Here is a 144,179-nt window from a genome sequence, read left to right on the forward strand (position 1 = left end):
TGGCTACTTACTCATGAAACTCGAATTTAATAATCAATTCTTTCACTTTGATATAAGTATGAGTTGTTATTACAAATTTATTTTTGGTCATTGTTATTTAACCGTAAGAATTTGAGGCGCATTAAACTCATTCACTTTCGACCTCGTCACCCAACTGCTTGGTTTGTTTGGCTACCGGACGTAGAAAAAATAATTGTAAAGATGGATCTTTTAATCTCGAAAAAAGTAAAACAAGACCTGCTGACTGTATTGAAACTTTTCAAAGACTTGTGAAACATGTATTATATTTATTTAATCAAAATATATCAAGTTTTATATTTCAAGTGTCGTAAAACATCGCTAGTATTAGCAACTCGGAAATCGGAATTAATTATGTTAGCCCGTATCGGGTTTTAGATATATTCATTTAGGTTTAGGTTGTTGCTTATCAATACTCAAAGGTGTTTCTTTTGTAAATTATGAAATAAAACAATTTGTTTGTGTTAAACTTTATTTCTGATAGACATTGATAATGACCTTCGTGTAAACGTTTACTCAACCTGTAAACGTTTAGAGCATATAATCGAAACGTCGCCGTTTACACGTGTAATCGTTTCGCCCTTAATCACCCAAAATCTAAGAGATATTCTATGCATTGTTAACTAAAACTAAGCAGTTTCGGTTTTTCAGAAATTCACAGGGCCAAAAAAGGCAAAAGTGAACCTTGTTCTTTGGTGGTACCCAAAGAAAGGTCTTGCCACAAGGAATACAAATATGAAAGTCATAGCTCCACCAAATCAAAAGTTATGGGCAAGGTTAAAGTTTTTGTGACAGACGGACAGACTGATGGACGGACAGAAGAATGAGATTTAATGTCCCCTCGCTTTTGCGAAAGTAGGGGGGGGGGGCAAATAGGCAACTTTTATGATCTTGATATCTCAGGCCAAAATAAAAAAAAAGTTAACTTTGAAGCCATATACATGTAGCTGCAACCTATTTTGAACATTGAAGTTTGGGTTTGATTCCCTGAATCACTTTGTGTGACACTGGTCGGAGATTCAGGAGAGATATCTAAAGTCCAAATTTTTTTAAGTCCAGACAAATCTTGTTGAGTCGATCATTAAGTAATAAAATAACAAATCAGACACAAAAATTTCTATTTGATGGAGTGTAAATAACTGTAATTAAATACTGCAACCATCAACAAGGTCAAACATTATTTTTTAATAACTTTTAAGTCCTCAATTTACAAGTATCATTTAAAATACTGCATTAATTAAAACACTTTTTGCAAACTGTCATAAATTATTTTTGTCTCCATTGGGCATGTGCGGACGAAATCCCCAATGTAATGATCGTGTACATAGCATTGTAGACATGATGATGATAGGATTGTTAAACATGAAGAATTAAAGGCTTAATACTGAGATACAATCATGTACATATCAATATATTTAAAAATAAATAGGCCTAAATAAGTTAAATCACTGTCTCCTTATGACATAGTGACCTAAATACTTACTTTCTGGGGACAGCCCATATTTCGTGCATATTTCCCCGAATTTGCCAACATTGTTTTCTATCGCAGCACACAGATAGTCGGGCGTGTCTCCCTGACAGTTTTTCTTGTCCGATTCTATTTTCCATGTGTCTGCATTCCGTGGACAAACAGATACTTCCTGAAAATTTTGAGCTGCATCGGCATAGCAGAGAAAAAATAGCACCAGAAGCAGAGATGACGCCATTTCACTTGAACAATATACACAGGGCTGACAGGCATAGGCTGGGCCTAGGCTAAGAGCTTAGGATAATGAGTCATGTATAAATCACGATAAATAAATTTTCAAAAGCAGAAATGTTTGAATGGTTTGAGTATTTATCCCAGTATGTAAATAAAATCATTTAAAATCACATTAACACACTTCTTTTTTACACAACTGAACTTTCGGTTTCATATGGATTTTCCACATGCAAGTGGATTCGCCTAAGTCACCTGTTCGCACCGAGTGGTTTCGCACCTTTTCCCTGTTCGTCGCCCTGTGTGGTTTCACACTCTCTACCATCGGCTCATACATTCAACGAACGACAACTCTGCATGGGAGATTGGTGGTTTCACTGTAAGACAAGGCCGTAACTACCATTGAGGCAAGTGAGGCAGATGCCTCACTAAATTTTTAGAGTTTTCTAAAATGAAAAAGTTTTACATTGAACTTAGGAATTATGTGTCTTCGTTATAAATTATGTAATATTTTCAACTTTTCTTTCAATTTGTGTAAATCGTTTATCTCACCAGGTGCCTCATTTTCATTTAGAACGCATATAAAATTTAATTCAAAATGTTTGTTTTGCAAATTGTTTGATTGTTTAACATCCCTTCTAAGAATTACTCGTTCTTATTGAGGCTCCACTACTTGCCGGTGGAAGGCTGCAAGTTTTGAATCTAGCTGTACAGAGTTATCAGCCAGGGTCACTGAAGACGATTGAACAGTAAGAGATCATTTTTGTGCCGTTACTACTGTGATATAGGACCTCGGTTTTTACGGTCTCATCCGAAGGATCGGTCTCTACATCTAACCCGCGATGTCAAGATCAACTCCTTAGTCTGCGACTCTTGAGCATACGCTCTAACCACTGTGCCATGCGGTCGACAAATCAAACCGTAAAACTTTGATTAATAAATATTCTATTTTCTAAAATCCAGGTTTCAGGATCCCCCTCTCCCTGGAAACTCCCATCACTGGCCATCAGGTACTATCCTTGCCCCTTCTGGGACTAGGAATGCCCAGCACCCTTGCCTCACTAAAAATTTGAGCCTAGTTACGGCCTTGTAAGAGTGATGATTTATTAATTAATTTCTAATTAAGTAATAAATATCAAATTATTTTGTATTCTATTTGTATATATTTTTATTTCAGCTTATTAGATATTAAGTCAGAGACATATAAAACGGTTTTATATGTCTCTGATTAAGTGTATGGCCATTTAGGTGTAACATACAGTGCTACCCTGTTATTTGCCTTTAGGGTTATAATTAAGGTCCTGGCCATAAGTTCTGTAAGTCATTTGTTTCTATTGGGTTTTAGTTTTGTGTTCTTGTGTTTTATTGGTTTGTCAAATTCCCTCCAAAGTGTTCTTGGTCTTTCTGGTCATTTTTTGTCCAGATTTTTGATAAAGAGCTTCCATTTTGTTGAGACAGAATTTAACTAACAGAATTGACTATTGACTTAGACTCTCTTCATCTTCTGGTAAGCTAATATTTATTTACTAACTTTAACATATCTTTAATATATATTTTATTAAATGTGAAATCTGTAATTTTTGCAATATTAATAATTTCCATAGCACTTTTGCACTGAGTAAGAGAGATTAATAAGAGAGATTTTGGAAGTCAGATTTTTACTTACTAGTAGCTATTAGCAGTAAGGCTAGTATGGGTTATTTTATGATCTAGATAATATGTACATGTGTGTTTTATGCTCAGAGAATTATATAAAGTGTATGTTAATTAATTTATAGTTATCATCTGGACTCCCAAACAATTCTGACATATTAAACCATAATAAATGAATAATGTAGTTCATTCCTGGTAAAGGTATGAAAAATTTCAATTCAAACGCAACTCTTTGCAGAATGTTTAACCTTACTTGGTCAAGAGGAGAGGTTAATGCCAGAAATTGAACAGTTTTTAATTCCAGTCTAGGAGAAAAGTTAAAACTTTGTTCAGCACCAGGGTAACAGTTTTAAGTGCGTTCAAGCAGTTCGAGCAGAGATGGTCAATTCAAAAATCCTTATTGTCTCTCCATGTGGAATTTCCAGAATTTCATCATTTGGATCCTTTGATTGAATATCATTCATATTTTCATTTTTTTTTTCTTTTCTTTCTTTTTCAAGAGCTCAGATTTTTTTTTGCAGCCAGAGTTTCTTGTCTTCTGCTCATCAATATTTGTGAACTGCTTCTCTTTTTCCTTTAAGAAGAAAGATTTTCTGAAAATACCCATGATTGTAAACCTTAAGACTTTTTTGTACGTATTTTCTTGCATTTTAGTTTCATTTAATTTTGCATCAGAGGCACTTCCAAATTAAAACATTCTGAGTGGAATTTAAGCCTATTTTTTTGGACCGCCATTTTGTCGATCAATCAGGCCTATGAATCATTGAATGTTTTGAGTCTCAGGAGCCTATAATTAATGTATGGTATATGGTTGGATCCCAACTCAAAGCAAAGTTAGACAAAACTTTCATTAAATAAAGACATATTAATTTATTTTACAAATAGACAGGAACATTTACAGACAGATTTCTGACGCAGTGATTGCCTCCATTTTTTGTCACTCACCAGTTACGAAGTACGAGGGTTGATCCAAAAGTAATGTCACAACTTTGATAAAATTGCTGTAAATCGACGTAAAGCAACAAAATTATACATGATGGAAGCTTTATTCATTTCAAATCAGACCTGAAAATTTCATGGAATATGATATCATATATACTTTCCAAAATATCGGATTTTATGATTTATTTTTTCAGATAGTTGGTGAAAGAATGTTATTAAATATACATTATACCAGGGGCTTGTTCAACAATTGCATCTGCATGCAAAAGTTGTATTATGAGAGTAATGAGTGTTTTCTGTCAATCATTTTTGACAATTATTTTAGTCTTCATGAAAATTCATGAACATTAATAATACCTTAAACTCTACATTTTTTCTGTCTTTAAAATGAAAATTACCAATATTCATATATATTCATCATTTGTTCATGAACTACATTTTATGAATATATTCATGAATAAAGTTCATGAACCATCTTTAATTATGAACCAGTCATGAACCATTCATGAACACATCATGAATGTTCATTAACGATTCATAAAAGTTCCTGAAATTATGAATTTCACCTCGCAGGGTAAAGTCTACTTGTGTGCCTAGTTATTTTGAAATCAGACCAATGCTGTAGAAGGAGTAGCAGTTTGAAACAATTTCACAAAAAAATATTTTGAGTGACCACGACAACACCGTTCATCGAAATTAAAAACCAATATACAGAATTATGTATCTTAGTGTAGTCTACTTGTGTGACAAGTTATATTGAAATCAGACCAAAACTGTAGGAGAAGTAGCATGTTGAATGTTTTTCACGGAAATTTCTATTTTTAGTAATAGTAACAACGGCAACACCGTTCATCAAAATAAAAAAAAAAAACAATACACAAAATTAAATATCTTAGTGTAGTCTACCTGTGTGCCAATTTATATTGAATTCAGACTAAATCAATAGGAGGAGTGGCATTTTGAATGTTTTTCACAGAAATTTCTATTTTTAGCAACCACGGCTACACCGTTCATCAAAATCAAAAACCGATGCACAGAATTATGTATCTTAGCGTAGTCTTAGTGTACTCTACTTGTGTGCCAAGTTATATTGAAATTAGACCAAAACTGTAGGAGGAGTAGCATTTTGAAAGTATTTCACAGAAATTTCTATTTTTCTTGTTTCTTGAAAAAGTGCTTTGACATCAGAAAAGAAAGTCAAAAATGAATATTAATATTGAGAAATACACAATTTTGTTCACCTCATATTTCTCACTTTGTATATGCTTGTATTAATTGTGTTAATTTATGTTATGTTATTCATGTTCATGACTGTATGCCGACATGGTAATTGTCAATAAAGTGAATTGAATTGAATTGAATTTTTAGTAACCACGGCTACACTTGAAAAATAATTTATAACCAGGGACCTACACGTATATACTAGAGTATATAGGTCCTTGGAATAACGTAGTGCGTAGTGCTTTTAAACAAGACTTGTACAATTTTAACCTATTGTGTAGAGAGCAGTGACTGAGGAAAAAATACCCCATCTCTTTTCAATCAGAATTACACGCTTAGTTTGGACTTTCAGTAAGGCGTGGCTTTCTCGACTTTACCTCTAGTTAGCTTCCGAAATTTACACAGCTTCCCTTCACTGTTGAAATATACATAGGATAGAAATTCGGCCGAATGTCAACTGGTGTAGTAAATAGCCAATTAGGACCATTTTACCCTTACTTTTGACTTTCAGTGGGTGTGACATTCTCGGTGCTACGTATTGGCGAATAATTCTCATTGGTTAGGAAATTAATAACATCACGAACCTTAAACCGTTGTTGACAACTATGAGACGACTTATGCCCCACCTCTGTGCCGTGAGACCTCTGTGGCTATTTACTACACCAGTTGACATTCCGGTGTTCGACGAAAAGTGACCCCCGTAGAATATTGAGGTCATTTTATTACGTAGGAAAATGACCCCGAGTCAATATTCTACGACAAGTAGGGTCATTTTTCGACTGTAGAAAAACATTCCAGACCAGTAATTCTACGACTCCACACACGTTGAAAAATGACCCCTATAGAATTTTGACCCCCTACTTTTTTATACAATAAAATCTTACGTATTTGGCTACTGATATTTTTTCATTCTTTCTAATGCAAGTAGGGGGAATTTTTTTTATGTACTTTAATCCTTTCCAACATATATTTGATTGCATATCTTAATAGTAGCACCACTATCAATGCATCTGGTATGGATTTATTCTTGGCTTCCAGAATCCCAATGAATATTTATTCATTGAGGAGCACAAATTTATTATTATATTTTGGGGTGTTTTTCATCATTCAAAGGTTTTGTTCCGAAAATGGCATGATATGTTTCTGATAACTATAAACTTTGAATTTTTTTACAAATCCAAAAACGTAGCATAGAAGCAAGAAAAGCAACGTTATTATACAATTAATTACCCATTGTGAGGTCAACTTGGTAAAATAAGGACCCGAGACCTGGCCCACGAGGTGACTTAACCTGACCGAGGCCGCGTATGTGGATTTTGGAGACCAGGCCCCGGGATCATGAAGCATCTTAAGCTTAAGTCAAAAAATGCCTGAATTTTTTTAGAGGTCAAGCAGCCCAAAACGAAAATGCCTTCTGATTTTGTATCATCAGTCTGCTGTTGTATGCAAATTATGAGTTTCCTTTAACAAGTTTTAAAGATTTTATAGATAATGGAAATTTTGACTTAAGTCTAAGTCTGTTTCATGATCCCGGGGCAAGGTCTTCAAACAATCAATTGGAATTCTCATGGATACCAATTGCGTTCCGTTATTAGCAGACCTATTTTTGTATTCATATGAAGCAAAATTTGTGCAAGATCTTATGCGTGAAAAGAAGAAAACACTTGCTTTGGCCTTCAACTGGACATTTAGATATATCGACGACGTATTGTCAATTAACAATCATGGTAATCCATTCCTACTTCGATACGACATATCCTGAAGAGCTTGAGATAAAAGATACCACAGAGTCTGATACATCTGCTTCATATTTGGATATTTTACTTGAAAAAGTAGGTAATGGTAATCTAACAACCAAGCTCTATAAGGATAAACGTGATGACTTTAACTTTACAATCGCCAACTTCCCTTAATTAATTTCACTATGCAGCAATATACCTTCATCACCTGCATACGAAGTTTATATATCTCATTTGATTCGATACACAAGAGCATACTCTACATATGAACAATTTCTAAAACGAGGTTCATTATTGACAAGAAAGTTGATGAAACAAGAATTTCAACAGTCTCATTTAAAGTCATCATTTCGAAAGTTCTATGGTCGATACGATGACCTTGTCAGCAAATACAATTTATGATTGAGTCAAATGCTGACTGACGCGTTTCATACTTATTATTAGTCCATTATTTATACACTGAATTGACGATGATTTTTCCGTTATTTCCCGATCATGACAAGGAGCACACGGCGGGTGTTACCGGTCGGTGAGGGGTGCTCACTCCTCCATGGCACCTGATCCCACCTGATGTTTTGGAGGTCCGTGTTTGCTTAGCTCCTATTTTGTATTTTTTATGAACTTTTGATCTTGGATACCGTTCGTTATCTCCATATGTATCATTTTTACTACACATATAAATGATATTGAAAAAAAATCAATATAATATACCGGTATGATATTTACTTTCTCTACCAAGTATAGCATCAATTAATTATGTTTATTTCAATGTCCTGCTTAGTTTTATCATTGATCCATTCTTACTACTTAAAGTTTGCTCTATAATATATCAACATATAACCATCCCAAAGCAAGTGTTTAATAGACCCAGGATGCATACCACAAAAAGTACACAAAACAGAATCTACAATTTCTATTTTCTTTAAACATTAGTACTCAAAATTCTATGTGCAATTTGATATTGAAACCATCTAAGTTGTACATCTTTAGTGATCAATTTATTATTTGTTTTCAACAACATTTTTGAATTATTACCTGAAACTATTACAAATATAATAAATAAATTTAATTTAGTAGTATGTATAATTAAATAGTGTATCTATATATAACAGCAAACTAAGGAAAACTGTATTATCTTTTGAGAGGGTCAAACAAGATATTGTATATTACTATAATTGTGAGAAATATTTATAAGTAAAATGGAGATTTGGACATTAAAAAAAAAACACGATGGAATGTGATAATATTTTAATACGAAAGTTAGGTATGTAAATTATAAGTTGTATAAATGCTATGTTACAACGCGAAATGTAATAAACCGGGATTATTACATTTTGCGTTATTATTGAGATCAACGCAAATGCAATAATGAAAAATGTTATAACACAATTTTTAGATTATTACATTTTGTGTTACTACATTTTGCGTCGAGATCAACGCAGAATGTAATAACGTGCTTTGTCGTTGTTACATTTTGAGTTATTTTATTTTTGCACTGAAGACAACGCAAAATGTAATAAAACAATATGTAAGAAACAAAATGTAATATTTTTTTTAAATTGCGTTTAACAAAAAAGATCATAAAATTGATTCAAATATATACATGTAACCAACATGGGAAACACGCTGTAAAAAATATTTAGAAGTAAAACAATGAGACCAACGCTTAAGGGCTTTTACGGATATAAATACATCTAAATGTATCGTTTTTCTGACTCTGATTTTAGTTATATTGAATAAACTGTTCTTAATTATGCAGAATTAATTTAAATTGATTGGCATATTTTTGATAGTCTTATTAAATTTCTAACCAATGATAAATATTCAATTACCAAAAATTGATCATAGGTTCATTAAAAGCTCTTGATATGCATTTTAGGCATGTATACATTGGTTAACAAAATTAGAAGTGTATGTGTGTGTCAAGCGAGGAGGGCAGGGATAGGGTGGGGTGTTTACTTCGTATGTTTATTACTGTATTACTGTGGACATGCAGAAAATCCATTTTATTATTGGATGGAAAGAGAGAGATAATTTTGTTTTTGCTTGTCTGCAATGCTGGTGATTTGCATGGAACAGAATGGTATCATTATTGTCAATAAACCCCTTCCCGCTTTATATTTACATCTGCCAGTACAAATGAATAAGCTTTTTTTTTCTTTTTACATACAAGTAAATTGCATTTGTCTGTACAAAAAAGCAAAAGCACACTGGTCAATTGCAATAACCCCCCCCCCCTTAACAACTGTGCACGTTTCTAATTTGCAACACCTATACAAAATACGTTTATTAAACTGATTTTCTATTTTACATGTAGCTAATTAAATCAATATATTATAAAATTTATTAATTGTAAGAAATTGCATATTTCTATTTTTTCCCTTTTGTTTTATTTACTTTTCACTACAATATTGAAAATTGTACTCAATCTGTCTGAGGAAAAAAGGTGTGTTATTACATTTTGGGTTTTGCTTAATCTCGACGCAAAATGTAACAACGCAAAATGTAATAATCCAAAAATCGTATTATTACAATTTGCGTTATTACATTTTGCGTTGATCTCGACGCAAAATGTAATAACGCGAAATGTAATAATCCTCAAATGTGTGTTGTTACATTTTGCGTTATTACATTCTGCGTTGATTTCGACGCAAAATTTAATAACGCAAAATGTAATAATCCAGGTTTATTACATTTCGCGTTGTTATTACATTTAGCGTTGTAACAATGCTATTTCCTACAGAATTGCAGTTTCAGATGTGTATTTTTCAATGATGACAATATTAACATATCTTTTGTTAGCTTTTGATATAAACATATGCATTTTATGTAGTGGGTGATGAGTGAATGAGTTAAGAAAAAAAATTGCCCTCTCATATGATAAGCATTATTTTTGTTTTATAATCTTGTAAGCATAGTAAACCCAGGGCCCCAAACCTGGCACTAAGGCACTGTACTTTGACTTATGATGGGATAATAAAAAAGTATTTGGGTTTATCTCATCTAAATGAAATTCCAGTATAAAAAATTCTTGATCCGTGTTGACTTTTAACAAGCAAATTTAAAAGACTTGTGGTCCCCCGCTTTCGGTGTCTTTGTGGGTGAGATGTCATTTTTTATGACATGCATATTGTATTGCTTGTGTATATCATTTAGAAGTTATCGTCGAAGTCGATTTTTTTTAGATAAGGTCAATTGTGAAGGTCAAGGGGTCATAAATCATGGCATGCTTGGAAATATCTTGTCACGGTTAATGCACATGTCAAATATGAAAGCTCTATCACTTTTAAAATTCAAGAGTTATAAGGAAAAATAACATTTTTGAAAAGTAAGTCAAGCTTCAAAGTTAAGGTCAAGAGGTCAAAAATGGGATATTCTAAAGGCATTGTCTGAGGTAATACACAGGTTTAATATAAAAGCACTATCTCTTCTCATGACTGCATGTGGACGCAGCTTGGTGTGACAGGGCCTAAAGACTTTTAGAACCTTAATATAACCAAACTTTTCAAAAGTATATAACATAAAAAAAATTATGACTCTCTCGATAAATTTAAATCTAGAAGTTTTGGTATCATGGAAAACTACTTCAATAAAAACGCAACTAGGAATTTGTCACATTTTATGGAAAATGAAATTAAAATGATCCTTGAGTTTCTATCTGGCAGCATTTATGTAGTACTCAGATACCAAGTTTTAAAAAAAAAATGTCGGAATTCCCATGGATATTAGTTGTGCTCCTTTTTAGCTGATCTATTTTTTTTTTTTTTTTTTTGATAATTTTTATTTTCTTATTTTTTTTATTGTCAATAACATACAAATATTTCATAATGATGTATGTAAACAATTAATCAGCTATTTTACATATTTATCTATAACATTTGAAAAGTTGGTGACATCATGTGTACATAGAAAAGATTGGTCAGTTGAAATAAAATATATAGAAAAAGAAAGAACAAAAATAAATAGTAAACAATAGAAAAATAATAATAATTGTATAATTATATATACAGATAATGATAATTTGATTTTATAATGATGGTTTTATAAATATAAAGAAATGGAATACATGTACACTCATTTTCAACCGGAGGTAAAACCACATCTTAAGAGTCCGTTCACATTACCTCCAGGTTGAGTTTCAACAGGATGACTGACCCATCCTGCAGTGAGTGTGTATTTAAAATATTTTTTTAATTCAAAGGATTCTGTATTTTATAATCTCAATGATAATTTTTTAAAGTAGAGTCCTTCATTAGTGTTTTTCATAAATTTCATTACAGTTGCATATGCCATAACAGAGTCTTTTAGAGCATGTATCAAAGAATATTCACATTCTTCAGTATCATCAATTCGACAATACATTTTGTGTTTGTATATTTTATATGCAATAAAAGAAAACAAAATATTGTACAGTCTTGTTGTATTATTTTGATCGGCATAAAATCCGATAACAATATGTTTCCATTGTACAGTAAAGCCAACATATTCACTGACTGTATTCCATATTTGAAAAACATTTTTACAATCAAAAATTAAATGTCTTATATTCTCTATTTGATTCTGACAAAGTTTACAATATTTGTTTATTTTACTATTCCATTTACTTAAAAACAAATTGTTGCAAAGAATGTTATTCAATAATTTATAGTTAAATTCTGCAAATTTTTTGTCTTACATTAATTTTATTTCGTAAAAACACAAAACACTAAATTGTTTTACTCTAAAATAAAAAAAAAAACAAGAAATTGCAAACCCCGTGCTCTCAAAGTACACTAAGTAAGGAGTTCAAAATAACAAATGATTCGAAATGGAATATATTTAGCTGCTCTATTTTTATATTCCTATGAAACAGAGATTATTTTACAAATAACATCCACATGAGAAATGGAAAACAATTGTTGTGGCCTACAATTCGACAAAAGAAATATCTCGATTTTGATGTCTTATCACCTAACAATATTTATTTTCATTCATATGTCAACACGATATATCCCAGTGAACTTTAAAGATAATATACAGTCTGCCATATCTGTTTCATATTTCAATGTTTCACTCACTAAAGACCATAAAGGCCAACAAGAAACCAAATCGTAAGACAATAGAGACAACTTCAGATTTCCCACCACCAACGTTCCTTATTTGTGTAGTAATATTCCATCTGATGGTGCTTATGATGTTTATGTGTCCCAACTTCTTCTCTACACAAGGGTACGATCGAGACATGCTACTAACTGATAAATTGTTGTTACAGGGATTCAGCTACCTCGTTCAAGTCGGCATTTCGTAAATTCTATGCTCGATATAATGACCTTCTAAGTTAACATAACCTGTCAATGGGTGGTATCGGACTTGAAAGGCCTGTGTTTTGTTTGGTTTCTTTTTTTTTCTGAATTTGACTACTTAATACATACAGCTCAAATCGGGTGTGAGCCGGCCCGTTTTATGCCCTATCTGGAGATTTGTATTGTTAAAAGATTTTTTTTAGGTCAATCGCTGTTTGTTATTTTCTAGCTCGATGTAACTTATTTTGATCTTGCAAAACGGAACCTGAATTGAACATATTTTATTGTAATATATCTATTATATAAATATACAATGGGATTGGGCACAAGTTCTTAAAACTTATTTCGCCCTCTCCCCACATGAGAAGTTTATAAAGTTTGAACTACATGTGTTACACAGTTTTAGGAAAAAATGATAAACTCACAACATGAATTTATAAACTGCAAGAAAATTACTGAGGTATAAATACAATACACAAACAATTACACATCGTCAGACAAGGGTGATCTTATCTTTACTCATCATTCGTGGACAAACTAGCCGAATTATCGCCGTGAAATATGCTAATTTGTTGCTTATAGTCAACCAATCAGAAAGTTGAAACTCTTCAATTTTGAAAAATACGTTCAAAAGGAACAGTAAGAATATAATTATTTCTATGTCTTTATAGTGTTTTGACTTCTTAAAATTAAAATATAAGGGAAAGTCGAATATATGATTTCAATTCTCTTAAATAGAATATATCACTTTTTATTAAAGAAAAGTTTCCATAGGTTATCTGGACAACTATTTTTCAAATTCGAACAGAATTTATTATTTTGCATGAAAGGATGATTTAGAAGGTTTACATACATATTGTCCCTCATAATTCTAGAAATTAGTGCTTGAAAATTGGTTTCATCCAAAATGATTGAAAATCCTGCTTGGGTTTCAATGATGGGTGGACGAAGGAGTTGTTCTATCATCCCAAAGTGGCAATGATTTAAAAGGGCTGTTAGATAGATAGGATTTCTTGCACAAACGTGGAACAAAGCGATGCTGAGCAGTTCATGTTTCATTTTCATTGTCCTTCCATCAACAGAAACATGAAGATAACCATGAAGATGCCGGATATTTTCCTGGATGTCATCTGTTGTTAGTCCAAACGGTTCTGCTGCAGCCCAGTCTGGCATCTCTTTATCAAAGGTGTGGGTTTTAATAAACATGGTGAACACAAGAATATTGAATAAATCTGGTTTTTCTGACGAAATATTCTGAAATAAAGAACACAACGTTTTCAGAGGGTTTAACGTGGCTTCTTTGTTGGCAAAAATGTCATGATGGTTACAATATATTAAACTTAAAGCTGGATCACCGATTAATCCTGAATTCCCTTTTAACGCATTTTTCAAAGATTCAAAGTCAACCTTCCGGAACCAGCATTTCGGATCAATGGTACAATGACCATTCTTTCTTTGCTCTTTAAAAATAAGCATCTGTTCAGCATCGGTTAACTCGTTTAAGTCAACTACGGCTCGTTTGTTTTGTAGAATATTTAAAGATGTATTACTCTGCAACCCATCGTAGACATGATCATGGATAGCCAGCAAGATTTTCAGTTGGCCACTTCCATCATTTTTCTTTGGATGATTCAAACAATCAATAATTTCTGAAGTGACACTGTAGACACATCTTTCATAAGTTCCAAAAAAGTTATCACAGCATAACAGAACCTCCTCATTTTCTTTAATATCGACATCAGGACTATTCACCACCTCCTCCCTCCATTTTACAACCCAGCCTAAACCTCTGTATAGCTCATCGAAGTATTTCAAAAAACTAGTCTTTCCGCATCCTATGGCACCTTTACAAATCACTAAACTACTTTCATTTAGGATTTCCTTTACCAACGTTATTTGTTTTCTTGTGACAACCCCACTTATAACTTCGCATGCTGGCTTTAGTTGAACACCTATCAATAAATACATTTATATTTTAATTGTCATTCTTTATATATCGAAAAGACAATTTCTCAACAGTAATTGATCTCTACCGATATTGGTACACACTGTACCATAAAAGTATCATATACAAATATGCAACGAAGACAGTTTTCTTTAAATAATAATATGCACTTACTTGGCGATATTTTTTCTAAAGGCACTAAGCACTCGTCGACATCCTTCTCTTCATAAGTTTGCACCTCAGTATTTCCATATCTTTTCTGCATTCTTCCATATAGAGCGTCAATGTCATCAAAAACAGTCTTCCCATCGCAGTATCTATTCCACATTAAACGTACCCTCTCAATATCAGCTCCCAGTCCTAAATCAGTATCATCGGGTTCGTAGTCCCATCCTCGTTTAGGCGGCTGTATGTGTTCACAAACATTACGAAGAAGATTGTAAACTACCAACACATCAATTTTTTCATAATCCTTCAAAGACTTTAGGCTTTGTAAGGGTTCTAGCAATACTTCGTTAAAATGTTCGTCCAGAGAGCTTTTGAATAGAATGAATTTTTCTTTCAAGTCCTCGATGCTTATGTTATGTTTTAGACAAACAACAAGATAGCGTTGAAGAATTGTAAGTTTCCATGATATGGTTCCTCCAACAAATGATACACCATCTCCTATAAGAAAACATTTTGAATTATGACACCAAAATTTAGAGGCAATATTTACTTGTCATTTTGGATTACTTGGTGTAATCAGGTTTTTGTCAAAACACTATGATTGTAGATCACAATAATTTTTTTTATTGCATGATGTTCGTATACAGTTAATATGTATATAAAGGTATTATGACATTTCAATTTATATCAGACACTAGTCTTTGTTACTGTAAAACTGAATTTTTTTAATCTATTAGAAAGGTTATTGCTTTAAATATTCTATAGTGGAGGTCAGAAAGTACAGAGTACTTTTATGCATTTTGTTAAAGGTTTGTTTGTAATGGTTTCAATATTTTATTATTAGTCTAGTGTTCTTTCGGATTTTATAAAATAACTTAAGATTGTTTTCAATTCGTTTTGTTTTGTTCTATCTACCCTTAAAGTATTCCATTCTATATCCTCCTCCTGAAGTGCTTCGATAGGCTGAGTTGGTCGTATGTCTATAAGATTGCAGTTTCTTATATGAACTTTATGTCATCAAATATTTCATATTAATTATCAAATATTTATTTTTTTTCTGTCCATTTCGTCATTTGATTTACCTTTTGTGATTCGTTACCAAAGTACAAATTGATTCATTATGACCAAAATGTAGCCCAATACACTAACAGTTTCGATTTGATGTTCTCATTGATGCTTACATTTGGCCTCCTATTGACCAAGCTACTTACATAAGGACCTTGCACTTATACAAATGACCTTAGGTCAAGGTCATGCCACAACTTCAGACTTTATGCAATCTTTCTATTTAAGAGGAACTTACCATGTTTATCCATAAAAAAGATATGGACTAGACACAAATTATGCACTTTTTTCTTTTAATGAACTTGACTTTGGGTCAAGGTCATGACACACTCTCAGATCATAAGCAAGATTCTGTGAAGTCGTAGATTCAAGTTTTGCATAAGACAGTTATAGACCAAACAAGAATATGTCATTTTTCTTTCAGTGACCCTGAACTTGCACAGAAGCATTTGTTCCAAGGTCAAGGTACATCCTCATGTCATAAGCAATCTTTGTGTAAATGGAAACTCACTTAGTTCATACATAAGAAAGATTTATTAAATGTACTGGGGTATGTTGTTTAACGTTTCTCTCGAGAATCTTTAAACTCTTATCGGGACGCCACCACTTACCGATGGAGAGCTACAAATTTTGTCCTATACGCGACACTCATGGCCATTGAACAGTGAGGAACATTTTTTGTGCCATCACTCAATGCGACACGGGACCTCGGTTTATACAGTCTCATCCGAAGGACTGGTCTAAACGTCCCACAGTGGGATTCGAATCCGCGACGTAATGATCAAGTCATAAGGTCCGAACACGAATTATGTTTTTTTTTTTCTTTCTGTGACCTTGAACTTGAACAAAAACATTGGGTCAAGGTCGTGACACACCTGAGACCACGAGCAATTTTTGTTTGTAGCAGTAGATACCAATGTTTCTCCATTAGAAAGATACTGACCAGACACGTTTGCAAAAACAGATAGACAAGTTGATTCCTATATATCCACTCCCATCCCCCACCTACCCAAAAACTTTGTTTGCAGGGGGGGGTACAATAACCAATAGGGTTTTTAATTTTAAAATAGCCAAATTATTGTACTACAGGGTAACTTTGCTTTTCTTTCTCTGTTTACATAGGAATGTGCTAAAATAATCGTATCATGTTAGATAAACCAACTATACGGACATGTTAGCTGTTTGTCTTTTGTTGACAAACTCTAGAAACTATTTGCTTTTCTAACCTGTAGTAGTCTTTAATCCTGATAATGGCTCTTCATACGTATCTACAATCATAATTCACAACTTATAGATATTACAAGCTTCTGAGATGTACAAGGTAAACAATACATACAATTTCTACTATACAAAGCAAAATACTTAATCACAAAATGAAGTGTTAACATGTAATTACATAAATGTAAATCCTACTGAAACCTTTAGCTGACATTTTATTTTGAAATTACAATGTAAACTTAGAATATTGTTGACTAAACAAGAGGCCCATGGGCCACATCGCTCACCTGAGTAGCTTAGACCATGCTGTTCTTTACCAGATTTCCCCCTTGTAATACATATTGAGACCCCATGGGTCATAATTTGAACAATTTAAAATCTACACTACCCTAGGATGCTTTCGCATAAGTTTCGGCTTTTCTGGTCCAGAAGTTCCTGAGAAAAAGTTTTTTAAAGACTTTTCCTACATATATCTATGTAAAACTTTGATTCCCTATTGTGGCCCCACCCTACCCCTGGGGGTCATTACTTGTACAATTTAGAATCAACACTACTCCCAGGATGCTTCCACATAAGTTTCAGCTTTTCTGGCCCAGTGGTTCTTGAGAAGAAGATTTTTAAAGATTTTTCCTATATATCTCTATGTAAAACTTTGATTCCCTTGGCCCTTCATTTTTTACAGATTTAACTCTCCTTAACCCAAGAATGCTTTGTACCAAATTTGGTTAAAATAGAAAATTCTCTATGAACCAAAGAATATCCCTATTCACTGGCGGGTTTAGAGGGGACCCGCCCCTTTTATGTCCTAAAAATACACAAGATTTGATAAATCAATGTTTTGGGGTGTTTCTGTGGACCCCTACCCTGACCCCAAACTGGTCGTCCCCCCTTTTTTTCAAAATTTTGGGATCCGCCACTGCTATTAATTTCGAGGGCTAAAGGTCAAGGTCATAAACTTTTAAATTATGTCTGCTTTAATGAACACTTTTGTTTCTGCACGATTTCTTGAAAAGACTTTCAGATTTTGCAATAAATATCACATCATGGTTCCTTTTACCTTAAGGAAACCCTTATTTATTTTAAGGTCCAAAGTTCAATGTCACAAATTTATTTTTTCTGTCTGTGTGTAAATCTGGGCAATTTGTCAAGAAGATTTTGACTTTTTTCAGTAATTTTATATCATAACTCCCTATGGTCCCGTTCATCCATCTTAAAGTGTCTTCCAACCCCAACAATCTAGATCCGCGCATAATTTTTTTTTCTTTCAGAAAGATAACAGATTCTCTGAATTGCCTTGTTATCTCTTTTTGACAATAGTTCAAAATATACATTGTGTACATATATTTTATACAAAAAAAAAAAATAAATAACCTACATATATATGTACTCACACCATTTTCTTATCAGACCTAGTTTTTAGTTAGGCCTGGGCATCTCAAATGGCATTATGCCCCAAAATGGTTCGTATATTGTAAATCATTAATAACAAAATTATCATTTGAATGATCTAATGAAATCCTTTGATTATTTTATGGTTTAAATTATCATTTTTTTTCAATATTGTATCATAACGGTTAGAATATCATATATAATATAATAGTACCTGACAGCAGAAAATCGTTGCCTGTATTAAAATGGTTCGAAAATTGTAAATCATTAATAAGAAAATAATCTATACATCTCTTTTGAATGAGGTAATGAAATCCTTTAATTATTTTATGGTTTATATAATCATTTATTTCCATATTGTAATGGTTAGATTATCATAGATAATATATTACCTGACAGTAGAAAATCATTGCCTGTATTACTTGGCAGCAAACGTTCGTTTCCGAAATTATCTTCATTTTCTGCTTGTTCTTCATCTTAAATTTATCAAAATCGAATTCATACGGTTACATTTATTGATTTACAATCAATGGTAAGTATGAGGAAATGAGGATGTAATGTGCATGGTGTTCTTTTTACAGAAAACATTGTGCTTATTTAAAAAAAACGTCTTAATTCTGCTGGCTTAAATGCACAGCGGTTATGCACATGCTGCATGTTGGACAAGAGAAATAAGCTAAAAAAAAGTTTAATTGGGCTTAGCAATTAGTTACTTAGCAGGTTATAGCATAAAAGTCTTAATATGCATCGAGGAAATTTTTAAAGTTAAATTAACCTTGGTTGTCATTAATCAATCAGTATAATTTAAATCCTCAAATAGATAAATGAGATTTAAATATTGTTTTCCATGATAAAATGAATGTGTTTCCCTTTACCAATAGACTGTCAGACCCTATTGAAAAAAATATATTATATCAGAGCTTTTATAACATTCATTGATAGAAATGAACAAAAAATATTTATGTATGATACCTTATATTTAATTACCTCTTGTTGTGACTCTTTCTATTCTCTGAGCATGTAATCGGCCAAATTGATCTAAAATTAAATTTCCTCACTATAACATATTGATTACTTTTTTATTTTATCAAATATTTATCAACCAATTGTGCTTTAAAACCTTTTAAAAAATGTTCTAAATATTTTAAGATTACTCAGACATGTATATTTTGCTGAATAAGTAACAATTTCTCATTATTAAAGTATTATTTAGGTATTTGTTTTATTTCTTTCAAATAAAAAATAGCGCATATGATATATAAATAAATATATTGAAATACTGTGGTTGATGTTTTACTTGTAACACGTTTTCTTATGGCCTTCCTCAAGCCCCAATTGTTCCTCATATCCAGAATACAAAGAGCTACAATGAAGACAACTACGATGAGCAGTAGCGCTAGGATGATCCCGGTAACCAGTCCACCATCCCCATCTTGTGTATCACCGGTACTGTCACTTGATAAATAAGAAGCCATCAAGTTAAGAACTTTTTAATATCCAAAAGCAACGATTATTTTAGCAAAGTACACTATAACTCCTAAATGAAGATGCTATTGTAAAATGAACCCTCTGAAAAATCACAGTAAGTATACATACGCATCAACGAACGTTGTATTCCACAGTTGTGTTGTAATTTCATAAACCTTTGTTCTTATGGTTGATTTAGTCCTATAAGTAAAAATAAAAGCCAAGAGCAATGATAATAAATTATAATGAAAAATATATTCAGCACGTACAAGTGAAAATCAACAAGCTTTCTCAATCTTGATTTAAATAGGAAAAAAATATAGGTACATTTATCAGTAATATTATTATGATATAATTTCCTTGTCAACAAGTTCATTTGTTTTCGAGATTGGTCATTAATCATTACATGGAGTTAGAAATATTATTTTTAACTCCTAAGTGTTGTTTTAACTTCTACAACATCAAACATATAAAACAATCCTGAATGCTTAAAAATGTTATATATTATTTCTTTTACACTACTAATAGCTAAAGCAAAAGTGAGCATCACTTTCAAAACATTATATAAAGGACACTGCATGCATTTATCACATGTTTACCCCTTCATCCACTGGAAATCTGAAATTTTGTAAATTTTCTTCAAAATGATTACATTTTTAAACACGGAAGATCGAAATTGAATAAATTAATCATTTTAATTATTACATAAACGAAAAATACCATTTGTTTTAAGAGCATTTTTGACTTTTTTTTATTTAGTGGTGTATTTGTATTTCTACAGTATATTTAAATGCGGAATAAGATTTATGTACAGAAGTACATGTGGAGGATTAGTAGGTAAGTCTATGCTGGTAAAAAGAGCCGCCGAGAAAGCGAAAAAAGTAACTAAAGGCTTGGTATTACACCCAAATCTAATCTTTGTACAAGACATTGTAGTTAAGATTCTTCAAAAATGGCAAACTTCTTTTTGAAAAAAAAATATATATAAACAATCATTTACATTTGTGAGTGTTTTCTCTGTGATAATTCTTTGAAAGTTAAGCGAGTCGATTTCTTGATAATTACACCTGAATGTAACGTTTGCCACTTAGTCAAAGGCTAAGTACCTGATATGCATGTCAATCTCGTGCAACTGTCATTCTGTCTGGCGTTAGTGGGCGGGGGCTACTGACTATAAGACAGCATATTTGATTTATATTTATAATATTATTTCATATCCAAATGTACATAATAGTATAAGGAATCCCTGCCTAGTATGTGTGTTTGGTACGCCAGGGACATTAACGACATTTGGCTATGCATAACTCTATAAGGGCATCGCCCGTTATGCAAAACCTACATTTCCAACTATCGTTTATACCTGGCATACCCAACAAACTAGACAACGAATCCTTAATTGAGGTATGTTGCATTTACCTTTCTTTTCCATAAAAATCTTCAAAGCAGATTGGCCCTATAATAGTGAACAGACGTTAAATAGCTTTTAAACACATATATAATAGTGAAAAGACGTTAAATATATTTAATATAACTCTTTTATTTTACGTCATGCCAATGAAGAGTTTATATTTTGAAAAGAATAATACTCACAATTATAAAGTTCTCCTGGGTTGTAGGGTTTGTCTGGGCATCCGGCTGGTGCCTCACATGGAACGGAGTCCAAGTTATGTGTCTGTTCATTGAGAACTGCACACGTCCCTAATAAAAGGGTGAGGGACACTTTATCACTAAGGGGCACAAGAGAGAGAAGGGGGGGGGGGTAATAATTATTTCTTTAAATATTGGATAATCTTTGCCTCTACTAACGGACAAAAATGTACAATTAAAATGTGAAATAGAAAATTAGAAAACAGACATGCAACAGGAAAATTTATTGATTTGATAGTTAGTCAAAATTGTGAAAGTTTAGGATATAGGTAGTGCTAGAAAAACTTTTTTTTCAATTTTTGCTAACGAAGAGTCGTTGGGAATACAAGTAAAAGAAGAAAGAAGTTTTTTCTAAGAAAAACGATTGCAAGGCGAAACTATGGAAAATGGTTTAAAAAATGGTTACCTTGAGAAAAAGTTTAAACACAAATCGGAAATGATATACAGTAGAATATAAGAATCCAATGCAATGCTGGCATTTAAGATCTTTTATATTTTTTAAAAGATCTGAAATGTTCTGATTTAATTTCAAATAATGAAAGTGATTGTGCAATTAACAGAGGAAGGTGCTGAATTATAAAAGAAAAATCAATCTACATATATTACATCAAAAAATATCTAAATGTTTACGCATGCTTAAAAATAATTAATTGATACATCTTGTATTGAAGATAGAATATTTGAAGAATATATAAAGAATACAACATAAAACTTACATGTACTTCATCTAAATATACTGAAAGGATTAAGAAACGCATAATAAAAATCAAACGTAAATAACTTTAACAATTAACAAAGAAAATTTTCAAGTTTTATTATACATGTACATAATCTACATTATTTTTTCATTAAATTGAGGTTACAATATTTAGACATGAAGCCCTGTAGTGGCTGTAACAAGTGTCTAAACAAGGTGTGGTCCAGATTTGAAAACTCAAAAATTAATAACGGTGCGTTGTGGAAGCCTATTCCATTCTTCAACGATTGCTTCTGTCAGCTGCTGAAGATCCTGGGCGGCTTGTGGGCGACGGCGAATGAGCCTGTCAATCTCATCCCAAAGATGCTCTATGGGCGATAATTCTGGGCTGTATGGTGGCCATTCAAGTGTATTCACATTTTGAGCTTGCAGGAATTCCCGGCAGACACGTGCAACGTGTGGTCTAGCGTTATCTTGCTGCAAAGTCAGTTGATGCTGCTGAACATAAGGGACGACGGTAGAAAGAATGCGGTCACGGTATTGCACAGCGTTCAAGTTTCCATTTATCACTATAAGAGGCATCTTCCGACCAAAACCAATGCCTCCCCATACCATGACGGATCCCCCACCGAAGCGGTCTCTCTCTACTACGCATGCGTCTGCAAAACGTTCTCCGCACCGTCTGTAAACTCTTTTACGACCATCTGCTCTATGTAGAGTGAATCTTGATTCATCAGTGAAGAGAACCTTTTTCCACTGTCGCATTCTGTATCTAAAAGGTGCATGTCGATGAAACCAATCAAGTCGCTCCCTCCGTCTCCTATCATTTAATGATAGTCCCACATATGGTCTCCTGGCCCTTATACCGAATTCTCGAAGCCTGTTTCGAATGGTTTTCTCACTTATTCTTCGAGGGAAGACGGGTGCTGAATAGACAGCCGTCCTACTCCTGTCCCGCAAGTGTGAGAGTCGGATTGCTCGATCCTCCCGGGGTGTGGTCGCCCGGGGCCTACCACTTTGTGGACGGTCATTGATGTTCCCCGTCTCTCTGACTCGATCATTAAGTCGAGATATTGTTGATTGGGAGACTCCTAAACGTCTAGCGATCAAAATGTATGACAAGCCCTCCAGCATGCATGCTAAAGCAGTAGCCCTCTGTGCATTTCCTAGGCGTGGCATATGTATGCGGGGAAAATTTTTGAAATTTAAAGTGCAAAAATGTATGCTCGGTTGAAAAACTACTGAAAAGTAACAATTTGCTTGGACAAGCACCGAGTGTGTTCGATTAAAACACATTTTTCATGAAAACGCACAAACAAAGAAATCTATTTCTGGATAGTCACGGATGATTGAATTTGTGGCTATTTTCAGTGCAGAAGCCCTTATCAACAAAAAACTCTAAAAAATAGGTAGTTACTTTTCACAATTAGAATTTTGCACTGAAAAATTGACATATGCGTTTCTTTTTCCTTTCAGTATATATTGATTACGTAAGGTTTATGTGGAATTTTTTATAATATCTAATATAAATATATTGTAACAATGTAAATTTTGATTCAGGTGTCTTCTCATCGTAATGACTATAAACCAAAAAGGGCTAAATAGCAGACACAATGGAGATTACTGGGTATAAAACTGATAGTGAATAGTTTAGAGCACTTAAATCTGCACTCGAATTTCGTTCCAAATTCCTATTAGACTAGCAGTGATTAAAAAGGAGATTTATTTAGTTCATGCATTAAGTCTAGCTCAGCACATCTGATCATAGTCGGTTTTACTACTAGTATCAGGCAAGCCAAGTAGTCTAATACGTCTACATACATTTATTTATGTTAGCCTTTGGCATTCCATATACAACAAAAATAGACCTGTAGTTTAAATTACACACTCTGCATTCCTTCGCTGACATATATCTGACAAATGCCATAAAACAGACCTAACCGAATCGAAAAAAATAAATCTCATTGAATCAAATAATCAATAAATTATGCAAATTAAGTAATAGCCATTTATGAATACCTGATGGGGATAAACCATATTTGGTGCAAATTTCGCCGTACTGGCCAGGGGAATTTTCTATCGCTGCACACAGATAGTCGGGCGTTGGCTCTTGACAATTTTTCCGTGTGGCCTCAGTCTGCCATTCTGAGGATCCAAGAGGACATGCCGACACAAACACGTAATCCTGAGCAGCTTGTGTGACCGGAACGAGGATTAGAAAGACAACCATTGTCCACATAGCTAACATTTTTTCATCCCGCAGTTGAGGTCACATAGCCCAGGTAATTCGACTCCGATACGCACACCATCATTCAACATTTTTTTCTAAAAATAAACTGTAGGGAAAAAAGTTAATACATATACTTACGATGAGATTTGAATAAAAACATTACTTATATATTCTCTGACATACAATGTATATACTACATCAGTTAATTAATTTATAAAATTAGTGCCCATTGATATGTGTTGCTTTCAAAATTCAACATGCAAATATACTGAAAGGAAAAGAAACAGTATTGAATTAAATTAAAACTATTTTATATCGAATATGTTTTTCAGAATTGTTATCAAACATTTTAATTCATCTAAGGTCAGACGACACGTTCCTCAAAAATATATATCTTTTCCCAATAATTTGTCATTAATTGAAGTCAGGATACTTAAACGTGTTTACTCACAAAAAATTAGGGTACCTTATCAGGCTTTGGACAAGAAAAACAGGGTCATATTTCTTATATGTCCATATGGGTAATAATCTGAATGGCCTTTATCATAATTGTTGATGTACATATATTTAAAAACATATTGAAGACAATGTAGAAATCACAAGAGAATGACAAATAAGCATATTTTTAGATAATATGTAAAGAGATACGAAAGATATATTTTGAAGAACGTGTCGTCTGACCTTAAATCAACAAGTTACCAAAATCTTGTGTGACTTTGATAATTCAAGAGTTATTGAAATTGATATGTCAATACCCCCCAAAAAATAAAATAAAAATTCTCATCATTTCATCTCCCTTGAGCATCAGAAACACCCTTGATTTTCCAGTGCATTGAGTTTATCAGAGCATTTTTCTTTCTCATAGGATTATTGTTCAACCCTTTGGACGGTAGTCTTAATGGTTGAAAGTAGCTGTAGCATTCAAAAGCGAACAACAACCCACAACCCCAACCCCCACCCAATGGTTCCCTTAAATTTTCGATTTAAGATATATATGTATAGAATAAACAGAATCTAATTGATTTGGTATACGTAAATGTTTGTAAGAAATCTCGTCAAAAACTGGCTACATTTTCCCAGTGTGAACATGTGAAAAACATTACACATACGACGCGTACGTGCGCGTGTGAGAGTAAAATTGACGACATAAAGTTGCCAAGCTCGCGGACCAAATTAGAGCATAGAGTTTCTGTCAGTATTCGGGTGAAAATTATGAGTATGATAGTCTGTAGCATAAATATCGGTTTCAGATATAATGTTTTGACGATAACTGAGGTGACATAAAGTCCTATCTTGATGCGACGTTGTTACGCGCCAACGTCACCGTCAAGGTTGGTTGGAAACATTTCAAGTTACTCTCTCACAACTGGAAAAAAAATTTGGTATCAAAATTTCAAAAGAAACTGTACATCAACATGTTGTTGCCTTTTAATTCAATTACTGGACCCCATGTAACCTCCGTTAACCATACCATGATATCAAATATTGAAAAATGATGTCTTTTACTCTAATGTACCATTTGGCACTACAAATTGTGATCACAAAATTGTCATCATCAATTTGCGTGTGTTTTTGACTTTTTAACACTTTCCAACTTGACGCCATACATTTCATGGTTTGCGCAGTTTTGACCATCGATTTTAGTGAAGAATTACTAATTAACGGATATGATTAAAATTCATAATTTTCAGCCACATAGTCAAAATATTTTTGCATCTTATTTTCTTATGCGTTTCTTTTTCCTTTCAGTACAGAAATTACATTCTTTATTCTCTAAATTATGAATATTCTCAAAAGTACTCTATTACCGGTATGCTATTCTGTTCTTCTTTAAATGGATTTACTGATGGAAATACATTATTACATTAAGATGAAGTAGTGTTAAAATTCTTTCCGAATCGTATTTGATTTTCACCTGTTAGGGTCCATGCTTATACGTTTAATTTACGAATGAGATGCATATAATTTTTAAAAATTCAATTCATAAGTTTTGTCATTAATCTGGAGCGCTAAGAATCTATCACGTGTTTTTTGGTGAAGCCAGTTAATTAAAATGACTATTCGAGTTTTTCTGAATCTTTTTTATAAAATGAATATATATAATAATATGAAATCGGATTTTTTAAACAGACTGCTTCCCCCTCCCATAACGGCGTTTGCTACAAAGTATTGGAAGTGTATATTTCAGTTTGAAATATTTCTTAACTTACAAAAAAAACTTTAACCTTGTCCAATAAGAAAGTACTAAGGAAAAAAATTCAAGCCGGGATATCCATGACAGTTTGGAAATTTTCACTGTTCAAAATGTCCATACAACCACATATATGCATTCCGTAACAAGAATTAAAGGTAGGTTTGAATTCATTTTTTATATTCATCTGTGCTATTGTATATCAAAATTTACATAAACGTTTGAATTATCATAATAATATAAGTATTTATATGTTATATTTATACTTATACACACAAAACGAAAGTAACACGATAAATGATAACAGGAAAACTTTGATTCCAATTTTAGACACAATTCATTCCAAAGTCACGTAGCTGTACAAAGAGTTTGGCTGGTATACAGAACATGGAATAACTGTTTAAAACGAGGTTTGAAATAATTTTAAGCTTAATTGCCTTTATTCACATCCTGAGTTCGCTATTCACAATGTTTATAAACCTTTTATTTTTTGTTTATAAAATCTACTTTCGTTTTTAATTTAACTCTCTATATATGGCAACCAAAATCAGTCCAAAATTTTCTTTGAAACAAGAACAATCAACGCCTCTTTCAATTATTAATTTTATATTGGTAATTTAAAAAATATTAAGGTTCATTCCCTCTTGGTTTTTAAAATTTCTTATGAAAACATACTTTTAAATTGTTTTTAGCACGGAGTATGGCACGCCAAATTCACAAAAATGAGCTTATCATAGTTTCACAATCGATAAACTAGGTTTATCGGTTATAAACTATAGTTTAAGGACTGTTAATCTATATTGTACATCTGTAAACCATAGTTAACGCGATAATCTATGTTTCACAACCGTAAACTATACTTATCACCGAAAACAATCATTTGCGATTGCAAAATATAGATTATCCGATAAATACAGTTTCACAATTTGTAAACTATGGTTTACAACTCTTAACTATAGTTAACTGTTAACTAATAAATATAGTTTCACGATTGTGAAACTATGATTAACAACTATAGTTTTCGATTGTAAATTATAGTTTACAAACGTGAAGCCATGTTTATCAACAAAATCTGTTGTTATCGCTTTATTACAGACAGATAAACTCAGTAAACTATAGTTAACAACCGTTAAATATGGTTTTACAGATGAAAACTATAGTTAACGAATTGTTAAGTATAGTTTACGGTTTGTGAACTATAGTTTACAGTCGATAAACCTAGTCTATCAACTGTGAAATAAATGTTTAGCTCATTTTTATGAATTTGGCGTGCCATAACGGAGAGAGAACCGACTCGTTCTTGAAATGTTACATCTCATTTTCTGATGAGATCCTCACATATTTGATAGGAATTTGATTTATTTGTTCTACTTTCATTTCGTTTACAAATGTAATTAAATCTGTAAAGAATGAATGATGATGAACCACAAAGTGTCGAGATAAAATAACATAAATTATATAAAATTTAAATCTGACAGGAACGTCCTTGTAGGATGTAGATATTATAGGAGAAGACAACATTTCATCCTGCTTCATTTTCAAAAATCCATCTATCAATAGCACTGAGAACAGAAAAGAATGTTTCAAACACAGATATGTATAGAAATCAAAATAAAGTTAAGGAAGATGCGACATGATTCAATTCAGTTTATACCATAACACCCTCGCTGAAGGCAGCTCATCAAATTGGTCAAATTGCCACCTGTTTCATAAGAATGTTGTACATGTAATATCTTTGGTGACATACAGACTTGTTTGTATTACATGTATATTATATGCATTCTGTTTTTGTTTCCTTCAGTTGAGCGTTTGATCGTCTGTCAAAAATCATAAGGTAAAATGGCTCAATCAAACTATAGAGACTCAGACGACGAAGATCAATTTGACTCGTGGCTAAAGAGGGTCAGGGAAAGCGACGCCCTTGTTGTCTATGAGCAAGATGATGAATATGAAGTGTTTAAAACTGTGCTACAGTATTTCGATTCGCACGAGTTGACGTACGCTCTGCCACAGATTGAATATCCAGGAGGTAATATTATGCCCTCCACAAGTAAAGCCATCGAAAATGCCAGGAAAGTGCTGCTTATTTTATCTCAAAATAGTAACAATGCCAGATTTTCTCTGGAGACGTTTTTAGCCTTGGAGAAGTGTGTGAAAACCGATCAGCTGTGTCTCACGATACTGACGCTCCATGGATTCGAACGGAAGAACATCTCCAGTATTCCCATGTTACAGAATGCCACCATTGTGGAGTTGGACTATAATCGCCAGGAGATATGTCTGGAAGCTGTGGTCCGACACATTAAAGGTGATGCACATGTGTTAATGGAATCTGAAGTATGAAGTCTGTCTTTTAACCTTGAAAAATGTATTTGTTAAAAGAATTTTTCATTGATAACGTTTTTAAGTACTTTTAGAGCAAATAATTTCGTTTTTTTTTTTTACTAAAGATGGTTTGAGTTGGTTGTATTGTTTTACAAAAAGGATATTAAAGTTTTTTCGTTTTGTTACATTTTAAAAAGTCCTAGAGTCTTGGCCTTGTTTTAAAGAACAGGCACACCCTCCCTAGTACAAAATAGTTTATTTTTATATTTCGATTATTATATTTCCTTCTCAGAGGATGATATAAAATTGACAAAAGTAATCCCGGCAGGAAACTTTGCGACAGGACTGGCATGGAGTCACTTTACTGGATATCTAAAACTCATCCTTCCTGGTAAAGTTCCTTGTAGAAACTTTGATTTCGAATATCATTTATATCTCTTATTTTTCTGTCCAAATCTTTTCACAAGTATTCTGTTAATGGAAAATTTGAAAATGATAAACTTTAGAATAGGAGGTACTTGATTCTTCAGTCAAGCTGTACATGAAAATACTATTTTCAGAAATTCCAACAAAAATAAGAGAATCTGATGCATACAGAGAAAACCCTGGCAGATTTCTTGAAAAGTTCTTTATTCTCCTGCCACGATCAGGAAGGGCCCCTAAGTTAACAGACGACACAAGAATTTCGGAGGTTGACAAACTCTCCTTAAAGTTAACAGTGGATGGTTCCCCTCGTACTTACACACCTGTGGTTTATCGGGTGTCAGATGATGATGGACAGGTAGGAGAAAGGAAATAAAAGTTACATGTATGAGATCCTCGTACATTTGGGAGCAATTTGGAATTTAAAGTCTTTCACTGATATGATGTTACATGCACACTATTTTAGGTCACCTGAGTCACTCAGGTAACCTTTTGCTATCCGTTTTTTATCATTTATCAGTTAAATTTTGCGTAATTTTATACTGATGTACTTACATTACGTTTAGTTTGAAATTTTTACTCTAAATATGTATATGATATACAATATAAATCTAAGTGGATATACTAACCCGTAGAAAGAAAGAAAAATTTCAACCAACCAAGAAATATTTTTAGTTTCTGGCATAATGAATCTTTTTATGTGTGTTACAGCAGTACTACTGTTGTGCAGAAATCCCCAGTGCCTTTGGAACAATAGGAAAAGTGTTTGAAGAAATTCTAGGACATATTACAGCCCAACAAAGAGTGATGGAAGTAGAGAGATTTTACTACAAACTCCAGGAGATATTGAATCACCAGCTAAATGACAGGTTAATTGGCACGGTAGAAGTTATTATGTTTGATGGTAGGTTTCTTTTAATTAAAAAAAATTAATGTATATTAACTATAGATGAAATAAATAAAAAGATATCTTATTGAAATTAAATTTGATTAAATACAAACATGCAATTAAATATTAAAATTCATACGAAATGAAAGAGTACTCAATGAAAATGCTAAAATTCGGGTTAGGTGTCTTGGAGGATTGGACACACTTTAAAAAAAAATACAATCCCTGTGAATCTTTTCTCGAAGTGATCCGTAGAAAAATTAGGATGCAAATAATGTATTACAAATATATCCAATCGTTATCCAATAAATATTCAAACTGACTCAAGAGTCTTTGCAAAGACAAACGTCTTTGTATTTATGTACCATACGATAGACTAATCAGTTGATTTAATGTCTATTTCTCTGAATGCTTCCACAAATCCACATGGATAACCATTGATCAATCCAATTAAACTCCCATTAAGATTTGATCACTTCTTTACATCTCATTTTTACTGTTTTATACAAGTTCTTTCCTAGTGATACTTTATGTACAAGGTACAAGGTAAAACGTATGCATATATATCTATTTATTCAAAATGGACACGACATTCTATAGTAACAAGTCTCAATCAAGAAACTTTTTATTAAAGAGACTGATATTACGACATGAGAAAATGTAAAACTTTCATAAAAATTATTGCTGTTTGTTTAAATTGCCAATGACTGATAATTCTTACAGATGAGACGAAAGATGACAGTGCCACCCCGTCATTTCAACTCATTAAGCGGTTTAAAGCTGGACCTTCTTATGTCGTGAGTAAGATTGTGATTGTCACTGAGTTTTTGTCTGTTGTGATCTATCGTCCGATTATATCTTTTACTTCTTCTCTGGAACCGTGGAACCGTTAAATCATTGTAAATGAAATACATAGGGACAAAGAACAGTATTCAAGCTCAAAAGTTCATTTACAATACAAGATTGGAGTAGAGCAAAAACGGACCACTAAAAACATCAGAGGTAGGATTAGTAAACATCCCCTGATGACCAGTCTCACCCGCCGTGTGCTCTTTGTCATGATCGGAAAATAACGGGAAAATTCGTCGATAATTCAGTGTATACATAATGGTCTGGTTTAACAGTTAGTTTAAAAAACGTCAAAATTTGACTCAATGATAAATTATGCTTTGCTGACAAGGCCATTCTATCGACCATAGACCTTACGAAATGATGACTCTTCCTGAACAAGCTAATGATATTCCTGCTGCAGCAACTTGTTTGTCAATACGTTACCTCGTTTAAGAAATTGTTCATTCGTAGAGCATTCTCTTGCGTATCGATTCAACTGAGAAATGTCGTATGCAGGTGATGAGGATATATTGCTGCAAAAGTATGGCAAGTTGACGATTGGAAAGTTTTATTCATCACTTTTATCCCAAAGCTTTGGTTTTAGATTACCATTAATGTCTTTATCAAATAAATTTCTAAATATGAAACAGATGTGCCAGACTCTTTGATATCTTTTATTTCAAGCTAATTGGAATATGTTGTTTCGAAATAAGAACGGAAATAACCATAGTAAGTTGACAATATGTCGTCGATTTATCTAAATGTCGAGTTGAATGCATTAGCAAGTGTTTTTTTCTTTTTATGTATAAAATTTAGGACAAATTCTGATTCATATGAATAAAAAATAGGTCTTTTTTATCTTAGAAAATGGTTGTATATAAAGTTGAAAAGTCTCAAGTTTTTATTCTGTTGATTTCGGTAAAATTTGTATGATATCAAAGTTTCCAAAAGTTCCTTGGAATTGTTTAGTAGATATATCTGATTAACATCACTTCTCAAATATATTGTTGCACAATACTCTTGAAGGTTCTCCTTCAATATTGTTAATATTTCAGAGAGGAGTAGGTGTAACTGTAGTCTTTAAAATCAGATACCGGTATTTAAAATAAATGTGTTTTTCAAATTTCAAATTATTTACAGATACCGGTATTTAAAATAAATGTGTTTTTCAAATTTCTTCTCCCCTGTAAGTTTAGCAATCACTCTTAAACCATGTATATCATTAATATCATTAGGAATGGGACGTTAACTTTGTGATCACCTGATAACTTGTAAAGATTTTCATGATAGGCAAGATCTCTATCGATCAAAAGTGAAAAAAAAAATAAAGTCTTACTACCTGGAAATTGAAAATGTTAGCTTTTTGAAATTTAGTAAAATGCATGATTATCACGAGCAAAAGTGCTTCTGTTAAATTTGTGGTCCCTTGGTTCTGAGTTTAAGTGGTTTTATATTGATCATACCCTGAAATGCAAAATTTTAAAATTAGTTTTTCGTTCCTGGGTATTAAGCAGATAAACTAAGTGTTTGGTTATGTTGAAGCAAGTGAAATGGATCGAACACTTTTTTTATGAAAGCCTTTAACATTCATAAAGTATGTGATTCGTTTATTTAATAGTCAGTTCTATAATAGCTGCAGATCTGTAGCTCTCCGAAAAAAATATATTGATAGACCGGAGAGCTACAGTGCCACCCATTGAAATAACTGTATATTCATTGCGCACAAAAAAGTGCGCTCGGTTCTCGATTTATTTCTCCATGTTTTTAAAACTGTAATCTCAAAATATTACTAACCGTGTGTTCCTAACATATTCTTTCGCTGTTTCCAAAACCAAACATTCCTCATAATTGTTGTTTTTAATAGTCCCCCTGACCCTGATATTGTAATCATCGAACATTTCACTTATTTATACTGCCATTTTGGTTTCAAAGATAATTCGCTCCAATACGCTTCGTGCAGATGTCAACTTCGAGAGTGCTTGATTGAGGATAAAGGAATTTTTTGAAATCTTTTCTTTTTTGCAATTGAGGAAAGAATTTGGAAGAATTAATCCAGAACCGAGCGCACTTTTTTGTGTGCAATAAATATACAGTTTTTTCAATGGGCGGCACTGTAGCTCTCCGGTCTACATGTATCAAGATATTTTTTTCGGAGAGCTACAGAACTGCAGCTAGTTCTATAATGAATTGTTTTTAAAACTTGTAGCAACAACCATTCCCCGGTAACAAGAAGAGGTTCAAACATGATGTTTGTCTTTTATATTCTAAATGCGATTCCAGTGATGCATTAAAAGTGAGGGTTGCTCTAGAGGAGAAAGGGAAACGAGTAAGTAAGGTAGTAATGCCGGACCAGAGCCTTCATGAAACAGAACAAAGATTGACCTCTGCTGCTTGGGTGGTTTTATTTATGTCTGGAAATGCTATGTCCGTGACTAAGTCTGAGTGCATGCCACTCTGGATGGCAAATGTCTTAAGTTGTAGTTTGGAGGACAACGAGCTCCGAGTTATACCAGTGTTGATAGATTCTGATGCCAGTAGCATTCCGGACTTCATACGATGGGTGACATACATCAGCATTAAAGAGGAGGGGTACCAAAACAGAATCCTTGACATCATCAATGGTAATGGTGTAAAGAAGTCAATTATGAGATGACATGACAAATAGGAAAATCAGATTTCATTAAAATTTCCAAGCCTTAATTTACACGATTTTTACTTTTTTTCTTAAGATTGAATATGAAATTGATATAATCTACATCTTCCGCTTGAAATTTTTCATATTAATAACAAAGAATACCATATTCTTTTTTTAAAGGTTGAGGTTATGTGCAAAGTATAAAATTTATTTAAGTTTGAAATTAATACCATTGATATTTTATGTAAACATGTATATAAATTACCACTGTGCATATAAATGCAACTTCTCATTTCAGGCAAACCAGTTTCAATGAAGTCTTTATCTCCAGTGGGGAATGTAGCGTACGGTCTAGCCTGGGCGTTTTTTATGAACTATTTACAATATGCTGTTACTAGTAAGTGTTTCTTGATATTTCTTTTAACTTTGATTTGATAAACAGCACAATGTTAAGAAGAAAAAATGTAATTTAGAGTAATTACAGATCACAAGATTTTACGATGTGTCACTCTTTTCTGTATTTATCCATTGTCCATTGAACGTAAAGTTTTGAAAAATTCCAAAGTTTTCCCTAGAATGGCTGAATAAATTGTAACCAATCTGATAAAAAACAAAATGATGCAGAAGTGAAGGTAACAAAATTAAAGCGATTGATATAAAAAATTGAACTAAACAAATCTGTAAACCGGGCATAAAACTGCCACCAAATCCTAGAGGGGATCATATGCATGTACCTTTGAAGGGAAAGCATTCCCTGTTGACTTGATACATCCATTGGGAGCCTCTGTATTGATAGACGGAATATTCCTCAGTCGAAATTTGCATAAAAAAGGCCTAAGAGTTGGTATAAAACATGGCAGGCGAAATGCGACCCATGATGTGAAATATTTGTAAATATGGTCGTTATAACGCCCATGTATGGAATTTGCGAAATGCTTACTTTCAAGGAAATTTGTCTATCAGTCTTGGTTTAAAAAGCTATCATTCTCGGAACTTTTTCTTGAGTATCGAATAAGTTTTTGAGATGTAAACACTATGTTAATAGTTGACAGTTAATAGCGGTATAGTGCTGCATAAACAAGGAAAAATAAAGACGGAAAAGATAAAACCATCTCATTTTTGCAAAGACATTGGTTGTTAGCTGGTTCTTATCCTCTATAATCTCTAAAACTTCGAAATATGAATCATATGTGGCAGTCTCAGTGGGGTCATTTATTTCAGGTTCACTGGGATGTATTGAGTTGATATATAAATGGAATTTACTATTGTTATGGCTTGAATAGCGGGAGCGTATATAGTAATCGGGATGTTCGTCCGCCCTTCTGTCTTTACGTCCGTCTGTTACGCTTTGGGGTACACATCTCTTATCCGCAACTCCTCTTATACCACTTATTGAAATTTGTTGAGACTTTCAGAGAATCTTCATTATATAATGCCATTTAGCACCTTCTATTTCACATTTTGATGCGACACATATTGGTTTCCCGTAGCAAAACATAGACACTGCCATTATATTCTTACCTATGACGTGATGTGTGGTGGCTTCTGAATAACATGGGACACCACGAGTATACCTCTTTACACATTACCGTAAAACAATATAGAGGGAGGAAGAGATCTTCCAAAAGATCTTTACATGTAACAAACCTTTAGCTAGTACTTTTTGATCCGACACATATTTCGGCCAAAGCAAGTGTCTTCTTCTTTTCACGAATCAGATTTTGCACAAATTCTTTTTCAACTGAATACAAAAATAGCTCCACTAATAACGGGGCGCAATTGGTACCCATGGAAATTTCAATAGATTTTCTAAGACCTGGTCTCCAAAAACAACATAGATATTGTCAAACAGAAATTCAAGCATCTTTTGGATGTCAACTTCAGAGTATTTGTGTGTACAATCAGAGTGTCTTTTAACAAAAAATAATTTTGCAAATGACCAATGGCAAGGTAAGAAAATTTACTTATTTTAACTACTGTTAAGTTTTGAGTTTTTAAGCTGCTGATTTAGGTAAAATCTTGTGATTTCAAATTGTCCAAAAGTTCCTTGGAATTTTTAAGTATCCACATCTGATTTACACCACTTCTTGAATATATTGTTGCACAGTACTCTTGAAGTTTCTCCTTCACTACTGTTAATATCTTAGTGAGGAGTTAATTTAAGAAAGAGGCTTGATTGAACATTTACTGGAACCCGCTATGTACATGTATCTTTGTTTGTGTGGATTCTTGTGAAGTTTTGGAATCCAGTATACATGTGTATATATGGTTGTTCAAATTAATTTTGGTTCTTTTGGATATTAAAATTATTCAAAACTGACATATGATTTTGAAGAATATCTTCCTTAAAAAGGGAACTATGAGTATAAAATCAATTTAAATATATATGTATTTCAGATCTGGCTATAAGATGTAAACAAAAAATGACGGAAATTAACGCTGATCCTAATAAGTGTGTTGTAAAGTTATTCGAGTTCATTCCATTATCTGGGAAAACGATTCATTCACTAGATGAGATTGAGTCCTCGCAATACGGCATAGAAAAATTTGGATCTGTTCGTAAAGTGGAATCCAATGTTGCAGGTGTAAGGAGACAGTTTGATGTGAATATGTATGCCATATATAAAGTAAGTTTTCTCAAATTATTTGGAATTTTAGACCATATTTTTTTCCACCTTACCTTTAGAGGTTCTTGAAAATATCAATTTACTATATATAAGCTATCAATGGGGTTTTCTTTGATTTCTTTTCAAATACCTACATTCATGAGTTCAAACTCAATACGTTTTTGAAAAATCGATTTCAAAAAGTTTGAATTGGTAAAAGATTGTAAAAAAAAAGCTTGCATTGAATCATTTTAAGAATCACACAGTGTATCAAATTTTCGTAAAACGGGTAATTCGACTGAACTACACAATTTTGATTTATTGTTGTAATTTACGTATATTAACTTTTTAATATTTTAAGCTCACCTTGTCCGTTGTCTGTCGTCAATTTTTACGTTTTCATCTTTAACTCAAGAAACACAGGGTCATTTTGATTTTTATATGGAACTAATGGAAGCATCCTTAGGTGCTCTAGATTCAGGTTTGTTCAAATAATGACCACTGGGGTTAGGTTGTGGCCACAATGAGGGATCAAAATTTTACATAAGAATATATAGGAAAAAATCATCTTCTCCATAACAGAAAAAGAAAGGTAATTAGTAGTTAAGTTAACATATAAGCATCTGCTTGTATTGAAGATTCATATTTTTTTTTAAAACACGACGGAAAGGGGGGGGGGGTAGATCACTTTGTTTACGAGATAACACTGAGCTGTATTTTTACCTAGCACGTGTGCTCAGGTGAGCAAAATGGCCCATAGGCCTCTTGATTTTTTATTCTTAAAGAAATGTCACACATTTATTTCTTTGAATTCATTTAGAAACCTGAACACCCAAGTGAACCTAAACAATTTGTAGAGTTTTTCATGGGAGAATTTGCAGCTCCTCTACGAACTTTGCGCAATATGCATGAATCCTACATTGCTGGATTGAATAACCAGCAATTCACAAAACAAATTGAACAGTTTGAGAAGGAGCTTCAAACTATATTGCGAGATGTTCCATGTAGAGAAAACGGTTTAGAGGATGTTAGAGACTGTTGTGTACCAATCCTATATGAAGGTAAATATAAACTTTATGTACAGTAGACATTTTCTTTTCATGTTTATTTTTGTTATAACATTTTTATCATTTTAAAAAAGTCAACATTTAATGTTTGTGAGGGTATGTGTGTCATGTAGTGTTTACTCTATATTAAATTAGGCTAAACCCGGTATTTTATTCGCGAATCCTAGATTTTTCTGTTGACTTTTGTTGTCAGTTCTTTGCAAATAATACTATTCTCTGTTGTGTGCTCCTGTCATGATCGGGAAATTGGAAAAATCTGTCGTCAATTCAGTGTATAAATAATGGACTAACAATTAGTAGAAAAAACGTCAGTCAGCATTTGACTCAATGATAAATTGTATTTGCTGACAAGGTCATTGTATCGACCATAGAACGTACGAAATGATGACTTTAAACGAGACTGCTGTTATTCTTGTTTCATCAACTTGTTTGTCAATAATTTACCTCGTTTTAGAAAGTGTTCATATTCAAAGCATGCTCTTGCGTATCGAATCAACTGAGATATATATACTCCGTATGCAGGTGATGAAGGTATATTGCTGCATAAGTGAGGGAAGTTTACAATAGAAAAGATAAAGTCATCACGTTTATCATATAGCTTGGTAGTTAGATTACCGTTAACGTCTTTTTTAAGTAAAATATCCAAGTATGAAACAGATGTGTCAGACTCTGTAGTATTTTTTATCTTAAGCTCACCAGGATATATCGTATCGACGTAGGAATGGAAATTACCGTTTTTCATTGCCGTCGTCGATATATCTAAATGTCGAGTTGAAGGCCACAGAAAGTGTTTTCTTCTTTTCACGAATAAGATTTTGCACAAATTCTGCTTCATATGAATATAAAAAAAATAAATAGGATTAGGCCACGTAGTTCACTATGGCATCATCGCCTAAAGGTTCGATGGCGTCATTTAAGGAATGTTTTTAAGTTTTGTGTGAGTTATTGGTGTGTGAATCACACAGACTTATCACATAGGCATATTTCCTGAAGCGCGCTAGCGCTTCATGAAAAATATCCCTACGTGCAAGTCTGTGTGATTCTCACACCAATAATTCACACTAAACTAAAAACATTCCTTATATTTACATTTTACATGTTTGGAAGCACCAAAAATATACTCAATACTTGAATTTCTCACAGCCTATATTTTTATACTTTTACTAACGTCGCTGTAGCCTTATTGTGAAGTTACGTTAATGCACGTTTCTCCGTGTTTATTTCTTCGCATGAGTATACACGAAAATGGTTTTCAAATCAATTTTACTGTTTGCTTAGTAGAAGAACACAGCGAATGTAAATATAATGCAATGACGATGATTCGATAACATAATGACGATGCTGCGATGGCATGATAATGCGTTTACGATGGTGCGACAGTGGACATTTCTTCAGCATCATCACCCCATCGATATCGTGCTGTCGCTATCTCACAATCTCGTCATCGCATTGTCGCAACATCACTTCATTGTCAACGCATTATAGCGTCATTATACTACACTGTATATCGATTCAAACCTCGATGATTTGATGATGCTAGGGTAACCTTTATAACCCTATCCTGATTTTGCTTACGAAATGAGATAAAGAACGCTCAGCAGCATCCTTTATCTATAAATGAAGATCCCCTGCAATTCTGAACATAAACAATCATTTAAATTTTTTTTTCAGATGATAAAACAGATTTCATTGACAATTTAATGGAGGTAATAGGAAAAATCCGACAGGCTTCCAAAGTTGGAAGTAAATTAGCCCAAGCAAAGAGAGAACCATGAATCTTCCTGGAATTGGAAAGTTATATATTACTTATTGAAAACTTTATCATGTTACTTGTTTTTACTATATACCCCAGTGGCAATTTTACTCTCTAAAGAAATGGATAACTGGGTTGTTCCGGCTAACTACAAACTATACCAATAATGCGTAAGCAAGGAAAGTCTGATTTGTTCTTTTTTTTCATTAAATATATTTCATATTCGAGTATAGCGTGTTTTTTACATGAATTTTCAAAAATCATTTGATCATTTTTACTAACATAAGAATTTTGTGAATGATTGTTTTTTATTTCAAATGAAACTGAGTACATGTAAGCTTCAAACTTATCTTAAGGTTACCTGAAGTTTAGAGTTGTGATATAAAATTTAAGAATGCTGGCTCCTTCATGACACTGTCCCCACCTCTGTATAAACAAAACTCACAAATTGTAAATGAAATAGTATTTTTAGCAAGACCCCTCTTTCAATTCTTTACATTTCACTTCTTCCTCGCAATTTGTACCTTTATAAGTGTATTAAAATTATCCAACTTCAATACACAAATAAAACTTCAGGTAACCTTTAGATAAGTTTGAAGTTTACATGTACTTAGGTGTCTTTTATTACATTAGGATAAATATCTAACGAACATATAAGTGGGAGTATCTATTTCAAGGCAGCAATGCTTTACCAAGCCTCTTTCTTTACTTCTTACTAAAATAGAAGTAGTGAAGGAAAACTTCAGGAGCACTGTGCAACAATATATTCGAGAAGTGATGCAAATCAGATGTGGTGATTCAAAATTCCAAGGAACTTTTGGTAAATTTGAAAAGACAAAATTTCACCAAAATCAAAAATTTAAAACTTATCAACTTTATACACAACCATTCCCAATGATAAATTAAGGTCCAGGCTTTTTGAGATGATTGACAGTTGCTTATTCAATAAAAATGGAACTCCTAAAGATACTTACCTTTTCAATGGTCATTTGCAAAGAACAAAGTACGGTTTCAGAACAGATCCTATCCTGTCTTTTTCTTAAAAATGAAAGTTCAAGATGTAAGAAATAAAACTCATGGTTTCTGAATCATTGAAATTCCATGCATAAAGATCATACATCTCTTATGCCTTCTCAAAGCAAACTGTAACGTCATAAACGTGCATTTTCCTGGATTTTCTTCTAAACATGCATTTTTCTTTCAGATAATATTATCCACAGACATTGCCCAAAAAGATTTGACATACGTGATTTTTTAAAAATTTTTTACAATAAATATCCAAATATTAATGTGGAACACTATTTTCTTAAGGAAAATAACCTTTGAAATGAGTCATTTTCAGACTTTGATCTTTAAAACCAAAAATGCGTCAAATTAATGAATTCATATTTTCAGAATGATACATCTTCATTTCCTGATTAATTATAGTCATATTCATGTACTTTACTAACAAATATTTAAGCAAGCCTCATAACTTTTTGGAACATCAATTCTTTTTGGAAAAATTTAATTGTTGTGTTCATGTTATTGGATATGTAATTAGTTCAACATGTAGTTTACAAGAAATTTATCCATGCAATGCAACCACCCATTTTCTTATAAAAAGGTCTTTGTATTGAAGTACAGTTCTAAGGAGTGAGAAAGTGTATATGCTATAGGTATGCTACTTTCTGGTGGTATTTATTGGTATGGATTTTAGAAAATATATTTAATTTAGTTATATAACTTTTAACTGCCAAATTATTCAGTGAGACATAAAGCTGATTTGAGAATGAGAACCTCGTTTTTGTAACCATTACATTTGAAATAAAATCTTCCATACCATTATAATTAAAAGTTCTTTACAGATTTATGTAATCTGTTTAGTTATTTTCGATTGGATGATGAAGAGACAACTTTTTACACAGTAACTGGATATATCTATCACGATTTATATTAAATTAGTTCCCTCTTTTTTACAAATGGTTGTATTAAACGTTTACTGTTCTTCACAACAGTATACATTCTGGCGTAGGTAGTGCGCCATAAACACCTATTCTTCGACTAAAGCCATTCCATCACCTCTTTTCACACACGGGAATTAGATATTGGTAATCATCACAGATTATAATGTATAAAAACATCGGCAAACAAAAACTCTGACAAATATATATCACACTTATGGCACAGGCTCAATACAAAGGTGATTATTATTCAATCACTCGCACTCAAATTTAAGAAATAACTTGTGAAGTGCTACTTAGTTGTGAGCAATAAACACGCTGTTTGAATGGCATTCATCACAAATTAGGTATCCTTATGGCAATGAAAATCCGATACTTCTAAACATAGGCTGACTCTTCTGTAGCGAATTAATCAATTTCTCATATCTAGAGTGAAATCTGATGGTATAACATTTCAACGACTTGTCTGTGTGGGTCTAGTGGACAGTAGCAGCCCAAAGTCCAGAAGCTTCATGCCAGAATGATTCTCTTGAAGACGCTTGATATGTTATAAGGATACAATTCGGTGAAAATGTTCACATACACACATTTTCATTTTCTTATTTCTTACTTTCAAAACAACCAGTTCTGTAACTGATGTAAAAGTTGGAGTGTTGTTAATGACAAGCGCGGCTGAACCATTTGATTTACGAAGAGTAGGGCCTGCTTTAGATATTGCGTTTGAACGTTCAAAATCAAAGTATGGAATACGCTTTACTCCTACCTATCATAACTATACTGGATTCTGTCCCAAAGAAACCGTGATCGGACACCTTTCGGAACTTCATTACGTTTATAAAGTGAACGCAGTGATAGGACCAGCTTGTTCGGCTACTCTCGTAGCGGCCGGGAGACTAGCACAGTACCTTAAACTTCCGATTGTCAGCGGTGTCGGGGATTTAATCATTCGGGACGCAGCGGATGCAGACATGTATACAACATTCACAAGGTTGTCATATAATTTGGGAAAGTTGTCAAGTAAGTAAAATCTAAAATTTAATGTATGAATAATAAACCAATAATTTTTTTCTTAATTATTACTCTTAAGATGGGAAATGCTGGATCTAGATGGAGTTGTTTAATTATTCATCATTGATATAGTATCTTTATAATTTTAAAGCAATATACCGAAGGCGATTTCCGATACATACAGTTTGATTAAAATCCAAAATTCTGACAGTCGATTTGTGCAGTGACTACTTTTGGAGTGTATCAAAGATACCATTTTAAACATTTTTTAATCAACTAATTCATATTGGTAAATAATTCCAGTTTATAGTACCTAATATAGAAAGTGGTTCAGCGAAATTGAAATTTTAAAAGGTGTAATGAGAACTAAATTATCGTTATTTAAAGAAAAATATATCAGTTATCACAACAAAGATTGTATGTCAAAAATGTAATTTACTTTTACTTGTTTATTTTGTTATTAGCTTGAGCACAGTGTTATGATAGGCGGTTACAAATATAATAACCATTTACATATTTTGAAAAGCAATATTTTATGTTTAATTCTATTTTATACCAATTATAATGATTGACAAAGGCCTACTGAACATCATTAACAAAATGTAAATACTTTTATTAACTTTTTTAACTTGAGTGTGATGTTAAGATATATTAGGTTATAAATACAGTTTTCATTCATATGTTTTTTGAAAAAAGAATATTATATGTTAGAAAACTTTCAATACATACAGAGATTGTTACAATGTAGTTTACATTTCTGTTAAAATTACAAATTAAAGTTGAAAAGTTGGCTTAGTATAAGATTCTAGAATAAAATATTAATAGGTAAAACATCAATACATTTTTAGTTTGAGATAAATTATAATAGTGTATTTTACATTTCTATTAAAATTTTGGCTAACATGCCATAATTATAATTCAAAAAGGTATAACTTAACACAAATATTTTTTCAGAATATTCCAAATTAACTGTTTATTACCATTTGATAAGTATACTTTTATAATTTGTCAATCTTATTGGAAACAACGTATTGATCTGAAAAATTAGGAATCAAATATATTTCTTGAAAAATATGATATTCAAATGATCTTGTTAACATCAAGATTAATATATTTTGACATATGTGAATCAAATCAGGAATTAAATTTCGGTTTATATTGAAATCATAATAGTAATATTTTAATTTTCCCAGCGAACTCATTGTAAGAAAATTTCCCAGAAATAAAATATCAGAAAATAAACCATTAATTCAGAATAGAATATAACATCTGCATTAAACAACATGTAAGTTTCATTAGACACTCTCACTGTATCAAGTTTCAGGCGCCAAAATTTACAGTGGGCATCGTTTTGGTATCACGGTCTCACAGTATTGCTAAATCCAGCGTCATTATGATTATTACTAATTATTGTGTAAGCCGGTCATGCCAACGAGGTGGTGTATTTTCATTTCAGTTTGAAAGAGTCATTAGATAAACATATGTTAGATAAACTGGAGTCAATATTCGATCACATTACAGTATTATTAGCTTCCTATCCAACTTTACCTTAAAGAAAAATGCAATAAATACAAAATCATGCAATTTATATGGTCTATATATAATTGTATGGATAAAGAAAATTATATGCTTTTGGAATCAAAATACCTAAAAAAAAAAAAAAAAAAAAAAAGGCTTTAGACCTTAGAGGAAAAAATTAATTCAAAATACGAGTACATGTATTTACGAATTCGAAGGGATTTTTTGAAAAAAATATATTTATATATCAGTTCTGTTTTAAATAAAATGTGCTTATGTTGTCATTGACCTCTTCCCAGTACAAGATATAAACAAAGTGTTGTCCTTAAAACAAATCATTATTTTATTTACTGTATTTTATTTTAAACAAGGTTGGATCAGTTCAGGAAAAATGAAAAAAAATAACAACACATTTCAAAAAAAAATGCCAAAAAAAAAATTGCCACTGCTAATATTGTTGTATTCTTAATCACAAAAATGGCCTATCTTTTTTTTAACCACATTTCAACTTTAAAAAAATGGGATGTATGGGGAATCTTTATTTTACTTGTAAAATGTTTTATTATGATTAAAGTCCTGTGGTGCAAACAATAACCCTTATTTTTAATAGGGGGTATAAAAAAAATTTTAAAAATGATTTCAGAAGAAAAATTTCTGTACAACAGAAAATACAGTAAAGAATTGAGGTCTGAGTGTTATTACCAATCGGTGTCATTAGGCATAAACATAGCAATATATAATTAACAATATAGACATAAATATTAAATAATACATCAAAACTACAACATGTGGTGAAGGTCAATATAATATAAACCGTATATATATATTGATATATGTGGGCTGGCAATTTAAGTTTCATATACAGACAGCTATGATGGATGTTGCAAATCATAGATTTTTTTTAACTGACACGTTTTGCAGAAGAAAATGTAGCTATAAAAACACATTTTTCAAAAAGTCCAATATACCAACAAAGGAATTGATGGGGTTCATATTAGTCATATTCTTAATCACAAATGGATCCAGTCTTATTTTCCACCATATTTCAAGTTTAAGACTACATTATGTATTTCCTATACAGATATAATTAGAATTCTGCTTCCAAACTTTTTAATTACAAGAAAACTTTACAGAGCCTAGATATCAAATATCTGAAACACAATCCTCCTTCCTGTTCATGTTCTTCTTTAACCTGCAACTTAAGTCCTGATGGATACGAATTACTGGTGACGGAAATATATAGAGTAAATAATGAGGACCTTAAATCTTTATTTTTGAAAGGGTTAAAATTTAGGGAACCTCGATCTTTTTACTGGCGTCATAATTTCATTAATATAATGGATACTATTGAAGATTACACCAGACGATGGGCAAAACATGAAAAAGACCTTGAACACGTTGTCAGAATGGATTAAATGTATCAGATGTATGTTTAATTAGAGTGTCAAAATCTGCTCAATAAAAGACTGAGATAGATTACATGGACAGTATGTACTGGTTCCTGCTGACAACAACATATAACAACATTGTCTTTGTTTGTAAGGCGCAATATTTAAATTGTATTTTAGAGGAAATGGGATTTAATTCTACTAGTGGTAACCTATCTTATACCCATAGCTCCCTTTCTAATGATGAAATTCGAATTCTTCAAAAACATACATCAGCTTTGAAATCTTTTAATATTTCTAAAACCAGACTAAATTTGAATAACCATATCTAAATTGGATTCCAAAACTTTATAAAAATCCTTACAAACAAAGATACACAGTGGGTTCAAGTAAATCTTCTAACAAACCCCTTTCTGTACTCCTAACTAAAATATTAACAGTAGTGAAGGGAAAAAAACTTCAGAGGAAATGGATTTAATCCTACTAGTGATACGACAGCCTTTACCCACAGATCCCTTTCTAATGAGGAGTTTACAGGAGTACTGTGCAACAATAGGTGTACATGTACTGTGCAACAATATATTCGGTGTAAATCAGATATGGATACTTGAAAATTTCAGGGAACTTTTGGAAAATCTGAAATCTCAAAATTTTACCAAAATCGACAGCATGAAAACTTACGAATTTTTAACTTTATATACAACCATTCCCCACGATAAATTAAAGACAGGGCTTTTTGATTTCATTGACAGCTGCTTTTTCAATATAAATGGAAATTGTAAATTTTCTTGACTTGCCAATCGTCTTTTGCAATATTATTGCGTTCTGATTGTACTCATTCTGAATGTAAAGACAAGTACACACAATTACTATGAAGTTGACATTAAATATAAGCTTTAGTTTCTGATATATATCTGATATATATCTGCTTTATGATAAACGTGATGACTTTAACTTTTCAATCGTCAACTTCCTTTACTCTCATCAGTCATCACCTGCATACAGGGTTATATTCAGTTGATTCGATACGCAAGAGCATGCTCTATGTATTGGCAATTTCTAAGACGGGGTAAATTATAGACAAAGTTCTGAAACAAGAATATTAGTGATCTCGTTTTAACTCATCATTGTCATGTGTAAGTTCTATGTCGATACAATGACCTTGGCAGCAAATACAATTTATCATAATAAGTTAAATGCTGACCGATAATTTTAATACAGTTTAACTAATTGTCCGGCCATTATAAACATTGCATTTTCGACGAGATTTTCTGTTATTTTCCGATCACGACAAGTAGCATGCGGCAGTTTTGACCGGTCAGCAGGGAATGTTCACTAATCCATGGTACCTGATCCCACCTCTGTTGTTTTGGAGATCTGTGTATGCTCAGCTCCAATTTTGTATAGTTTATTTACTTTTGAGCTTGAATACTGTACGTTATTTCCACAAATTTCCTATCTTTCTCTGGTGAACAGATAGCTAGTTTTGCCGCCAAATATTAGATTTTGGATAAAAATATATATTAAAAACTTATTTTTGAAACAAAACGAGTTTATTTCGAGCGAATATTTATGTATATTTTTATTTAATTCCCTCAAATGTAGAAAAAAATACCTTTTTTTGTTAAAATCGTGTGTGTCTCGAAGTTGCAACTGAGGAGGCCATCTTGGATTTGGTACTTAGCATCAAATATTTATACTAGCGCTCCCTACGTAGATGTTAGCTCTCCGTTCTAGAGCAGAGCTTTACGTAGCAGCTACGCTTATTATCGCACCCCTGATAATGCACATAAGAAAAAACGAAAACACTTTCTTCTGAGGCAAAAGAAAGGATCGAAGTTAAGTTCATTTGATAAGTGGATCAACGTTTATTTGATTTTGGCTATTCAAACACATGTGACTTCCTTCTGTAATAGCTTTCACTGCCTTTTTATGACTAACTTTCTATCACGATCTACCCTTTTCAATAAGTGTTAGGTAAACCTCTAATCAGGGGAAAACTGCACAGGTTATTTGGACAAGCAATTAATGGAAATTTGTCATTCGTTTCTGCATAAATATTTGTTTCTAGGGAATTCGTCATGACGATTAAAGCATACACTTCTCCAATCTGGAAATGCACCGTAGCATTTGGAGAAAGATACTGTTCACTATTTATGACAATTTTCTAAATGTATGATGGAAAAAAAATTGAAATTGAATTCAACAAAATTGCGAACATCAAATTGGGCAAATCTATAGTAAATTGTTGCTGCGTATGAAAGAAAAAAGGAAACCTTAGTGCTGTGTCATTCTAAGGATACAGACGACATACTTTCATAATAATCGGTAAAAATTCCCTCTTTTATAAATTTGCAATAGCGTATTTACAGACGCGTTTAATATATTTATCTCGTAAGGAAGAGGGCAAATTTAAAAAATAGAAATTCAAATAATTTTGTACATATGGAATATTATGTATTGCTTTTCAATCATGATCCAGAAATTGAATTAAGGAGGCTATGTGGTCAACAAATTATTCTTTTCATTAACCAACAGATATATCTTAAATTTTGGGATATGATATCTTACGCTGTCAACTATCATTTGGCAAAGAAAATTTCATAAATTCTTATTTTAAAATTTGATCATTTTATTATATCTTTATATGGAGCTCATTTTCTAAAGGAGATCAAAATAGTCTAAAAATGGCCACGACCACCCAGCCTCTTTAAAATCTTGAAATGTCTGAATGCCTAGATTGTTAGTGAATATGCACTACACATTTGTTACATTTTAAGAAGGTAACGTGTACATCCAAATAAATGCTAGTATACAGAAAAGGTTGACAATAATCTGCTAAAATAACCCGCCAAACAAATACATAGTACGTGTATTCGGTTGGTACATGTAGCTCCATTATTTACCTGCAGTATTCGATGATAAGTTCATTATCTACTACATTATTCGATTATTTCAAATTATTGATGTACAATCTCTGGGTTTTGTTTACCATCTCTCCTAGAATTTTCATTCATATTGAGAAACAAACACATCTGCAAACGTGACCAAGCTTTGAGCAAGTGAGCGACCTTTTTTTCATACATGTACAGCACCTACTGCGACATGGGATCACGGTTTATATTATAAAAATACGGTTTTATTGAAATGACTGGTTCCCACATCCTGAAGATGGGATTGGAAACCGCGACGTAAGGATCTAGACAATATACTCCACGACTCTAGAGGAAACGCTCTTACCACTTCGCAACGCGGATTGCTACAATAAAAGCCCCTTATTTACAAGCAATATTTACCCTGGTCTGTTTCCTATTACTAGTATGTCTACCTCACGACAGGGTGTTTCTTAGGAACATCATGCGATCCTTTGAATCTGAACTATACCCGTCAATGAATTACCGAATTTACGAACAATTGTTAAGTTGTGATGTATTGAATTTCACTGTATGGAGATAACGAACGGTATTCAAGCTCAAAAGTACATGTACATTAAACAATACAAAACAAGAGCAGAGCAAAAACGATCCTCCGAAACATCAGAGGTGGGATCAGGTGCCATGGCGACACCAGCCGTGTGTTCCTTGTCATGATCAGAAAATAACGGAAATTCCGTCGGAACCTCGGAATTTCCCAATATAGATAAACGAATGACTCACTTAAATAATCCCATTATTGTAGAATTTTTGTTAGAAATGGTGGCTTTTGTGATAATAAGCCTGCCTTGATTCAAACAACTCTCTTGGTAATGCGTAAGATATGAAGAACTAAGCAAGCACACCGTTAGTTTTATGTTCAATTTTTGGGGGTTTGTTTCTCGTGCGATAATTTTTCCTAAGATTCCCCTTTGCTCAATCATTCATAATAAATTTTAACATTCAGAGAGCCGTAATCGATCTCTGACTAGATCACACTGTCTCCTGATAAAAATATGCCAATATGCGAGAATCAAAACGGTGCCTTGAATTATTCAAACCATATTGCATTCATGTAAATATGTAGAATACATGGAATTGAATTGGATAGTAGACGAAGCCTGTTTGAACTCTCATCAAATAGCAGGTCAAATAATATGCATAGAACAAAACAAATTGTATTTAAACAAAGAAAAAGTAAAATCTGAACTAAGGAACATGTACAGTTGTTTGACCAGTTCCGAATAAGAAATCGATTCGGCGGTGCTACATGTATAAATATACGAGGCATTATTTCAAAATCTAAGTTTTTTGTCAAGGTAGTTCAGTGACTTGTGGAATTAAATATTGTTTCATAAAAGTTCAGCCTTCCCCCAAAAAAATTATTTAGCAAGTTAACACAGGTACTCATTTTACCAGTTACGAATAAGCCGACGAGTTCCGAATACCCTAGCGGTTCCCATTCAATTCAATCCTTAATTTAAAAATATTTGTCCCACACATTATCCTTTGGCATGCCTAAAAAAAGTTAAATTAATTGCTTACCAATAAGTCATTTGAATTTCCAAAAGATAAAGAGAAACTAGAGGTACTGTGAGCACTGAGCTCACTTTAATGATACCCCACGCCTCCTATATGATTATCATGACAAAGTCCATGTATTTTTCTCTGGAAGACCCGAAATCAGGGTCATATCAAAAAGTAAAATAAGAGGTTACAATGGCATTATGTAATAAAGAATCTTTGAAAGTATCATTAAATCTTATTCAGTGTTATAGGTGGAATTGCGGATAAGAGATGGGTATACCCTTCAATATAAGAAGGAATAGCAGTATCTATTTTTTGCTATTAAGAGGGCCCAAATTATGTGTCGGATCAAAAATTAAAATAAAAGGTGCACTTTGGCTTTATTTAACAAAGATTCTGTGAAAATCGTGAAATTCTGTGAAGCCTTATCAAATTTCATTCAGTGGAGGAAGAGTTGTGGATAAGAATTAAGTGGGTGCCCCAAAGCATGTCAGACAGACGGACGTACAGACAGCTAGACAGACGTACAGACGGATGTATGGACAAGCATCCTTTCACTATATACTCTTCCCCCTGCTTTTCAAGGGGGGTGGGGGTAATAAGTCACGTTTACAATAAAGAAAACAACGAAGATTGAATTTATAATAGTGTTTATAACTGGTATTCGGAACTAGTAAAATGACAACACAAATATATTGGTATATCTTTCATTGTTCTGAATATTTATTTTAAAAAAGTTTTCAGTATTTGTTTGAGTACATATCAAACTTACTTTTGATACCTGAAATGTTGTTTTATTGAAAAATTGGTGTCGCTACCGAGGTTTTTCTGCGGACTTACACGTCAAGGTGATTCAGATTTGTTGCATTGTAAAAGTATGTCGACTCTTTCAAGTACGATAACGAAACCGAACTGACGGCAAAAAATCAAAACTACGCATAATTCAGTCACTCATAGATAAGCCTTCTTACCATAGGTATCAATTTATTTTTACACCTCTGAATGAATTAATTATCAGCTCTTAAATTGATAATTACATGTATTCTGAACTGGTCAAAATTCGGAACTGGCCAAACGACTGTACATATAATGGAGCAACATCAACATTATACCGGTTAGAGGACCTTGACACTCTACAGGATACCAAGCCTCTTTCTTTACCTCTAGCTAAAATAATAACAATATTTTTTTTTTACAATCAATTGTCGACTCGATATATCCCAGTGAACTTAAAATAGAAGAATCTGACATATCTATTTTGCATTTATTATATTTTACTAGAAGCCTTAAATGGTAACCTAACAATAAAACCTTATGATAAACAAGATAACTCTATCGTCATCTTCTCTTACATATATAGCTATATACCCTTTTCATCTGCATTAGTGTTTGAATAGCAGTTGAATAGATACAAAGAACATGCTTTACTGTTCGTTCAACTTGTCGTGATTAGTTGATGAAACAAAAATATTAACAGTCTCGTCTGAAGTCTTCATTTCGCAATCTCTTTTAAATGATTGATATAATGACCTTCTCAGCAAATACATTGTACAGTCAAAGTAGTTTCAAAAACAGTAGGTTCATTTTGACAAAGACAGAACATTCATTTGCTAGTCCACTGTGTGCTGGTCATTATACGAGGGCTGTTCAATAAATAATGTCCTCGGTGCTCAGAAAGAATCAAAAGACATTTTTCAATGATTTAGTCTTCATGATTTTACTTATTAATCTCTTTTAAGCAAAATACATCTCCGTAACATTTTTGATCCAATTTCTGATGTTTTTTCACAACATCATGTATACTGGAAAAAAATTTTTCCTTGTTTTATTTTGAGGTTTTTTGCTTTTTGGAAATAGAAACAAGTCAAAAGGTCAACGTAGAATATTGTTAATGTAAAAAAACATTAACTTTTGTTAATCGAAAACCCCTTTACTCTTCATGGCATGCGGGTTTATATGAACCTTTTCTTTAATAAACCTTTTGATTTTTTTCTACAAAAGCAGATCTCTGTACGAATTTGAACAACAATACCACTAATTTTTAAGAAAATTACTTATATCTGTCTTTGTGCTCTTGCATACCTGTGCTCTAATTTGTTTTTATTAAGTACATCTTATGGTAAATTTTGTTTTTAGGGTTTTAAGCAATAGATTCATGTTCCAATATCTGTTTGAAAATAAAACAAACGTGGATAACTACAAAGATATTTTAAAATAATTGTTAAGAATTTCGTATAAAAGTTCAAAATATAGGGTGGAGCTTTTTTACCGTCAAATGTTTTTTTTAAAACTGTGTAAACTACTCCCGATATGATATCTATCAAATTTGCTATGTGTCTTAAAGTCAATCATACATCATCAAATATTATTTGTTGAAATTTGGCGAACAGTACATAAGTTGTTATAATTTTTGTCGGCAAGGACGGTACCTATCTTTGATGCCCATTATATAATTTTTTTTTATCATTGAAATCCACCTGCTCTTTTGTTATAAAACAATATATGTCACATATTTCAGAATAGTACAAGTTTTGTAGCTTTATAAGGCATTTATTTTCAAAGTTTACTGATTCTTTCATTAATAATGAATTCAATTCATGCACTTGAAATATGTGATGAAAAGGTCACATAAACTGTTATGAATTCTTAATAATTTGCTTCAAGACAAATGAAAACATCTAGTATATATATCAAGAAAGTACTGTAATAAGGAAAGAAAAAAAACTATCATTAATCCTGAATTCAATTCATGCACTAAATATAGAAGAAAGGTTAATGTGACTTAATAATTTGCTTCAAAACATCTTTTTTGGTGCATTAATGAATGCATTTGTTACAGCATTGATAACGACCGTAATTGATAATTGGAACGAAGATATTTCATCTGAAATAAGGTAAAATTATCAAGAAACATCCTTGTTTCGTTAGCAGAGTTGATCATAGATAATTTTTTAAATTGACAGTGGTGATAAACTTTCATCCTGATACAGAGATAATGAGAAACTTCCTTATGAAAAATATCACCAGGATATATATTTTTACATGGTGAAACAATTATTGGTGCTCAATCTGAATTTGTTGAGACAATGTTTTTATATTGACGAACAAACCAATAAAATTACTCCAGTGTTTATTTTAGATCTATTGAATAAATATAGATATGTAACTGAATAAAAACCGAAACTTATATTAATCACGAGAAATGTTGAGAATAAATATTATCAATCTATTTGAGGCATTTGCGTAAAATATTTCATGTTTTGCCGTTTAGTATTTTGAAAATAATAACATCATTAATTTTATTTAGATTGCATGGTACATGGTACAAATTCTAGTATAGTCATGAAACATACAGATAAATAAACAATCGAAAGAAAAAAACTGTATCAGTATTATTACAATAACAAGAGAAACATATTATGAATTAACTCATGATAAGTAGGCTTTAGGACTTTTGAAAATGAGAAACTTGTAAAAAAAAAAAAAATACCAGTGGATAACCTGCTATTTAGAGGATCTGAGTTATTTTTGGATGTTTGAATGTCTTGTAAAAAGAATGCTGAATGAAACACTAATATTTAATTTCTCTTTTCCAGATTCTATGGTGGAAATTCTGAAAGAGTATTCTTGGTCTCATCTAGCCATTCTGTATGACCAGGATTACGTGTTCTTTAACTTGGCCGGAAGTCAGTTGGCTATTGACCTTAAGGGCATAGAGAGCTTACCACGACCAGTTGACATTCCCTTTTCAGCCACGAAACTCAAAGACCCCGGTTCTCTGCTTCTAGAAGCCAGTCAGTTCGCCAGATGTAAGACACGTTTTCCTGTCGGAATATAAAATACAGAGATTTACAAATGTTCAAAGTAATATTCATTTATGACCACTGAATGCATACTTGTGCGTTTTTCTGATTAAGAATTGCATCAAATGAACGATCTTCAGGCCATTATATTACTTAATGACAAATTCTTCTTATTTCATCGGGATTGTTGACAGATGAACTTCCTCTAATGAATATTGTCCATCCACCATTTTCTGTCAGAATCATGGCAATAAGTACCTAGGGATATCGTATTCAATTAGTAGTGTAGGAAATGCTGGCAATACGTATTAGGAAACAAACGTTGATATTATTATTACTAAACATGTTTTGCTGAATGAAATTAATAAAATACATAAATACATTTACTTGATAATTACTAATGATAATTGTATATGAACTTACTTTAAAAAAGAAATATTGAGTAGTATATTTATAAGAGGTAGTGACTTGCTTTGAAATCAAGATTTTGCAGATATTTTGAGTTTTACTTGTTGAAGCTCTTAATTGCTATTGCATGCATGCATCCTAGGTTCATTCAAAAAATTCAACCCAAATAGAACTAAAGTTTTTCATTACCTTTATATCACCCATGTTAAGCCACTCATTGTACGTCTTACAATACAAAACTTTCTATATACACTGTAACATAAAAATGCTTGCCATTCACAGTTTTTGTCATCTTCTGCTCTGCGGACCTCCTCAGGAGTTTTCTGTACCGTGCCGATCAGCTCGGGATGACCAGTGGTGGATATGTGTTCCTGGCAATGGAGTTATTTCCGTCCGATTGGCTGGGACATTATATGCTCTTTTACAGAGGTGAGATTTAGTTCTTTATTATTTCAAACTTTTACAGAGATGTTTCAAAGAAATTTCCTAGATGAATATATCGTTTGAAAAACTGGGTACCGGTACATAAAATCTTGACGCTTTATTTTAGATTCATTTTTTCGAATGTAAACTTTTCTAAAAATTAACTGCCTAAGAGAGCATTATTAAGCATAATTTTACGTCAAATCCTAAATTTTTTCTAAAATTTCCACTTCTATATGGATGACCATTCCTAATTTTCTAATGTAATTAAATTTCAATTCATCTTGATCACATCAATTGTGTATGAAAGCAACGGCACTTTAAGGCACTTTCCACATTTAACATTAGAGATATGCGATCATTAGTGGATTACACCTACGTTATGGTTTATAACATGCAGTAAATAATGTGAAGCAAAGGGAGAATGATAAATGAACAAGGTTTTTGATAAATATTATTACATGGCGCAATCAGAGCAACAAAAATGTGTTAATTTTTTTTATATAGGTAACTATATTTACAAATTGAAAGAAATATTTTTATTTTGAAATATATTCTATTTAACAGGTGACTATATGGACACTGCTGTTACCAAGGCGTACCGGTCCCTTCTCCTTCTGACCATTCATCAGGCGGACAATGTAGAATACCTCAGATTCGCTGAAGATGTCAAGCTGAGGAGTAAACGGGACTACGGCTATGATTTCGGACAAGTAGAGGTAAGTTGAAGAAAAAGCACCTTGGATTCCTTTTTTCAAAGAGCACTGTTTTAAACAAATCGAGTCCTTCTACTTTAAGTAGCATATTAAAGGAAAAGAATTTAAATTCAAATTGTTGTAGTGCGCTGTTCTTATGCCTAACACTGCAAGATACTGCTTTTCTATTAATTATTGAGTACATTGTTAGGCGTTTATCAGCTTTAAACACGATTTTTTGATGTTTTCTGCCAACCTATGATAAGAAAAGGAATTCAAGATTTGTCTTGAATTAGTTTTTCATCACTCTCATTGTTCTAGTAGGCTCATGCAATTCCATATCCTTAGTTGATGATTATTTTTTTTTAAATAGATTTTTTTACACGTAAATTGTGTTTCACTATTGAAACTAAGGAAATAATTTATTATTAATAGGATGTGTTAATTAAGATAAAGTATCTCAATTTGAACCATCATTATCAAAGAGAGAAACAAACCAGTGGCCATGAACCTGTTTCTCTCAGATGATAAAGCATCATTTTAAAATGCAAATTCGTCTCTAGACATTTAAAATGGAAAAACGGTTACACAAAGCCATCATTACATTACATTAAAAATAGGAATTACTTTGCATTTCCTCGGTACAATCTTGATAAAAAAAATATATTTGAGATCCAGCCGTAAGTATAATATTGTGTTGTAGTTTGCAGAAGATATGTTAGACATAAAAATGTTGATTTATTAAGGGAACAATGGATACCATATAAAAATTTACTTAATTTGTTTTATGTTACGATTTAAGCATCGTCCATAAGGAGTCTAAATGAACATTTGAAGTATTATTTTATCACAGTAAAGCTCCATTTTATTATAGGTTGTTAACTACTTCATAACAGCATTCTATGATGCTGCTATTTATTTGGCGGAGAGTTATAATAGAACAATTCAAGATGGCGGGTCTGTTAGTGACGGATTGGCAGTGGCACAGAGAATGTGGAACACCACTTACGAAGGTAGGTTAGCTGCCCATGCTAACAGGAACCCAAAAAGACTTGGAATGAAGGGGACAGCTGGATATTCAATGAACATTTTCATAATTAAAGTATAACATTAGGTCTGGGGAAAAACAGTGGGTCTTAATTTTGCAAAGAAATTGGATATTGCGAGCTAATTTGGTATGTTATCAACATTGATGAATTGAGGAGCTGAATAAAAAAAAAAATTTGAGACAACAAATGGGTTGAAAAATTGTCAATTGGTTCACAAAATCTACATGTAGAACAAGTTGAAAATATTCAAAGTTAATAGACTACATAATTTAGCAGGGAACAAATGGTCAAATTAGTAATTCTTGTCACATTGCAATAACCTATAAGTAGTTTTGAGACATCATTGTAGAGTCGTTTTTAGAATGGTGTTTGAAGTTTCAAGTTCTTTATTATATAGAGCTGTATTTCTTTATGCATGTATTGACTCACGTCTTACTTCGTTTTATCGTGGGAAAGTTTTGATTAATTACGATATAATCTTGAAGAACGTACGTTACAGTTCATGCAAATCCTTCTGTAAATTTTTGAGGTCATGGATCGAAGAATGTAATCTTCAAAACTCTATAGGGTATTCCACCTTAATGAACTTTAGGATTAAATTTACCATTTTCCAGGAATAACAGGGCCTGTAGCAATTGATGCGCTGGGCGACAGAATAGCTGATTTCGACATTTTTCATATGCAGGATACAGAATCGAGAAATTTTACGGTATTTTTCTGCATTATGGCAATCATTGGATACACTTTTGTTATCCTGAAATTGTAAATAAATGGATTTGACAAAAAAATCAAATTAAGCAATATCCTGATATCCTTCTATAATAAAGTGTCTACAAGATAGCAGCAAGTTCATGACGTGTCAATTCGGACCCGAATTTATTTATTCATAGACAAATTTTACTCTGTAATCATATATTCTTTTATCAAAGTTAATAGGAACATTTCGTGGGGCCACCCAGAAGTATGTTAAGAATCCTATGGTAGAAATCAACTGGCCATACGGCATTCCACCGGACGTGCCTCGTTGTGGTTTTCGCAATGACAAATGTATCGTTCAGGGTAAGCAATTCCCTGACTTTTTCCAAGAATTCTTTTTTTGATTATTAATCAATGCGCATGCAAATATAGGATAATATAAAATTCTTAAATCACAATATATTAGCAAAAGATCCACTGGTATTTTGACCGAAAAATTATTCGAAAAGTGTTTTTAAAAGTATTAAGGTTTAATATCAGAATCAGATTAAATGATATAAAATGTATGTGATTTTAACAAAAAACAAGAGGCCCACGGGCCTTATAGGTCACCTGAGTATCATGTAACAACTTTCCAGCGATTGTATTTGGTTTGTGTTTTAATCCAAAAGCCATGAAACTCACAAATTTTGAAGGAGGCACCATTGCTTATCAATGGGCAGATTTCAAGGCATTAATTTATTTTTAGTCAAAGTACCCCCCTGGTACCACTGACCCAGCAGCCCTGAAATTATCTATTTTGAAAGAGGCCCCTTTCTTCATTATAAGGCCAGCATTTTTTTTATGTTTAGGTTTAGTTATGAACATGAGAATAAAAAAATCCTAAAGGAGAAGGAAATAAAAAAAATTTTTGGATAAATCAATTATTAACATTTGTACATTCTTTTTTTATGCTATTCTAATAGGCTCCTTACCACTGGACACATAATGCTTACAAATAGGAAAGTAGAACATTTAATTGCTTATTTCATCATCTGCCAGTTTGGGCCAGTTATATAATTTTTGTGATGTTGGTCAAAATATATTTTAAAAAATCAATTCTTCAAAAAACTTTCAATATATCTTCATTTTTTTAATATGTGTCAGGTGAATGTGTAGACATTGTTCTAAAATTTACTTGATGCCTAAAATTATAGCGAGCGCAGCGAGGCCGCGCAAAGCGCCGCTCGCGTAGCGAGCTCAATAGAGACTAACGTGTACGAAAAGAAGAAATTCAGGTTGAAATCTGCACATTGTTCCAAGAAATTTTAATGAGTCCACGTGAAAAAATTCCAAATTACAATAATCCTTTGCGGTGCATAGCAACATGGTGGCTAAAACATAGCAACAACTTACTTGAAAAAAATTACAAACAATGATTTAAAGCAATCTCCATGCCACAAAACTATGATGCAAAAACAAGACTTTTAATCTGACGTCATACTTTCATCACTTTAACGGTTCGGGTATTTTAAATTTTGTCGGAAACTTTTGTTTGCTTGGGAAGTGATTTCTTTTTATTGTTTTGCTTTCTTCTTTTTTGCTTTTTTTCCTTAATGATAAAGTAAATTTAGGTTTATGAAACATAACTGCGCTCGCCCCAACGGTCACACCGTAACATATTAATTCCTATCATAAAACATACAGGGAGTATTGGTGAGTACTGAACATTTTTTCAATTAAGTTTAAAATAATTTACAAATGATACTACATGCCTGTATATATTTGTATATTTCACAGGCGCTTGTTTCATACAGTGAACTGTCTACTATATAATAACACAGTAGAAAACTAAGCTCACTGTATGAAACAAGCGCCTGTGCTTTTAATAGTTGATTTTTTTTTATTTCTTCAGGTTATTGTTTATTTCTTCCTCAAATGGACTTAACTTCTCCCATAGTTTTATTCATTACATTTGATGCATAAGCAACCCTTTTCTAAAGAATGGTGCTTAAACTGTAAGCTATAACAAGACTAAACAATGTACTGGCAATACAATAGCTACCACGGGCAGTTTAAAACCTGGGGGAGGAAAATAATTTACAGACAGTTACTTTTGAATATATGTATCTCACCAGCATGTCATTGTGCAACAAAGTCGTCAGCTTTTTATTTGTCCTTTGAAAAAAAAAATGGCATTTTATGAATGAATTTTACAATATCGACCAAAAAAATAAATTTGAAATCATTATCAAAATTGACTTTCAAAAAAAATTGTTTTATTTTTTTCTGAAAATTCAAAACCCCAGTTTGAAAACTGAAATTAAAATAAATCCAAGATTAAATATGAAATTATGATCATAAGCATATTAACCAAGAGCAAAGGATAAGATGTTCAAAGAAATCATGCATTTCACTATATAATCATTAAAGCCCCACCCTAAAACAAGAACCCCTGTTTTTGTGCCACAAAATACAATTTTATATAAATCTGTTGTATATCAAAATATTTCTTAGTTGTTTAAATACCCAGGAGCAGAGAAGAAGATTTTCAAAGAATGATTTATTTTTATATTGATGGAACAGAATAATAAAATCACAATTTTGTAAAAATCATAACTATGTACTTAGTTAGTTTATTTAATACCCAGGAGCAGAGAAGAAGATTTTCAAAGAATTCATTTATTTTCACTATATAAAAAATAGCCCCCCCCCCCCCCCCCCAACACCAGAACCCTTGACCCTGGGGATATAAAGTGTTCTCATTAACAATGATTATTTTATTTATTAAGACAGAGAAGATTTTCAAAAATCAATAAAAATTTATATTTAACACAAATAAAGAGGCCACAAAATCATTTTATGATATCATAACTATGTACTTCGCTTTCTATATAGAAGAGAACAAGATTTTCAAAGAAAAATGCATTTTAATACTCATTTATGTGTCAAACCAGGGCCATGAAACAAAAAGGACTCAATGCTGATTACAATCATGCAAACAGTTTGACGGCTTGATGTCCAGGAGTAAAGAAAAAAAAAGATTGCATTAATTTTGTGGTTTTGAAACGACTTAAGAGACAAAATATTTGTTAAAACAACCCAAAATTATTGAAATATATTTGGTTGAAATTTTCAGATTGGTTTAGAAGAACTTGTTCAACGGTGTGTACAAATTTGAAGACATTACAAGAATTTAAAAGCACATGTAATTTACTGAAAATGGAAATTTTGTATTCATGACGTTATTAATCCTGTATCGCTGTCATTTGCTGTATTTCTGGTTATTTCTGCAATTGTTGGATACATAATATTTAGGTAAAAGAAATATACAAACTGAAAATATATTTGTGATCTGAGTTGCTAAGTTTTTGTGCATTGTTTTGAATTTCAAAAATTAAATAAATTATAATCTGTATACTTAAAGATTATTGCTAGCAAACTTGATACAAAAATAGTTTATACTTAGAACCCTGATTTTAAAAATTTTTAATACCAAGGAAATTAATTAAAAACAACCTTTCCTTCGGATTTCTAATGATTTAAAAACGCTTCCTGCATAAGCACCATTTGTTTTACCAATATGCTCAATTTCAGATTTGCTTTAATCTCCTCAAACTGTGTTACCTTGACTGCAAAAATTAGAAAATTCTATGATATTTTACAAAATGGCATTCCTCCTTCAGTTTTTACGGTTAAAAATATTAAGTTTCATACAACATAAAAATTAAATCAATTTTTGACTTGGTGACTTCCTTTAAAAAAATTAATATTTTAGTGAATGGTATTACAATGTCGACCAAAATAAAAAGATTAAAATCATTAGAATTCTTTCAAAAAAAGGTTTTTTCTAAGCCCCAGTTTGATAACAATATTAAAATTGAATCCAAGACTTTTTATAAAACCCTAAATGTAAAACTTAGAATGTGATCTCAAGTAGAGGTACATCCTCTAAGTATCTTTCACCATTTTGTTACATACCAGTAGACCTGATGAAATTCGAATGGAACACCTTATGAATTTGTTTAATTAATATGTATGTATGTATAATGAAGCAGTGGTATTTTTTGTTTTAAAATGATATTACATTGTAAAACGTTAACTGTGTTTTAGAAAGCAAATAAAAAACCGAATCCTTGTAGATCTCTTTAATTTCAATCAGATTCTTTTTCAATAAAAACAAACAGTAAATCCGTATTTTTCCGGAGATTATCTCCTTCCCAGTGGTAAATTGTCTCGAGGAGAAAGTCATTTGTTCTTTTCGCCCGAAATGGCTGAACTTGCGATGCTTTGTTAGTGATTCCAAAGGACTAATTGGTACTGGATTTCCTATTTCTACATTGATACTTTATCAGATATTGTTCATTATCAGTGATGAATTGATAACATTCTAATGTTCTTCTGAAATGGAAGAAAATCATGTGCATAATTTACAAGATAACTATCATATAATTAAATAATTTTAGGTCTTTTACTGTATTTTTGTGTCTTCAACCTTTCTGTATAGTTGAGTCATCATCAATATTCCAAATCTTCCAAATCCTTGCTAATCTACTGTAGAGGTATCTAATCATAATCAAATTAATTTCACTATATCCCTTGCATTTATATTAAGTACGCTTAGGCAAATTTCTGCGGGTTATCTGTGACCGCGTATATAGCGTAAATTAATACCACGCGGAAAAAAGTATTTCTACAGTAATTATGATTAATTAATTTTATCTGCTCACTTTATGTCATCGTACTGTATTCACGTTATTTCTTCACTACATTCAGTGCTACTTTTTAAGGGTAGTGGTGACTCAAAAATGCATTCCAACTTTTCATTTTTGGTCAATAAAAAGAACAATTTTTCTCTTATTTCGGATCGATGTGTATTATATGTCGATAAAATGAACAATGATTGTCGATCGCGTAAGTAAATATGAAAATTTAAAATTTAAAAAAAATATATAAAATAATATATTCATTTCAATATTTCAGAAAGATTCGTCTAGATGCAGAACTAGAAAAGAAAGTGTTTATTGTTAAATACGATGAATTACAGTTAAAGAAAGGGGACCTTCAGGGGTCGTTCTTATCGAAGTCAAGACTCTCAATCATTACAGAGCACTCGTCACGGGTACGTCCATACAACTCACTACAAGTATATAGCAAACACAGAAAATGCATGCTTAAATTCTCTGAAAAATGGGGATAATCTAAAAATTAAATCCATACCTGAAAATTGCTGTATTGCTGTATTGTTCTTTTGTAACAAGGGGAGTGAAGGAGGAGATATTCAGCAACTCTTTACTCAAGTCGGAATGTGCAGAGGTAACCTGGTAGCCATCCGGAAGCTGAAATTAAAAACTGTGGAACAAAGTAAAGATGTTTTACGGGAGTTTCGAGAGGTAGGATTTTTTCCGTAATGCTTTAGTTCCATTTAGAAGGTTTCGTTAATTTGGGAAAGTGGTGAAGTTGTATTTACGTATATAAAACAGAGTTATTATAGAAGAAGGTTATTGATCAAGTTAATGTTACTAGTGGTGTTGCAGAAAAAATGGTGCTTTTCATTTCAGAAAATTTTAGTGTTTTATTGATTGATTGATTGATTGAATGTAAGCTAATGATATTTTTACATCAAACAAGCACATCATTTAAAGATATTTATTTGAACACCTTTTATTTCTTTAACCCCTTTAATGAAAATAACCATATAAAATTGCAATGCCTGCAAATTGCACTTAAATATTTCTAGCTGTTGAACATAAATGGTTTATGTCAGTGGTTTTATAAAGTAAAAGTAAATCGCTTTAATATATCTGAAACTTGAGATGTTTTGTTGAATTTACGCGGCTGCATTGTAAATTACCCAGAAATGGCTAACATTATATATCACCAAATCATTATCCCTGGTGTGTATGGCGTCAGTTTAATTCCAACATCAAGGGACGATGGCGTAAATGGACAGCTCTTTAACAAGTTGGTGTAATGAACTAGTCTTGTCGACACAGTCTTTTTTCAATAAATGATATTTATTTTTTTCTGCTAGGTCATCCCACTCTCAATCAGACAGAAATGCAATCTTACAAAGAATGTTTCGTCTGATGTTTTTTTTTTATATCAGATTTAAAAAAAAGATGTACTAGCAATTTTTAAATGTAGAAATTGGAAAACCAAATCAATCAAGACAAAATGAAATAAACAGAATTAATAAACTTTTGAGTCCATTGTAACAAATCAAAATGACAGAAGAGTACACGAAGACTCTAAAAGCATCAGATATGGGATCAGATGGCATAGAGGAGTAAATATCTCTTGTCGACTGGTCATACTCGCTTCCTATCATGATAGGGCAAACATAAATCCTGTGGACAGTTCATTATAAAAGAAATTCCCTATCAATTTGTTTGCAAGAATTCTGTCAAAATTGAACTTAATTTTAAAATGATTATCCTTATATCATCAATATATTTGTCAAAAGCTTGTCTCGAACAAGATTTTTTTTCCATATAAAAAAGTCTTACATAAAGTGTATTGAATAAACTTGGAGACAAAACTCCACATGCAGTTGATATTGGTATATTGCTACATTAATAAAGAAAGTTGACGATAAGAAAGTTTAAATAATAACGTCTTTTCTAAAGTAAATGTTTTACCGTCTATACGTCTTTTTTGTAGTATAACATCCAAATATGAACCAGATGTGTCAGACGCTGCAGTGTCTGTCATTTTTATTTATCTATTGATACCAAATGAAACGAATGAAAATGAATATTGTTAACTAATAAAAAGTCATCGATATAAATCATTGTTGAATTGAAAGTCACAGCAAGAGACTTTTTTATCAGAAGTTTCCTTTTAATTAAAATAAACTTGAATTGACACCGTGAAGGAAAAACGGGAAAATTGACATAGGTAGAATTTTTGCATGAGGCATGTAAATTTTCTCCATTTCTTGAAAATATTAGGTTTTAGAAAATTACAGGTTTCAGGACCTCAAAAATCTACTTCAGTTTAGAGGAATAAAAATAAAAGTGATAAACAGTCTTAGTACAACCCATTACAAAAACATTGTAAGTTTGGAAACAGTAGTCGATGGTATTGTAAAAAATAATACAAGGCGAGAACTCAAGCTCGAAATATGATAGATTACAAGACTGAACCCTTTGAATTTTGTAATTAAGAATATACATGTACACTGTAACTGATATTAGCTTCTTTTGTTCTTTTGTTGGCAAATTGAAGTTTAAGGCACAATCAGACTGTTTAATCAGCACTCTCCTCCGTATATCTTGTTTGAAAAGCTTCTGGTGTGCATTTATCATCTCAGAGATTCAAGCCTATATTCTTGTGTCGACTTCCCCGCGCATTTTCACAAAGATCATTAAATGTCATTGTTTTTCCTTTTATTAAAAAATATAACTTTTTCAACATTCAGTTAAACTTCTTAAGGCATTGTGGTGTCCATCTTTTACCTGCAACGTCTCTTTCTCATAAAATTCAATTTCGGACAGATTCTTGGGATTTTCAACGGCTAAACAATTGAGTGAATTGACGTTCGTGTGCCTTACATTGGTATTGAGCGGATGATCATTTTGGAAGCTCAATGCTCAGAGTATACTAGTATCTCCAGTGTATCTCATAGTTGCATTGAAGTTCAACATTTTATCTGATATTAATTTAGATAATAAGTTTGGGTTTTTTTTTCAGTTATATCATCTACAACATCCTAACATAGCAAGGTTCATTGGGGTTGTGATTGAGCCTGGAAACAACAACATTTTGATGGAGTACTGCCCCAGAGGAAGTTTACAGGTAAACAATATCTGTATAATTATCGATTAAATAAATAAAACAGATCATCAGATCAATTTTAGTTCTCAAATTAGAAGTAATAGATATTGAATATTGGAGATGTATCTGTTGCCATTTGATGTATATCAATATGTTTTAATACTAAGTTCATTTTAAGAACTTTGTCAAAAAATTCTTTTGAAATTGAATTATACCCAACCTCTAAAAAAGATTAGTTGTAGTTTGTTTGCTTATCTGTCACAAATGTGTCCTTGACATCATGATCCCAATACTTTTAATGGAACAGATGTTACTAAGACACTAACGTGTTCCATTATTCTGACATATGGTCAAATGGCAAATGTCAAAGTTCAGGTCCCTGATCAAGTTAATGATAAAGCTATGTTGGACATCAACCATTGGATAAGGTTACGTTTAAACTTGAGTATGTTTCTTTCCTATGGCCTTAAATTATTTAAGGTGGACAGGACAGGGGTTGCTTACTCCTCCTAAGTTTGATCACACCTCTGGCGTTTTGGTGTCCGTGTTTTGCCATACTCAACTTTTGTGTTGTGTAAAAAGTTTTTGAGGTGGACATCTTGAATAAAATTTATTCAGCAATGATATATTTTATATACAAGTATACAATACATTATATCATAACTCGTAATTTGTCTACTAGTGATTGAAATGAGTTTTTCATTGTCATTGACGTTAAAATGCACGTTATGTATATGATCGTGACTCTCTCTTAGGGGTCATCCTTAATATTTTCAAGTTATTATGACATTCGGGACTGTTTTCGTGGAACGAAACGTCTTTTTAGTTTAACTTGTAAAATTTCAAGATTAATTCATACAGGTATTTAACATATACTCTATTTAAAACATTTGAAATATGTCTGTTGTTCTCTTTAATTTAAATAAATAAATTTTTGACACTATAGGATATCATAGAAAACGATGACATTGACTTAGATTGGTCTTTCCGATACTCCATTATATGGGACATCCTTAAAGTAAGTTATTTTGGACACTAACTTGGAGTTTATTGTCGATAATTCATTTGAATAGTATTTTTGAAAAATAGTTTGTAGAACACTGTTGGATGCAATTCTCCACACGAGATGCATTCTGTGATTGACGAATTGATTTATTTCACATTTGTAATGAAGGGGTAGTACGTACATATTCTCTGCAAATATATTGTCAAATTTTCAATAGGGGTTGGAGTATATTCACTCGAGCCCGATTCGTTACCATGGGCGCCTAAGCGGGACTAACTGCGTCATTGACAGCAGGTTTATGTTGAAACTGACAGACTTCGGTCTGAATTCTATTTATGATATGGAAAGACGCGAACAACTCCAGGATAAGGCATCATTTAACATGAATAGTGAGTATCAAATAGTGTCACTCTAACATAGTTACAAATATGTTTTAAATGAATTATTTAAAACATCTCTTCTTGAAATGTTTTCTTTTAATTGATAAGTGTTTAAACAAAATTAATGATGTACCAAAATGTTCCTACTATTAATTAAAACACTGCTTTAAAAAATTTATAGTTAATAGATATAAAATTTCTAAACTGTTTCATGTGTCATTTCCTTAGACCTAACTAACTATTGTTCCAGTTTGTCATTTTGGGTAATCTAGAAAAATAATGTTTTCTATGAACTTAAAGATTTATTTCATATTAGCCTTCATAAAAAAATTATCAATATTATTGCAACCCGTTTTCATGGGAATTTTTTTCCTGAATCGGGAGTAAACATTTGTCTTGGAAAGGAGAAGAGGTTATAAGTATTAGAATGATATTTCAATCTCTCATTAAGCATCAATTTAGGGTCAATATTAAAACCATCTATCATTCGACTTTCAATAATTCAGAAATGAAAAGGAAAATAGATTTCACGATCAGTATGTACTGGTATCAGCTGACAATTTGAAGCGTGTAACAACATTGTCTTTGTTAGTAAAACTAAATATTTTAATTGTATTTTAGAGGAATTAGGATTTACTTCTGCAAGTGTTTTTTTTATTTGTCTCTTTGTTGTTAAACACCTTCTTGAGAATTTTTCACTCATATTGAGACCTCACCATTATTCCCATTTCCGAACAATCAAAAGCATTTGAATAATCATACCTTTACTGGATTCTTCATAAAAATACGTGCAAGCATAGATACACGGCGGGTTCCGGTAAATTTTCTAACTTTTACCAAACCTCTTTCTCTCCAAAATGTTAAAAGCTGTTAAAAAAAAAAAAAAAAAGAAGAAGAAGAAGTGGTGTATATCAGATTTGGATACATAAAACTCCAAAGAACTCTTTCAATGTAGAAAATTTGAAATAAAAACAATTACCAAAAATACATAACATCTAATCGTATGGCTTTCCAACACTTCATACAACCATTCCCCACGCTAAATTTAAGTCTGGTGTTTTTGAAATCATTGACAGTTGTTTTGTTTTTTTTTAATAAAAATGGAAATCTTAAATTTATTTAATTTGTCATTGGTCATTTGCTAAATTGGTTTGTTAAAAAATAAATACCGTTCTGACTGTACAAAAAAGTAATCTTAGGTTGATATTTAAAGATGTTTTAGCTTCTGATTGACAAAATTTCTATGTAGTTACTGGAAACCAAGTCTTTCAGCAATCCGTCAGAATTCCACCCATGCCATTTTCATCCAGGTCTAATTTTTATTCATATGAGGTAAAATTTATTCAAAAGCTTATACACGAGAAAAAGAAGAAAAACATTTGCTGTGGCCTTCAACTCGACAATTAAATATATCGACGACGTATTATTGATTAAGAATATATAATTCTGTTCATTTGTCATATGTCGACTTACTTTCCAAGTAAACTTCAAATAAAAGATACCACATGACAGAGCACGGCGCATTTGTTTCATTTCTAGATATTTTACGAGAAGAATTCCTTAATGGTAACATAACAATAAATCTTTATGATAAACTTGATGACTTCAACTTTTCAATTGAAAACTCTCTTTACTTATTTAATAATATACCCTTATCATCTGCATATGGGGTTTATGTCTCCAAGTTGATTAGGAAAGCAAGAATATGCGTTTCTTAAACGGGTCAAGCTATTGACAAATAAATTTAAGAAATAAGAATATCAACAGTCTCGTTAAAAGTACTCAGTAATCATTTAGCATGTTCTGTGGTTGATACAATGACCTATACAAATACAATCTTCATTAAGTCGATGTTGACCGATATCATCACACTAATCGTTATCTAGACCATAATTTACACACTTAATTGTCTACCGATTTTTCCTGTTTTTCCTGATCATGACGAGGAGCACTAGGCGGGTATAATCGAACGACATGGGATGCTTTCTTCTCTGTAACACTTGATCCCACCTCTGAGGTTTTTATAGGTTCCTGCTTACTTTGTACCTGATTTGTTTTATCAAATAGACTTTTGAGTATGATTACTGTTCGTTCTTTTTATATTAATTTCATTCAAGGAATAATGAATATCTTTGAACAAGATTTAGATTATCCCTAGACTTAAAATAAAGACCATTAAGAAATGGTTACCATTAGGCGTGAACTGAAAGAATCTTAATGTCTGTCCAACTCTTACCACAGTCGCTTTATAAATGAAAATGGATATGTAAATAATTAATTATTCTTCAGACAATTACTAATGTTATCTTGTAATATACTATCTTAAGATATGTCCATTTCTTAGCACATGCTCTATAAATGAAGACGCATACATAATCGATAATTCGGCAGGCAATATCAAGTCATCTTTTAATACAAAGATTTGAATTTAAGACCCGTGTCTTAATGTACGACCATGCCTCTTCTTCTACAGACAATTCAAGAGATTAATTTAAATATATAATGTAGTTAGAATTTCACTTTTCAAGAAAGAAAATATTTGTTACAAGTCCATGGACCAACCAGTTTAACACCTAAGATGTGTTATGATAATCGATGTTCACAAATTTCGCCAAGTAGTACACCAAAAATATGCTTTACAAAATATTTACGCTGTATTTCTATATTTATTAATTAAACTTATAATCCAAGTATGTTTATAAGAATTCTCTAATAATGTCTTTTTATTTTCAAAAAGAGCTTCTGTGGACTGCGCCAGAGTTGCTGAGGCGACTCTTCAATCAAACTAAAGATATCAACTACCAGAAGGCAGATATATACAGCTTTGGCATCACTCTTCAAGAAATAGTAGTTCGGGGTGCTCCTTTTGAAGGCAGTGACCTGACATCATCAGGTATCTTTTTAGACAGCTCTAGATGCGTCTACATGTCTTTTTTTTCTTTTGTTCTCTAGTTCTTTTGCAATATGCTCAATTACAATATGGTTTCCTAGTAGATTTATTTTAATCAGACCCATAGTGGTTTTGATTTAACGAATGACATCCTCATATATATCACTGTTTTTGAAATTGTTTTAAAATTCTTTTTATGGACTTTAGAAATTATAGAGAAGGTGATGGGTGCACCAGGTACTCTGGGACCTTTTAGGCCAAATGTTTCCGAAATGGACTGTAGTCCCGAAATTAGGTCGTTACTGCAGCAATGCTGGTCAGAATCTCCTGATGATCGACCTAACTTAAACGATATTTTCTATTCCCTGAAGAAAATGAACGTGTAGGTTATTTCAAATTGTAAAATGTCTTATTGCTGAAATTCTGGTCTGTTCAACTATTTCTTTCAGAATTGATATAATTTTTTTTTGCAAATTATACCGTTTTGTAAAAAGTTTTCTTTCATAACATTTCCCTAGAAATCAAAAAGGAAACATTATGGATAACCTAATGAGAAGAATGGAACAATACGCCAATAATCTGGAGAGCATCGTAACAGAAAGAACCAAGGCGTACATCGAAGAAAAACGAAAAGCAGAGGATCTTCTTTGTAGACTGTTACCCCCGTGAGTTTTCAAAACCTTATTTACACATTATTATCTCTCATTAAGCCAGTATATAGCCAATAGATAGTCATATTTATTAGTAAGTTTGAGCAGAATCCAGAGGATTGTATTAGCCTTTCCTTAATCTGAAGCATAATTTAGCAATTGAAATTCCAGTGTATTGTTACATGTCTGATTGTTATTCACAGTGCAGATTTAGTTTTCTTCTTTACCTAGTTAATTATTGGAGTAAAAACAATAAAATTTTACTCTTATTTAAGTTAATTTTTAGGTTTGGGGGACACGAATTATATTTACTTACGGATTGAAATATTTTAGGTTCCAGTGAAGAACAACAACTTATATTTTCTTCTTTATCTTGCCCGATACAATACCTATTATCCTACGATTTGGTGGGACTTGCATGTTGACTGTACATAGACTCTCTTTTACATTTTCCTTGCTCCCTTTCTTCTTGATACACTGTTAGACCGTAAATCTTTATCCTTTTCCTGTAAAATATAATTAGATTTGCATTGCGTTTGACGCTTATGAACCTATATATAATTTATTTATTATTAGGTCAGTAGCCAAACAACTTGAGTCTGGAAACTGCGTTGATCCAGAAACTTTTGAAATGGTGACCATTTACTTCAGTGATATTGTAGGGTTCACGACCCTGGCCTCGCGTAGTACACCATTAGAGGTAGGAATGATTATTATACTCACGGCCACCTCTTAGTTCACTAGGGCTAGAAAGAGTATGCAACTTCATTTTTTACAAGTCCTCAAATGACAGTAAGCTTTAGACTTCTGTCTGAATGTAAGAAAGAGTGAATTAATTATAACTTTAAATTTATTATTTAAAGACCGTATATTTCAATTTACAAAATGTAGTTTTCTAAAGAACTTTTTCCGATCCCATTTTATGTACTAATTACAATAAAATATTTTCAAGTAAGATATTCTTATCAGAAAAGATATAGATTAACTTTGTATTTCTTCAGGTTGTGGCTATGTTGAATGGTTTATACACATGTTTTGACACGATAATCAACCATTTTGACGTCTATAAGGTGCGTTTTGTTATTGAAAATCTTATTTTAACCTTGTTTTCATCAAAACGGTGGTAGAAAAATTTATTAAAAGCGTGTTTTTGGCAGAAAGCATAAATAAAATGACTTAATTCATTCATCATCAGGTAGAAACAATAGGGGATGCGTATATGGTTGTATCAGGACTTCCGGTTAGAAATGGACAAAGACATGCTATGGAAATTGCCAATATGTCACTGAGCATCCTGAAAGCTGTTCAAGAATTCAAAATCAAACATATACCAGAGGAAAAGTTAATGATTAGAATTGGTATAAATTCTGGTAAGGACTTTTGGTTTGAAGCATGTATAAACATGATAAATGTTTCTAAAAGAGAAAATGGTTCATAATTTGTGACTTCCTGGAGTTTTCCATTTCATCATCATCATCATATCATAGTCCTTTACACCCCGTGGTGTGTAGGGCAGCAACAAACTTCCTACACTCCTGTCTATCCGGGGTCAGCCTTGTCAATGATCCCCAGGTCTGGTGCATTGCTTTCATCTCACTTTCATCTGTCCTTCGCCATGATGTTCTAGGCCTCCCCTTCTTTCTTTTGCCCTCTGGGGTCCAATGCAGTGCTGTTCTAGTTGTTGACTGAGGGTCTTTTCGGAGAACGTCCAATCCATCTTCATCGGCGTTTGGTAATGATGGTACCCTTGTCCTCTTGTTTGCATCAGGTCTTCATTTGTTATCTTTTCGGGCCAGAAAATCCGAAGTATGCAGCGGAGGTAGGTGGTATGGATTGATGGTAGTTTGCTAAGATAGTAGTTTACGATTTTTCCATTTCACTGTGGAGTTATTGTAAAAAATAAACAAAAAACAATCCTCAACCTCCTTTGACGTATTTGATTGTTAACATTTGGGGAAATGAATTATCTTCTATGTAGGTAGATAATTGCTAATGATAATATACTAGTACCTTCACTATATACTACAAGAAAATATTTGCATTCTTAACACGGTACATCTTTAATTCCCTTCAGTGGCTTAATAGCCCTTTCATTAAATGAAGGATTTGACGTATGGAAGCAATATACGTCAATTAAGAGAAACTTTACAGGGGAAGTCATTATACGGCATGGGTATTTACTGTGAGTTGTATGTTTATTAAAACAAGTTACTTCTTTATAGTGTTCCTAATGATGAAATTAGGTCCGTAATATTCTAAAATTTATTTATTGCAGACAAAATTACGATAACGCATATATAGAAATTATATCAGAGTCCTTGGATAACATTGGTTTGATGAATTATGTGGCTCATAGTTGAATGTTTCGTGAACCAATGTTTTATTTTGTTTATAGCTAACCTGAACTTAAGACTCAAGTAAGCTTTTCGGATCACACTTTGCCCCGTGTCATCTGTCCGTCTGTTTACTTAACAATTACGATTTTCTTCTCAAGATTCTTTGAGCCAATTTCAACGAAACTTGCCTCAAAGTATCCTAAGGTTAAGGGTATTCAAATTAATTCAAATGATTAGGAGTAAATAATAATCCATTACACCTGGTGATATGATGGAGCTAAAACGTAAGTTCAAAGTGAATCAGGTAAGGTCGTTACCCATGGGCCTCTTGTTTTGTTTTGAGATTAATGCTACGGATTAAGGTACCCCCCGTATAAGTAGTATTTTTAGCGAGGATTTAATTTTGGCATTATTAGCGAGGGTCATGGGATCGCTAAAATTGAATATCGCTAAAAATTAATTGCATTTTATTTGTAATAGCTGCTTTAGTAAGCATTTTAAAATCGCTAAAATTACTTCTCGCTAAAAATAAATTACCATTTTTTAAGGAGAAATCGCTAAATTTGCGTCTCGCTAAAATTTCCACTTATACGGGTATGAGGTAAATACCATTTTCTGAAATTGCGTATAATCTCTCAGATAAAAATGAAATCTATGTAATTTCAATCGCTTCTCTTTAACATAATAAATAAGAAGTACAATTTACATATTATAAACATGTTTTGTTTTATTCTAGGGCCTGTCGTGGCTGGGGTTGTCGGTATTGCAATGCCAAGGTATTGTTTGTTTGGGGATACCGTTAACACTGCCTCAAGAATGGAGTCCACATCTTTTGGTGGGGTTTATATAATATCATTTTCATTGTTCTGTTTATTTCAGCAGTTAATTTTAGCTCTATTCTAGCTAAACAAAAGTTTTCCAATAAAAGTTGTTTAAAAATTGTAGCAAATAATCAAGATCCAAATTAAAATGAGAGAAAATATAATTTTTGTCACAATTTGAATTATATCAATCAAAGAAGAATGTAAAGGTTAAACGCAAGTATAAATGTACGTATTATCAAATTCATTCTATTCCTACAATTTACGCGTTTCAATAGTAAATTAACAATGTAGTAAACTTATAATTCAATAATTACACAATATAGTTTAGGACAATATTCCTTGAGAGAAATAGAAATTTTAGCTATTATTTTTCATAGCTGGAAAAATCCAAATATCTGATTCCTCGAAACAGCTCTTGGATCAGTTTGGAATGTATGATGTGAATTGTCGTGGAGAAATTCCAATAAAGGTATTTGTATGGTTTTTTCAACATTGTCGGGAACTTTTTTTGTATTATTGTCATTTAGAAGAAGTTAGTAGATTAAAGAGATATTTTCACTCTGGTGAAAAACGATAGAAGAAAATGCACTCTCGAACAGTCTCAAAAAATAGAAGAAAATATGACGAGTTTTCTCCCGTTTCATGATCAATATATTAAGACTGAAATTTTTAGGGTAAAGGAATGATGATCACTTACTGGCTAGAGGGTGCCACTCTGGATTCCAGTAAGAGCTGACAATCACTGAAGGGCATTGGCCCATCCCCCTCTCGCGAGATCTGCCGGAAACGAGTATCCTGCGTGACGTCATCAGCCGAGGTGCTTCGTGCAGTGAGATACAACGAACTGGATGTCTGAAATACTGAAACATAATCAAATTACCCATCTTAATCTGAAAAACATATATATGAAGTCGATTTATATTGGATTTAAGATACCTTTTTATTTATTTTCATATCAAAATTGATGCATGCATTTGTCTTATAATTATCGGTAGTGTGCAAATTATATGTACGCATTATTGACAAGGTTTCAACAAAATTTGTATTTCCACAATCAACTATTTTTCTTCATACTGAATTTAAAAGTTTCTTTGTTAGTGTGCTCAAGTAGAAATAAGAATTGTTTCCAATCATATATGTATACATAGTCTACATTAGCAACGAGGAAAAATAGGATCTTGAGACTAATTACATGTATGTATTGAATGTGATTTTTTGAATTTTGATTGATGGAACATTGTAAATAGAAAACAAAACAATATATTTTTGTTGTTAACTCATACTTTTTCTAACTTTTTTGTGCTTTTACAGTTGATGCAGAATCTAAATTTGATAGAATGCATATATATATCAAGGAAAGGTGAACTATTTATGTTATCCCTGATATGTATTAATAACTTCCCGTTTCTCTGAATTAGCTATGAGAAATTTGTCAGATTTTATCTGAGTGGTTTGGTATGATGCGGAGAAAATTAGTCAGTAAAGGAGTTTATTTCAGTTTTATCCATCAGCTAGCTAATACACATCATTTTTTGTGTAGATATATATGCTGCTTCGTTTTTATGAGGTCTGCAGACAAGACCAGAAAAGATTTGCGAAAAACAATGCACACACCCAAATAAAAATACTGAAATATATTATATCAGATCATTATTACTTAAACATGTAGGTACAGGTGTTTTATAAGCTTTAAATATTTGGCATAATTTGTAGACAGTTCTCTTCTGATTTTTAGTTGCTGGGGTAGAAAGATAAGTCATAGCATGATCCAGATAGAAAGAACGTGTACATGCACCAAAATATTATAAATCATTAAAGAAGTATTTCATCGAAGGGTTGTACTTATAGATTTTCCTGTTGATTTTTATTTTTTGGGTTTTAGTGATAAGATGTGATGACGACGTAATTTTCTTTCATCTGTGCATCTGGTAATTAAGCTGATTTTAATTTAATTTTTCTTATTTTGGATGATTTAATTTATAAATTTATGTTATTGAATGCTTTAAATAATACTAGTTGATATGCATGTGCATGGATTTAGATCTATAATGCTAACTGTGCATGTAGTTCTGTATAGTTAAGAGATTTGAAAATGGTGAAGAACAAATAATACGTATTAATAAGGTATATCATGGTAGTTTTAAAACCACTTCGTTTTGCTGTAAAAATGCTGCTAGGATATATTCCCATGTATATAAAGTGTTTTGATAGAACTGATGGTATTAACACATGTATATAAAGTGTTTTGATAGAACTGATGGTATTATCACATGTATACGAGAACTGGTGATACACTATGTTTTTGCATTAAATTGTCGATAATTTAACTGTATTGTGTCCTTTCTCACGAATGCGCTTGATTGTTGTGATAATTCTGTTGTGACTTTTGGCGTGTACAGTATACCAGTAATTATTGTACTTAATGATATGATAAGCCGGTATTCACTTATATGTATGTTATACTGAATTGTTATGAATTTTACTTAACACTCCACTGTTAAATATATGCTTAAATTTAATTTTTACCAATTTTTTATGCACATCATTCAAAGAGGTAATGAATTTGTTGTACAGAAATTGTAATATTTTTATGACATTGTTCAACTTTTATCATCAAACTTTGTATACTTTTTAGAACAATTTAATCGAGACAACATCATCAGAACTGACCTTCCATATGTCACTGCCTTTACTTTTACTTAAAATCGTGTTTTGTTATTTCACAGAAATATTCTACTAGAGATCTTTTTATTTTACTTAAGAATCAGAAAATTGTGAGACTGCCCCAGACCAGGTGTCCAGATTATGTGACCACGATTTTTGATTTTCCTTATTTTTGGATTCACCCATTTGCGTGACAACTGTCAGACACCCGAACAACTTTAAACAGGAATTATGAATCTTTGTAATAAAGAAAATCCGTATCAGTATATTAACTCGTACTGCCCGATTTTCCTCCACTGCTAGCTGTTGTCTATTTCTCGTTTGTATTTGTTGACACGAAATTTGCCTTGTATAACTGAAAATTTATATGAAACAATTTGTTATTTATTTCCAAAACTTGAATAAATATTAATTTCCAGTCCAATGTTATACTGTAAATAAATTGTAGCAGCATATGAAAATGGAAATTTGACTTCACTTTACTTTTTTTAATATGTTTTTTTTTTTTATTTTGTATGTGTAAAATTTTAAAAAGTGTTATTTTCTATACTTTTTAGCATGTGTTTAAAGCGTAAGAAAATGACAATGTTTCTACGTACTTTCACGAATAAAAATTTCGAGATGATTAAAAAAAATATCAGGCAAAACGTGCAAACTGGTGGTATTTTAATTTCCAGATTTTTTAAAAAATGATTCTAGGGATTCGGTAACTGTACTTAGCAATTTCACTGACAAGAAATCGTGTTTACATTATTAAATACAGTGATTAATTTTATATCTCTGGAACAAGCATGCATATATGTATCCTGCTTTTTTGATAAAACCCAGATTGAATTTTATTTAATGAGATATTAATTGCCCGGTAGTGAAACTTGAATGAATATAACTGAAGATGCGGGCGATCATATTTAGTTTAAGGGGCAGCTGTAGTGCTTTATTCCTGTATAAACATCATCAGGACTTCATCTGGTGTATATCAAGCGGGGCTTCTTGTTTGAAGTAACAAAGACAAAATACAGTTGTGGAGGATGTTATCGATATGAATGTGAAATTAATAGAATTAGGTCAACCATTACATGAACGACATTTTTTCAGAAAGATAAACAACGATCTAATTTCATTCACAGATAGATTATTGCATTCTTCTGTCTTAATTTTCTTCCTGGTTATAAAGTGCTATGTCACATCAGAATTTCATTTAAAATATGTTTAAATCGTTTCTCCTTTAACATGTGATTTCATTAATAAAAGACAAATATAAAAGTTCAGGATTGTTTTTCTTGTTTTTACAGAGAAAATGGAAAAAGTGTCATATATTTTTATGTAATACATAAAATAATTAATAAGAAGCCGATGTAATATGCAACCGTAACATTTTTACCACATAATCTGACAATAAAACCAAAGACAAATCTGTCTGTCGATTGTAAGATCTTATTTCAAAAAAGGATACCAGTATTATATAAAACTTTAAAAACTTAAATACGATATTTTTTGATGTTACAAATTTTTTAAAGAATGTTTACAATACTGTAGGCTTGTGTAATATATATACATGATTTATGTAAATATCAAAAGTCACAAGAGTGGTAAGGATCAACATATTTCTGTCAAATTTTCGATAACTGACCCTGGGACCTATATCGTTCTTTGACGTCAAATAATACCACAAAAAGAAAAAATAATAATAATAAACATCATTCTTTGAAATACTTGTCTTAGTTTACAAAATTACGAATTATTGACCCTCGTAATAATTCGTTTTCCTTGGGTCTTAATTATGTGAAAGGAATAATAATTTCAAGGATGGAATTTTTTTTTTTACGATATCGTGACGCTATACAGTCCATTTGAGGCATTTGCCATTTCAATCAAGTATGTTTGATAATCTTTATGCCCACTGAGAAATAACATTTTTTATGTTTCAGACGCCCTATACATTTTGATTTAGCAGATGGTCAGTTTTTAGGATCTTAGAGCAAGCAGTTCCGCGAGGAAGAGCACAATTCGGGAAACCACTGATTTTATACAATATATTCAAGCACCTTGCACCTTGCACCTTTCATGGTTTTTACAAATTCTAAATCAGAGAGAGAGAGAGAGAGAATGAGGAGAGTATACATGTAATCTATAAGATACGAAAACCATGATATATAATATTGAATACTTTTGAAGACCCAGTGTGTTTCAAATAGATTTGTGATAAAATGCAGAAAGATCGTAAAGGTGCGAAAAATTATATCGATCATTAAATCGTTCCTCAGAAGTTGGTTATATATGTCAGATTTTACAAGCTTGCAAGTAAGCGATAGGCCTGTTGGAGACTTGCTTTATTCGTCCCAACATCATTCAGTTTAAAAATTAGCAGAAACCCTAGGAATTTAATGGTTTCTTACACCCCCAATCGGTTCACATAGATAAAACACAGGGGGTGCTTGAGAAACTGAGAAATTGCATTTCGAAGCATTGCATTTTGAAACTTTTTTTTTTTTTTTTTTTTTTAAAGAAATGCTGATCAATGGGGTATAGAAATGTCTTAGTTTGGGAGAGAGAGAAAAAATATATAGTGTGGATGATATCATATTAATCAAAATAGACAAAGCTGATGGAAATTTCTTATTTCTGCTGCTGATATCCCATGCAGCTTATTTTTCTGGAAAATGTCATTCTATGATGGAAGAGAAAAAAATTATTGCTTAAAATAAATCTTTTTTCAAAAAAAAACATAATTTTTATATTTTATAAAATTAGATGAAAAAAATGAAATCGTACTTTGCGGTACAATATTATCAAGCAAGACTATCCAGATTCAAGGAATAAACATATCATATATCATGGTTTATCGAAGAATAAATGAAAAAGTATTGATACATGAAAATAAACTTTTTATCAATATGGCACACTAATTTGTATTTCATTTTTTATTAAAATTAAATGAAACAAAAAGTCAAAATGTTAAACAGCATCAAAATTGAATTTAGGGTTATTTAAGTACTTGTATCCTAGAAAGTCAACCCCTAATCTCAAACTCTGATTTAGAAGATAACAAGGTTGTTTGAAGTGTGATATGCAGTGAACAAGAACCCCAACACAAACAGAGCGGGATCTGGTTTATGCGCATTTATTTTAATTTGTCTGAAACTGAATTAGGGCGAGGCTTTAATTCTAGCGAGAGATGTAGCGTAAGAGAAAAAATACAAAATTAAAAAAAATACCATAGGATCAGCGAAGAAAATCTAGATAAATTGATAAAACAGCTGCAGATCAAATATGTGTTGCTTACATATATTTTTTTGTCTTTGTATTGATATCCACGCCCTCAATATATTATCGGAGCACTTCAATCTTATTGTTAAGAAAACTTGAAGAATCGTCAAGGGTTTGTTGATTTTTATGGCATGAAATTTCCCTGAATAATAACAAAAGTATTAAACAACTATAAACTGTTTAAATGTTGTTGATTTTACAAATATGATTCTTGGTTGTGGTTTATAAACTATTTTGCAAAAATTTCAACACGTGGAGATATAGGGCTTTGCAAAGCTGCACTCCTCTTTCTCACAAACGGAACCATGCAGAATAAAATATTCAAATTTAGTTATGTAAGTTCTTCGATATGCATGCGTAAAAGTTTGAAACTTTATTAAAAGCTGACCTAAATACATCTGGTAATAAATAACAAATTTTTATCTTAAATCCCATGCACTTAAATACCATTGAAATTTAAATTGAATTTCGTTTGTAATTTTTGCATGTTACAAATATATCTGCAGCCAGAGATTAAGTCCTGCACTAAATGTCGCTGGGTTCCAATTTCACAGGAATTCTAAAACTCTCTTCATAATTTTTCTCCCCTCTGATTTGCAAAGACAAAAAAAATAAGAGTAGGAAAAAGAAAAGGAAAATGATATTGAAAAAAAGGAAAATGAACCTAGATATTTAAGTCAGAGATATTCATTTGAAAGATTGGAAACTTTAGCATTTTATATATTAATAGAAAATCATTTAACAAATCATTGAAATATTTAAAGCTTAAGCTTACTATTGATTATATTTTACAATTTCAAAGTATAATTCTCGAATATGAACTATGTTATTTGGCGATTTCCAGTAAAAATCGCTCCAAAGTTTTATGAATAAAATGTTTGAGCATGTTTATATTTTTATTCAAAATATTATTCAAATTTACAATCACAGAAAATGCGTGAACTTAATCTTAAGGTACATTGACGTAAATACATTTTTTATTAAAGGTGACATACTACCACATTTAATGTTTATATCTATCAAAATAAGGTTTTTCTGATCAAAAGATAGAGGAATCATGTTACGCAGTGACTTAACCCTACATTTTATTGTATTTCAAAGCATACCGAACACCGTGAGCATGTTTATGGGAATTGTTATTTGCTTCCTCCTTCATGTATATATCAAATTTGACTTTTAAAAGTTTGTTCTTACTTTCGTTTTTACCCACATCCACCGTGATTAACTTTGCATTCGTAGGAGGAACAATGTTCATTAACAGCTTGTTCATTTGATGCAGTGTCGCTTGTACACTAGACCACATGTTACGTAACGAACATTTTTAGCACCTACATTTTGACCATTTCCTTTAATAAAAACTGATTTTTGTATTGTTCGGTCACTACGTGTTGCACTATTGCTTTCCTTTCCCAGTCACTTTATAACAATTCATACCCTCTCTCCATTTCAATCAGGAAAAAATGTGAAATTCAAAATTTACTTCCCCAGTCAATTTAAGTAGGCTCCCAAACTGTGCACTCTAACTAGCACAATTTAAAGCAACAATATTATTTATTTATGCACTTACACCTTCATATTGTATTGAAATATAACACCACGTACAACATTTGATACAATATTATGAAATGGTTTTCCTTTAGAATACGCTACACACGTCATAAGAAGGTTGTCCGAGAAACCTAACACTCTACATATTCAGGTCATAATATCATGATGACCTTGTTTACATTTAAAATGACAGAGAATAAAATGATATATAATCTTTAGGTGCATAAATAATGAACATGGGAAGTGTGGTTTATTTGTAATGAATGGGCATTCTATTGTGACAAGGTTGTCAAATTTCACACGTCGACTATATAAATGCATGTACTAAAGTGTGGTCAATGAAAAAAATTGTCTGGAAAAAATTATCAGTATAAAAAGTGCTTCTCCACAAAATAATCATTTTCATTAAATGGCATATTCTGAATATTTTTTTTTAAATAAGTAAATATTTTGAATATAAATTAAATTATCTTCACAAAATTCTATAATTTGTTCGCAACTTAATGTGATATTGGACAGATCTCTAAACGCGTAACATTTCCCAGTTACACTCTTTGTGGAGTTCTACAAATACCGAGAGGGAGGTCACTTTTTTCCCAATCTCCATGGACATGCGCGTTCGCACTGTATAACTTGATTCTATTCATTTTTTTTCAAACCTCACTCTTGGGTGCGCAGAGAGATAAGCTTTCAAAAAACAGTTTCATTCAGGTGCCTGGTCCTATAACATGTGGAAAATCATGAGGGAAAATTTGGAGGATTTGACTAGCCCCAACTTGTGGAGATCTGCTGCTGCAGAGCTTCTGGGAACCATGTTCCTGGTCTTTTTCGGGTGTGCAACCGCCACTGGGCAGCAAAAGCAATCTGACAATCCAGCAGACTACGTCCAAATAGCCCTTACTTTTGGGCTGATCGTGGGCACGATGGTATGGGGCATCGCCCATGTTAGCGGTGGTCATATTAACCCCGCCGTAACCTTAGCAGCCCTTGTTACAAGGCGTGTGAGTATTGTCCGGGCCCTGATGTATATTGTGTCACAGCTCATTGGAGCCATTGTGGGAGCAGCAATTCTATTCGGAATAACGCCCTCCAACGCCCGTGCCGGTCTAGGCGTTAACGCAATGAACGGGGAGGTTACAGAAGCCCAAGGTTTCGGGGTGGAGGTAATGATCACGTTTGTATTAGTGTTTACTGTCCTAGCATCAATCGATGAGAAGCGAACTGACCTCCATGGATCCGCCCCTCTGACTATTGGTCTGTCAGTCGTCGTTGGACATTTGGTAGCCGTAAGTAAATTATAAAGCTATTTGTCAATTTTGTTATCTGAAGAAAGTTTGTGAATTTTTCGGTTGTTACAAATAAAACTGACCATCATCAGATGAGTAGTGACCATTAATTTTAGTCGCTCAAGAATCAAGGTCTTCCGTCAAAGTTATCATTTTTAATTTTTTTTTTATTTTTTATTAAATTCCTTTTTCTCAGATATATTTTTTTCAAACTTTTTAAAACACAAACATTTAAGAAAATTACTTTTGACTGTATTTAATTAAAGTTTTAGAAAAGTCCAAGAAAATCTTGCATATTTTTAGTTAAATGATATCAGTGCAGAGGGCGTTGTGTTCTGACAGTGATAAACTATATATGTTTGGCTTCTTTAGGGGGAAATTATTGCTACTTGTGTTGTACAAAGAAACAGGAGGTCAGCTTAATCAAAAGTTTATCTCTGTTTAATGTTCAAATCAGTATAATCTAAACAATTTTGCCTTTACGCCGACCTGCTCATGTTATAAGACGATACACAGGAATGACGCTAGCCTAATTAAGGCAACGTCCATCTGCCTATGTTTATACTTTATCTCTCGTAATAAGATCATATTTTTCTGTGCTATTTCACAAAAAGCCACTTGACTATAGTTTGGGGAATTTGGTTACAAATTAATCGTGAAAAAATTTAACATATGCAAATGAGTTTATTGAATGTGACCTGATAAAGAAAAATTTTACAGAGAGCAAAATAGGATGAAAAAATATTTGTTTTATGTTGATATAGAAAGCGATAAATAAACTTCATATCAAATTCTGACCACTTGTCGAGAACACGTGCGGCCCCAAAACCCAAGATCTTTCACGGTGGCAGACTCTGGCACTTAACTCTATCTAAACAACTGCTTTACAGTGATGGGTCGGAAATTTTTCACCCCACGCGATCACTTCATAAATTATCTTGTTATGGATTAATTTTATTGTACGCTGTGTTTTACAGATCGCCTATACCGGATGTAGTATGAACCCAGCCAGAAGTTTTGGACCCGCTGTCATTCAAAACGCCTGGGACGCCCATTGGGTATGTTGTAAATGAACCTCTTCTTGTGGCTTTGAAAGCAAACATAATTTCTCTCGGAATCATGGGAAATTCAAAAACCATAAGTTAAATCTTTTTTAAATGTGATTCAAAGGCTTACATAGGAATATGACCTAATTTCAGTTGTTTTTTTTTAACTTTAGGTATTTTGGATTGGGCCTTTTGTCGGCAGTTTTGTCGCAGCTCTTCTATATGAATATATTTTTTCTGCTGGGGCCACTTTTGGAAGAACTAAGCGCTGCTTAACCAGAAGCAGAGCGCGACCAGAAGCGGAAAAGGCCGATGAGCTGGAAAAAGTAGAAATCGGTGAAATCGAGGAAAAGAAGGAGCCGGAATCCGAGGAAGATCAGGTGAAGACTCAAAACGGACAATAAATTGTGACTGTTAAGTCGATGGCAGTTGTGATTAACAGTATTTCTTCCCATTTGTATACATATAGTTCAGTAACTGTAACAGTTATTTAACTTTCAAAACCGTGTGGTAATTCAACACCAAACTGCGACGGAAAACGTCGATTACGCTTTTATGTATAATCTGGCTAGTTCACACTATCACTGAATACTGTAATTCTCATCAAGATTAGCATAATAAGTATCTATAACTACGCAATTACAGTTTGCACATTACTATTTGAATGTAATGCCATAATTGCAATTTTTATTAGCTTCTTATCGAGAAACAAGCGCCAGCTGAATAACCCGGGTGATAAGATGTTTCCTGGCCATCATTAAGTCTAGAGATATTTGGAGGTATCAATTTAACCACACAACAAGCATGTGATTGAATACTTTCTAAAAATATATAGCCTTTTTTTTTTTTTTTACTGTTTTTAGATTCAAATTACACTGACAGTTTATGTATGTTGTAAGAAATTGTGCAACAAGTTTTGACGTGTCCCTAGTGACATTTGTAAATGATGAGTGAGATTGTAAAACATGGATGTACTTTATGTTTTAGATAAATACATATATGACATCGTAACTCAAACTTTTATTCGAAGTCGATTTGATAAATCATATTCACGCATGCGTTTATCATTATGTTAATGAAATAAATCATTTGTAACACTTAAACAGAAATACGGAATGGTCGACGGGTGATTTACTGACATTTTCACGCCACATTAAGAGTGAGAGAGCGTTAAGTAGCTTGAAATAGCATGTACAAAATGCCATTTTATTAAATCATTTGACATCAATTGTAAACTATTTTACAACCACTGCAATGTGTACAATGTATCATTGAATTGGGCTAAGAGATGTGCACCAATTTAGCTAGTAAATGTTGTAGCAACATATTTCTTTATATGTGTGGCCTTATTTATACGTACTTATATTTTAATTTGTAGTATATTGATATCTTACCACTATATATAGCAATATTGTAAATATATTTACAAGATATTAAATAAATTATGAATAATATCGGACTGTGTGATGCTTGGTTCATTTCTGTGCACATGTAGGAAATGCGAGTTTAATTTTGAATTTTCGTCAGAATTATAATGTCCCCTCTAGGTGTCCAGTCTAATTTTATTCCGGACAAACCTTTCTCTAACTCCTCTGATGGGCGTGGTCAACTGCGCAGACTGATCAGTGTCTCATCAAAATAGTTCCATACATAGTACATACATAATGATATTTTCATTTTTATGTTTGTATATATTGGAAATTAATTAAATTTTATGTAAAAACAATAGGCCCAAGGACATCAACAGTCACATTAATATAAAACTACACTTTAAATTATAAATAGAAGTTATTTAAATGAAAAATATTTTAACCAAAAGATGAAGTTATACCTCTCAGAAGCAAAGAAGGGGTGGCGATCAGGGATCCTCAATTTTTTTTTAATTGGAAGAGTCAGTAAAGAACTCGATAGCAAATCTTAAAATAAATGTATCTACTTGCGGTTTGTTCCCGTTTTGCACACATTTGAATTTCAGGCATAGAAAAAATGTGTGCCTGTCCTTGCCACTATCACCACAAAAGTACACAAGTATGATTGGAAACTATAATTACATGTAGTACCTACATGTATTTCACTCCCTGTTACATAGGCCTCTTTTCCGTCTTTGAAGAACATTTATCGTTAAAAATTAGACATCTTTGTCCTAATTTTATATAATTGTTTTTTTATCAAGTCATTTTGGTCATTAAAAAACTAAGAAAGTATATTTTTCATTTCACAGTTTGAAATTTCTTGTAAAATTTTCTAATTCAATTTACTTTTCAATCACGTCATTTACAGTGATTTATTATGATCATAGGTGAATAGAAAAGGGGAATAACACCTCAGTAGAATACATTTAAATATAGTTCTGCTTCCCATCACGCCTTACCCCCTCTTCAATGTCCCTGACACAACCTTCACATTTTTGGAATCGACGCCCTTGCTCAACATAATATCATGCATCTAAAATATCTGCTAAATATATAGGGCAATAGGAGAACATTTCCAAAGAATTATGCATTTTCAATATAACTAGGATCATTAGAACCCAACCCTATCCCCAGAACTCTTGACTTTGGGGCCATAAATTTCACAATGTATGTAGAAAGATCAATGTTCATTACAAATAATGCCAACAGTTGAAATGCTTAATGTCCAGTAGTAAATTAAAGTAGCTTTTTAACGATAGCTATGGCACGTCAAATTCACAAAAATGAGCTAAACCTAGTTTCACAATTGATAAACTAGGTTTATCGACTGTAAACTATAGTTTACAAACCGTAAACTATAGTTAACGATTCGTTAAGTATAGTTTTCATCTGTAAAACTATATTTAACGGTTGTTCACTATAGTTTACGAATGCAAATCTAAGTTTATCTGTCGGTAATAAAACGTTAACAATAGATTTTGTTGATAAACATAGATTCACGTCTGTAAACTATAATTTACGATCGTTAAACTATAGTTAAGGGTTGTAAACCATAGTTTACAAATCGTGAAACTGTATTTATCAGATAATCTATGTTTTGCGATCGCAAATGATTGTTTTGGGTGTTAAGTATAGTTTACGGTTGTGAAACATAGATTATTGCGCTAACTATGATTTACAGATGTAAAATATAGATTAACGTTGTTAACTATAGTTTACAGTCCGTAAACTATAGTTTACAACAGAAACCTAGTTCATCGACTGTGAAACTATGTTTTGCTCATTTTTGTGAATTTGGCGATAGCAGTAATTTTAAAGGTTAAGCTCCACCCCTTAGGCCCTAAAAAAAATGTCGGAAATGAAAACTAAAAAATGTCGGAAATGAAAAGTTGATAATTGCTAAAAATTCCGGAAATGAAATGCAGCCCAAAGAAATGACTTTTACATATACTATGCATATCCCTTTCCAATATGGCGGAAACGGCTGTATTTCATTTCCGAAATTTTTAGTAATTATCAACTTTTCATTTCCGACATTTTTTTGTTTTTAATTCCGACATTTTTCAGATCGCACTTTTTCTTAACAGATTTGAAGACTTTACCTGTGAAAAATTTAAAGGAATACAAATCACAAATATATCATTGAAATCCAATTTGAGTTTTTGTAAATTTATCAATGAAACGACTGTGAAAATGGAAAATGCCTAAACTAAAAGTTTGAGTGATTGATTCAATGTTAAACTTTACTCTTCGCAGATGAAAAGCAGAAAAAATAAAGTTCTGTGTAGAGCAGAACAATAAATGCGGTATCAACCGGTGTAGAAATTCGATTAGAGTACATCAAGTGTCTTAGACATATAAGTACATCAAGTGTCTTAGATATAAATTTGGTTTTGTCAATGACATTTACTTTAGTGCACATTAAGGGGGCCGACTCCAGTTTTCATTGCGCAATATTTCGCGCATCATAGTTAAATGAAGCGTATTTACTGTTTTAAAGCAACTTTTTTTCACTTGATTAATAAAATTAAACATAATTAAGAAATTACAGGTTTAAAAATGTAATTAAAATTTTATATAACGGAATTTGTACCCGATTTTGCAACTGAAAGGTAGGTTGACGTCGTTATATGGCGTTTTTGAAGTTATGATAAACTGAAGATCTTATAAAAGAAAGGGGTAATTAAAATGTTATTAAATAAAAAGTAATAAACATACGCTCTTGAAATTTACTACATACGAATTTGATAATCCCTTCATCATATTTTATTATTATTTTTTTTTGTATAAAACCTATGTATGCGTCATAGTTTGTAGCACTCTATAATAAGAGGAAAATTCGTTTATTTTTGGCCTTGAGATGCCCTCTCTGGTAACAGGACGATAGAATTTTGTGTTTCTTACACATAATGTACAAGATAGTATTACTCATCATATATTATAGTTTGAACAACAACGCTATTGTAGTATTTGTATAATTTGCTTTAAAGTGCTAAAAATCGGCACTTTGCTATATAATCCTATAGTAAATGTACCTATGATTTGAGATGGTCCCTTAGAAATACCTGAACGGTAGACTTCGCCCAAACTTTGCATGTACACTAAAGTTAATGTAAGTTATATATGGTATAAAAATGAAAAGTTTAGCTATTGTAGTTTTCACGCAACAAAACCACAGTCGGCCCCCCTAAATGAGGTGAAAAAGTTGTATGTTGATTGAACTCTTTTACCTAGACTAGCACCTAGTGCTACATGTATGCAAATATGTATAACAAATGGATATATATATTTTTTAATAAATATTTTGCAATAAAAACTTTTAAAATTTCATTTTTGCTGACTAGGAAAACAATAAATTGCCGCAAGGTAAATTCCGGAAGTGAAAATGAAATTATGTCGGAAATGAAATGAAAAAAATTCGGAAATGCTATGCAGATTTCCGGATATGAAATGCAGCGTTTCTTTGACTGTAATAAATTGTTCAGGCTCCGTCGTCACTAATATTACTCAACCTCAACCTCAATACGATGATATAATATTGACTCAAGGTCATGTCTCACAGGTTAAGATAAACTGGGGTGCCCAGTTTAAGATTGAAGGGTGCAACTTTTGCATTAAATAATAAGACTTTTATGTTCTGTTGGATTTTTATTTGCACTAGTTGAAATTGTTCATTCCAGCATAAACAAAGATTTCGAAGCATTTTTTAGTTTAAAAATGAGAGTGGATTATACATGTACAGCATTTTATTAACAACGATTATATGACACTGTATGATTTTTGCGGCAATAAAAATTTAGATTTTTTCGCTCAAAATATTAATCGGAGGACATGTGCACCTACTTCCTTGTTCAATGACTTTCAAAATACCTCTGAAGGTTGTATGTCAAAACAAACAGGGAATAATGCAGACTAACGTATGTTGGTAGGCAGGTGAATTCGCTATTTGGGAGACAACAACTTGTTTACGAAGAATATTTGCACCAGTTTTCCATTTACAGGAATCAAAGAAATCTGACCAAGGTTAAAGGTTATATGATTGACCTCCTAATGTCCTTCACCTTTGATAACGGCATACAGCTACATATTAATGTAACAAGAGGCACAGGGGCCACATCGCTCACCTGAGGCTAGGAAAAAAGCAAAAATCAGTTTAGTATTTAAAAGCTTAAATGCATGAGTGGTCCCTTTGATCCCCTTCTACTGACCAACTATAATGGCTCCACCCTACCCCCGGGGGTCAATATTTGAACAAACTTGAATCTTCACTACCTGAGGATGCTTCCATGTGAGTTTCATCTTTCCTGGCCCAGTGCATCGTCTCAAACCACGGTCCGGAGTCTGCGTGGGAGAGGAACGTACATTTTGGCCGTGGTTTGCGACGATGGGCCCAGTGTTCCTGGAGAAGAAGATTTTAAAGAATGCCATTAATTGTTCACCAATTCATAATTATCGCCCCTTAGAAGAGGGCATGGCCCTTCATTTGAACAAACTTGAATTCCCTTCACCCGACGATACTTTGTGGCAAGTTTGGTCCTTGAGAAGAAGATGAAAATTTGAAAAGTTTACGACAACGACGCCGACGACAGACAACGGACAAATTTTGATCAGAATAGCTCATTTGAGCCTTTGGCTCAGGTGAGCTAAAAATGTACTTCTTTGATTTATGAAGTTCAGAAAGATGACCTACTTTAAAAACCATTTAGAAAATATAAATTTGTACATGTGTGTCAATTTCCTTGTTTTATTTCCTAAGTCAATTCACATGAGCGGTTTCCAAAAATGTATGGCAATTCAAAGTCATTAATAAACTTTTTTTTTCATTTCTGAATTACTTTTAAGAATCACACCACTTCTGGATATCCATTGAAGCAAAACTATAACGGCCATGCTCTTGTCCATATCAAAATGCTCAGTGCTATAGAATATATATTGAGCAACCTGATAGGAGAAACTATTTTGTGAGAAAATTATACAGGTTTTATAAATACAATGTAGATTAGTGCGTGTACATGGTATAACAGTATCACCGTGACTTGACTTAAATAGATGATGTGCGGGAACAGCTTTCAAATGTTAATCTGTCGGTAATGCTTTTTTGGTATTTATGGGACTAAAAGGAGAGTCAAAACATTTCAGCACCTAAGACGTTGTTGCAAAGGTATGCAATCAACAGATCACTAAGTATATACCAGACAATACTGTCAGGACACTACTGAAGAAAATTCATAAATTATTACCCCTTTCAGATGTCCAGTATTTGATTGATTGATTGTTGTTTAACGCCCCTCTCGATAATTTTTCAATCATATGGAGTCGCCACCACTTTAGGAGTCAATGTCTACTTAGTATAGTATACCAGGGCATCAACGATAGTGGGAAATGTGGGATAATTAATTTGCATAACAGGCGTTATGCAAAAATTACCCCATGTTTCCCACTATCGTTGATGTCCCTGGTATAATATGCTACCTAGACAGTGATTCCTTATATTTCCATTTTATTGTTTAGATAAAGGTTTAGATTTAAATTACACAAGCCCTCCCACTGACGTCAAACTCAAAGACAGCCGCACGAGATTTACATGCATATTTGGCCTCCTTAGCGTCAGTCACAAAGACAGACGCGCACGAAATTTGCATGCAAATTACGCCTCTTTAGTTCCTGACCTATCCATTTGCCTAATTTACATTACTTGGTCACACATGTTACTTTTGTTTAGATGCAATGAACAGTACCTCTGATAAGAGAGTTCCTGACCTATCCATTTGCCTAATTTACATTACTTGGTGCACACGTTACTTTTGTTTAGATGCAATGAACAGTACCTCTGATAAGAGAGATAACTCTCAAAGGAGAATATTTACATTTGCAAATATCTTTCTTAGAAGAGAAAATACGTTCAATTCTGTATGAATTTCATTTGGGGGTCAGAGGTCATAGCGCGACCGGTACCGGATCACAGAGCGATGTGATATTTTGACCAAACAACTTCTAGGTCATTGCGCATCACTACAAAGAATTACGTTGGTCCGTTCGTGTAATAAATACAATTTAACTCGAAATGTATTCGTTTCAAATGTAAATATAAGAAATAAACAACAATTTTAAAAAGTTCACTGGGAAATGAACTTTTAGTCGGTACGTGATCAAATCTACTGAGAAGCCCTTCGGGCTTCACAGGATTTGATCACGTGACCAACTAAACGTTCATTTCCCAGAGAACTTTTTAATATTGTTGTTTATTTCTTAATTATTCCGAGAAATCCAATGATATGTCCTACCAGAATTTAATCATGAAGACCATTATATGGTTAATTTAAAAAAATCAGAACCATGTTAAAAATACTGATTCCTTTCTTCTTAGTATTTCAAACATTGAGAGATTTTTGCATATTGTAAAAAGATTTTAAATGAAGAATACTTTAATGTTCAATGAATTATCAAAGAAAATTTTGTTAATGAGATTTAATTTTTTACCCTCATGTTTGTCCACCAAAGGCATTCTGCATGTCATGTTCATCCATCTTCTTTTTCTGTTTCAGATTATACAATTAGTTGAGAAAAATGAGTGATAGGTTATCAATTTTGTCTGGTGTAAGATATGGGGAGGTCTCACCATGCATTTAGGGTTCATCTTACCTCTGGTCACTCGTATAAAATTTAACTTTAATGTTTATAATCCATATAATTATTTTTGTTACAAATACGAGGGGTGATCAAAAAGTTCGCGAACTGCTAGTATCTCTATATATTCAAAACGTTTAGATTCGATTTAGATCAGAATGAAATTTGACACACCTATAGTCATGCACATGTTCTATAAATAGCATATGAAAAGTAATGATTTTTTTTCCATCATTGTGACGTCACAATGTGAAAATGACGTCAATATGTAGGTTACTCGTGACGAAAAATGGTTTTCTCTGTCTTACTCGTTCAACGAACGGCTGTAAATTTTAACGTATAACTTGGAAATTCCTTTAAAGTACCTTATAATAATTATTACAAAGTTTATGAAGAAAACAGAAATTCCAGACGTTTAATAATAAGTTGGATTGATTATTATAGTGAAGGGAGGGAGATGGTTAAAAATGGTTTAAAATGACGTTTGTTTTGTACCGCCAGCGAAAGCAAACTGGGGAAGAGATGTGTCCTTTGTAATGCAATTTGTCATGAAAGATTGCGAAGTTGTTCGAAAAATGATTGAATATCTTAACAATATTATTAATATTTAATCCCTAAAATATCTTTAAATTTTGACATTTATCATATTTAATATGATAAAGAGAAGGCCCCGTACGACTAAATCCATATTTGATAAACGACGTTCCTAAGATAGAGATCTCAGGTTGTGATGGTCACCATGTTTTTTCTGGGAAAGGATAATTATCCTTATCCAACCATACTATCTCCGAAATTTGGTCATTTGTGACAAATGGGTCACAAATGGGTCGTTCTTGTTATAAAAATCAATTTGCATGGTAAGAAATATTAAGACTTGGAAAAACATTTTTGCGTCTATGAACAAAATGCTTCAGGGCATATCACGTGACCCCCTGGATCACGTGATTCGCGCATGTGTGGAATGATGGCAGATGTGCATTAAAATCAGAGAGGGCAAATTTAAAATCAAAGTACTCCCAGGTATACAGATCTACAGGTATAAGATCTTTTAACACTTGTATAATAATCAAAGTACTCAGAAGTACAGAGAGCCGGGCTCATTTACAGAGTAGAATGAATTTCTTACATGAATCACGTTTATATTCTGATGAAAAAATTATTTTAAAACTATCAATATAAATGATAAGACACTGACAGTGAGTTTTCAATCCTAGTACCACGGTCCGATTTTGTCAGAATCAGAAAATCTGGTAATGCAGCTTAATGTAAACAAACAGGCCAGTCTGGTTCCCTCTCCTGCTTTACCTCGTATGTGTAGAGAACTACGATAACACTGATTATCAAAAATCCTTACGATAATGAACTATGTTCTTTGACTTAAGACTGAAGTTTTCAAAGTCATGACTACTAATGTTTATTTATATAGATAAAACTTCGTTTTATTTTTGTTGCTTTATTAGCGTTTGTATTATCTCAAAAGCGATTGAGAGTAAGAACTATATTTTTGCATGTAACTTTAAAATGGCGACTATGGGGTTGACTTCCTGCTTTGAACAGGATGATATAAGCCGGCAATTGCTCTTTGAGCAATAAGCCCGGCTAAAAATAATGAACATTGAAACCTAATTTTATTTGTTTTATGGAAGTAATTCAATTTGTTCGCGAACTTTTTGATCATCCCTCGTATAATGCAATCCATTTCAGCATAGTTAATGCAGAAAACATTTGACAAAAAATCGGTCCTCTACTTGAAAATTTTATAAAGGTACATGTATAAAAGACATTTATCCCAGTTAGAGTAATAAATCTTTTCAGAGTATTGTTATTTGATTGATTGTATGTTGTTTTACGTCCTATTCGAGAATTTTTCTCTCTTATACACAAAATAGAAGATATAAATGAAAGGTAATGGTGGAATTAGATTCTTAAATATTTTCATACTAAATTACACTGATAATAACACTAGCGGCTGATACCGAACCTTAGAGAGTTAAGAAATTTATCCAGAAACGTGAAGAGAAGAACTTTTCTCTCTTATACACAAAATAGAAGATATAAATGAAAGGTAATGGTGGAATTAGATTCTTAAATATTTTCATACTAAATTACACTGATAATAACACTAGCGGCTGATACCGAACCTTAGAGAGTTAAGAAATTTATCCAGAAACGTGTCAAAATGACTAACATAAATGATGATGCAATTAATTTCTAGCCCTAAGATAAATAATGCGGAAGATCAATTATTCGTTTCAACAAACGATTCGCTTGAAAAAAAAATAGAAGATTTTGCTTTTAAACATTTTTAAAGGTTTTAATTCAACAAGTGAGTCGCCATTTTGTGAGATCCCAGTCCTTGATGAGAGTGATAAGTTGACGAGGGCGGTGACTGGAATGGCAGACCTGATTTCGTTTATGACTCCCCTGACTATGGCTATCAACATACTCCACGTGAAACACTGCCTGTAATACAGGTGTTTAAAAAAATGTTTTTGGACACAGATGGAATTATCTGGAATAAAGGTGCATATCTATAACTTAGAAATTCCCCAAGGAAAATAGTTCCAGGAACGAATCACTGCATGTTGCTTACCGCTTAAATGGCGAAAATTCATCATTCAAATAACATGTTCAATGTATCTAACTTTGCCTTATATAAAATATTAGTAAGGATTTTATATGATTAAAATATAAAAATATTTCAAGTTAATTAATTTCTTGTCCAAAGGTAGATTACTGCTAACTGCATAAAATACCACACAATCAGACTGAATTCTTTAGTTTGGAGATATAGGTTACCCATGTGTAAAGGTTCAAAATATGTTAATTTGGCGTTCCATACCTATGCGGATCTAGAGGGGATACTTGATCAGTAACCTATAATGTATATGTTATTTTAGTACCTTCCCAGCATCGAAGAATGGTTGATATTTATTGCATTCGTTGTAATGGACACATTCTTCATTTAGAGCCCAATCAAAATGGCTGACAAGGGAAGCAATTTGATCCACATCGTTCTTCAGGCCAACTGATAGACTCCGGGAGTGCGCCTCTGGAAAAATTTATCACAAAGACAGTGAGACTTGCTATTCATTCTCATTTTTCATTGAGTTAAAGTGTTTGCTAAGTATATTAATATTTTATGATTTTTTCATTAATGAAACTTCACAGAACAGTGGAGAAAATGGGAAATGAAAATGTATTTTGGGATGGGGGTTTAAGACTTTGATCTTTTCGTAGTTATTGATGAAATTCAATTTGAATCCCTATAAAAATTATCAGTCTTGCTAGTTTAAAAGACGGGTTACGATCGCACAATTCAGATTAATATTTACATTTCCAATGTCTTTGTCCGAGATAAAATTACCAATTGTAAATGTAATTGATTTCCTCATGAATGTTTTGGCGATGTTCCAAAAAAAAAACCACGTGCAGGGCGGGACAACACCTAGAGAGAAGCAGGCTTGGAGCCCGTGGATTGGCGGAATCAAAGCATGTAAATATAAGGAATAACTGTCAGATTTTTCGAATTCATGAAGATGATCAATGGATTGGCTTGTGTGATAATTTTATGCATAAACGCCTTCGGCGTTTATGCAAATTATCACACAAGCCAATCCATTGATCACTTCATGAATTCGAAAAATAAGACAGTTATTCCTTAAATGAAAAACAGAATAACTGCATCTTTATCAGTATTCAGTCCATTTCAGTAATCGATAAAGTATTAGAAAAGTTGACGAAATCCAAAGATGAGTTTGAAAATCGTTCAGGTTTTTTTTCATTTAACCTTCGGACACATGAAAGATAACATCATCTTCACATCCTTGAAGTTTTCAGTTTTACCACATTTACAAAATTAGATTTTAATGGGTTTTTTACTTCAAAATTTTGCGATAAAAGTGTAAGACAGGACCTTTGTCTTATTTTAACTATCAGTCTCATCCAAAAATGCATTTTGTCCTCAGAGCTCTCAGTTATATAATATGTACGAAATGAGACACGTACCACTTGCCAGCCACTTGTTGTAGGTCAGCTGATCGCTTGCCGTCAGACCCAGTCCGTTGTTGTTAGAGTACCCATCTACATTGTCCGGTTCCACACCATCACACCTTCGTGAGGCAGCCTTGTCAAGACGTTTTCGCATGATAGCTTTTACTCTTTTTTAAAAAGAAAATGAAGTCTTAATTTCATGATATGGTCATAATCGACAGATTTGTTAAGACAGTTCATGGTGGATTTCTCGAATTAGGTTGAATAACTCTCCCAGGGTCCCTTACACATATGGAGATCGTAAAGTGCAATGTTTTTGGGCGATTAAAACATGCCCGATCTCGTGTCATCTCGAAATGCCTCAAAAAAGGCAGTTTCTTTGTAACTTGTATTAGAGATCACTGAGCAATCGTTGAAAAATTTGGGATATTCATTACAATTCATGGTCATCTGTCCAGTTAAAGTGAACATACTCAGTAAGCGGAAACTTCTTGCATCTTGCATTCTCTCTCGATGTGGTTATTTTATATATTTCTATCCGATGTACAACAATATTATCAAAGACTTTATTACATGTATCTTTGATAATTCATACCGGTCATTTGATTTTTGCAGAGATGGGATTTTCTTCAATGTTCCTGTATTCAACGCGAAATTTAGATATATCGACGAAGAATTGTAAGTAAGCAATGGTTAATTCCATTCGTATGTCGATAGGATATATCCCGGTTAGCTTAAAATAAAATATACCACAATAGCATGCTCTGTGTATGAACAATTTTAAAACGAGGTAAGTTATTGACAAACAAGTTGATGAAACAAAAATATCAGCAGTCTCTACAATGTACACTAGAGTTCTGATTCTATGGTATTTTTTGTAGTTAGAATGACCTAAATTCTAAAAAAAAAAAAAATGAAATTTATTGTATATTTATCATTTTGTTATCAATTCAACTATTCTTAACATCTTAAAGTGTATGTAAAGGGTAAGATAAATTAATTGAACATGTTATTTACATGTATTTTTTCTATGGAAGTAAACAACAATGATTTCTATTCACTGATACTGTGTTGTATTTGATCTCGGGGTAAATGCTAGGTGCCATAAAATGAAAATTAAATAGATAAGCTTAATATTAACACCCTTACACAATATATTTTTCTCAATGTCCAAAAAACATTTTTGACTGGTGTAGAGAGGGTCCTTAAAGTCATCATTTCTTAAGTTCTATGGTCGATACAATGACCTTGTCAGCAAATACAATTTATCATTAAGTCAAATGATGACTGGCGTTTTTCATATAATTTGTACATTAGGCCATTATTTAAGCCGGACTTTCTGTTATATCCCAATCAAGACAAGGAGCACGCGGCGGGTGTGACCGTTCGGCAGTTCTTATTGGCACCCGATCTTCCTCTGATATTTTAAAGGTTCGTGTTTGATTTGCTCCTAAATTCGAACTGTTTTATGGACTCTTGAATACTGTTCGTTATCTCCATATACATGTATTACATCTTACTGATATCTTTTACGAAAGTTTGTGTTCAACCATTAGTTATATATACAGGTTTTCAGCATATGCTGATGATTGAGTCATTTATAATCCAACATATTTCTTTAGAAATTTCTAAATGTAATGTATTTAAATAAGTCTTAGAATGAGATTAACGTAATGAAGGAATCATAATTCAGATGAGACCTGTCATCACGAATGTCCAGCCATTTTTCACCCTCCCAATCCTCCAGATTGTTACCGAGGACATCCGAAGGGAACTAGGTCTTGTCTTGACGCCAGTTTTCATAACTTCCAGCAGAAAAGTAACAAATCACTTTTCGCCCCATGCTGAAATTGATTTAAAGTATATTTTTGATAGTACATGTACACATGTATTACAATAATACTCTTTGTAGATATAAATTTCTATAATATTCTTTTACCTGTGAAGTTTATCAATCGTACTCTGATCGACATCAAACAAATCAATATCGAAGACATGAGCGTTCACTGATGTATCAATATGTCCGGAACTAAGTTCCCATTGCCACGTATCAGACACACGCGGTTTCCAAATAGCACCACCAACTACCGAAAACAACACAAAAACCGCTGACCACCGACACATTGTAAGTCTCTAACAGGTCATGATAAGAACAACTTCAACAAAATTTACAGTCCTGTAGATATATATATATACCAATACTAAGGTCATTTAATGTGACTCATAGATTCATTAATTAAGCAACATGTGGTGCTCAAATTTGCGTTTTCAAAAGTATTGCGTCATACATATAAATAAGTCCTTGGCAACAGTACAAATGAGTAATAAATAGCTTTGTTTTTGTTTTACTTTTTTTTTCAAAAAAAATCTTTTAAGGCATTTCCACTCTTCTGTGGTGTCATAGACAATTCAGACCTATTAGAAAAATGTCTTTTGAATGGACGCTTTTCAATAGGTGTAGTGCAGATAATTGTTAAGTAAAAGAATTATAAAAATGTTTAATTTCTATATTTAAAATTAATCAATTACTAGTATTCAACCTTTTAAAATGTTGTCATGAGCAATAACTCCTCATGTATTCATGCATTATTTTTATTGTACCCTGATAATCACAATTCTAGTCATACATGCCAACTTTCCCGATTTAGGCGGGATCCTCCAGATTTTAACCTTTCATCCCGCTTTCCCGATCGTGAAAGAAAAATTGCCCCAATTTCCCGATTTGAAAAAATCACCAAAATTTCCGATTATAAAAGATTCCCTACCGCTGAATTTTGACAATCGGGATAACAATGTCAAACTTGTTTATTCAATGCACTCAGATAAGTTTCATTGTTTATTTAACAATGTGAATTAGCCACAGGAAATCACTTCACGCTTGAACGCACGCAGCTGTCCAGCCTACTCCAGGTACAAGTAGCTTATAGCTTGGGGCAATTAGGGGATTATCTTGTCATTTTTAAGGGGTATGCAAGGTGAAACACATAGATTAACGTGTTAATTGTTAGTCATTTTATTAAAAACATAAATTAAAGACAATGAAATATTAATCAAACTATAAAATCGGAATCCAAAGAGATCGTTTTTTGAAAACGAAAGTAGATTTTATCTACCTATAATAAAAAATATTGTAAAAATTGCCAGTTAAAATATTATGAAATTAAGATGAAACAATCAAGTGTATGTCAGTTAGAATTTCTTTTCCCTTCCTTCTCCCAAAAGTAATATTTTATAGGTATGTGCATGACTTAAGGAAATACCCACATGGCACCATCAAGCCTGACAAATTTCATGACTGTAAAAAAAAATAATTCTGCTTTGGATAGGTGGTATAAATTTCATTAAATTTAATACCTTATTAGAATCTCTAATTAATTGAAATATAATTAAAAAATCTCAAAAATGTTTCCAGAAACAGGACTTTACAGTATCAAAACCTCATATATTTTTTAGCCTTTGAAAAAAATGATTTAAAAGTTGTACAGTTTTCAATTTTTCACTAAATTATGTGTCCTTGTAGAAAAAAAACATACTTTTAATGAGAGAAGCACTTATTTCAGCAAAAATATTTCAATTTTGAAAAAAAAAAAAACAATTTTTTTTAAAAAATTTTTTTCATTAATTTTTTGTGTAAAATTAATTCTTAAGTTGTATTAATAAGTGATATAAAATATTATACATTTAAAAAAAGATCATTTCATTATCATTTAATTTCACGACAAAATGTCGCGAATTTAAAGCTTTGAAAATTGTCGCCACGCGCTAAATCCCCCATGGGAATTTTCAAAAGTTGGCATGTATGATTCTAGTATTTATTAAAGTATCAATTTCTTCGGAACTTTTAGCATCAGAATTGTGTATTTTAATCAGTTTTTTCTAACGTTTATAATACTGTTCACTAAAAATAAACAATTTTTAATGTTGATATACACTTCTGTCTTCCCCGACTAATTACAATTAGTCTCAATACTTCATGGCAATTGAAAATTGTTGATTAGTGAAAAACACTTCGGTTTTATATTGTCTTATTTCTTTAAAAATATGGCAACCTATACAATTTTACTATTATTAGTAAATTTTAACTTTATTCACTGAAAATAAAATAATGCAGTTTTTCTACTTTTAAACCCATAAAATACCTTAAAAGATGTTTAATAGATAAAAAATAAAAAAGGACATTGCAAATTAGCGGAGCATCATCTAGCAAAGAGCATATATACTGAATATCTTTAAATCAAGACAACATTCATTGAATGCAAATGTCGTCACTTCCGTTACATCGAATGCAAATGTCGTCACTTCCATTACACACAGGCAATCGGCAATCCTCGGCTGACTCCGCTACGCTCCATTCAAACTTATGTGCGAGGTACGAGTCATCCGGAGGAACTCCGATTGACACACAGGAGGGTTGGGAATCATATTTTTTTTTTACAAGTATGGACATACTCTGCCTTTTTACAATAATTACATGTGTGAAGTATAAAAGCCCTAACATCAGCTGTTCAAAAGTAATGGCTAGAAATTTTAAAGTTGGGTAAAATTTTGCAAAAGTGGGTCAGACGTCAAGGTCAAAAGGTCTTGTCATAAAAAATACACATATGAAATATCAAACCATAGCGTACTCTCAACCAATCAAAAATTATGGCATACTTTTGTCATAATTATGTTGTATTACAAAGTAAGTGATGTATACTTTGCGGTTTTGAATTTCCATGTTTTCCTTAAGATAGCACCATTTACAAAAAAAAATCGCATCAAAATTTATATGGTTACGCTGTGTTTCAATGGCAACTATGAACGTTTTTATTAGAATAAAATTGCTGTGACGGTATTACATAAGGCTGAATATTTCTAGATTTTTTTCGTTTGTTGTTTATTGAGTTTCATCATGTAACACGTATCGTCAGTGAAATTTTTCACCATTTATCATTTCGAAATTAATGTAATCCAAATGCACGTATGATCTAAGTTAATTAAATGACACTCTTGATTACCTTGTTTCATCCACTTATTTGTCAATAGTTTGCTTCGTTTCAGTAATTTTCGTATCTAGATCATGTTTTGATAACATGCTGGCGATAAGGGTACGTTGCTTTGTACATATGGGAATCACATAAATGCTTTGTGGTATTAATCTTATCAGAATCACTTCTGTAAATGGAATCGCTTTTCTTCTATTTGTTACACATGCAGGTCACCCATTTCCAAAATCAGATTTTCAGTATCTACGAGGGTCTATAGCACTATATAAAACCAGAACCTCGTTCAAAGATAAGAAGAATCTCGTTCTTGATACTTAAATGACAATGTTTGTTTTTATTTTACTTGCTTTAGCGATAGGTATCGTAGAAAGTAGGTGGCATCCTCACCAGCATATGTCTTGGAATGACGTCATAGGGGAAAATCACATCAACACTGGTATTCACGGGGATGTGTACGTCATCGATTTGTTCAGTCCCGCTCATCAAAGTCTAATCCCCAGTTTACACAGGTAATGTGTTGTTTCAATTTATTTTTAAAAACCAATAAAGGAATATTTATATAACTCTTTATACGAACGTTTAGGAGTATCGTTCGTTTTGTTTTTCATACTTCCGCACAGAAAAAAAAATACATTTTATTCTTATTTTTTTTATCAAATACTTTGATATTAAGAAATAAAATTTTAAAATCAACACGATAGACATATACATATATGTACTTTTATGAATTTTCAGTAAAGGGAAGAGAGTGGTCTGCTACTTTTCTGCTGGTACCTTTGAAAATTGGAGACCAGACAAAGATGACTTTCCTCCGGATGCCCTCGGGAACAAAATGCTTCACTGGGAGAATGAGTGGTGGGTAGACATCAGAGACACAAGGTTAGCAGTGCTTGGGGGGGAGGGTAATTTTGTGGAGTACGTTGAGTGCGTTGTGGAAATATTGTCTTCCATCAATTTCCATTTTTTAAGAAATCTCTGTTCCACCTGTTCCCTCTTGCAAATAACAACAGATGTTTTCATAGTTCTTTTGTTTTTATAGCAATATTAGAATATGTTGTCCATAAAGAAGAAAAACCAGATGGTCTTACAGAGATTTTTTAAAAAGCTTATTAAAGTTAAGAGAATCGAACATATGTTTTAGACTGCTTGATGTACGTTTCGGAGTAAAGAAGGGATTTTTCAAAAGATACCACGAATTTTGATCGTTTTGGTATATGTATGCATTCAAAAACTGGAATCCATGTAACAAGAGAGATGAATGTGAGCGGGAATGTGGCTGATGTTCAACTTCTTATGGGCTGAAACACTTTCGGTCAGTCATAAATGGGAGCAGGAACTGACTAGTTAATACTCAGTAGACCGCTTTGACATTTGTTACTGTGTAAAGACCTGTTTGGTTGTTCCCTTATCACATGCTTTCTCCTGCTTTGGGGCAACATATCTTCGATCATCTATGTTTGTTTTGTACTTCAAATATGTGGATCCTGTGAAATGCTGTATATATCATACTAGTATTCATGTGACTATTGTGCCTCTTGTTTCTTTCAATAACTTTTTTTAATTTTGAGGAATGACTTGGAACCAAATTTATCATGTATGTGATTTTTCTCAGAATCAGGAATATAATGGCTAAGCGCATTGCTTTGGCAAAACGACATGGGTGCGATGGTGTAGACCCGGATAACGTCGATGGTTTTACCAATAGTAACAATGGACTCGGTCTCACAGCAGCCAATCAGTTGGATTTTAACCGATTTCTAGCAACAGGTGAAATAGTTTTCTAGCAATAGGTGAAATAGTTAGAACTCTTCTATAAGTATTTACTGTATAATCTATCGCTTTAGAGAAAGGTTAGATAAATTCCGTTTGAATTATTTTGAATTATTCTTTCACAATAAAGCAGACTGTAAGATAAATCTCCGATCCCTAATCCTCTTCTTTGACCATTTTCAATTTTCTTAAAATCTGCAATCTGGTATTTTTATAGAGGCTCACAGCCATGACCTTGCCATTGGACTTAAAAATGATTTGAAACAAATCCATGACTTGATTCACTACTTTGACTTTGCTATTAACGAGTCGTGTGAAGTATATCATGAGTGTCACTACTATCAACCATTTTTCGATGCCAGGAAGGTACATCGTCAATTTTTCCCCATATTCTGAGTATATTTTTCTTTACTTCATTCATAGTCTATCAATATATTATATTCCAATAAAAATGTAAAAAAGTATTGAATTTATCGCATTGTATGTAAAATGTTTTTTTTTAAAAGCACTGATTAAAGGAAATCAGATCTTTTTATCCCCTCTTTGTTTAACAGCCTGTGTTCCACATAGAGTATGTAGGCAGTACCACGGAGGCTCACTCTCACCGCAGTACCATATGCAGTAACCGGCCAGCTGACATGAACACGATCATAAAAGTACAACTTACTAACTTCAAGGTCGCCTGTTAAATTACATTGTTTCTGGTTCAATGTAATAAAGCTTTCTATAGTTTGACTTAGTGTCATATTAATCGCAAGCCTTTAAGATTCACATTTCAAACCTTTATAGAATGGATAACGGATTAATGCACCGTCACTGTATAGAATACCATTACTTTTACAAACCAGAAGTCTCTGATGATGCTGTAGCTCTACTGGATTGTATTTGTAACAAAGGAAGAGAAAAGAAGCACTTGCGCTAAAAACTATGCAAAGGCAATACATGAACACAGAATCATGGCCCTTGCTTAATTTTAAGTTGCTTTGTGGCAAGGTCTAGATTTATTACAAATAAGTTAAAACTATTGGAGGAGTGACCTTTAGAACGAGTTTCAAAAAATAATTCTAGTTTTGGTAACCATGGCAATACCATTCATCAAAATCAAGTGGTGTTCTAAATTTAAGTTTCTTTCCTGAAACATGTTGTATATTGAGTTGAAAGGTTTACGACAAAGTTTTTATTTTTAAAATATGATAATAGGTTTCTCACAATGGGTACCCTCCCATCCTGAAATACAACGACACTTGTAATTTTCAAAATCAAACACCTTTCTCTGGGTCAATGCCTGTAATCCGGATGCTGATGCCCATGAATTACGTACACATGTACCATGACCTTTACACAATACAGCACTGCATTTTTCAGCAAAATCAATAACTGATTTCACGAGTGGGCCAAGTGTTGAATTAATGTATTCTTGGAGAGACTCACAATTTCCCCGCGTCTTAAAGTTCTTGCTAGTGTCCCATAACAATACCCCATCCATTCCTGCATCAAATGACTGACCTATGGTAGCCATGATGTCTTCCTATAGATAGAATTAATCTGATTGCTAATGGAAAACAGTTCTGTAATCATACAACATATAAGAATTATTTTTACACATTATTTCAATTATGAATATCATGATATTGATGATAATATTTTATGATAAAGATTGACATTGATAGATTCATATGTAAAAAAACTTAAACTTTAGCTTGTTCTTCTATACTTAGACTTACCGCAATATAAAAGTCGTTGGTGTCCGTGAATCTGTATGTGCTGTAAGAGTACATTGGAGTATTGGCAGTGGAATACTGTGCATGAACTCGTAGAGTTTCGTTCAGAATACCCTGCACTCTCCTCTGGCGACTGGGGGAGGAGGGAAATTTTGACGACAGGTAGATAGAGGGGTACAAAGCTGTACTGGCACTGAATAACCACTTCAATCTGAGGGGAAAAATACCAAAATCTAGTCACACTTACATTGTACAAACTTGATCGTTTGAAAAGCTCTGTGAGTATACTAAAGGGTTGGTTTGCTTACATATGTAATTAGTGAAATATTCAAGGAAGAGGTCACATACTGGTCATTGTAGTGAATGGTATCCTTCTGACAGGAACTTTCGTTAGTCTTGAAGTTAAAACATCTTGGGAATCCATAGAAACCCCATAAGCCATTCGGGCGTAATTCTATGGCTTTTCTCAACGTATTTTCCATCAACTCTCTTTAAAAAATAATAATAATACCTTTAAGTATTAGGAAAACAAAATGTTTTGCACAAATGAATTGTACATATTATATAATTAACATTTTTTTTAATCCAGTAAGTGTCGTTACCTGGCTGATTTTTCGAACATTTGCTTCGCCATTTTGTTCACCACTGAAGAGTTCCACTTTGGATGTAATGTCTGCACTAGTTGCTTCGATTCCTTCATATAAATCAACTTATCTGGTTCATATGTATTTCTTTCGTATATAGGTCGCCAGCTCTCCCAGTCAATCACCCCCTTTCCATCAAAGTGTTTAGAGGGAACAAAAACTTCAATGTCCTCTGCTGCCTTTTTGAAGTGTTCTTTGAATGGAACTTTCTAAAAATAATTTTTAAAATCCTTACCTGAATACAAAGAAACAATTTTTAAAAGTGAAAAGGAGTATTTTTAAAGTACGTCGGTTGTTAAAGCGCCTCAGTTATTTCAGTCAAGACCTATAAATGATTTTTTAGGAAAATTTTTACTTGTGGGATCCCTCCATTTAATGCTGACCCATTAGGAAAATACTTTGGATACAATCCCGGAAGTGGTTCATAAAATAAAACTACTTCTTCTCCTCTAAACGAGGTATTCTCGTTCGTGACGATTCTGAAGTTTGAAAGATTAAGATCAATGTTGTACTTTTTATAACAAATCTCCGAGGGTACATTCCAAACAACAGTAAATCTTTGGTTTTTCACTGCTAGCTTGCTTGCAAAAAATAAAAATGAGAAGTAAATTAAAGTTATGATAAGTGTTTCATACATCTTATCAGAAACACAAATAACATCATCATGTGACTTTAGCACTTGAAGTGGTGGATCCCATGTACACACAAAATGTTTTATTCACTTTGATTTTCATCTCTTTATGGCGTAATAAACCTTAGTCTTTAGCATAAACAACCTAGATTTTAGTATAAACAATTACAATTCTCTTTCATCGTGGTTATCTGCTTTATACATATAATACGAATTAGTTGAAGTTGAAGCTGGCTGAAACCTGTTACACCGGAAGTAATAGAAATTTTTCACTGTTTGGATGGTCGAAAACGTAACGATCGGTAAGAGCTCATAGCTCATTAATTATTCATATAGAATCTGTCACCAGAGGGCGTATAAGTTTTTCGGACTCACCATTATGTCCATATGTCCACTGTGACAATTCAGACAAAGAGTAAAGACATTTAATCACAGAGGTAAGCAAACAACTAAGAAATCTTAAAAAGGTAAACATAGTCAACAGGTCCAGCACAATACCCCGATAAAGGTATATAGCTTGATAAAGCTATATAGCTTTATCAAGGTATTTAAAATACCTTGATCAAGGTATTTTATGTAATGAAAATTCAAAAAAAATCTTTAAAAATTAATTACTGAAAGTCGAGTTCTGAGTTTTTGACAGTGTGTCTATTCGTGCATAAAAAACACTCTGGTATCAAAAAGAAGGCATAAAATAACGTCTCCTCACACGACACGTTTTTCTACTGATTTGTTTGTGTTTGAGTACTTTACATGCATGGGTGAATTTACTGACAAAAACTCAGAACTCGACTTTCAGTAATTAATTTTTAAAGAATTTTTTTGAATTTTCAGTACATAAAATACCTTGATCAAGGTATTTTAAATACCTTGATAAAGCTATATAGCTTTATCAAGCTATATACCTTTATCGGGGTATTGTGCTGGACCTGGTCAAGTGTGTATTCTATACTGGTTCATAAAAAAGCTTTGTAAATAATTCAGAGTCTGTTCAATGCATAGCACACTTTTAGTTTTATAGAAGTGTAAACTGTTATGGTATTCAAACAATATTTTGATGATGCCATTTATATTCCACAATTACTATGCATTTAATAATTTATTTTTAAAATGTCAAACATGTTGTTGTTGGTTACTTTTCATTTTTATACAATATACCATCAACAGTTTGGCCACAGTCCACCTATTGGCTAGTATCGCTGGTTTTATACCCTCAGGCCTTATTTGTCGTTTGGGAGACAATAATGAATTGATCTGTTTTTATTGACCATATGGGAGAGAAAATCCTCTATTTATTTTTCCAATCTCCTGTGGAATATGATGCATAATTTTCATTGGTGCGAAATAAAATTCGATATAGATATTATTAGGTTCAGTTATAGCTGCAGATCTGTAGCGTTATGGTTTTATATATTTGTCTTTGACCATAACGCTACAGATCCCATAGTGCAAAAAAGGTGCAATTTACGGCGCAATATTTTTTGCGTTCTTTTGAGGAGAATTTCTCCACTTTCCAGCATTGTTCGATCAACTTCCTTTCCACCCCTAATTCTAGACACATTATTTAATTAATCTGTATATTTTATACATCTCCCAACCATTTATAGTCGTCTCTACACATGATAAACTCGCTTGATTAAAATTATTTTTTAGATTACTGAAAATTCATATCCAGTGAGTTTATTACGTGTAGAGAGGTTGGGAGGTAGATAAACTATACATATTGGCTACAGAATGTGTCTAGAATTAGGGAGTGAAAGGTATTTGATTGACCAAAGCTAGAAAGTGGAGAAATTCTCCCCAAAAGAGCGCAAAAAAGTTTGTTTGGAATTGCACCTTTTTTGCACTCACTGAAATGTAGCGTTATGGTCAAAGACAAATATATAAAACCATAACGCTACAGATCTGCAGCTAGTTCAGTAAGTATTCAAAAGCTGCAGTGGTAGGACCATCTTTAATTTGGGTTGCTTTTTTGATAGTCCAGTTTACATACATGAATAGCAAAATACTTGTTGGGCTTTTTTGTGGAGGGGGGAGGGGTCCATTTCTTACAAATAATAAAGCTATATAGCTATTTCAAGCAATATAGCTAAAATAAGGAGATTTTGCTGGACCTTTATCTAGTAAAAAGGTCCTTGTTAAGATAGGAGTATCGTAACAGTGGATGGAAATAGAAATGACCGTCATGATCATCATGATCAATAATTAATGAATACCAGTTTGTGTAATTGTCTCCCAAATAGTAAATTAAATGTTCTATTGTGGGCTGTGCCCAACCAGAACAAATAACAAAACAAGTTTTAAACCAGATCATTTTTTTTTCATTATGTCATGTCTTTTTTGCAGTTAAGAGATGGATGAAGAATTTAATCAAAGAGGTAAATAATCATTTGACTGGCATTGATTAATAATGAAGAAATCATAGTCTGCGAGTGACTTGGGACATTCACTCACCACAATTAGAATGTGGATGGCTGATCTATGTGTGTTTGCAGTTTAAAAACTGACATATTGCTGAAAAGAATAGAGATATTCACTTCAGCTCATTAACTTTGTAAAACATGATAAAGCACTGAAAATCAAAATTTTAATATTGCAGGGCTTTCAATAATTTCTAAGTGAAAAGGTGAATTATTAATTCATCCATTTGGCTGTTTAATAATTATTTCCTAAAGTTTAATAGGCCAATCATGAGGTGGCAAATTCCAATCACTAAAATGCTGAAAAAAATGTCTCCTGTTCTTTATTGAAGTCTCTGGTTTTAAAAAAAAAACAAGAACACAACATATATCTTGTGAAATGATTATACAATGTTTACTATATGGCCCTTTGCTTAGTTTAAGGTCATAAAATAGATTTTTAAAATGCTTGCACACATTCATTTACATTCAAGAATAAGAGAAAGAGAGGCATATTATTCAGATAAGGGTTATGGTCCATGCATTTCTTTTCTTACATAAACTTGTCAATATTCAAAAGGCCTGTTTTTCTTGTCAGGTCAAATTGCAGTGACAAAAGTACATGTAAACATAATTTCATTATGGAAAACTAAATACATGCAAAAAATAATAAAAATTGTATTTTTCTTCTTTCTTTTCCAGCAAAACTGAAACAGAAAGTTTTACTGTTTGAACTTACTAAAGCTATTACCAATTCAGCGGAAGATGTTGCTACAGAGATGATTGACAGTGGGGCTGATTTAGATGCTACTATAATTTATTCCAAGACCCCACTGTCTTATGCTTTAGAGACAGGCTGTGAAAATATTGCCAGAAAACTTCTCAGCAGAGGAGCTGATCCTGAGAAAACAGCAACTTGTGAAAAATCAAAGAAAATTCTCAGACCTATTCACTTTGCATGCAAATTCAAACAGACAAATTTCCTCTCTGATTTACTGAAAAAGAATGTCGACATGGAAGTCCCATGCAGTGCCGGGTTGAGTGCTCTACATTATGCTGCTGCTGAAGGTTGTACGGAAATCTGTTCTGAGCTGATCAAGTATGGTGCTGATGTTAATAAGCCAGATACCTACAATCTAACTCCTCTTCACAGAGCGGCAGAAAATGGACACGTTGCTGTGGTTGAGTTACTTGTCAATTCAGGAGCCGATCTCAGTGTGGTAGATAACTTTGGAAACACACCACTGCTGATGGCTTGCTATTTTAACAAGAAGAAAGCAGCAAGATCCTTATTGCAGTTTTGCAATAATGTAAACACAAGTGACAAAGAGGGAAATTCATCCCTTCATATCATTAGTAGTTTTTGTCAACGAACAAAGGAAAGTTTTGTAAAATCAAATTACAAGTTCATTATATCTGGGAAAGATTATTCTAGGTTTGATCAAATTCATAATGATGTGCAAGTAAATTTTCTCCTTGATCTTTTAATTTCCTTTGGTGCAAATGTTAAAGCAAGAAACAATCGAGGATTATCTACCTTTGATGGTGCTAAATCTTATTTGAAAGATCCAGGAATTGAACTTTTCTTGTTAAGAAAACTTGTAGGCGCTGGACTTTGGATTCAAGATTTTTCACCTGACACAGTTTTAACATCTGCCTGTATTACAAAGTACACCTGGTCACTGTATGTACAAGGACTATCTAATTTGCAGGAACAGCAAATGACACTCAAGCAGCAATGCAAAAATGCTGTGCGAAAAGACCTTCACTTAACTAGTGGCAAAACAATGAAGCAGTCTATTGAATGTTTACCTCTGCCAACTGACTTGAAAAAGTTTTTGCAATGATGTTACTGGATATGCAAAAAGTAGAGAACACAAATTGAACTATAGAACAAAATGATTATTATATTTGTTTGGCATTGATTTCCCATGTGTTCATTTTTCCAGGTGTGTTAATTACATGAACAATTATTGTATTACAGTAGATGTACTAAGTGTGTATCATTTTTGTGTACTTTTTATAGAAATAGTTTTTGTGTGTAAATTTATATGGGGGAATACCGGTAATAAAAGTTTCCTGCAGTAAGTCATGAATTGTGAATAATTTTAATGACTAAATATCGCTTTAAGTAATAGTGAAATGGTGTTGATCATGAGTGCTGTTTTTGTAGAGGTCCATTTTGTACTTGATAAAAATGTGTGTTATACAGTTCTAAGGAGAACAAAGTCCTTTATATACATGTACATTAAAATTAGAGAAGGATTATATACAATTCTGCTTGGACCTTGGATTCTGGACTAGGTTCATTAAGAACTTTAAAACTTTGATTAAGAAACTAAGTTCAAGATCACTTTACTCATGGCCTTTCTTCAGTTTAATGAGATTCATATTTGACAGAGGGAAGAAAACTAAAGGCCCACAGTCCACACTGCTCCCCTGAGGATGAGAAAGATATCAGTTCAGTGTAGACAAGTAATCCCGCTTCACCTCCAACCCCCCTCAAGAGCAATAGTGCATGATTTGAAGTATAATGGTTTGGTCCATTGTTATCGGCCTGGTTAGCTCAGTCAGTAGAGCACCTGACTAGTGATGCAGGTGTTCCAATCCAGGTTTAATTTCCTGTCCAGCCATACATTTATTAGCTTTTTTCCAGTTGCAGATTTGGTGCCATTGACTACCCCTGGACTTGCAGGTCAAAGTCTTGCAAGCAACTAATAAGAATTTTGGTTGCTTGCTCTTCGAGGGAAAAGACAATTGAAGGAGGGATGAATGTGCATTTAATAGTTTGGGTCCTGGATACTAGCGTGGGTAGTTCAATTAATATGAACAATTTAGAATCTACACTACCCCAGGATGCTTCCACATAAGTTTCAGCTTTCCTTGCCCAGTGGTTCTTGAGATTTTCCTAATATTTGAATGAAACACTTTGATTCTCTATTATGGCCTTTCTCTACTCCCAGGAGTCATGATTTGAACAATTTGGAACTACCCAAGGATACCTACATGATTTTTCTTTTTTCAGCTCTTCTCGCCCAGTGGCTCTTGAATTTTTTTAATGACCCCACCCTGTTTTTAGCTCACCTGAGCCAAAGGCTCAGTGAGCTTTTCTGATCACATGTTGTCCGTCGTCCGTCCGTCTGTCTGTCTGTCTGTCTGTAAACTTTTCACATTTTCGACTTCTTCTCAAGAACCACTGGGCCAATTTTGACCAAACTTGGTACAAAGCATCCTTGGGTAAAGGGGAATTTAAATTGTTAAAATGAAGGGCCAAATCCCCTCACAAGGGGAGATAATCAAGAAAAGACAAAAATAGGGTGGGTCATTAAAAAATCTTCTCAAGAACCACTGGGCCAATAAGGCTGAAACTTATGTGGAGGCACCCTGGGATAGTGTAGATTCTAAATTGTACAAATCATGACCCCCGGGGGTTGGGCGGGGCCACAATGGTGAATCAAAGTTTTACATAGAAATATATAGGAAAAATCTTTGAAAATCTTCTTCTCAAGAACCACCGGGCCAGAAAAGCTGAAACTGATGTGGAAGCACCCTGGGGTAGTGTAGATTCTAAATTGTTCAAATCATGACCCCCGGGGGTAGGGCGGGGCCATAATGGGGAATCAAAGTTTTACATATATAGAATTATATAGGAAAAATCTTTGAAAATCTTCTCAAGAACCACTTGGCCAGAAAAGCTGAAACTGATGTGGAAGCACCCTGGGGTAGTGTAGATTCTAAATTGTTCAAATCATGACCCCCGGGGGTAGGGCGGGGCCACAATGGGGAATCAAAGTTTTACATAGAAATATATAGGAAAAATCTTTGAAAATCTTCTCAAGAACCACTGGGCCAGAAAAGCTGAATCTCATGTGGAAGTATTGTGGGATAGTGTAGATTCTAAATTGTTCAAATCATGACCCCCGGGGGTAGGGCGGGACCACAATGGTGAATCAAAGTTTTGCATAGAAATACATAGGAAAAATCTTTGAAAATCTTCTTCTCAAGAACCACTGGGCCAGATAAGCTGAAACTCATGTGGAAGCACCCTGGGGTAGTGTAGATTCTAAATTGTTCAAATCATGACCTCCGAGGGAAGGGCGGGGCCACAATGGGGAATCAAAGTTTTACATAGAAATATATAGGAAAAATCTTTGAAAATATTCTTCTCAAGAACCACTGGGCCAGAAAAGCTGAAACTCATGTGGAAGCACCCTGGGGTAGTGTACATTCTAAATTGTTCAAATCATGACCCCCGGGGGTAGGGCGGGGCCACAATGGTGAATCAAAGTTTTACATAGAAATATATAGGAAAAATCTTTGAAAATCTTCTTCTCAAGAACCACCGGGCCAGAAAAGCTGAAACTCATGTGGAAGCACCCTGGGGTAGTGTAGATTCTAAATTGTTCAAATCATGACCCCCGGGGGTAGGGCGGGGCCACAATGGGGAATCAAAGTTTTACATAGAAATACATAGGAAAAATCTTTGAAAATCTTCTCAAGAACCACTTGGCCAGAAAAGCTGAAACTCATGTGGAAGCACCCTGGGGTAGTGTAGATTCTAAATTGTTCAAATCATGACCCCTGAGGGAAGGGCGGGGCCACAATGGGGAATCAAAGTTTTACATAGAAATATATAGGAAAAATCTTTGAAAATCTTCTTCTCAAGAACCACTGGGCCAGATAAGCTGAAACTCATGTGGAAGCACCCTGGGGTAGTGTAGATTCTAAATTGTTCAAATCATGACCCCCGGGGGTAGGGCGGGGCCACAATATCTATTACAAGGGAGAAATCTGGTAAAGAACAATATGACAAAAGATTCTCAGGTGAGCGATGTGGCCCATGGGCCTCTTGTCATATTTTCTTGATTATCTCCTCTTGTTAGGGGGCTAGGCCCTTCAGGCTTCATTTGAATTATGTAACCCCACCCCACTCACCCCCTTCACACCCACGGACAATGGGTTATCAGAAAAGCTTACTTGAGCTTTCAGCTAGCTAGGTGAGCTTAAAAGTATTATTTAATTGTAGACTACTTGTGTGCCAAGTTAATTATATTGAAATCAAACCAAAATTGTAGAAGAAGAATTTTAAAGAAATTTCTCTGAAAATTCTATTTTTAGTAACCATGGCAACACTGTTCATCAAAATCAAAAACCAATGCACTAAAATCTAAATTTATATGTATCCTAGTGTAGTCTAAATGGCATATGCCAATTTATTTAAGTTTATGATAATTAAACAAAATTTATAGCACTCAGAAGTCAAGTTTAAATACTATGAATTTGACAAAAGTTTCTATTTTTCAGAAATCATGGCAACACTGTTTACAGGGGCGTAGCAACAGGGGGGCCAGGTGGGGCCCCCCCCCCCCCCCACTTTTTTCCCCAACCTTACTTATACTACAGGAAATGTTAAATGAAAGCCTGGTTGGCCCCCCCACGTTTAGTGATGTACCGAAAATGTAGTATTAGAATTGGTACTAAAAGTAGTCGACACTGAAAAAAAAGGTTTAACCCCCCCCCCTTCCCCCCACGAAATAGGATTTTCGACTTTGGGCAACTTTTCCCTTTTTTTTTTTTTTTTTTTTTGCTTGTCAACTTTGTAAGGTAAGTAAAAAAAATTTTCTCTCTGGCTGGCCCCCCCACTTTCAAAAACGATGCTACGCCACTGGTTTATCAAAATCCGATGACTAAATCATGAATCTTACTGTAGTCTACCTGTGTGCCAAGTTAAATTGAAATTGGACCAAAAAAAACAGAAAAGTAGCATTTTGAAAAATTGTTTATAGGAAGCTAGACAGACAGATGACAGACACTCTTCTCTTGCCCTTTTCACAAGGCATCTTACATCTAATATAAAAATTTGATAACTACGTAATTTTTCTTAAATTTATTTTTATGCGCCCGGATCGATAGATCCCGGGCGTATATTGTTTTTGTCCTGTCTGTTTGTCTGTTGTCAACTTTAACCTTGGCCATAACTTTTGAACAATAAGAGATAGAGACTTCATATTTGGTATGCATACTCCACTAATAAAGTCCTTTCAAATGACATCAAGGTCAATGACCTTGTGACCTTGACTGTGACCTATATGCTAAAAATAGCTTTTTCCACTGTTTGTCATAACTTTTTAACCATAGGAGATAGGGACTTCATATTTGGTATGCATACTCCACTAATAAAGCCCTTTCAGTTGACAACAAGGTCAATGATCTTGTGACCTTGACTGTGACCTATATGCTAAAAATAGCTTTTTACACTTTTTGCCATAACTTTTGAACCATAGGAGATAGGAACTTCATATTTGGGATGCATACTCCACTGATTAAGTTCTTTCAAATTACACCATGGTCAATGACCTTGTGACCTTGACTGTGACCTATATGCTAAAAATAGCTTTTTACACTTTTTGCCATAACTTTTAAACCATAGGAGATAGGGACTTCATATTTGGGATGCATACTCCACTGATTAAGTTCTTTCAAATAACACCACGGTCAATGACCTTGTGACCTTGACTGTGACCAATATGCTAAAAATAGATTTTTTGAACTTTGTTGCCACCGGGCGCATAGTGTTTCACAAACACATCTTGTTTCTTAAATCTTTTCTTTTACAACGTAATTAAATGTTACAGAATTATAAGATTTTTGTGTTCTAATGTAGCTTAGATGCTTGTTATGCCCCCATAATTGAAGATTCAGGGGTATACACTGTAAAATCACATATTTTTGTGGGGTCAAATTTTCGTGGTCCAAGGAAAAACTCTTTGTTCGTGGGGATTTGATTTCGTGGATGAAGAATTGATGAGTAGTTATGTATGTCATATTTTACATTTCATGGTGGACATGAATATAAAGAAAATAAAACACAAAGTTTTATACTAATGGATTTATCTTGATAATCAAATAATCCTGATAATCAAATAATACAATAAAATAATCATAAAAAATATTTTAAGTCATAATTAAATATGTTGTCACTTTGCTGTAAATCTCATTTTCAATTCACATCCATGGTTGTGTACAAGCAAATAACAGCAAGTTTTGGACCATCAAATAGAAGAGATGAACATGTGAATTCAGCTGCCCTGGGACATAAAATATCTGTACACAAAGGCTGCAGCTAAGGCAACCCCAAGAGGCAGCAACCAACCAGTCCAACTCCTGAAAATAGTAAACAAGAGGCCTATGTGATACAATGCTCACTTGAGTGACTTCAGCACCACTGTTCTTCAGATTTTTTAAAGATTAATTTTCTCTATTATATTCCTTGAGTCGATGGGTTCCTGAATCCATACAACAATGGAATGACACACAGCATGATTATTAAGGCTTTTCAGTTATAAAGATTTTTTTCTTTTGTTCAAGCTTTACATAAAATTTGATCTTGATCTCAGCAAATTCTTAGCTGGGGTTCATAATTCTAAAAAAAACAGAAGTCTCTGTCAAGACTAGCACTCTACTGGTTTGTACTTACAGCAAAGGAAGAGAAAAGTAGCAGTTGGGAATTGTATCTTTACAACAACAATAAATAGAATAATGATCCTTGATTAAGTCTCTTTATGTTCCTGGTGTAGATGACGATGAGGCGATGGTCGATAGCGATGAAGTGATGGTGCGATAGCGCGATACTTGTATGCCACATAATATATCATAATACGAGACTTAAACTCGACCTTTTTGATGCTCGATGGTGCGATAGTTAGAGAGTATTTTCCATGTAGTCTACTTGTATGCCACATTATATCATAATCAGACTTAAACTGTATTTGGGGTAGCATTTAGAGAGTATTTTACAGAAATTTCTATTTTTAGTAACCAAGACAATAATGAATTATGTATCATAGTGTAGTCTACTTGTGTGCCAAGTTATATTGAAATCAGACCAAAACTGTAGGAGAAGTAGCATTTTGAAACAATTTCACAGAAATTTCTGTTTTTAGTACCGGTAACCACGGCAACACTGTTCATCGAAATCAAAAACCGATATGCAGAATTATGTATCTTAGTGTAGTCTACTTCTGTGCCCAGTTATCTTGAAATCAGACCAAAACTGTAGGTGGAGTAGCATTTTGAAAAATTGTTTACAGACAGATGGACGGACACAGGACACATTACTATCGCATAAGCTCTTTTGGTCTCTGACCTGTAGAGCTAAAAATGAAGCCCGAACTTGGGAATACAAAACTGTAGGAGGACCAGCATTTTGAAAAATTGTTTACAGACAGACAGTTGACTGAGGTCTTACTATTGCATAATCTCTTCTAGTCTCTGACCAGTAGAGCTAAAAATTAATCCATGATTTTTTTTTCTTTTGCAAATAAAACTGGAGCATTTTTGAATTTAATTTGGTTTGAGTTTTTAGTGATTAAAAAAATAATTTTTTAATATAAATACATTTGTTCACAATCTAAAGTTGTTCAAAAAAAAAAAAAAAAACATTCCTTACCCAGCTGCAGTTGCTGTATTTGGTGGATTGAAGGATGTGTTTGTCTGAAATAATAATTTTTCATTATTACAAACGGTAAAATGAAAATACAAAAGTTATTCCGAGAACAATAAACTTAAAAGCTTGGTCAAAGGACTTCTGATAGAATTCTTTAATAATGTTTGAAAGAGTTGCAACTCAAGGTTTACAAAAAATATTGTCTTAATTTCAAGATTAATCAGTTTTAAAAAAAAACATATATATATCATATTGCTATTTGCCAAAACATTACAATTTTGATCAAGGTTAGGAGAAACCTAGGAAGAATTTTTTTCTTGATGTGAAATGTAAAAGCTAAATACATGCACTGACCTTTACTGTGGTTCCCTTCTTGTCATCCTGAAATAAAATTTAACATGAACTTAAATCATGTACTTTTGACTTTTTTTTTGTTATTACACCCCTTTTAGCAAAACAATTAATGAATAGCCCCAAAAGTTCAAATTTTGGATAAATTTAACACAGCCAAAAATAACTGTTGTATTAAAATTCATGTTTATATATACGTACTACCAATTTTTTTATCATAACTGAATAACAGGAATGAATGAATAATTAATGAATATATACCCCATTTTATGGTACTATAAGAACTTGATAGCATTCAATATAAATAGATTAAAGACCTAATACTTATATGGTACCTGTATGAAATGAAAAAATATTTTACTAATTTCAATACATGTATCATCAGCATTGGCAGATTGTACAATACCAAAGTACAAGAGTCAATCACTATTCAACATTTCTATACTCTTTCTACATAACACATAATGAGATGTTAGCAGTTTCATAAATTGAACTGAACTGACAATTGATGTAAAACTTACTGGATGGAGTTCACCAATAAGATAATCTTTCATCAATTCTCTAGCATCAGTGGAATGGCCTACATCTTCAAATGCTTCTGTTGCGTCTCGACCTTAAAAAATTCATTTTGTATATAGACATAATAATCAATCAGGTTACTCTGTTGTAAGTCTGATTCAGAAGCTAATATTAGCAGGGGTGGAAGAAGAATATGAGGAGAAATATGGAACTTTACTGTTGACAGATTGAATGTGAATACATTACAATGTACACGTATCAGTATTAAGTTTCAAAGGTTTGATACTAATGGTAACAGCTAACACTGGTCAACTGAAATTAGGGTGGGGCTACTGAATACGTCATCAGGCTTGTCATGCTGGGTTATTGAAATTCAAAGCAATTACAGTCTACAGAGCTTTATATAATAGTACACAAATTCCAAATTTGTTCATGAGGTTTAAGAAATAACATTTGAATCAAAATTGCTGTCATATAAGCTGAACTGTCATCTTAAGTTACTGCAAGATGTTATTTTGGTCTGATCTATCAACAATCTTTATAACCTTAGGTTACCTATTAGTGTTTAAACCTCGATGTAAATTGACATACACGTTATTTTACCCTACAATACATGGAATGTGGGTCTTCACTGTGGCAAGCCAAGGGTTTTGTGTCCATTCTGTTTCCACAAATGTTTGGCTTGTGACAATGTTGGGTCTATGACTTTGCATCATTTTTTCCAAATTTTGTAGAGAAGGCCCTCCCCATACCAAATTAAGCAAGGGGGAAACATTTCTTCCACAAATACCCTCCTCAACATGCAACACATGCACAGGGCTGGAAGGAAATTAATGACCCTGAAAGGTACTTGAGTTAGTGTTTTACTATGGCTTTGGATCAGAAGTTCAAGTGATAAGATTCTCTTCACTTAGTATATTTACACATGGCACTGTGTAAAAATATTGCTCATACCTGTTTGTAAATATATTACATACCTGCTTGTTCTAAAAGAACTTCCTCTCCCCCAGGATGCTGAAAAGCAGGAAAAATATATATATATGCTGTCAGTATATTTGAATATTTCAAAAAGACAACCTAGTGATTTTATTATATTTTATGCATGTACTAAAAGATTCTTTATTTTTTGCACCCCTACAGTTTATTAGATTGAAAAAACAGTTAAGGAACTTTGAAGGGATTAATCTCCCAAACATTGGGTGTACAGAAAAAAACTTTTTAACCAAAAGTAATTTATTTATTAGCATCTTGATGTGTATTTACAATATTTATAAACAAAACAAGAGGCCCACGGGCCTTATAGGTCACCTGAGCATTATGCAACAACTTTCCAGTTATTGAATTTGATTCATGTTTTAAGCCAGATGCTATATGGCATTCAAAATTTTGAAAGAGGCACAATTGATCATCATAACTATACACTTAGCAGTTGCTTAGCTTGGTTACTGAATACCCATACGCAGGGTAGGGGAACAAAAATGCATTCCAACTAATCAGTAATATTCAGCAATAATCAGTAATGCCCTAACACTGTGCCATAAACCCCTGACCCTAGGTCCACACATTGCATAAATTTTAAAAAGGCACCCTTAAAATTGCCTATCAAAAAATAAATAAATGTTTTATAAATACAAAGGAGCATATTTCAAACAATTAATTCATTTTCAGTATATAAGTAGAGCCCCTCCCTGACCCTGGGGCCTTGAAATTCACAATTCTGGAAGATTAGGGCCCTTGTTCATGATATTAACTATATAGGTAGTTCATCTTCTTCATACCCAGAGACAGAGAAGAAAATTTTCAAAGATTTAATGTATTTTCACTACATAATCAATAGAGCCCTAACACCAGAACCCCTGACCCTGGGGCCATAAAATTCATAATTTTAGAAGATGCATTCTTGCTCATCATAACTATGTACTTAGTTAATTTAATTTCTAGGAGCAGAGAAGAAGATTTTCAAAGAATTCATGTATTTTCAATATATAATCAAATGAGCCCTGCCCTAACACAAGAATCCCTGACCCTGGGACCATAAAATTCACAATTTTGGTTGAGGCACTCTTGCTCATCATAACTATGCACTTAGTTAGTTTATTTAATACCTAGGAGCAGAGAAGAAGATTTTCAAAGAATTCATGTATTTTCACTATATATTTTCACTATATAATCAATAGAGCCCCCCCCCCCCCCCAACACCAGAACCTTGATCCTGGGGTCATAGAATTCACAATTTTGGTTGAGGCACTCTTGCTCATCATAACTATGCACTTAGTTAGTTTATCTAATACCTAGGAGTAGAGAAGAAGATTTTCAAAGAATTCATGTATTTTCACTATATAATCTATAGAGCCCCCCCCCCCCCCCAACACAAGAACCCTTGACCCTGGGGCCATAAAATTCACAATTTTGGTAGAGACACTCTTGCTCATCATAACTATGCACTTAGTTAGTTTATTTAATACCTAGGAGCAGAGAAGAAGATTTTCAAAGAATTCATGTATTTTCACTATATAATCAATAGAGCCCCCCCTCCCCCAACACCAGAACCCTTGACCCTGGGGCTATAAAATTCACAATTTTGGTAGAGGCACTCTTGCTCATCATAACTATGTACTTAGTTGGTTTATTTAATGCCCAGGAGCAGAGAAGAAGATTTTCAAAGAAATAATGCATTTTCACTATATACTTATTTAGCCCCACCCTAGCACTAGAATCCCTGACCCCAGGTCCATGAATTTCACAATTTTGGTAGAGGACTCAATGCTGATTACAATCATGCAAACAGTTTGACTCCTTGATGTCCAGGAGTAAAGAAGATTTTTAAAGATTGCATTTATTTTAGTAGTTTTGGCCCCACCCCTCAGGCCCCAGGGGGGCAGGGATCATGAAATTCACAATTTTTGTTCCCCTTTACCCATAGATGCTTTGTGCCAAATTTGGTTGAAATTGGTTCAGTGGTTGCAGAGAAGAAGCTGAAAATGTTCAAATGTTAACACACGACGCACGACGGATGACGACGGACGAAAACAGATAGCAGTGGGTCACCTGAGTTTACTCAGGTGACCTAATAAAAAGTTAAAACCATATATTTTTTGCACTGTTAATTTATATTCTCTTTGGGATATATCCCAAAGGAGTTATTATTTTCAATGATTTGAGCAGTTGGACCCAACCTGTTTATCAGATAGCCTACTGTGCTGTAAAATTGGAAACTTTGTAGAGGGCAACAGTATACAGTTGTTGACAGGGGTAGAGGGAAACAGTCGATCTGTTGGACCGGAGTGCAAGCTGTTGCCCAAGGCCATAGACAACAGTTTGCACTCCAGTCCAATAGGTCGACTGTTTCCCGAGACTTCTGTCAACAACTGTTTTGTTATACTCCTTTACCGAATGTAAAGATAACTCAGTTTAGCGCCATTTGACGTCAGCGGGCAACAGTCTTTTTTAAAAGTTAAGTTTAACAGTTCCTGGACCGACAGTCAGGGAAAACAGTTGAACTTTTGGACTTTTTAAAGTAAGAAATCATATAGCGACTGATTAGCGCCTACATCAGTTAACCCTAAATAGATTTAGAAAACAGATATTCGCGTCTTTATCTGAAAAAAAATATATATATCAACCAGCCAGTTTGATGCTGAAATCTATTTAATCCTCAAGAATAATCTCCAAAAGTTATTCAAATGCTCTTCTTTTTATTATTATGAATCAGTCTTATGCAACAGAACTGACAATGAATTTACAGAACTTTTGAGGTCACAGTTCTACTTTTTGACCAACCCTCTCCGAAAATCCAGAATTATGTAGAATTGTGACTGATAGTTGCATTACCTCTTCCAGGAACTTTGTTACATCATACACGTTGTCATGTATAATGAGCCATGTAGATTTATCTTTTTTGCTGGTCACTTCAGACTCTCTGAAAACCTTCTTCTCTGACATGATGATGATTTGAGGTTTGATCGCACCGGAAGTTGTGTACTACAGAAATAAAAACTGCAGACAATTCAAATCCGAATAACATACCACTTATCACTTATCTGTAACGTTATAAAGTATAACGTTACAGATAATAATCACTTGGTAAAACACTGTGTGTTACCGACACCGGATATTGCTACCATCGAGGCGAGGAGTTCTTCACATTTGAACAGGACAGAGGTTGGTATTTATTTTATTTGTCAGAGAATTCGTTCTCATAAGTGTTCTACATGTATTTCTGACATAAAAAGGATGCTACACTTTTAGATTTTATTCGTTCCGCAGCGTTTGGCAACGTCATTTTATTCAAACTTTTCAAAACAGGCTACTTGGTACCGGAGGAAATTCTACCTGAGAAAGTTTGAAGGCTGCTTTCTTAATTGTTTCAAACAATTTAGTAATGTTCACACACGCACGTCCTTTTAAACTATATTTCTGAACTTCTTATATCAAAGTTAATGATACAAACTATTTATTTACATCAAAACAAAGCAAATATTATTTTTCAGAGTGTACGGCTTATTGTAAATTGTTTCAACAACTGTGTACGGCAAATTGAAATTTCACTGTACGGCATTTTGACATTTTAGACAATCTGAAGCAACTGTTTTTAACTTTTTGAACTTTAAATTTTCATTCTACTATTTGCATTTGTTATGTTTGTATGATAATAAAGACAGTTTTGAATATCTCACCCTAAAAGTATTTTTTATAAGCCTGTGAAACCTCGCCAGACCAAGTACAAGTAAACTAGAGCTCATTTATAGACAATATGTATTTGTGGATATTGTACTACATGTTGCGGTACCCAATTTGGACTTTCACTCCACAGGCAAAAGAAAATACACTTTAGAATTTGAACACATATCTAACATTTATGGCACACGATATAATAGCCAGTCTCTTTATTTCAGGTTTCATGTGTATCCGGTATCTAACCAAGTCAGTGTTGCGTTGGAAAAAAAGTAAATTCTGCAAAGCCGAGATGAAAGGACCAGGATCAATAAAATTTTTAGCTGTAACTCTTTCATTTGTGGAGTACGTGTGGGACATCCTTCTTGGGGAAATACAAACTGCAGGAACACACTAACTATGGGCATTAACGAAAGGACACTGAGATATATTTGCTCCTGTGCAGTATAATGTATCGCGCCTCATTAAAAGCTCACCAGAGTTGTACCCTTTTAAGGACATACGCAACGTACCTCACCTACTGATCATTTTTAACGATATTTAAATTTTAAAAAAATGAATTTAATTCCAGGGCCGGCGCGCCGGGCGTGCGCCATCCCCCGTTTGACATTTTTGTATGCATTACTTATATGTTCATTAACCTAAAATCAAGTAAAAAAAACACATTTCTTATAAGAACTTGTCATCTCCCAGACCACCATAAAGAACCTTGCCTTAGATCCATTGGGGGCTTCAGTACATCCACCAGACTCCCCCTACCCCCCCCCCCCGACTTCTAATGCATTGACGAAGACCTACAAAAAAACCTGACAAGAAAAAAGGGAATAATTATGTGCATTGTCAAAACACGAAAATCCTGTTTCGAAAAGGGGGGTGTTAGGTTCGATTTTTACTTCTTTCAGTACCATTTTTTTTTTCAAACGCTATCACTTTTCTCAATTTTTTTACCCACACTGCAACATATGTATACCCCCCCCCCCTCCTGCTACAAATTCCTAGATGCGCCACTGAAGTGCCATCAAAAGTTAGTAGACAAAAATTCAGCATACCCTACCAGAGGGTTGGAAAAGATATCAATTACTGAAATTTCTTGTAAAATTCATAGAAAATCATACAAAAATTATTTAAAATATATTTGAGATGATTTGTTTGTCCAGACTTGTTAACTAGAAAAAGTGTTCAACAACATATATAGGCAATAAAATGTAGCATTCAGTTCCTATAAGTATTGACACTCCAACCCCAGAGAAAAACACAACAAAATTCAAACTATGTCCTTAAGTTTTAACATAAGGATTGCTTGCGTGTTTTTTATTCTTTTTTTTCATTGCGTAAGTTTTGAGACATTTTTTACTGGTAATCATTTTTCATTATTATTTTTAAAATAATAAATGAGATAACACTCACATTAAAATATTAAATTTTCAGGCGCAGATCCAGGAATTTTTTCCGAGGGGGGGGGGGGGGTTACCCAAGTAAACAGTAAAAAAAATCCTACCCAAAATTTCTGTAAGAGAGGTTGTGTGTATGTGGGGGGGGGGGGGGGGGGGGGGGGTTAGTTGTTGACCTTGTAAGGCTTTCTACCAAGAACTTTTCATACCAACTGTTTCCAAAGAGGTCCGTGTTTTTTACAGGAGACTTTAAGGCCACTTTCATTTGGTTTAGTGTATACATGTACACATTTAAAAACTACAAATATTCCGGGGGCCCCAGACCCACCCACCCACCCCCCAAATCCGGGCATAAATGTCTATTTTGCAAGGATGTGTGAACCTTTCTTTTCATAATTGAATTTTTTTTTCACATTATACAGAAATAAAATAAAAAATGCAAATGTATATACTATAGTTATTTTTTCGTTTTATTTGTGAATTTCACAGAAACGCTGAAATTTCTCAATTTAATTTTTTTCTATGTCAATATTTTGCTTTGATCACATTTATGATACTGTCGTACTGGCGCAACTCCGTAGCTATGTGTTGCTGCGTCTAGGGCATCAATGTTAATTTTCTCCTTGCTGCATGTTCTTTTCGTCGGAATTAAATACGTGGTCCCTATATATTAAATTTAAAAAAACATAATGATAGAATAGGCTTCTCTGGGGATATTTTTAAAATACAGAACACTCTAAGATCACATTATTAAAAGAGTTGTATATACATGTATTGACAGAAATCTCTTTTTTTTGGGGGGGGGGGGGGTTAAGACTTACCTAGGAATGATTTATATATGGTTTACATTATTGTAATAAATTCCCTATAGCTTGCTCCTGGCAAATGTCTGGTACAATACGAAAATTGAAGGTGTATTATACATTTTTTCTTCGATTATTTCTTATGTATTATGAAATAACATTTGGGTGACGATATCCTCGAAGGATGACGCTGTTGCTTTGCAATAGAAACAGGCAAACAGCCGTTATATCTGAAATCAAATGAAAAAAATCTGTTTAAAAAAGATGGACAAGTTAATGAAATAATCAAAATGCCGTACACTTTGATATACGCAATCTAGCAATATGCCGTACTGTTATCCTCAATTAGCCGTACAGTACCCAAAAAAGGTTTTGTTTAGTTTTATCATTAAAAACACTTTTTCATGACACGAATCATACAGAACATGAAGGACATTTAAATTCTTAACAAGTACTGATAGCAAGATTTTTCATTTAAGCGTAGAAATATATCTAAGAAGCACTTCAAACTTTCTCAGGTAGAATTTCCTTCGGTACCAGGTGGCATGTTTTGATAAGTTTGAATAAAATGACGTTGCCAAACGCTGCGGAACGAATAAAATCTAAAAGTGTAGCATCCTCTTTATGTCAGAAATACATGTAGAACACTTATGAGGACGAATTCTTTGACAAATAAAGTAAATACCAACCTCTGTCCTGTTCAAATGTGAAGAACTCCTCGCCTCGATGGTAGCAATATCCGGTGTCGGTAACACACAGTGTAAAATAATCACTTAGTAAAATTAAAAATATACTTGAAAGTAAAGGTGAGAGAGGGGAAACAGATAAAAATATCAAGTTTTCCAAAATAATGAAAATCCAAGTTCAATGCGAGCGGGGGCGTCTACAGTGTAAGGGAGTATGGAATAAGATTTTCCGACTTTAGACAAATCATCAATCCCCCCCCCCACCCCCCGCACTAATCAAAAATCGCAGAAGTTAGCACTTTTGGAAAATTATTAGGTCACCTGAGTAAACTCAGGTGACCTATTGCTATCTGTTTTCGTCCGTCGTCGTTCGTCGTGCGTCGTGCGTCGTGCGTTAACATTTGAACATTTTCAGCTTCTTCTCTGCAACCACTGAACCAATTTCAACCAAATTTGGCACAAAGCATCTATGGGTGAAGGGGAACAAAAATTGTGAATTTCATGATCCCTGCCCCCCTGGGGCCTGAGGGGTGGGGCCAAAACCACTAAAATTAATGCAATCTTTAAAAATCTTCTTCTTTACTCCTGGACATCACGCAATCAAACTGTTTGCATTATTGTAATCAGCAATGAGTCCTCTACCAAAATTGTGAAATTCATGGCCCTGGAGTCAGGGGTTCTAGTGCTAGGGCGGGGCTAAATAAGTAGGTAGTGAAAATGCATTATTTCTTTGAAAATCTTCTTCTCTGCTCCTGGGTATTAAATAAACCAACAAAGTACATAGTTATGATGAGCAAGAGTGCCTCTACCAAAATTGTAAATTTTATGGCCCCAGGGTCAGGGGAACTGGTGTTAGGGCGGGGCTCTATTAATTATATAGTGAAAATACATTATTTCTTTGAAAATCTTCTTCTCTGCTCCTGGGTATTAAATAAACTAATTAAGTACATAGTTATGATGAGCAAGAGTGCCTCTACCAAAATTATGAATTTTATGACCCCAGGGTCAGGGGTTCTTGTTTTAGGGTGGGGCTCTAATGATTATATAGTGAAATGCATGAATTCTTTGAACATCTTATCATTTGCTCCTGGTTAATGTGCTAATGATCTAATTACATATTTAAGGCCAGGATTTATTTTATTTTCAGTTGTACAAAGCCTCCGCTCAAGGTTTTGAATTTTCAGAAAAAAAATAAAACAATTTTTTTCTTTCCGATGTCAAATATGAGTCGGGATCGAGATTTCAAATTTACGAACTCGCACTTCCGGTTTTAAGATGAAGCGGCGGGTAAATAAAGCTAGCTTGGTTTAGTGTAAAATTCATCGATACGAGTGCTATTCAAAACGTTTCACCCGTTCAAAGGACAAATAAAATGCTGACGACTTTGTTGCACAATGACATGCTGGTGAGATAATTATGTATTCGTTTCAAAAGTTTCTGTCTGTAAATTATTTTCCTCCCCCACGTTTTAAACTGCCCGTGGTAGCTATTGCATATTGCCAGCGACATTGTTTAGGTCTCTGTTATAGCTTACAGTCTAAGCATCATTCTTCAGATAAGGGTTGCTTATGCATCAGATGTAATGAATAAAACTATGGGAGAAGTTAAGTCCATTTGAGGTCAGAAGAAATGAACAATAACCTGAAGAAATAAAAAAAAAATTCAACTATTAAAAGGCAAGAATATACAAATATATACAGGCATGTAGTATCATTTGTATCAGCCAGAGAAATTATTTTACACTTAATTGAAAAAATGTTCACCGTACTCCCCAATACTCCCTGTCTGTTTTACGATAGGAATAATTATTATAATTTTAGGCATCAAGTAAATTTTAGAACAATGTCTACACATTCACCTAACACATATTAAAAAAATGAACATATATTGAAAGACTTTTAAAGAATTGATTTTTTAAAATATATTTTGACCAACATCACAATATATAACTGGCCCAAACTGGCAGATGATGAAATAAGCAATTAAATGTTCTACTTTACTATTTGTAAGCATTATGTGTCCTGTGGTAAGGAGCCTATTAGGATAGCATAAAAAAAGAATGTACAATTGATTTATCAAAATTTTTTTTTTATTTCCTTTTCCTTCGGGACTTTTTTATTCTCATGTTCATGTAACTAAACCTAAACATAAAAAAAATGCTGGCCTTATAATGAAGAGAGGGGCCTCTTTCAAAATAGATAAATTCAGGGCCACTGGGTCAGGGGTACCATGGGGGTACTTTGACTAAAAATAAATTAATACTTTGAAATCTGCCCTTTGATAAGCAGTGGTGCCTCTTTCAAAATTTGTGATTTTCATGGCTTTTGGATTAAAACACGAACAAAATACGATCGCTAGAAAGTTGTTACATGATACTCAGGTGACCTATAAGGCCCGTGGGCCTCTTGTTATATTTCTAAATAGAAAAAGACAATATGATATCCTATAGTATCTATCGAATGGGGGAGATCTAGGGAGTAGGACTCAGAGAAAAAGTTAATTTTCTGAAACGTAGTATCTGTTATCCCGATCGTGACAAGGAGCAAACGGTGGATGTGACTGGTCGGCAGGGTATGCTCACTCCTCCATGGCACCTGATCCCAACCATGAAGTTTTGGAGGGCCGTGTTTGCTCTGCTCCTACTTTGTATTGTTTTATGGATTTTTGATCTTGTATACCGTGCATTATCTCTATATGTTTCATCCTACAAAGCAATTTTAGTATGATTATTTTAGAAGATAGGGTTGGGGAGAGTTATAATTTCATTTGATCCTACGGTCATGCGCAACATTGGCGTACAAAAAAAAAAAAACTTGACAAGCAAAAACAGGGGGGGGGGGGATGTTTGTCCATTGTCCAAACACGAAAAGAAAATCTAAGTCCTATTTCGGCGGGGGGAGGGAGGAAGGGCGAACTTCTTTCACTATTATTTTTTTACAAATTCTACCACTTACCATTTATTGACCCAAACTGCGACCTGCCTATTGAAAGTTGGGGAGATGGAGCTAAACCTAAGCTCCAGTGTTCCAATGTTCAATGCCCATATAATGTCTATCTTTGCAAAAAAATTCCGGGGGGGGGGCTCCCCGTATCCCCCCCATGGGAGGGGGTGTCCCGGCCCCTAGCTCCCATACCCTCCCCTATCGCCCCTTCGGGCCTCAACCCCCCCCCCCCCCCGGGACCTCTGGATCCACCACTGTGTGAATCTGAACTAATGTAATGAGAACTTGTGTTGTGTGAGCCCTTTGGGGAACTAAGGACAGCCTCTCATTAAGTTTCTACAAATAAAAAATAAATTAACTGCATCTCCTTTTTTACGCTCTGATATCTTTGAATAGCCCATTGAATGTTATTTTGCTCCCAATCTCCGGCCAAGTTTGCCATTATTCGTTTAGTATTTTTATAAATGTTCATGATTACCAGTAAGAGAGTGCGGGGGGGGGGGGGGTTAAAGGGTATATATATATAAAATAAGACTTATTAATACCACTGACTGAATTTGGGGCCCATCAGGGCATACAAGTGAAGAGAAATCCGTAGAAGAAGAAATTCAAAAAGTATAGCAGCAACATGTAGATATTAAAAGAAAAGAAACTAACATGATGATAATATATAGCAGTCGGGGATCTATATACTAAATACTTTAACTTGAAAAAGTTAAAATTAACATACCGCCCATCAAGGGTATCTAGCTATAGGTAAAACAAAAATACAACCATCACTGACAGATTATTATACCAAATGCAATTAAATGAATAAGAGATTTCATGAGTATAATTGCTACTTTACGGCTCTAATAGAATTATGTAGAAAATAAAGTATATTTATGGAATTCAATTTGAAATAACATGATAAGTAGTCCGGATACCTACATTAAATTTGACATTATTTTAAAGAGGAGGCCAAGAACATAAAATTACCGTTTCCTTAAAGACTGTAGGCAATCTGGATACATTTTCTTTGTCTTATATGGAAAAAAACTCCCAAATTCATGATTGTTTTTCTTAATTTTTCATTGGAAATGACAGTTTAAAATATGATTTTTCATCATGTTTGCCTACAAATTATGCCCTGAAACACCTTATTTGACCAAGCTAAATAAGTTATAAAGCATCATTAAAGGAATTTATTTCTTAAATTTGATAAATCTGTAGGCATCTTTCATTTAATAGATCTTGACCTTAATGGATGTATAATATATGGTAAATGTATAAGTTCAATGATAAGATTTGGATTTTTTTTTTCTTTAGAATAAGTTAATCCGTCGATTACTAGATCCATCCATTGGTATTACATGTATCTCATTAATTAATTTAAATTGACCAAAAAGAAAAAAAAGAAATGGAAACGTTTTATAAAAAGTTAGAAAAAGCGCCATTTAATTGTATTTGGCATTAAAAAGAATTACATCGAAAAAAATGTCTATGTCACATGACAGTATCACCGACCATTACTATGTGATTACCGGCCGCCAGGAGGCGGTCGGTTATATGATATGAAAGTTTTAAGTCGCCGTGCGTTTCTGCGGAGTTAGAACAATTTGAATAAAAAATATTTAACATTCATGTAATAAAATATTAAGAAAGATTTTTTAAATGTTAAACAAAAACGCACAATAATCATAAAAATAAAATTTTATAAATAATGGGTTAAATGTTTCATCCAATCCTGATTGACAAACTCCGACGTAACTGAAGTGCGGAGAAATAAGCACACATGTTGGGCATAGTCTAAAGCAAGGGCCGCGTTATATACCTGTATAAACAAATTTACTTTCTCTACTTCAACAGGATTTGTTGTATATATAATTTAAAATGACGTGTAAATATAAATATACATTGTACTTTTAATACGGAAAGTTTTCAAAAATATGACTTAATCTTAGTTCATTATCAGACAGAATATTAGAAGATTTTTCTCCAACAGACAAAGACAAAGCGCGTTTTACAATATGCCAAGCCTTTTCCCGCCACATCTCACACCAAACAAGATAGAGAAAAAAATGTAGTGGCGGATCTAGATGGAATTTGGGGGTTTCAACATCCTCTGAGCGAGCGAGGAGCCCTACATAGTTGTTACGTTTTATTTAAAGTTAAACTATCACTAGATAGATAAGTTTAAACGTTAGTTTTGATGGTTAAGTGTTAAAACTACTTAAACATCAAACTTCCGCCAGAGTTCGTTTGTACAAATGAAACTGAGTGCGGGGACGCAGAGGACTATGAGTAAGTTGCTTAAATACATTGTACATGTAGCAATATACAGGTAATATGTACTGAAGAAAACCCTGGAATGTCGCATTCAAATGTTTAATGTCATAGGGATATATATCAACAGATAAATATAAGAATTTAGTTTTTAATTGTATTATGAAATTAAAGAATAAATTAATTGGTTTGCGGCCGATTTTTGACGCTTGCGTCAATACGTTTCTTGTTTTAATATTTGTGCATTTTCAAGTTTCAAGCTAATAAAATATCCAGTTGTCTTCCCTTGCAGGAAGATGACATTCTGTGGATGACGTCAAATGCCACGGGGAATCGGACTATTTTCTTCCGGAGTAGATCATTAACATTTTCGAGCTGATCATTGTAGATTATATTTATTATTATTTAACACAGTATATATATCATTTATAGTATAGTGTTTTATCAATATACTGGTGGCATAGCTTGGTATGTTAATTTAAAAGCACTTCTTTTCTTCCGCGCTAGCTGTTGTTGGTTCGGAAGCCATATTGTTCGTATACGATGAGCATATCACCTGATGAAAAGGGAAAATTCGGCCTGTAATTGATCAAAGCATAGAGGAAAACATTGGCGGGTGCCCAGTCTCCTTCTTGATGTGTAGATTTCCAGAGGTCCAGGCATATCTAAATTTCTAAAGGAACGAAAATGATTCGGTAATATCACCTGTCCCACCTCCCACCTGTATTATTTTCATTGATCATGTTGATTGCAGAAAAGCCGGTTCAAGTGAAACTGCAAAAGTTGTCAGAATAAGAATCTTATGATAGGTGCTTTATATTTGTGTGATTAAATTAGTGCTACGTTGTAGTGTTTGCTATAATATTGTGGCTTCAACTTGGAGTACTTCAGTGTTTGAATGACATTGGGGGAGGGGTCATAGATTGATTGTAATTGATTATCTATGTTATTGATTGGTTTTCAAACTACTCATTTAACTTTTTGTAGAAAGGAAAAACAATGTCAGTTTGAGAATGAGCGGGACCAAAAAATCTGCATAACCTTTTATTCTGAATATCAGAATATACGAATAATGCTTCATACATTACAAAGGCAAAGTGATTCATGAGTGATCTATTGTGCAATATGTATGCAGAATGTTCATCAGCTAGAAGAGGTTTCCTTTTTTAATGGTGTTGCAAAATGTTGTAAACTAGAATGACATTATGACAATTTTTTTTTTTAAATGATAAACTTGATAAACAATCATCCCATTTACATGAAATACAATCTCCATACTGGCAAAATTTTGGGACAAAGGCTTCATTTTATCACACAATATGTGTATTTGTTGAGAGTAAAAAGAAATGATTATGTAAAATCAACTTAAGTATTGTCAACTCCCCTGTACATACTGATTTATATATCTATGTACAAAATTTCAACCAGGTGATATTCCCATGGTAACTTATACCTCAGAAAATTCTCTTGTAATGGAGAGGGTGCATGAAAAATAGCATCCACAGCAAGGTTTTGGCGTAATAAAATATATTCAAATATTTATGAGATATTTTGGTGATTGGGAAATTCTTGCTATTGAAATTATGCATGTGATTATAGCTGTAAACTGTAGCATATGCATGCATAGTAATAGTTTTTATGCTTTGCGACATAAGCATGGCATTTTAGGAATAGTAGGTTATGAAGTGTGAAAAGTGTGATATTAATTATGTTAATACAATAAGAGAATTAATCTTCAAGTGATCTTTTACTTTTGTTTGATATGTTTGTTTAATACATATTTTTGTCTAAAACCATAATAAATTGAAGATAATTTTGATACTGTAAAATCACATATTTTCGAGGGGTCAAATTTTCGAGGTTTGAGGGAAAAATTATTGGTTTGCAGGGATTTGATTTCGTGATTGGAAAATGTTTAGTAGTAATGCATATAAAATTTTACATTTCAAGGTGGTCATGAATTCGTGGGTCTCTCCATACCTCTAAAACAACAAAAATTACCCCCCCCCCCCCCCCCCCCCCCCCCCCGGAAAATTAGTGATTTCACAGTATAAGGTTTACCTGCATATTTCTAAAGATTTTATTGCATCTTTTCATCAATGTGCAACTGGATAAATTGGAATATTTCAGTTTGTAAACTCATCTTGCACCAGAATATGTCATGCTTTGCAAAGAGTTGCCTGTCGATTGTTTAATTTGAAATAATTCTACAGTTTACTAAATGTTTAATCCATTATTGATTAAAAAGTTTGAATTTGATGTTGATCATATATGGTTTTTAGCTCAGCCTACATTTCTGCATTAGAAAATTTAACTCATTATAAAATTTCTATTTATAAATCCTGTTATGATTACAGCTCATTGACAATGACAACTCCTAAGAGACTGAGGGATCTCATCCGAGAAATTCGCTCAGCCAGAACAGCTGCAGATGAGAGGGCAGTGGTGCAGAAGGAGTGTGCAGCCATCCGTGACTCCTTTAGGGATCAAGATAATACTTACAAATGTCGAAATTTAGCCAAGTTACTGTATATTCATATGTTGGGATATCCTGCTCATTTTGGCCAGGTAAAGCTATTGACTGTGTAGCTATTTTTTACCTTTAATTTATATGTATATGTCAAGATTTCTTAAGTTTTTTTTCGATCATTTTTAATTGTATTTTTTGAATTTGTGTATAGAATATTCAGATTCAATATTTCTTACAGCTGGAGTGTATGAAACTGATAGCCTCCCCCAAGTTTACAGATAAGAGGATAGGTTACCTGGGTGCCATGTTGTTATTGGACGAAAGACAAGATGTCCATCTGCTGGTCACCAATTCTCTGAAAAAGTAGGTCGCTCTTGTTATCTAACAAGTAGATTATTAGTGTACAATAGTTTTAAGTGGAGTAGTATTTAATTCAGTATCCACACTTTACACAACATTTCCTTATTTAATGGGTATATCGGATATTGAGGAAGTTAAATTTGATGCATGAGAAGTAAATCTGATTCTGTTTTTAATGGTTGAACAACATCTGATATGTTATAACATTGATTGTTTCAGTGACTTGAACCATCAGACCCAGTATATTCAGAGTTTAGCACTATGTACACTTGGTACAATATGTTCAGTGGAAATGAGCAGAGATTTAGCAGGGGAGATTGAAAAAATGATAAAATCTTCAAATGCCTACATCAAGAAAAAGGTCAGTCTGGCAAATTCATCAATCTGTAACAGTGTTCATTTAAATGTTTTAATTCAATCAGTGTACAATTAGATTTTGGTTCAAAACTACATTTTAATTATCGATGAATGCTGTGAATATTTTTACTTCTTCGTTTCAGATATATAATGTATGTGCGATGGATTTTTTATTTATTTATTTTTTTGACCGCAGATTGTCAAAATTCAAATAATTATTTGGGTATAATAAGAAGTTTGTTTAAAAAATTTATTTTCCAATATTTTTTCAGCTTCTTCTCACCCACTTTATATTTTCAGGCTATCCTGTGTGCCCTTTGCATCATCCGTAAAGTGCCAGACCTAATGGAGATGTATATTCCGGCTACACGTTCCCTCCTGAACGAGAAGAATCACGGAGTCCTGCTGACTGCTGTGTGTCTGATTACAGAGATGTGCGAGAAAAGCCCTGACACTCTGCATCACTTTAGAAAGGTGAGCTGAATCCAATACAAAGCACTTGAAATTTTGAGATTATACAAACTCAGTTTCCTGTGATCTTATTTATCATGGTTATCTATATTATTCCATACAGCTATAATTTACAAGCTACGTGTTAAGGAATGACTTTGATATGTTTATGTGAAGTCCACTCTTGTTGAATAAGCTTGTAGATTTTTTATAGTTCCTTTGCTTAGATTTTGGGTAAGTATTTCAAATAATGATACGCTGTGTTTAATCATTTTACATTTCTGAGAAAGGAAGCAGATTACATTGAGTATTATAGGAGGAATGTTGATGCCTTGTGTTTACTACAGGTTGTTCCTATGCTTGTACGAATCCTCAGGAATCTGATAATGGCCGGTTATTCTCCTGAACATGATGTGTTTGGTGTCAGTAATCCCTTTTTGCAGGTATAGCTCTCTATTTCTTCCTTACTGCATGAGCTGTCTTAAATTATTTTCAGGTGGTTCCAAATTTGGTCCGAGTTCTAAAGAACTTGATCATGGCCGGTTATTCCCCAGAACATGATGTATCAGGGGTTAGCGACCCGTTTCTACAGGTATAAACCCAGCGTGTTGTAGTTAATTTAATGCTTTCCGGGTTTCTGGCACAGTGATGACACCTAACCTCTGCTATTGGATTTCTCTGTGTGAATATTTTTCACTAAATTCAGCTCTTCTCCTTTCTACTCCTGCCACAGAATATTGATATTAGATAAATAGTGTGTAGGTAGAGGAAACACGGTTGATGATGATATATGGGATAAAAATTTCTTGATTATTTTGATTAATAATGGGTCACATTGAACTGCACATGTGTGAATTTTTTGCACTCAAAGTCTTGAATTTTGTGAACAGAAATTCATGCATCATAACATGTATTCTAAATTAATTTCATATTATTTTGTAAGCCATGCCTAAAAATATATATATATTATTATTTATTTAATTTTGCTTGCTTCAGTGGTTTTTAATAAAAAATTGGATATTTTTAAAATATAAAAAATAGGTGGTGTTAGGTCTAGAAAGTTGTTGCTAGTGTGCTTCAGATTATTGTATTCCCATATTCAGATGTTCATGAGTAAGATAAGTGCTAGTCGCAATTGCTGAATATAATCAGACAATACAGCTTTTCTTGACCTTCGAATCTGACTTCAGTGCCTTTTCAATGGTATCTTAACAATGTACTGGACCATAGCATGACAACACTTTTGCATGTTAAGATGACATATGTACTAACAAGTGAAAAAATTGTTTTTTCTTTTTTTAATTTTGGACTGCATGAACAACAAAGTACACTTTACTATACTGGTAGATATTTCTGTTTAAATCTTTTTCTTTTCTTTTTTATTTTGTGCATGTCTCTTACTTTAAACAGAGTTTGTTGTAGACGTTGAATGAACGTACATACATTAAATTAAACATTTTGTGTGAGTCAGTGTGACATCAATACCCGGTATATGCTATTCTTTGTTGATCGATTAGAATTGATTTAAATTGCTGTATACAAAATTCTGTTCAAGTACACATATACTTTTTAAAAAAAAGAATACAGGTATATAACATGCTTACTTGAAAAACAAACATGAATATCATTTAGATGTTTAGAAAATAGTTGCCAGTGTTTCAGACTGGTACTGATAAGAAATTAATGATGTTATTGTAATTGATTATACCTTCTTCCTGATCAGGTAAAAATTCTTCGATTGCTGCGAATTCTTGGAAAGAATGATACTGATGCTAGTGAGACTATGAATGATATTTTAGCACAGGTAGGTTCAACTTCTCTGCTCTTTAAAGGTGAGAAAAATTCTTTGTAGTTGTAATGTTTATGTATAGAAAAATTCTTTGTAGTTGTGTTGTTTATGTATAGAAAAATTCTTTGTAGTTGTGTTGTTTATGTATAGAAAAATTCTTTGTAGTTGTGTTGTTTATGTATAGAAAAATTCTTTGTAGTTGTGTTGTTTATGTATAGATTAATTTTCAAAGAAAATTCATGTTACATGTACAAAGATACCTTTGTTTAATTGTTTAAAAAATATTTTCTTTCGTTTATTTCCTCTCAGGTTGCCACCAACACAGATACTAGTAAAAATGTTGGTCATGCCATTCTGTATGAAATTGTCCTAACCATCATGGGAATCAAATCAGAGGCTGGACTGAGAGTATGTTAATATTGTTTATTATTTAAAGGAAAATAAGGTGTCAAGAAAATGTACTTGTAGTGATTCACAGTAGTTAATGTTATTGTGTAATATTCTGTCTTATAAATGCATATGTTAATGTAACAAGTAAAAATTATGTTTAAGACTTGGTCTTTAAAAAAATATTGATAGGTTATGTTTATGTGTATTCATTTCCATTTCTTACCTTTTATACAGGTTTTAGCTGTCAATATTCTTGGAAGATTTCTTCTCAATAATGATAAAAATATAAGGTAGGCTGAATTCTTTGTAATTTATGATGTGTTGTTTGATAAAACAGCAACAACAAAAAACAACAATTTATAACCCTGTAAATGACTTGGTATACAAAATAATAGTTTTCGTTTTGTTTTGTATGCCTTGATTATAAATTAAGCTTTGAAAAATTACATCCCTCCTTCTTTCAAAGATATGTGGCATTAAACACACTCCTGAGGGTTGTACATGCAGATTATAATGCAGTACAGAGACACAGAACAACCATCATGGACTGTCTGAAGGACCCTGATGTTTCTATTAGAAGGTCAGTTTTCCTTAAAAGTAAAAAGTTATTTTAACACATGAAAATAACAAAATCAATTGGAAAGAATTTCAAATAGATTATCAAGATAACTGTGATGTATTACATTTTTATATAAATTTCTTGAAACTTCTTTGGAAGTATTACTTCTGACATATAGCAATAAATTTCTGATAGCAATATGAAAAGTTAAAGTCTGTTCATAGCCTATAAATGTTATATAATTATTGTGTACATTGTAGACGTGCCATGGAACTCTCTTTTGCCCTAGTCAATGCAGGAAATATCAGAGCAATGATGAAGGAACTGTTACAGTTCCTGGAGACTTGTGACCCAGAGTTCAAAACAGACACATGTTCCAACATTGTCCAGGCGGCGGAAAAGTAAGTTGTAGCACTTTGGTAGAGGAAATTTGTATTAATACAGTAAAATTCGGTTATAGCAAAGTCCTGGGGACCTGTGAATTTAATTCGCTATATCCGTAATTCGTTATATCCGTATAACGAATTCGTTTAACCATTATAGCGAATTCGCAATATGCATGTTTTCCTTAAACTGTCACAACCAAATGTATTAGGGAATGAAATATTACAAAACATACCTTCGATAACTAAGATTTTATTACAAATTGAAATTTATATACAAATGCTAAAAGGAAATAAAATCAGTTCAATTGATCAAATATTTTGAGATCTTTGAAAGTACGTCATAAAAGATGTAAATTTCATTATATTTAACCTCAATGGGACTCAAAATCAGTTCGCTATATCCGTAAATTCGTTATATCAGAGTTCGTTATAATCGTAAAATTCACAAAGATTTGTTAAGAATTTTGCCGGGGACCCAGAAAAACTTCTCTATATCCGTGAATTCGCTATATCCGTGTTCGTACTAAACGAGTTTTACTGTAAACTCTTCAGTAAAAACATTCATAAGATTTCTTTTAATACAATTTGGAAGAAAAGGTTTACTTAGGTTCCTAATATTTGACCTTTGATGTATTTTAGATACTCACCAAACAAGAGATGGCATATTGATACTGTCATGAAACTGCTACGCTTGGTAATTTTTAATTATTTTGTAATGAAGTATCTTCAATTAATTAATTCAATTAAAAAAAAGAATAAAACAATGAGCATTGAAAATCTGTTATTAAATGTCAAAAAGTTTTGAAAATGCAATTCAAAAAAGAAGTAAAGTGTTACCATTTTAATTTTCCTGATTTGTAGGCAGGGTCGTATGTCAGGGATGACGTAGTTTCCATACTAATCCAGCTGATTGCTGAGACCTCAGAGCTTCACAATTACACTGTACAACAACTGTTTCTTATGATCAAAGACGACATTACCCAGCCACCACTTGTTCAGGTGGCCCTGTGGTGTATAGGAGAGTACGGGGAGAAACTTATCTCGGGGGTGTGTGAAGAGGATGAGGCCATTCAGGTATGATTCGGGGACTCATTAATTACTTCACTTGAAAATGAATCCATATTAACATTTAAGACTCACGATACAAAATCTGTCAGAAATTATATCAACAATCAAATTTTAATTATGAATGAAGTACATTTCAAAGTAATTATTATAGTCCTTTCCCACAAAGGAGTCAAGATTTGCATGTGATCCTCTATTCTTTGATCTTTTTTTATCTGAAAATGTACCTCATAAAGTTAAAATAAGCCCAAGGACAAATGGTAGGATAGATTTATTACAAAAAAAAAACACAAGTTTAAACAAATGATGGTCATTGGAATTGATAATTGTAGGTATCAGAAGATGAAGTAATTAATGTACTGGAGAAGGTCCTCACACATAACTACTCCACAGAGGTTAGCAGGGAGTATGCACTGACATCTTTAATGAAGCTCAGTTCCCGCTTTAGAACTTCAGCTGGGTAAGATATTGTCACCAGGGTATAATTTTACTTGGCATGAATTCTATAAACAGGTTTTCAGAACAAAGTATCCTATGTAATGATATATAAATTTTTAAAGACAATTGATTTAATATTATGTTATTTTGCTTTTTACAGGAGAATCAAGGCTGTGATAGACGGGTACGGTGGGTCCACACATGTGGAGCTGCAACAGAGATCTGTAGAGTACTCTAATATCTTTTCCAAATATGATAATCTTAGGTAAATATTATTTGTATTGCTGCATACTTCAACTGTAAGCATGATTTAAAAAAATGATACAAAAATATGAGTATAGATATGGAGTTAATATTTTGTTATTTTCTGATTTCCAGATCAGCTCTATTAGAACCTATGCCATTGATAGAAGGTAGCAGAAGCAAAAATGTTTTAGCTAATAGTGAAAGTACATCTGATTTACTTAACGAAGAAAATATTCCTAATGGGGTGGTGAACAGTGCAGAGAAAGCCAAAAATACACTTAATACAGAAGTAAGTGATCTTGTTATACTCAAAACAGTTGAAGAAATAGCTCAAATACACAACATAGAAGTGATCATATCTACTCAAAACTACTGTATCCTGTTCTTCAGTGTTTGAAATATATCATATTTTGGGTCTATCTTGTGTGCATATTAAAAAGACTGAGTTCTATAATGTCTGTATTAGGTTGGAGATTAAATCTCAAACTGGATTACACTATGAAAGAAATTGTGTTATTTTTAGAGCCAGAATATATTAGACTTACTAGATGTAGGCACTCCATCAGTAACTTCCACAAACCCAGCCCCAACACCTGCAGGTGGTGCAAATGATTTATTGGATCTTCTAGGTGGTGTAGCTTCATTATCAAATCCAGGTAAATAACAATTTGAAAAATCATATATAAAATGCTTAATAATTGCCCTTAACAGTTTTACAGAATGAGGATATTAAGGCTACATAAAATTGAAATTATGGTTCTCAGGCCGGGTGCGCATCCGTTTTCATGTAGTTGCTTTACAAATTTTATCGTATTTTTGATAAAATAAAAAGTTGGAAAAGCAGAGACCAATCCGGGAAAAAAAAATTCCACCCTAATTTTTTCGTAGTTTAGTATGAGAATATCACTTTCGGTAGCCTTTTTCAAAGAGAACAAGGCTACTTCATTTTAAAATACATTTGAAGATAATGCCTATAATGTTCAACCGTTGATAAGAAATGGATAATGCAGACCTATTTATCAGACATGGAAAGTATGGAAATTACATGTATATCCTGAACAAACAATTTTTATCATAATTGTAAAGAAAATCCGGGTATTAAACGTTTAAAATAATACACATATAAAAGTGCAATTCAGCCTCAACAGCCCCTTGTTCAGTTGATCTTTTTGCAGACAGGACAAATGCCCATCTGAATGAATATTTCAGCTTGAAGGAAGGCCCTCATGCACAGTCATCAGATGTGATGCTACAGACTTGGAGGGAAGTTGCACCTCCCTCATCTAATTTATCACCAATAAAATGATAAATAAAAAGCCTCCCGCCCGCATCTGTTGTGGAGAAAATTGGCCTGAGAACCAGAGATTTAAATTTATGTAGCCTAATGATGTTGTAATTAAACGCAAATGAAATACATGTACTTGCATGCATTCATGTTTATGTCTTTCTTTTGATGATGTTTTTAGCTCCACCTATGAAGCAGACAAGCACTCCAAATGTAATGGATGATTTAATGGGAGGAGATGGCGAACCTTTCAACCAAGTTAATGGCAATGATGGTAAATGTACTAGTAATATATGATGCTTATAAAAAAAATGAGGAAACTTGTATGATATGATATTTTTCGCTTTTGAAGAATTGTATATCGTGGTAGTTACAGATTCTTAAAATATAAACAATTTTGTCGTAGGTCCACACGGTCTTACAGCCTATGACAAGAATGGTCTTAAGGTTGAGTTGACCTGTGAGCGAGACAATGGCCAACCAAACGTAACGGTTATCAACGTCAAATCCTCCAACTCTACAGCTACTACAATGTCTGACTTTGTTTTCCAAGCTGCAGTTCCCAAGGTTTGTATTTTGGTGTCCCAAGTTTGAAAACAGCTTGATCATTTGTGTTTTTTTCTGTAAAATAAAGTCCCCAGTTTTAGAAAGTGATATGAATGAAATGTTAATGTTGATATACTAGAAAAAATATAGAAATATAAATGACAGCTTTTGAATTTTTTTCACAGTCATTCCAGCTCCAACTGCAGTCACCATCAGGGTCTACTCTGCCTCCAATGAATGATGGGGTAGTTACTCAAGTTATTAAAGTCAACAACCCACAGAAAGTAAGTTCTGTTATTTAATTAGATGGCAGACTTATCTCAATATCTGCCAGTGCATTAATGTCCAAAACCCTGGCTTGCAATGCTTTGTAATTCATGAAATAATACACAGTCAAACTTTGTAACCCTGAAATATCTGGGACCAAGATTAAATTCAGAGATATATGAGGATTTGAAACAAGGTTTAAATATATTTAAAAAAAGTGATTTGACTGCCAAATCATTGTGACATATTCCTGATATTTGAGATTCAACTGTTCTTGGTATTTCTTGAAATGTACCAGTAATACTTTGTTATGCTTTGTAATCTCTGCAATTTTATTCTTTGTATTTCATGAAATATTTCATAATTCCTTAAGTTAAATGCCTTGCAATTTTATTACAGCAACCCATTCGATTAAGGATCAAAGTGAGCTATAAACAGAATGGAAACACTGTCACAGACGTTGGTGAAGTGAATTCATTTCCATCAACATTATGGCAGTGATGTTGATTACAGTAAAATATCTACAGTAGAGAAAGGATTTTCTATTGGAAACAAGGACTCATCTTAATGTCTACACACACAGCATTCCACTAGTATATGGTGGTAAAAATGACCCAAATAAAAACTTACCCAAAGGGTATTATGTTGCAGAGGTGATTTATTCATAATAATGGCTACATTTCGATTAGAATTGTAGTCAAAAACTGAGTGCAATACTGTGTAGTGCTCTCCAAGATGAAAACTGTGATTTTTGGAGAGCCAGAGTAGGATTTCAAACTGTGTGTGGAGGATGACTCTCCTGTTCCAATGCCCCGGGCCAAGAACTCTTTCTGCGACGCTGATCTGTACCTTGGAAGAGTGAGGAGATCCTGATTATACCGTGTTATACAGTGCTGTGAGATAAAGGGAGTTAATTGTCAAAAATATTGCTATTTATTTACCAAGTTATCATTCCAATGAAATCTTGTGATTGTTATTCAATTATTATTTTTGCTATGAGTGTAACTTTGACAAGTTGTGTATGACGAGGTACATGTGCAAGTTGTGTTTTATTCAACACAAGACTGTTTAGGATTGAATGTGCTTAAAATTATTTTTGTGATATCATAGTGGAAATCTAGTGGAAGCACCCCAGGTTGCATAATTTTCTAATATAATGAAGCATTTACATGTAATTTGCTATTATTTCTTGTATCAGACAGAGGTCAGTGTTGATTTAGTGCTTGATATAAAGAAATATTTTACAAAGTAGAATGGTATGAGATTGAACAAAAGTGCTCAAAATACAATTAACTGAACTTCTAACTGTGGTGTTTAAATCATACAGAAATTGGTTCTTAAAGATCCAAATTGGCTCACCTTCCAACAATGTTCAGTAAAACTGTGCTGGATTTTTTCAGGACTGATTCTTAAATACATGTACCAAACAAATTTAACACTGGGTTTTGTAATGATGAACTGAAATTTGAAAGGTAGCAGATATAAAAATTTAAATGAAACAAAATTGATAATTATTACGTTAGAAGTTTAGAATTATGGCATGAGGCATTCCCTATTTTATAAACACAATGTGTTCTTCCATGTTCAAGCACCTGCTTCATCAGTGAAATTTTAGGTAGCCAAACCGTTGAAGATTGAATGGTTTGTCTACTGTAGGCCGACTTATACATGTACCATGAACAAACTTGTTCTGTTCATTGCCAGAGAATTCTGTTGCATTTACGAGGATGTGTATCTGAAAGAAAGTGTATTATCATGGTTATCAATTAGGAATTAAGGTTTGCATTTGAATCTGACAGTATTTAAAAAAACATGAATATAAATTTCTAGATCTCTTTGTTGGATGTAAACATGCTATTTTTTCTACATGTATTTAATTATGTATCTATTAATTGATATCAAATTCATTTATCTTTCCGTCCTATCTGACTTTGTTTAATGCATATCTGTGTCAATTTCAGCCAAGGAAACAGTACATATATTGGGTTTTAGAGGTTGAACATTCTTCTGGTTGATGGAGTCTATGAAGCCTGACTTCAGTTCATGCACATATTATGATTTGAATTTAATTTGGCAGAGGCCCTGTTAAAATAACTAAATTTCTAAACTATCTTGTGAGTGAATGCAATGTAATGATATTTTTTATCTTCTGTATTGTGTGATTGGGAATGGATTAAGAACAAGTTTTTCATGACCTTAAACCCTGCAGGCTTTTAGAATCCATCTCAGTTAACTTGATCAAGTGGTATTACTTTGTATCTGATAGTACTCTCCAAAGTAATAAATCATTTAAATTCACTTCATCATTTGTTTCTGTATTAAACAATACCCCGGTATTTGAAATGTAGTATTTATGCCCCCCTTCGAAGAAGGGAGGGCATATTGCTTTGCTGCTGTCTGTCGGTCCATTTAGTTTCCGTTCATTTTCTTCACAACCATTGCACATATTGAAAAGTTAAAGTCGTCATGTTTATCATATAACTTGGTTGTTAGGTTACCATTAACGTCTTTTTCAAGTAAAATATCCAAGTATGAAACAGATGTGTCAGACTCTGTGCTATCTTTTATTTCAAGCTCTCCTGGATATATCGTATCGACGTAGGAATGGAAATTACCATTGTTAATTGACAATACGTCGTCGATATATCTGAAGGTCGAGTTGAAGGCCACAGCAAGAGTTTTCTTCTTTTCACGCATAAGATTTTGCATAAATTCTGCTTCATATGATTACAAAAATAGGTCTGCTAATAACAGAGCGCAATTGGTTCCCATGGGAATTCTAATAGATTGTTGGAAAAACCTGGTCTCCAAAAACCACATAGATATTGTCAATCAGAAACTCAAGCATCTTCTTGATGTCAACTTCAGAGTACTAGTACTTGTGTGTACAATCAGAATCTTTTTTTAACAAAATAATTTTGCAAATGACCAGGTAAGTAAATTTACGAGTTCCATTTTTATTGAAGAAGCAGCTGTCAATGATATCAAAAAGCCTGGATTGTTGTTGATTTTGGTAAAATCTTGTGATTTCAAATTGTCCAAAAGTTCTTTGGAATTTTTTAGCATCCACACCTGATTCACACCACATCTTGAATATATAGTTGCACAGTACTCTTGAAGTTTTTCCTTCACTACTGTCAATATCTTAGTGAGGAGTAACGAAAGAGGCTTGGTTGAACATTTACTGGAACCCGCAGTGTATCTTTGTTTGTAAGGATTCTTATGAAGTTTCGGAATCCAATATACGTAAGGTAGTTCAAATTCATTTTGGCTCTGTGGAATATAAAAAATATTCAAAACTGACATATGATTTTGAAGAATTTCTTCCTTAGAAAGGGAAGTATGAGTATAAGTAGGATTACCACTTGCAGAATTAAATCCAAGTTCTTCTAGAATACACTTTATATAATGAGCCTTACAAACGAAGACAATGTTGTTACCTGCTTTGTTTGCATGTAAAGTCATCAACACCAAATTTTATGGTATATGGTGAATTAGGTAGATACCCTATTTCAATTAATATAAAGGTTAGAATGATAAGTTTTTGGTGTAAACTATCTTTTTTACAAAGGGATAAATTATCATCGAATTTGTTAAGTGTTTTAAAGAACTACAATAATCCATGGTGTAACTTTGTCAAATCTATATTGAATGAATGTGGACTTTCTTATATTTGGCATACTTGTCAACCTGTAAATGTATCATGGCTGAAGAAAATAGTGTTTAACACTCTGTATGATCAGTTTAAACAGAAGTGGTATAGTGAAATGTTTAACTCGTCTAAAGGTCTTAATTATAGAATATACAAAACTTCTTTTTGTCTAGAAAAGTATTTAGTATCTCTGCCTTTTAAGTACTGGAAAATATTTTGTAAGTTTAGAACTTGTAATAATAAATTACCAATAGAAGTTGGAAGATGGCATAATGTACCAAGAGAAAACCGAATTTGTAAATTGTGTTCCAAAAATGAAATTGGTGATGAATTTCATTACTTATTTAATTGTAATGATTCACTTATTTTGAATTCAAGGTTATTATTATTATCAAAATATTACTATTCACATCCAAATGTGTATAAGTTTGATCAACTTTTTAATACAAAAAATACAGTTAAATTGACAAAACTGTGTAAATTTATAAAAATTATTTTTGAGAGAGTTGGCTCTCCTGGTTAGCTCATTGTTAGTTTTGTTACTTTGTACTTTTTTCTTTTTCATGCATGCACATATGTTTAACTATACTTGTAATCTTTCTCAACACTGTACTTATGTCAGTTCATGAGAATAAATTCATTGTCATTGTCATTGCAGGGACCAGTACGTAATGGTCATGTAATCTATCTAATTCTTTTTTCACTTCTGGTTTATTGAACACAGAAGGATAAATGGTTTCCATATTGCCCCTCAATCTTTTAATACGTGACTTAAACATGGATCTGATACACTTAATCCATTCTGACAAGGTGTCAACGTCTTCTTTTCATGTCTGGCCCATCGTCGAGAAGATTTTTAAGATTTTTCCTATACATTCCTATGTAAAACTTTGATCGTCAATTGTAGCCCCACCCTACCCCCTGGGCTTATGATTTGTACAAACTTTACATATTCCTATGTAAAATTTTGAGAAGATTTTAAAGATTTTTCCAATTTTGAGTCGATTTTTAAGATTTTTCCTATATATTCCTATGTAAAACTTTGATCGTCAATTGTAGCCCCACCCTACCCCCTGGGGTTATGATTTGTACAAACTTGAATTAACACTACCTGAGGATTACATCACATGAGTTTCATCTTTCCTGGCCCAGTGGTTTGAGAAGAAGATTTTTCAAGATTTTTCTATGTATTCGTATGTTAAATTTTGATTGGCCATTGTAGCCCCCACCCTACCCCCGGAGGTCATGATTTGAACAATTCTTTATCTACACTACCTGAAGATGATATCACATGAGTTTCTCTTTTCCTGCCTCAGTGGTTCTGGAGAAGAAGATTTTTTTAAAAGTTGTCATTAATTTTTCACAAATTCATCATTATCTCCCCTTGGAAGAGGGCATGCCCCTTCATTTGAACAAATTTGAATCTCCTTCACCTAAGGATACTTTGTGGCAAGTTTGGTAGAAAATGGTCCAGTGGTTCTTGGAAGAAGATGAAAATGTGAAAAGTTGACAACGAAGACAGATTTGATTAGAAA

At 33.0% G+C, this 144,179-nt stretch overlaps 10 protein-coding genes and 1 long non-coding RNA gene across 15 annotated transcripts in view; 6 read left to right on the forward strand and 5 right to left on the reverse strand.

Moving 5' to 3' along the window:
- The window catches only part of LOC134248440 (uncharacterized), a gene marked incomplete at its 3' end in the record, with an annotated part of 3,851 nt that extends 1,948 nt beyond the window's left edge, over nt 1–1,903 (reverse strand). The window contains exon 1 of the mRNA XM_062730842.1: nt 1,502–1,903. Coding sequence (XP_062586826.1) covers nt 1,502–1,724 — 223 coding nt within the window. The remainder of the gene's footprint in view (nt 1–1,501) is intronic.
- A 10,928-nt stretch (nt 1,904–12,831) lies between these two features.
- On the reverse strand, nt 12,832–24,620 carry LOC134248481 (uncharacterized). Of its 2 annotated transcripts, none has more exons than XM_062730877.1 (10): nt 24,170–24,620; nt 21,397–21,504; nt 21,223–21,259; nt 19,936–20,007; nt 19,637–19,794; nt 19,327–19,377; nt 18,732–18,815; nt 16,959–17,000; nt 14,674–15,165; nt 12,832–14,506 (listed from the first exon to the last, which is right to left on the reverse strand). In XM_062730877.1, exons 1-10 carry the CDS (start codon nt 24,396–24,398, stop codon nt 13,299–13,301), a joined length of 2,481 nt encoding a protein of 826 aa, XP_062586861.1. In that variant the 5' UTR covers nt 24,399–24,620; the 3' UTR covers nt 12,832–13,298. The 2 variants fall into 2 exon arrangements, with proteins under 2 accessions (XP_062586861.1, XP_062586866.1); XM_062730882.1 differs by having other exon boundaries at nt 12,833–14,506; nt 19,637–19,788; nt 24,170–24,615.
- A 2,224-nt stretch (nt 24,621–26,844) lies between these two features.
- Nucleotides 26,845–39,398, forward strand: LOC134248495 (uncharacterized). Its single transcript, XM_062730892.1, has 11 exons — nt 26,845–26,981; nt 28,373–28,879; nt 29,189–29,287; nt 29,457–29,677; nt 30,031–30,223; nt 30,932–31,005; nt 33,246–33,660; nt 33,973–34,071; nt 36,072–36,301; nt 37,101–37,341; nt 39,019–39,398. Exons 2-11 carry the CDS (start codon nt 28,411–28,413, stop codon nt 39,120–39,122), a joined length of 2,145 nt encoding a protein of 714 aa, XP_062586876.1. The 5' UTR covers nt 26,845–26,981; nt 28,373–28,410; the 3' UTR covers nt 39,123–39,398.
- Nucleotides 39,399–41,660: 2,262 nt separating this feature from the next.
- LOC134248460 (atrial natriuretic peptide receptor 1-like) lies at nt 41,661–73,166 on the forward strand (the record flags this gene model as incomplete). Its single annotated transcript, XM_062730858.1, has 23 exons — nt 41,661–42,060; nt 52,993–53,205; nt 53,890–54,036; nt 54,598–54,749; nt 55,600–55,738; nt 56,389–56,483; nt 56,704–56,833; nt 58,883–58,889; nt 59,690–59,767; nt 61,433–61,571; nt 61,711–61,842; nt 64,145–64,249; nt 65,175–65,246; nt 65,452–65,623; nt 68,352–68,507; nt 68,712–68,886; nt 69,023–69,169; nt 69,731–69,854; nt 70,156–70,224; nt 70,350–70,524; nt 72,227–72,325; nt 72,692–72,783; nt 72,988–73,166. Coding segments are annotated over 23 exons (3,081 nt in total), but the record flags the coding sequence as incomplete, so codon positions are not given.
- A 7,227-nt stretch (nt 73,167–80,393) lies between these two features.
- Nucleotides 80,394–83,444, forward strand: LOC134248506 (aquaporin AQPAe.a-like). The gene is made up of 4 exons (XM_062730903.1): nt 80,394–81,079; nt 82,057–82,137; nt 82,299–82,505; nt 82,820–83,444. Exons 1-4 carry the CDS (start codon nt 80,522–80,524, stop codon nt 82,850–82,852), a joined length of 879 nt encoding a protein of 292 aa, XP_062586887.1. The 5' UTR covers nt 80,394–80,521; the 3' UTR covers nt 82,853–83,444.
- A 9,021-nt stretch (nt 83,445–92,465) lies between these two features.
- LOC134248470 (hyaluronidase 1-like) lies at nt 92,466–104,048 on the reverse strand. The gene is given in 10 exon segments (XM_062730866.1): nt 92,466–92,627; nt 93,068–93,216; nt 94,173–94,324; nt 95,858–96,001; nt 96,097–96,290; nt 102,099–102,440; nt 102,637–102,844; nt 102,982–103,122; nt 103,236–103,486; nt 103,633–104,048. Coding segments are annotated over 10 exon segments (2,007 nt in total). The 5' UTR covers nt 103,915–104,048; the 3' UTR covers nt 92,466–92,483.
- LOC134248526 (uncharacterized) lies at nt 99,354–101,890 on the forward strand. The gene is made up of 5 exons (XM_062730921.1): nt 99,354–99,651; nt 99,878–100,021; nt 100,755–100,909; nt 101,130–101,278; nt 101,467–101,890. The coding sequence occupies exons 1-5, from the start codon at nt 99,461–99,463 to the stop codon at nt 101,599–101,601; spliced, it is 774 nt and encodes a 257-aa protein (XP_062586905.1). The 5' UTR covers nt 99,354–99,460; the 3' UTR covers nt 101,602–101,890.
- Nucleotides 104,049–104,163: 115 nt separating the features above from the next.
- LOC134248515 (putative ankyrin repeat protein RF_0381) lies at nt 104,164–108,369 on the forward strand. Its single transcript, XM_062730913.1, has 3 exons — nt 104,164–104,345; nt 106,255–106,286; nt 107,010–108,369. The coding sequence occupies exons 2-3, from the start codon at nt 106,262–106,264 to the stop codon at nt 108,152–108,154; spliced, it is 1,170 nt and encodes a 389-aa protein (XP_062586897.1). The 5' UTR covers nt 104,164–104,345; nt 106,255–106,261; the 3' UTR covers nt 108,155–108,369.
- A 4,812-nt stretch (nt 108,370–113,181) lies between these two features.
- LOC134248555 (cytochrome b5-like) lies at nt 113,182–140,215 on the reverse strand. The gene is made up of 7 exons (XM_062730973.1): nt 140,212–140,215; nt 119,455–119,574; nt 116,601–116,637; nt 115,626–115,717; nt 115,108–115,134; nt 114,757–114,800; nt 113,182–113,471 (listed from the first exon to the last, which is right to left on the reverse strand). The coding sequence occupies exons 2-7, from the start codon at nt 119,563–119,565 to the stop codon at nt 113,387–113,389; spliced, it is 396 nt and encodes a 131-aa protein (XP_062586957.1). The 5' UTR covers nt 119,566–119,574; nt 140,212–140,215; the 3' UTR covers nt 113,182–113,386.
- LOC134248452 (uncharacterized) lies at nt 122,136–123,257 on the reverse strand. The gene is made up of 3 exons (XR_009988058.1): nt 123,181–123,257; nt 122,510–122,721; nt 122,136–122,351 (listed from the first exon to the last, which is right to left on the reverse strand). It is a non-coding gene; the product is annotated as an uncharacterized LOC134248452 (long non-coding RNA).
- Nucleotides 128,658–141,290, forward strand: LOC134248536 (AP-1 complex subunit gamma-1-like). 4 transcript variants are annotated; one of them, XM_062730950.1, is made up of 22 exons: nt 128,677–128,768; nt 128,892–129,079; nt 130,742–130,952; nt 131,093–131,217; nt 131,434–131,575; nt 131,872–132,045; nt 132,369–132,464; nt 133,745–133,825; nt 134,120–134,218; nt 134,435–134,490; nt 134,667–134,780; nt 135,020–135,160; nt 135,785–135,839; nt 136,007–136,219; nt 136,543–136,670; nt 136,809–136,913; nt 137,027–137,183; nt 137,418–137,550; nt 138,361–138,453; nt 138,586–138,746; nt 138,911–139,009; nt 139,392–141,290. In XM_062730950.1, the coding sequence occupies exons 2-22, from the start codon at nt 129,072–129,074 to the stop codon at nt 139,491–139,493; spliced, it is 2,493 nt and encodes an 830-aa protein (XP_062586934.1). In that variant the 5' UTR covers nt 128,677–128,768; nt 128,892–129,071; the 3' UTR covers nt 139,494–141,290. The 4 variants fall into 4 exon arrangements, with proteins under 4 accessions (XP_062586945.1, XP_062586934.1, XP_062586925.1 ...); XM_062730961.1 differs by lacking the exon at nt 128,892–129,079 and having other exon boundaries at nt 128,658–128,768; XM_062730941.1 differs by lacking the exon at nt 128,677–128,768 and having other exon boundaries at nt 128,775–129,079.
- Nucleotides 141,291–144,179: the final 2,889 nt, after the last annotated feature.

This window comes from Saccostrea cucullata, unplaced genomic scaffold (genome assembly GCF_032062105.1).
Source record: "Saccostrea cucullata isolate Sc308-1 unplaced genomic scaffold, CSIRO_AGI_Scuc_v1 ctg3400, whole genome shotgun sequence".
Taxonomy (NCBI): Eukaryota; Metazoa; Mollusca; class Bivalvia; order Ostreida; family Ostreidae; genus Saccostrea; species Saccostrea cuccullata.

Excerpts from the sequence above, each read along its gene's own strand:
- LOC134248515 (XM_062730913.1), top strand. The coding sequence starts at position 106,262 with ATGGATGAAGAATTTAATCAAAGAG. Across the intron at positions 106,287-107,009 it reads TGAAGAATTTAATCAAAGAG|CAAAACTGAAACAGAAAGTT; the intron begins GTAAATAATCAT and ends TTTCTTTTCCAG.
- LOC134248555 (XM_062730973.1), bottom strand. The coding sequence starts at position 119,565 with ATGTCAGAGAAGAAGGTTTTCAGAGAGTCTGAAGTGACCAGCAAAAAA. Across the intron at positions 116,638-119,454 it reads TAACAAAGTTCCTGGAAGAG|CATCCTGGGGGAGAGGAAGT; the intron begins GTAATGCAACTA and ends CCTGCTTTTCAG. Across the intron at positions 114,801-115,107 it reads AGAAGGGAACCACAGTAAAG|ACAAACACATCCTTCAATCC; the intron begins GTCAGTGCATGT and ends TTATTATTTCAG.
- LOC134248506 (XM_062730903.1), top strand. The coding sequence starts at position 80,522 with ATGTGGAAAATCATGAGGGAAAATTTGGAGGATTTGACTAGCCCCAAC. Across the intron at positions 81,080-82,056 it reads TCGTTGGACATTTGGTAGCC|ATCGCCTATACCGGATGTAG; the intron begins GTAAGTAAATTA and ends TGTGTTTTACAG. Across the intron at positions 82,506-82,819 it reads CGGAATCCGAGGAAGATCAG|CTTCTTATCGAGAAACAAGC; the intron begins GTGAAGACTCAA and ends AATTTTTATTAG.
- LOC134248495 (XM_062730892.1), top strand. The coding sequence starts at position 28,411 with ATGGCTCAATCAAACTATAGAGACTCAGACGACGAAGATCAATTTGAC. Across the intron at positions 29,678-30,030 it reads TGTCAGATGATGATGGACAG|CAGTACTACTGTTGTGCAGA; the intron begins GTAGGAGAAAGG and ends TGTGTGTTACAG. Across the intron at positions 36,302-37,100 it reads ATATGTATGCCATATATAAA|AAACCTGAACACCCAAGTGA; the intron begins GTAAGTTTTCTC and ends GAATTCATTTAG.
- LOC134248536 (XM_062730950.1), top strand. Across the intron at positions 135,840-136,006 it reads TCATGAAACTGCTACGCTTG|GCAGGGTCGTATGTCAGGGA; the intron begins GTAATTTTTAAT and ends CCTGATTTGTAG. Across the intron at positions 137,184-137,417 it reads AAAATACACTTAATACAGAA|AGCCAGAATATATTAGACTT; the intron begins GTAAGTGATCTT and ends TGTTATTTTTAG.
- LOC134248481 (XM_062730877.1), bottom strand. The coding sequence starts at position 24,398 with ATGTTAGCTATGTGGACAATGGTTGTCTTTCTAATCCTCGTTCCGGTC. Across the intron at positions 21,260-21,396 it reads CCCAGGAGAACTTTATAATT|GGCCAATCTGCTTTGAAGAT; the intron begins GTGAGTATTATT and ends TCACTATTATAG. Across the intron at positions 19,795-19,935 it reads AATACAACGTTCGTTGATGC|TGACAGTACCGGTGATACAC; the intron begins GTATGTATACTT and ends TTATTTATCAAG.
- LOC134248526 (XM_062730921.1), top strand. The coding sequence starts at position 99,461 with ATGACAATGTTTGTTTTTATTTTACTTGCTTTAGCGATAGGTATCGTA. Across the intron at positions 99,652-99,877 it reads CTAATCCCCAGTTTACACAG|TAAAGGGAAGAGAGTGGTCT; the intron begins GTAATGTGTTGT and ends ATGAATTTTCAG. Across the intron at positions 100,022-100,754 it reads GTAGACATCAGAGACACAAG|AATCAGGAATATAATGGCTA; the intron begins GTTAGCAGTGCT and ends GATTTTTCTCAG.